The sequence below is a fragment of the Haliaeetus leucocephalus genome, unplaced genomic scaffold, assembly GCF_000737465.1.
Source record: "Haliaeetus leucocephalus isolate CR32 unplaced genomic scaffold, Haliaeetus_leucocephalus-4.0 Scaffold262, whole genome shotgun sequence".
Taxonomy (NCBI): domain Eukaryota; kingdom Metazoa; phylum Chordata; class Aves; order Accipitriformes; family Accipitridae; genus Haliaeetus; species Haliaeetus leucocephalus.
Genome location: NW_010972698.1, coordinates 197255 through 301098, shown reverse-complemented (window position 1 = coordinate 301098; position 103844 = coordinate 197255). Strand labels below are relative to the sequence as shown.

The window sequence follows — 103844 nt, the reverse complement described above, 5'->3', positions numbered from 1 at the left end:
AGTGCGGACCCCCCGGCCGGGGATGGGGCTCCCGGGTGCTGCGCCGCCCCCGCGGCTATTGTCCACGGGCCGGTGAACAGTAGGGGGAGCAGCGGCCCCGCGGGGGAAGGGGGGGGTCTGCCCTGCTCGCTTCCCCCGGGCAGGGGGGCTCGGGAGGGCGGCCGCGGCGTCGGGGCATCTCCGCTCCCGCAGCAACTCCGGAGCGTGTTGCTCCGGAGCAGAGCGGCCGCCTGAGCCGTGCCGGGGTCCCCCCCCGCTGGGGACCCCCGGGGCTGCAGCCCGCCCGCCTGGCAGTGCTGGCTGGAGAGCGGGGAGAGGTGTAAGCGGCCGCGATGGAAGATGTCTGGACGAGGACAATAGTGAGCCCCGTTCCTAGGGCCGGATGGTGAATGCAGCGGAAGGGCTGAGCAGGGAGAACGGTGTAGTAAAGCAAAGTCAAATTTCCCCCTGAATCCTGCAGCCAGGCCTAATGGGCACTGATGCTGTGTCGGGGTGGGGAGGAAAGGGGGGAGGGGAAAAGGAGTTTGGGGGGCTGCAGTCTCTGAGGCTGGTATGGGAGGAAAGGGAAAAGAGCTCCAGATCTTTCCTCTTCCCCCCCAGAGTTACTAGGACTGAGATACGGATCATTAAAAAGGAGTAGCGTAATGCAATTAAGCGTTAGACAGTCCCCACTGCAACACTTATCCATTGTTCCTCGCTCAGCCTTCCGCCAGAACAATTCTCATCTGGACAAGAGAAGTATAATTGAACAAATAGTTCATTTCCCTGGCCAATTGCATCCGTAGTCTCTCCCCTGAATCTGCTGCTGACTGGCTGCAAACGCAGCAGCGTCCTCAGACAGAAACGGAGAACCGGGATCCTCCGTGAGACTCCCGCTGTTGTGGGCTAGCCGGCCAGAGCAGCACTGAGTAGCTGCTCACCTGAGTTGTTCTGACGGCAGCAGCAGAGCAGGGTTGCTCCCTCACCTCTTGGTCCTCTTAGCTTCCTTGTGGGGAGTGTGAAGAAGAAAAATAACAGGTGGTGATGCAGGTCCAGCCTACAACTAGAAGACACTACATGTGGCTCAGGCAAGTCCTCTCCTTTCTGTAGTCTATCGCTTAACTTTCTCTTTACCCTGGAGGATAAAGGATTTCAGGTGGTTTTGAGGTGATGCTGGTTTGGTGGAGTTTGCCAGCCTGCCCTTCAGCCTGTGCCCGTGGTGGCCGGGTGCCCTGCAGCGCGTGCACACACATATGCACAGAGGCAGGAGTGCGCGAGCCCGACGTTCCTGCTCTTTTCTGAGAGACCTCTGAGCAGCTGGAGGGGTTGCGGCTGCATCTGGCCCCCTTGCCACATGCTTGGCTGGAGGCTTCGTCCTTTCCCCTGGAATCTCCTCCAGGTTCACAGCGTGCAGCAGAGCTCAGCGCATGGGTATGCACAGATGCATTGTCTGCACTGCTGCGAGACACGCTCAGCACTGGGAGGCTGCTGCTTTTCCTTGCTTCTGAAGCTTCTTAACACAAGTCTGCATCATGCAGCTTTCCTCCTGTTCTTTCGCCTTTCCTCTTTCTTCGTTGTCTGTAGACTGCTGCCTGTCCCACTTCATTCTCAGCTTCTCCTTCATCTTTTCCTTCTTAATCCATTCTTTCACTTCAATTTCTTTTTCTCGAAGTAAACCTTGCCCTCTTCAGCCTCCTCCTCTCAACACTGGAGAAGCAGCCCAGCCCGTCATCTCAGTAGGAGTATTCCTGCCAACTGTTTACAAAAAGTAGCACAATACCCAGGCTGAACGCTGACATAATTACATACCCAGCCAGAGAGTGTAGTAAATAATCCTGCCTTTCAAGCTTTTGCCCAGTGGTGAGTCTTTTGCCATCTCCTTTGCCCGTGGGCTAAATGTATTATACTTGGCTTGCATTTACTTATATTGTGGAAACACTAAGTCAGCACAGTCAGTGCACAGATATATGGTATCAAAGCGGATGTACGTTGATGTCTTGCACCATATACGCTTACTGTGCCTGTATGCATCGTGTGTCTGAATATGCATCATATGGCTCTGCTCCTGGGTTCAGGCTTTGACAGTTGTGCTTGGCAAGTGCGAGGGCTGTCAGGGAGGGAACAACTGCTGAGACGTGGATATTGTTCCATCGGTGAAGGAAAGATGGCTGTGGGGTGAAGGTCAAGAGCACCAGCAAAAAGCGCAGGGCTTGGCTAACCGTATTTGCATTGGTTAGGGTGCTAGCTAGTTTTCCAAGGATTTGTGTGTACATATGATTGCAGACTGTGGGTATTGTCAGCACGGTTGTGTTTCCAGTTGTGCTTGTGAGCCTGAGTCTGTCTGCAGTTGCTTTGATTGTGAGTCAGTCTGTCTGCAGTTGCAGTAGCTGTGAATCAGTGTCTGCCTGTAATTATGTGGGTGAATCAGTGTTGGCTTGTTACACTTTGAGTGCAAACGGTCTCCCATAGTGGTTGTGTGTGTGAATCACTCTACAGTCCCTCTGGATGTGTTTTTGAGTAGAGAGATGCAATACTGGGATTAATTTTGTTTTGATGAGGAAAAACTGTCAAGCGGCTTCTCATTTTGAAAAATTAAAGCTGGGTTGGGAGTTGGGCACAGAGCTTGTTTCTCTGTTACCAGCTTTCTCCAGAAGAGATCCACTTTAAGGCTTGCTCCCAAGATTTCCATCTTGGTCTGAACCTTTGATTTCTTTGCCTTGTTCCTCTGGTTCCGAGTGTTCTTTTCTGCTGGCATCTCTTGCAGAGCTGCAGACAACACATTCGGTAACCATCGCGTGTGCCTCATACCTTACGTGTGAGGCAGATTCATGGGAAGGTTGTTCATGGCTTGTGCAGTGTGTGTGTTTGTGGGGACGAGCCAATGTGTGCCTCTCGGGTAGGTAAGCACAAACGTTTTCATGCTTGTGAGTTGAAGACTGTGTGGTTCCTCTGCCATGTGCCTCTTGCCGTGAGCCAGTGCTCTAAGTCGATGGTAAACACTAAGTTTGATTCAGGTGGGCGGAGGTACTGCTGCCTGTTTCTTGTTCTCTGATGCCTATAAAACGCTGTAGTACCTTCTGGCCTTCACCAGCATCTGTACGACACAAAGCATCGCTAAACTGAGAGGCAAGTCGGAGAAATCTGGAAGCAGAGCACTCCCCTTGGTCCAGGCTGACAAACCCAGCCTTCCCCTGTGCTGGCTGGTGCAGGTAGAGCGTGATGCTGGCAGGGCTGGATGGCTTCCAGTATGCGCTGGCTTGGGTGTCTCTGCCTGCGTTGTGCAGTGTATGCGTGTATCCCAGTTAGCTCATTTCAGAACAAAGGGAAGCAAACAACCAGTAGGACAAGGGTCTTGTGAAACACCACGGTGTCTTATTCCGTCATTTTCAGGCTTCTAGATAAACCATGTCTGCTCATCGCTGCCCCTGCCCTCAAAGAAAAAGATAGTTTTATTCCAGGGGACCCTCCTTTTTAGCTGAAGTGATTGAGAACTGAAGCAAAACCTCCCCACAGAGAGCAGCATGTGCATCGCCTGCATTTATTGCTCCTGCTGCTGCTGCACTGAGTGCTTGCTGGCTGCCCGTCTCTGCAGAGAGAGCTTGGAGCTTTACCTGAAGAAGCGCTAGAAGAGGCATAGCAGTGACCACCACAAGGCTGGTGTGCTCACAGAGAATCGGGGACGGTTGGGCAGAGCACAGCCCATGCAGTCTGGATGATTTTGGAATTCTTGAGAGGTGGCAGAGGACCTCTCCTGATGCCAGGGACCTGTTTTGCAGAGGCTCCAGTGCAATGAGGAAGGGCTTTAAGGAGCTGCTTGTGCTGTGCCAGTGCACCTGACTTTGGGGGTAAATATGCAGGTGTGGTGAGGTCACCTATAGTGCTGTGCTTGGCTGTGCTACTGTGCAGGTGAGTGGATGTGCTTGGCACCCACCGGGTCTAGATCACCCTCTGCTCCTTGCATGGAAGTGCTTGTATCTGGGCTTTTGTACTGGGGCTGCCTCTACTTTCCAGTCTGTTTTCCAGCTGGCTTCCCAGCATCAGCTCCTCATTGCACAGCTCTCCCTGAGATACCTGACTTGGCAAAGATGTGGAGCAGCTGCAGGTCCTGGGGGCTGTGGGCTGAGCGGGAGCTGTAAGTGCTCAGCACTCCTTCAGCTCACGCCACTGGTGTAGGTGCATGGCGTGTGGGTGTGCTGACCTAATGACACTGCAGTTACACAGCATCTCTGGGTGCAGTGATGGGACAAATAAGTCCTTTGGGCTGCTTCATGAATGCTGCCTGCATCGTGAAACTATTGCTAAGTGAATCAGATTGTTCCCTTGGCTGTGCAGGTTCCAAGGAGGCAGTAATTTGGGAGAGATACTGATGTGACTCTTAAAAATGTACCCAGGTGGGTTTATGGGTCTCTTCTGTCTTTACTCCCCCCTTTCTGATGCTTGCAGTCTCCCCCTCTCTGGGCTGCTCTCCCAGATTTTTTTGCAAGCTTTACCTTTCAGTTTCCACCTCCGGAGCTCTATCTGTCTTTCCCTTGTCAGCAGTAAGCCTGTGCTAATCACTCTTGCCTAGGAAGGCATTTCAGAATATTTAATGGTTTCTAGAATAAGGATTTCTGAAAAGATCAGGCTCAGTATGCCAAGTCAGGAGATGCCCAATAACATAGTTACTAGGGTACCTTGCTGATCTGGAAGGGTCCTAAACCCACCTCGGTAGGAGCAGGGACTGGAGCATGTTGCTGTCTTGGGGAGAAAGAAGCTTTTCCAATTCCTTGTTCTAAAACTGCACATCCAACAGGAATGTTGTATTTCTCAGGAGTGTTGTTATGATGTGATGCTCTGGAGATTGGAGGAGTCTGTATGTTTATGATGCCTTTAGGTCTGTGGTTATAAAGAGACCTGCCAAAATCCAGAGTCCCCAGAATTGTAAACTTCAAGTATTGCTGGATTCCAGCTGCAAAGTGTTAGCAGGGCTTCTTAGAAAATCTGCATTTGATTCAGCTGTGGAGGTTACCAGCAACTGCAGAATTAGTGATGAATGCATTTGCTAACTGTGCCATTAAGAAATAAGCAATGGACAGATGGAGGAAGGAAGTGCAAAGCTGCTTTGAACACACACCATCCTTATAGGCTCCATCTTACATAGGCATGGATGGGAACCAGAAGCTATAGGGTGATGTTCTTTAACTTATGTGAAAGAGGGTTCAGTCTGAGGAGTTGTACCACGCTTTTCTGAGCTTAGAAATCTTTGCATTCTGCTTTTTTCTTCACAGGTACTGTGCAGTTTCCTTTGAGCGAGACCTAGTAAGAGATTTTTTTTTTTTTTTCTTCTTTGAGACTATTACCATTCAATTAACATTCCTAAACCCTCACTCGGTTACATGCATGTTGCCTGCATCTTCCCTCCCCTTCCCAGAGGATCAGGGATCCCTGCAAGTATTCAGATCAAGACTGTTTCAGAGCCTTGCTGAGTGGGAAGTGACAGCTGAATAGCATTTTGTTTAAGCGCCTTCTACAAGGACAGCACCAGTTCGGGCTGGAGAAGCCCCAGTGTTACTTTTCCTGAGGCACACTCGTGGGTGTTTCCATTGCTTTCCTTTGCTTAAGATGATGCTGTGCACTGAGGGACTCCTTCCTGCCTGCCCTGCCGTGAGCAGTAGCTGCTATGGGACAGGCAGTCCTCTCCATGAGCGACTCTTTTGTGCTAAAATCTGAGGAGCTGTTACTGTGCTGTTGAAACCAGGACTGGTTTTACAAACCTGCCAGGCCAGAAACCTTGTTATTAGAGAGACTTTGTGGCCAGTAGCTATTGGGCTTATAAAAGCACTTGCACTGGCTGAGATTTTGTGCATCCCTGTGGTTGGTGCTGAGCCTGGACTAGGAAGAGCCCCAGGAAAGGGGAGAGGTGATGCTGAGTGCTGTTGTGCCATGAGGACCATACTAGGCTCTGGCTACGGGGAGCTTTGGAAGATCCTTTAAACTGTATGAAGGGTGAAACCTCCTCCTCTGCAAAAGTGACCTTGCATCCTCCAGAGACATGTTTCCTGCCTGGCAATAGGGTGATGAGCACCAGTGCTGGAAGCGGTTGTTCCTTCTGCTGCTTCCCTAGCACTGCCTGGCCAGCCCTGGCTCAATGTCACAAGGCTACCAGGGTTCATCACCAACAGTTAAAGCCCCTGTGTTAATCAGGAATGTCAGCCACAATCCTCAGGACCAGGTCTGCTTCTCAATCCATCTGTAAGTGTAAAGGAGCCAAAGAACAAGGAAAATGCCACACAGCCTCTTCTATCCAGCTCCCCAGGAAAAATACGATACAAGAACCAAAGGAAAGTGGTAGAAAACAGTGCCAAGCTATTTTCCATGCTGTGTTGTCCTTCACGAATCTGCAAGTGCAGCCACAGCAAACCAGCTATCCAGGTTCTCTCACACCCCATTTTGAGGGCATTCTCTGTGCCAGCAAACTGAGCCATGGCTGACAAAGTAATCACCTGGGCAAGTAGTGAAAACAGATTTTTTTCCCAGTGCAGGTATACAGAACTGGTTCTGATGCTTGAGATGAGACTTCAGCACAAATTTAACTTTATTCAAGCAGCCCCGTTATCCTTGGCTAGCACCTTCCTTGACAGAACTACCCAAAGTAGAAAATTAGACCTTCATCTCCATATAATATTGAAGGAAAACTGTATGAACAAGGTTTGGTGGAAATGCGGTTGTTAAGAGCTTCTTGGCACAGACAGGCATGTCTTACATACACCTACATGGAAGGTCTATGTGCTTCTGGCTTTTGTCACTGTTCTTGACCCTAACTCTTTCTGAATTACCTTGCTGCCCCATTTTCTGGTCCTCTTTTCTTTAGCTGCTCTGTCCTACCTTTGGTGTGTAATCTCCCCAGCCCATGGTCTCACCAAATCTAACAGAGATGGTCCAAAATGATCTAGAGGAGTCAACAGTTCCTGCAGAGCCAGGAGGCACCTGCTGCAAAACCAAAGGGTCCTCATTTGTGTGGATATCCCTGGTCAAAAACTGCTGGCAGTGCAAATTCTGCCAAAACAAACCATTTATTGAAATCAGCAGCTGAATGGGAAAATGTTGATTTCAATGAAATTTTTCAATGGTGGTGTGGGGAGGGTAGGGGGAAGCCAGCAATGTTTTTTTTGCTTTTGGCCAGTGTTTGAAATTGCCTTAGGAAAAAAAAAAATCAGTTAAATCCTACTGTATAATATGCAAGTTTAAGTGAAATGAAAGGGAAAAGTTGAAAAGAAATCTGTTGAGGAGCTGCTAATTGAAGGAGTTTGGGATTTGTCTTGTAAGAAACAAACATTTTAGCTGTCCGTGTTGTGATTTGGAATGAGTCTCCCTTAACTGTTGGAATTTCCCACAGAACAGATGTTCAGCCTCTTAATTTGTGCTTCATCAGCAAATACTTGAATTTCCAAGACTGCGTGTCCCTTCTCAGCTGGAGGGTAGCAGGCACCAGAGGAGCCATCCCAAATCAGGGTTTGTCTCACCAGAGGTGTAGGTGTGCCTATGCCAGAAGGCTCCTGCAGCCTCCTTGTACGCATGTGCTCCTTTGGTGTGATGGCTGTGCTTCCCTAGGTAACATCCTGATTAAATAAGGCCCGAGCACACTGGCAAATGCTCACATGCACAAAATTAATCCATGCATTGGTATTTGCAAGGATTTTAAGTGAGTGATGGGAAAGAAGATAAAGGTAAGATGTCCGAAGTATGCTATATGCAAGGCAATGCTAGGGCCCAACGCTGGGTTTTTTCCCCTGTGCCTGCCATTAGTGAGTATCTTGCCAGAACAAAAGCTGAGGTGAGTGGATAAGGACTTGTAGTGTCTGACTCTTACCTTCTGCCTGCATGGCAGCTCATGTCCTCCTAGAGCTGTACTGAGCTAAAAAGCAAGGATTAGGCACAGCATCCAGGAAGACTGTAGGGCCGAAGTATTGTGGGGCGACCAGGGGTAGCTAAATGCAGAATTGTGGCATAACACACGACCCAGCCTGGCCTTGTGCCCCTTCTCCTCTTCCAGTCATCTGTGGCAGGGGTAGCCAGATACACATCACTGCACATACATGATATACGTGATCTCCATGTGTTTCCATCCTGCTTGGCTGAGCTCCCTGCTCTCTCTGCATGGGATTTCTGTTGGCAGTTCCCGTCTCCCATGTCCGCATGCAGAAACCCCTGCTCCTTGGTAGCACTTGCATAGCTCACCTTTCCCCTTCATCCTGGGGCACTCTCCGCTCGCTGAGAAATGCCATTCAGGTGTTGGGGTTTGGCTTTCAACCCAGCATCTCCTTCTGTGCTGGAAGAAGCTGCCTGAGGCTCTGCAATATTGGTGCTTGAGCGGGGAAATCCAGAGGTCAGATGTGGCTGGCAACAACATCTTGCCCTGGTTTCTGCAGGCTGTGATTGAAGCGAGCCTTCATTTACGGCTTTGGGGGCTCACACTGGCCGGTTGTGCCTGGCTGCTGTGGTGCTGAGCCTCTGCTAGGCTGATTCCCATGTGTGCCAGACATGAGGTGTCGTGTTGGGGAGACGTCACGACGAGCTGTATTTATACAGGCTGTTGCTTGGCAGTGCTGTTCCAAGGTGCATCAACATAATGAGATACATAAAAGGGGAAGGCAGTTAAATGTGCAGTAACATCACAATAAAGGTAAAACTGAGCATTAATGAAAAATCCGAGCACACTAAGTGCAGTACAGTTGAACACTCCCACTACCTTGGGCCTCAGTGCCCAAACTTAATAATAATTTCTGGCAGTGTCATTACCAGAATTAAATGAAGGCCTAACTGTCCAGAAAAAGATGTTTGGAAAAAATGGGTCTTGAGACTTTGCAAGTGGTTCTGCTGTGCGGGTGTCCCCAAGGCAGCACGGGTAGCAGGGGAACTGGAAACCACTGCAAGGGGAGGGCGGTGGCTGAGAGTACAGGGTGAGGAGGAAGCGATGAGTGGAAGAAGAACCAGTGTGGTCATTTTGGGAGTGGAGCTATGCACTTGCTGCCAGGTGATGAAGCACCTGGGGAGCTGCTGGATGTGCTGTGAAGATGGGGTGAGGGTTTGTATGTGTATGTACATGCTTGGCTCTGACCCCGTGCTGCCACTTCCCCAGGGCCAGCAGTGCTGCAGGGGATGCTGCTGCCTTTGGTACCTGGGGGGTCTCTGGACTTCAAATACAGGACCCCAGAAATACTGACTGCTGGGAAAAACTGAACTAAGTGGATTGCTTTCCTCCTAGTAAATAAAATCTCTTTTCTCTTCTCTCCTTCCCCTCTGTGCCCACCCTGGCAGGTTTTGGAGGCTTGCTTGCCGGTCGCCACGTGCTGACGCCATGGCGCCGAGGCTCCCAGGAACGGGGTCACTCTCTCTCATTAGCCTTGGAGTCCTAGTCCTGGTTTTGGCTCTCCCTGCTGATGCTGGGTAAGGTGGTGAGCGCTGAGGCTGTTGGCCAAGGCTGCAGTCCTCTTGCTGTGCTTAAATATCCCGGGGCCAGTACCTGTGTGAAGTAGTCCAGGGCAAAGCACTAAAAAGCGTCTCTGCTGTGTTTGACCCTCCCCTTGTCCCCGTCCCCATGCCCTTCACCCGGGGACTGTTCAGTCCCTCGTGGCTGAACTGACTTATTACATTAGCATTATTTGAGGTGCTCTCACTAAGGACAGTTGTCAGCATTTTTGCAACAAAACCAATTTTCAGATTTGGCTTCTGCACAATTCATTCTGGGCAAGGACTTGGCTTGGATGAGTTTTAACCTGGAAGAGAGACTTCCCCCCCCTTTAATTTTTTAATACTCTTTTAAAGAAAAGAAAATGAAACTGCTTCGGCTGTTTGGCTGTTTATGGTGTAACAACCCATGAGCAGCACACCTGATCTGCTGCAGCGTGGGGAGGGGGGGGCTCTGGCCAGCCCTGGCTGGGCACGCTGCTTGCCCTCCGCCTGGGTTGGTGTCCCTGGGCGTGCAGGCTCTGGCTGTCCTGGCACAGAGAGCGCTGCCACCAGCCTCGCCTTCCCAGCCTCTGGGAGCTGTCGGGAGAAGACGAAAGCCTGTTAGTCCGTGACAGGCTCTGCATCGCTCCTCTGCATCCCACCGGAGCCTCTGCTGAGGCTTGGTGTGCTCGGAGAGCCCTTCGAGGAAAGGAGGCAGAGACTCCCCCAGCACAGCCTGCCAGCTGTGGGGAGGGAGGAGCTCTGTGCAGGGGGAGAGAAATGCAAATAATACATGACTGCTATAAAAAATTTAGAAAAGCCTTTAGAGTGCCAGGTACGGACGCTGAAATGCCGTCTGCTGAGTTACAAGTCCAGCAGCGATCAAGGATTTTCATGCATGAAGAAACGTCAATGCTGCCACTCCTACTTCACCCACGCACCCCTCTATGTGCAGCCGTTCGCCCAGCTGCACGCTCCTACCCTGTCCTGCCCACGCCGCTTCACCTGCTTGGATCTAACTTTGCATAGGCAAAAGCATCCTGAGCATGCCTTGACATGTAGGTGTTGACCCTCGTATCGATGTACGGCTGCCTGCCTGCCTAGGCACAGGCAGCCCCGGGGCACTGGCCTCTCGCCTTCCCCTCCAGCCCGCTGGGGCTGGGTCCCTGTCCCCAGGCCGGCTGCGGGGGGGTATCAGCAGCCCCTGTGCCCGCAGCCCTGCCTCTGCCTTCCCCACCGCTGCCCTTTTGCTTCCCGTCACGTATTCACTGATGCTGCTGCCACTGCTCCCTCACCGCCTGCCATGCGGATATTGCTCTGGTCCGCGGGAGGATTTGTTTCCTAAACTGCGTACAAGGGGACCCTTGTTCGCAGCTAAGTGAGCCGATGTGGCAGCCAGCTCTCCAGAGAGCATGTGCACGGGGGGGGTGGCGAGGTAATGACTTTTCCTCCAGCCTATCCTAATTAAATTTGCTGTAAACCTCTGTCTTCCCTGCCTAAAGCTTTTAATTATTTTAAAACCATGATCCCCATACCTCTTTGCAGTTCGTTAGAGTTGTTCACTGGGGCTTTGAGAGAGATAAATGAGACCTGTTTTTACACCTTGCTAAAGGGGAGCTTTAGCTTTATGTTAAGGTTAGGTGAGCCAGCCCAGACCTCGGCTGGGCTGGGGAATTAGCCCAAATCAGGTGCCAGGCAGAGGTGCTACTGGCTGTCCCTTGCCCGCACCTTTCCCTCTCCCTGCCTGTGCCGCTCTTTGCCCGGCGCCTCCTGAGTGAATCTCACGCTGCTCACATTGAAGTCGAAACCTCAAATGTCAGGCTAAGTAAAATGGCTTTGAAATTTGTAAACTCATTTTCCCCATCACTGCTGAGCCTCCGCCAGGACTTCTTCACAAAAACCTGTCCTCTCGCTCTTTATATTATGGGTAATTTTTAAAGATAGCTTATAAAACATTAATGAATGAGCTTTCATGAGCATGCTAGCTATTCATAAGTTATAGATGGTTATATACCCATCAGCAGACACTGGTACAGATTGCTTTTAACCATGACATCTATTGAAAGCTGGTACAATTGAAACCTCACTAATTACAGTAGGCATTTGTTAAATTCCTCAAAATTCTACTTACCTGCAGGGAGTTCAGCTATTCCAAATATTTCAAGTCCAGCTGAAAAGCCAAACCCACAGTTTTGATTCGAATGGGAAGTCTTGAAGGCTGCGTGATGCAGTTTGTAATAATCAGCGGTGTTTTGATGTTTCACATCTGACAGGTTGCATTACAGCTGGAACGGGTGTTTTCCTGACCATGCCTCACCCCCCCATACCCTATGGGAACTGCAGTTTAAGCACTTTATTACCTTTGTTGGGCTCTTATCTGCTGAGCTTCCTGGCTTGACCACTTCTCCCATGATAGCAGGTATTGGTTTGCTAAAAACCAGAGGCCAGGTGGCCTTGTGAGAGGTGGGTACGATCCCTGGAGAGGCGAACCTCAAGCACTTGAAATGCAATTTCCCAGAGTGTTTGGTCATTGATGCCGACGCAAATTAATGTCAAACTTGCCCAAAATGGAATATTTCAATTAGCTGCAGCATGCTGAATAGTATTGATTCAGCCTGACTCTAAAAATACCCATACTGTGCTCTCAATTTTTCCTCTTTTGCTAGAAAATACTTTTTGCTCTTCTTTTATCTTACAGAAGCTGGGTTTTCTGTTGGGAGAACATTTTGATAGAAAACTCCAAGCCAGTTCTGCTACTTGCCACCCTACTGACCCTTCACAGAATATTTACAAATGGACCAGTAGTGTCAGGGGTAACTAGTCTAACCAAATGGGATGCAGCAGGATTAAGCTTTGAACTCCTTAAATTATATTCCTCTTTCTGGTTTTTTTTTTCCCCCAGTTAATTCCTGATGCATGCTTAAACCATTGGCTGCACACATCAACTGCAGCAAGAGAAAATGAGGCTGGGGAGGCAAAGGGAAGGGGAGGAGATGTTAGAAAACAACAATTTAGGGGCTTCTCTTCCCCCAGCTGCAGGGAGTGGGACCCTGCTTCAGAGTGTCATAGGTGCCCTTCCTGGTAATTGAACCCATGTCTTGCAGCACCAGTGTCTCTCTAGTTTGCTGCATTTGAGGTCTTCATCTGGGCAGTGCTCCCCAGGCACTTATCTCTCTGGTTAGGGGCTGATTTGCCTGGGGGGGCTGCCCTACTCCCAAGGGGCTCCTGGATGAGGATCCCTCTGCTCCAGCAGCCTTTTCTCCCCCTGCCTGGCTGGGCTTCCTCAGCCATCCCACTGCCTGTCTGTGCCTCTTAATCTTTTTTTGGCCTCATTGGTGTCTCTTTTATTTCCTCTTCCATCTTCCTTGCAATCTCTGCATCTCTATAGATTTTTCTTTTGGTTTTCTGTTACTTAATCTTCTGTCTTTCCATTTGTTTTGGTCCTAACAGCTATTTCTGCTGGGGGAAAGCTGTGCTTGGAGCCACAGCACCAGAGTACTCTGTGTTGTCTGAAATGTCTTTTAGAGACAGCCAGTTTAAGAAGGATTCACAGGCTCCTTTTCTGTTGATTGAAAGGGAGACTGTCATGGTTGCAAAATGCAAATGTATTATTTGAGCCCCTTGGGCTTGCAAAGCTGCATTGAAGATTTTGTTTGGTGAAATGAGCTTTGTTTGAGAAATTTACTACTTATTTTATTCCACCTGGGGCAGAAAATGCCCTGAGGAAATCGTCTTATTTGGGGGCTTCCAGGCTTCTTGCGTTGAGCAGAGATAGGAACGTGAAAACTCATTTGGTTTTATAAACAGGGAAAGTTCAACAAACCGTAGAAATGGTTCATGAAGAGTTTTAATGATGGACTCAGGCTTCAAGCCTGCTTTACTGAATTCCTACTTTTCTTCCTTCCCTCTTCCCAGGAGCAGATAACTTGGAAATGGCTCAATATGGTAAATAACTGGCATCACTTCTTCAATGCTGCCTAAAAGGAGATACTGGCACTTGAGTAACTGAGGTTCCCACAGCCTCTGTTCATAAAATGCCCTTTCTTAGGGGCAGGCAAGGGATGCTGGGGCAAGCGAAGGCTTCCTGAAAAAACAAGGCTCCTAAACCGCTACCCATGGTGCCACTGGCCCTGAGCATGGAAAGGTGGGGAGGGGACAGCGGGGATGCCTCAGCTTCCATGGTGAGGGCTGCGGTGGCAGAGGCCAGAGGAGAGTTGATCGAGATGCCCTGTGGGGAGTCGGGCAAGCACATCACCTTATCAACAGGTGTGCCCCATCCTGCAATTCAGGGCCCACTGCAGCACAGGCTGGAGCATAAACCGACATCCCTTCATTTCCAGTAACTGTTCAGGGCATGTAAAGAGTAGGTTTCTCTTCTGATGATGTTTTTTCCTCTTTCTTCCCCTGTGTGCCAGGCTTTCTCAGAAGCATGTTTCAGATGTCGTCGATGACAGCAAAGATAACATCACCATTTTCACCCGCATCCTGGACCGGCTGTTGGATGGATACGACAACCGCTTGAGACCCGGACTTGGAGGTTAGTTGGGTGGAGAGATGATGTTTTCCACAGCTGTGTAGCTTTAGAAATGAGAGGCTGCACAGATGACTTTTTAATAATTGTGGTGCTGTGGGAAGGAGAAGCTGGTTCAGTGCCAGAGACAGTGTGCTGCTGGTTTCCCCATTCTGAGTCTGTGCTATCTTGTTGTTTGATATTTTGTGAGATGAGAGGTGCAAGTCTCTGACTGCTGTTGTCTTCTATGACATTACATTGATAGGCCTGTAGATGGAGCAAATATAATTAAACTTATTTCTGCTACTTTTATAGGCATTACCATTTCAGAAATGACAATACTACCAGTTTGCAGGACCTTCAACTTGTGTTGGTGTTGCTTTTTAGTCCGTGGGCTTTGCTATAGAGCCTCTCTCTTGACATCTTCTCAGTTATTTCCTATGTAGCTGTCACCTGGCAAGCTCTTCTCTGTGTGCCGGTCTGGGCACCGGGCAGTCAGCCAGGCTCTGCTGTCTCCTGAGCTGCTTTTAACACTGCTGCCATTACAGCTACTGCTGCTGAGTTTCTCTCCAAGCACCTACAGATGTTTAAGGTGCTTTAGAAAGCAAAACCATGGTAGTCACCTTCCCTCCCAATGCTTATGGCATACATTTAGTATGATGTAAGGAGGCAGAAGCAACGGGGACATGTGTGGGGAAGACAGACGTGAGCTTTCTTAGTGAGACGAGGGAGACATGAGCCTGCGTGGTTTCTTGGTGCGTTGTTGCCAAGGGGCATTGCTGTGGCAGAGAAAATGACCCCTCTCAGGTGCTGGCGACTGTGTGCCACAGGGGCCACTGAGGGTCACTCCTGCTCGGCTGCAAAGCTGTGCTGCTTGACCATGATTCCCACCCAAAGCTGGAGTCACCGTATGTTCCCCCATTCCCTGAAGGTCCTGCTGCCAAAGGAGGTTGGGAACAAGCTTTCTGAGCTCTTGCATGCTGATGGGGGCTCCACTGATACAGTGCTAGCCTGGAATTGCATCCTCTGTTCCTCAGAGCAGCCTCATCGTCTCTTCCCAGCTCCATGTCCACCTCTGTGCCATGGCCCTCTGCCCTGCACCTGTCCAGGAGTACTTTGATCCCAAGCAGAGACCATGCAAAATCTGGGGAAGAAGGGTTTCTCCAGTGAGCATCCTCACCTCCAGTGGGCTGCCATGCTGCAGGACCCAGACAGGAAAGGGTTACTGTGTCTGCATAAGCCATCCATCAGTTTTATCGCTTTTGTTGCTTGTTTCTTTCCCCCAGAATTAACTGCAGTCCCACTAATAGCTTTGCTTCCTCAAGTCTCCCCGATGGCTGTATTGATTTAACTGAAACGAGCTCTGAAAGGGGACTGAGGGGGCATTTATGTTCACTGTAGTCTCGGTTGCAGACAACCCCGTGCAAAGTATTAACAAGAGGACTCCCAGGAGCCCCTTGCTGGGGAAGTTAAAACCTTTCTTGGAACATCTCTGCTCTGTTGCTTTAGATCCTTTAATAACGTGCTTAACATAATAAATTGCCTTTGCCTGAACCAGACATTGCATGTTTAAAGACTGCTTTCACCTCTGATTTCCCCTCATGGAGCACTCTTGCAGACCCAGATGGGAGGTTTTGAAAAGAGCTACAGGTTTTGGGGGCTCCTCGCTGCCCATGAGTTGTCCTCAGTGTGTGTGTGTATAGTGCAGCCTGGTGAGCCAGGTTCTCTCCACTTTTAGAGGGACTTGTTTTCCCCAAGTCTAGGTTTTTATTCCTTGGAGGTCTGTCAGGGCTGCTATCAGGAAGAGCATGAGAAGGAAAGACCTTTCCCACTGCTGCTGGTGGCCAGAGAAGTAGAAATGGCAGACTCCAGACTTAGGGGTTAATCAAATGGGCTGGGGTGATAATCAGCAAGAGATGGGCTCCTGCTGTCCAAGGTTATGTGAGATCTGTGAAAGGGATTGCTTTGCTTCACATTAGCAGCTGTGCTGCTGGGTGATTCAGTGACTTACAAGGTACATTGATTTTCCTGTGAGACAGCTCTGAACAGTCCCTGTAGACCCAGCATTGTCTCTCTCCGTTTCCCTCGGGAATATCTTGCACTTGCTTTTCTGAAGACGTCAGGCAAAAGCATCTATTCGCACCATCCAGTCCTGCTTTAGTGTCCATGGAAAGGGAAGACGTGGTGGTATTGTGCCCACGCACAGGCTAATGGAACAATGGACTAGCCTAAATTGTGGGTAACCAGGAAGCAGGACACACAGGTTCCCTTCCTGGCCTTGGTTTCCCTGCTCTGTATGAGGCAAATCCCCCTGAAAACACTGGGTTGGGATACGAAGGGCTGAGCGGGGTGCAGGGCTGCAGCACCTCCCGGGGCTGCACAGTGCTGCATGTGCCCGAGTGTCTGTCCCCCGTGTTTGGCAGAGCCGTTTCCTTGTGCGCCGGGAACCGAGCAATGTTTGTTTAGGCTTTGGGAAAAGACACTGTGTAATCAACAGAGTGTTGATGTGGCGACTTCTCCCCTCAAGATAGCCTCTTTGTATTTATTTTCTTATCCCCTCTGTTTTCACCATCTGCTGCCACCCACTCTAATAGCTCCCATGCCAGAGCTCCTCTTCCTACCAGGATGCTGCAGACACAAACTGAAGCAAACCAGTGCTGAGGCTGCTCGGCAGTGCCCAGTACTGCAGAGCCAGGCTCCAGGCGAGGGTGGTCCTGTGCCTTGCTGCTGCTCCAGTGCCCAGGAGGCAGCTCAGGACATTCTCTCCGGCGAGGGGTCCTTGCAGTCTTGATGGCAAGTAGAGGTTTGTGAGCATGCTCTAGGCTAGCTTAGAAGAGGAAAGCTGCGGGAGGAAGGTGGCTGTCAGACCCCTCCTTCTGCAGCAATGCCCCGTAGCACTGGGAACACGGCCGTCGGTGTCACAGAGAAGTCTTCTGTGGCTGGTAGGAGGTTACTCCCTCTTTCTGCCAGGTGAGCTGAGGCTGGCTTGCTCTTAGGGACAGAGCTGAGTCTTTTGTTTGGCCCCATGACCACTGAAATACAGTCTGGGCTTGAGGAAGGGGTAGCTGTGTAAACAGATCATGTTTTAGGACTCAGAGTGGTTGAGGAGAGGAAGGAACTGTCAGCAGATAACCTGTGTTTCCCCTGACAAAACACAGGGCAGATTGATTATTAAGTCAGAAGAGGAACAGAAATGGACCCCGAAGGGATGGAGACATCTGTTGTCATGGCCAACCTTGTAGGCTAAGAAAATCTCCCACCGAGAGAGTTCCTATGGACAGTACTGACCTCCACTCCTGGTCTGGAACTGTGCAATCATGCAGATCCTCTGCCCAGCCCTGCAAGGGCTGCGATGAGGGGCATCTATTTATAGTTCTCAAATTCTCTTTGCTGCAGCTCCCTGCAGACCTGGCATGCGGAGAGGCCTGTTTTGAACCCGGAGCTTGCCTTGCTTGCAAGAGTCAGAGAGAGGAGATGTGGCCAGGAGAAAGAGGTAGAACTGGCTGACAAAGGGAGAGACACCATGTACCCAAAAAGAAGGGATGCTCAAGGAGTGGGATGTGAGCGATGGGACCACCAGTGATCCTCCAAGAGTGACTGATGCATGAAATACCCTGTATATCCTTGTGCTGCTTACTGTGAAGAGTGACTGAAGTTCTGTAATCCTTACATGGACAGTGTGATGCCCAGCAGTTACCATGTTGTTTGAGGTTCAGTGATGGTCCCTGTGCATCTGTACCTCCTGCAGCCTTATTTCCTAACTGATGAAGTTTAGGTCCATTGTGCTGCAACCAAAACACAACCATCTTGTGAATCCCTGGGGAGGCGCAGGAGGGGGGGTTTCCAGACTTGCCCCAGCCTTTTACTGCCTTACAGCCTCGAGAATCCTTTTAACATGCTTTGGCAATACAATGCTATCGGGGAGCACTTGCTGCTCAGGGAGGAGGTGCATGGGGCAAAACATGGTAAGGATTTCTTCCAGCTCAGCCAGAGACTGCTTCATGGGGGCCAGGGGTGCGTCTGAGGTGCTACTTGGTGTGAGGATGAGGAACCCAGAGGGCATCTGGAGCAGTGGTGGACAAAGTCTCTGTATTGGGTGGTCAGGGGAAGCCTGTGCTCCAGGAAAATGTTGGCCTTTTCCACGGGATGCCAAGGAGGAAAAGATTCTGCCTCAAGGAAGAGGAGAGAGTAGCCTGTTCAATTTTCTAAAAGATGGGCTGTAAACGTTCTAGATAAGCCAGTTTCTCCAACTGCAATTAAAAAGTAATTTGTACCATGTTAAGCAGCTAAGCTAGGATCAATCGGTGTTATCCCTCCTGGATGCATCATTGCTTACAAGGTAACTCACGACCTTTCCTTGAAGCTTCTACCACGTATCTCTGGAGTCCCTAAATGGCTGACTCGGCCCCACTGAGGGAGCAGTGGCTGGCAAGCATCCTGCCGGTCTGTGTCTGCATGACGTGTTTCTGGACAGTTGAGGGTTAGGAGCCTACTGAAGTTTTCAGAGCAGGGGGTTTACTGGGACCAGCAAATGCAGGAAACTCAATTGCAAGTAATGCAATTCCCTAGGCAGAACAAGTGACTTGGCCCCTTTGGTTTCTTCTTCCTTGGGGACAGGCCATGGCTGCCCAATACTTGTCCTCAGGGTTTGCAGCAAGTGGGTCCCATCCAGGCAGAGGGGAAGCACCAGTTTGTACCTTCACAACTGAGTATGTCTGCAGAGTGAAAGCAACCCAGGGTTGTGGCTGCCTTCTCTTCCTCACCTCCACTGGGTAGCTCTTTGTGCCTTGGTGTTAGCATCTCCCTGCCTGTGTTGGGCTCAGTGCAGACGCCCTTGGGCTCAAGCACCTTTTGGTGAGGTCAGGCTCTGCTGCTCACAATAGGACTCAAATCAGGGATGCCCAACGTGGGCCTACGGTGCCTTTTATCTGGCCTTACTATGTCAGCTCTGCCCTGCTAAAGGTTTTGATCTATAGTCACCTGTTAATATTTATCCTGCTGATGTATTCCCTTTATTCTTTTGTAAGTGAAGCGTACTTCTGCTGGAGTTTTTCTTGTCTCTTCTTTCTGTGGTGCAGTGTTTCTTCCTGCTTTTTTAATGATGGTGTAGTTCGCAGGAAGGCTTCTGAGCAAGCGAGAAACATCTGTATCCCTGTCTCGCCACCTGTATTTCACTGATTCAAATGCTGATGGCCAAGAGGATTTGCGCTTAGCTTCAGAGCGGCTCCTTCTAGGTTGAGACATTCCTGTGAGATGCTTGGTGTATTACACCTCAGTGCATCTGTCATTTTGTCCTGACCTCCTGCAGGTAAGGGCTTGTCTGTCATTATGTGAGCATTAAGGCAGAGGGACTGAAATAGTCAGAATAATTAAATTATAGAACTACCTTCTCTCAAAAGTACAGTGCTCTTCAAGCTGAAACAGTGAGGGCTTATCTTCCTGGCAAGATCCAAGAAGAAATCTGTTTGCAATGAGAGTAACTTATAATAGTAGTAGAAATTGTTAAATTGTCCAGGTTGAAGTTTAGAGAACCTTTATTTCCTAAAATCTGGATGAAATGTTGAAATTGTCCTTTTCTTCTGCGGATAGGTTGCAAAACCCTGGGGAAGGGACCCTCGCAAGCTCTTGGGGTGCCTGTAAAGTCGCAGCATGCAGCAGCCCAACTTTCATGTGCTCAGTGGTGGACAGAGGGGTGGAGGCAAATCTGTTCTTGGTCCCTTGGCAGGAGCATTGGATACTGCCTGTTGCTGTGGGGACACCTGTGTGCTGGTGGACGAGTCCCACTGCAGTATGTCCCGCCCCCCATTGCAGCAGAGCTGGTCCTCAGGTGTCCAGGGGGGACAGACTCGATCTGGTCTTGAGCTCTTCTGCAGGATTTTTCACCTGTGCGTGCTGAAGCTGCCTGCAGCTTGTCATAAACATTATCTAGATCTACTGTTTGTGCAAGAGAAACGTTAGATGACAAACCCAGTGGTCCTTTGTGGTTTGTTATGATTTCCAGGGTTTCAGGACTGTGTTTAATCTGTTTTTCCGTCTTAATGTTCCACCTCTCCCAACTTTTCATCTCTTCTCTCTGATCTGACTTCATGCCTTGTATTGATTACTCCAGGGAGGAATTTGATCCTTTCTTAGAAAAAATCCATGTCTTATCTCAGATTTTTGTCTTTGTCTGAGATTCCTTGATGAGTTTTAATTTGAAGCTGAGGCATTGCCTGAACAGCATTTTCTCCTATTTACCTTTCTGGGCAACAGGGACCCTGCTCTGTCTCATCAAACTTCTGAAGTTAAGATCTATGAACAAATGAAAAAAAGGTTGTCTTCCCTTTGGGTGCAGCTCTCCAAAGGCAGCTTTGCCATGGATTTGCACAGCCCCGATGCTCTCCTCTCTCATGCAGAAATCCCAGTTGTGCTGCTGTTTAAACCCATGGCGTACAGGGAGAGGGAGCTCTGTGTGAAAAGGCATGCACACATCAGAAGGCAAGTGAGGAATGCGGGCTTGACAGCTATGCCTAAGGGTGAAAGTCTTCTCTTAAATAACTTATGAATTTGCTTAGGGCAACAAGTCTGTATCAAAGTTTCAGGGATATCACAAACACTCCGTAGGGGTCAGAAACCCATGGTGAAAAGAGATTCATAGCTTTTTGTGTGAAACGGCACTTGGGCTTCAGGTCAGCACTGGGTCCTTTGGGGGCATCTTGCAGCTGCCTGTGCCTCTGCAGCGGTGTGGGAGGGAGTGGACCACCACGGTGGGTCCCTGCCCAGCCACCCTCTCCACGGGGCAGTCGTGTGGCCAAAGTCGATGACCCATGATGAGGCTGTCCTTGGGCAGCACGTTCCTGGGCTCTCCAGAGGGGCCACAACCAAGTCCCCAGGCTGCCAAGGTTGTAGAGGGGAAGGTGTTTCTCATGCTACTTTGGATGCCTTTTTTTAGATGGTGCCTTCATTTGCTGCTTGTGGTTCCAGTGAGGAGTCTGCCCCAAGCTGCTAACCCCTCCATATATCCGCACATGTAGGCAAGAAGTAAGATTTTTCCCAAAGGTTGAGAAATTTTTCTAGGAAAGTGAATCCATTTGGAGGAATTTTTACCCCAGTGATTTGTACTGGAGTAACAGCTCAGAGCGTCAATGCTACATCAGACACCTGCAGTAAACCAGTGTGAACGTTAGGCAGCTGATCCCTGCCTGAGGGGAAGCTGGTGGGTGCGTGTTGGAGACGGTATGACACAATTTGTTTATAATGACTTTGGAAGGGGGGAGCTGATGTTTAAGTGTGTTGAACATGTGTTAGATGGTTTTAAGAACATTAGTAGATGATGTTAGAGGTGGCTATAAACTGCTTGCAAGGATGTCTTTATTGATCTGTTGGACTATGGCAGCTACTCATTTATTAGAATTTCCACTCGTTTAGTCCCATGTAAAGGATTTATAATGTGTCTTTGATATGGATTGTGAAATAAGATTTTTTTTTATTAGGTATTATAAAGTTTAAAAACAACTTTAATTGGTTTATTCGGGGAAGCTGGTGGTGAAACAACTGGTCAAATATTGAGGAAAGAGCAGTTATTTTATTTGTTGAGCTAGAGGTTAAAATGTTTGCAGCAGTTCGTGTGCGTATACAGAGGCACTGATTATGTCTGATGAGGCAAAGTCATTGATCGTGTTGGTGGTGAATTTCAGCCCAGTTCCATCTGGAAGAAGCAATCAAATCACATGTACCTGGGCCCCCTGAGGTGGGGGGATTAATGCTGCTGATTCAGACCTGTTAGCTTGTTAATGCCGTTTCATTTATTTAAAGGTTATTGTTTGAGTAAATAAGAATATTGGAGTGTTCACAAGGCTCTGGAAGATGCATGGGGCTTTGGGGAGTGAGTTGCTGCAAGACTATGAGGCTAAACTGTGCAGGGTCCCTTAACCAAATACTGTTAAAAGTCAGAGTGAAATTCTCACCCTGTTGCAGTAAATGGCAGAGCTCTCACTGAGTCTGGTGGGGCAGGAATTTTGTGTAATGATTTCTTTGTCTATGTGTACTGCCCTGTAGCTTACTTTAAATATCTGCCTCTGAAGGACATACAGCTAATGTTTATTAAAAAAAAAGTCTTTGTGGAGTACTGGCAATTGTAAGCATAGAGTATAGCCTAGAGAGAGTTTTTAATCTGCATTTTGCATTGTGAGAAAAGGACACCCCGTTCACTTTACCTTCTGGAAGAACATAATTCAAACCAAAGTGATGAGAACAACAGGCATGGAAAAAGCTTTTTGTTTTGGTTTGGGTTTTTTTTCCCCAAACCCACTGGAAAATCCTATTAATGACAAGTTCAGACTGAATCAGTGGATGAAATGATTCATGACTGGAGTGAAATAAATTGTGTCTGAAAATTCAAGACGCTATTTCAACCTTGCAAAAGTCATTTTAGATGCCTCTTTTTTGGAAGGATCAGTTCTGATACAAGAAGCTTTGTCAATCAAAGGATCTGATGACCATAAAAAAAAACCAAACCACACATGAAAAACCACAGCAATTTGCAAAGGGGAAGGTTACAGAGGCTCTGCACAAGGCTTACTGCACCCATCTGAATTCTTGGTGAGGAAGTTGTTTGTATCCATACAGGCCAGATTAGATTTTTTGCAGTCCTGCATTCCTACTTACTTACCTGAAGACATGTCTTCTGGAGAGCTGTGAATGTCATTTTAGCCAGTTAAGGCCATTGTCCTGCAAAAAATGAAGGTGCAAACTCTTCTTTCCACAAGTTGTGTTTTCTGTAAAGGGTCTATGCACATGTGGGAATTGAATTACAGGCTTTTGTGCTTGAAAGATTCCCTTTGGAGAGATGCACCTGGTCTCGCCTGAGAATTTGAAAAAGCCTTTTCCTAAAAAAGGGCCCTGTCTGCTTGCATGAGGAAGGGTTAAAGAACAAAAGCATGAAATCTCCTTTCTTGTTTCCTGATCAATCTAGCCATCATTATGAGAGAAGCTTTCTGATAGCTTCTCTTTGTCATGTAATGTTAATACCATTAAGTCCACTTTGGCAAGGAAAGCAACGTATAATTAATTTGCAAATCAGGAAAGTGGATGTGATTTTTATACAAAAGAGAAGGTCTTTAACTGCAGAAGGCGTTGTGTGGGCATGGCTGTGCTGCAGATGGGACCTCTCCTTTCCCGCAGGGCAGGTGTCCCTCCTCGAGCATTCCCCTCAGAGTGGTGATGTTGGGACCCTGAGGTCCCAGGCTGGGTTGGTTTCCCCATGTGCCCCACTCGGTGCACACACCTTCAGTGGGTCCCAGTTTGCTGGCAGCCAGAAAAGGGCCTGAATCTAACAAATAACAGGGGAACCAGGTGGAGCAAGGGTTTGCTTAGGAGTATGCAAGTGCCTCTGAATACCTGTGGAGCACGTTGGTTGAGCCAGGTGCAAATATCTTTAAGCCTCTGCCTCCGTCCACTTTCTTTTTTTTTTCAAGCCTTAGCTCTATTAGAATTATTGTTATTTTGATGCAGAATGCATTAAAAAGGGAAAAAGAAAAAAATCCAAACCCTATCCGGACTGATTTGTTCCCAGAAAGATGTTTAATTTTGTATGTATAATTGAAAGGGGCTAAATATAGCTGTATTAATATTTATGGGCCTTATGTTGGAGTCAATACAAGAGTTGCTGTTCAAGGCAATTAAGCTTTACCTTTTCACATCTAGGATTTCAGCGTTTGGAGATGACAGTAGTTGTGTGACCTGCATCCAAGAGAGAAAAAACTAAAAGCATGCCATTATCTGTCAAATATGATACCCTGTATTTAATGCTGTTTGCTGACAAGCAGTTTGTCTCCAGCAAGGGTGATCTCTCAGAAGCAGGAATGCTATCTTAATAGGGTGGACATCGGAGAAATCGGTAGGCTCAGAGGCTTGCAGGAGAACTCTCCCTGCAGCCAGTGCTGTGTTTTGGGAGGAACTGTGACTAATCTCATGGGATCAGAAAGCGGGCATTGCCCACCTCTGCTGCATTGGTACCTGCTGGGGACGAGGGGGAAATGATTATGGTGGCAGTTCATGGACTCCATTTATCTTCCTACTGTCTCCACCCTGGAGCTGGGGCATAGGAAACGCGACCGTCAGTAGCTCATGTGTGGAAGTGCCCAGGGCAGGGAGGGCTGCTTGCACCCTATTCCTGGGCTCGGGCTATCTGTGTGTGTCTGCGGGGCTAGTCACAACCTTCATGTCATTAAAGCACAGGGAAAGCAAATCCTGTCCAGAGATCTGAGCCGCTCTAGGGAGAGTGTGCACGGGGAATTAGGTCGAGGCTGTAATGATGAAAACAAGTCAGTTTGCGTTAATAACAAAGGCAAAATGATGATGCGCTTGATTTCTAAAGCGCTGCCTTTCAAGAGAAAGGGTATCACTAGGATAACATGACAAGAGTCCTGGCAGTGGTTGAATTGCCTTGCATTGCCGCTTTTTGGAAGCTGCAGCTCTTCACTGCTCCAGTTAACAAAGAAGCTGTTAGACACTGTAAAATCTCTCACTGATAAGGACTGTCTGAATCCTGCCTTTCTACTAAATTTGATCAATGTGTCAGATTTTTCTTTTCTTCTGTCTGGACTCTAATAACTGCCTTTGAGAAGGAGGACTGCAGTACGGAGCCTTGGTCACGGCTGCTCTGCAGCCTCCTTGGGGAATGAGGGGTTGACCTGCCCTCCCCGGGGCTGATGCTCACAGCCAGGGCTGCAGATGGATGTTGTCTCAGTGAGGGTGAGCTTGGCACTCATCCCTTCTCCTAAGACTCATGCACCCCACAAATTTTGAAGCTTTGTGTGGGTGTGTTTCGGTTCTTTCACTGGTGCGTTGTATATTTTGGTAGCTGGAAGCCTTTTAACCCCCTTCAGTAAGCATCAGGGGAATGCGTTTTCTGATGGCTTTCATTAGCTTTTGCTGTTGGAGCACAATAGCTGCTTAAACAGGGAGGGAAAAGCAGAAATCAAATGGCACACCCGCAGAGGTAGAAATGGTGGCCACGCTCTTAGTGGTTGGAAATGAGTTTTCAGCTCCAAATGGCCCTTCTGAACTCAGCCTTGGCTTGGGGGATTTGCACCAGGTGACGCTGACCCCAGCAGACTGGTATTTCCTATTATGGATGACAATAACCTTGCCAAAAGGTGTTGGCTTGATAGCAAAGGATTGTTCCTTGGTGTGCCTGAGAGCGAGCCAGCGCAGGGCTGAGTCCCACCTCATCTCTATTCCTGAACAAGGGCAAGGAAAGCTATGTATTAAGGAACAAGGAAATTGCACCAGTTAAATTTAAAAAACTCATTTAGCTAAAGCAGCACAAGCCCCCATGAATATTTATCTGATGTTACGGAAGCATGTGGACTCCCACCTACTTTATTAAATTGATTTTCAATAAAAATGCCAGTGGAGGACGTTTGATTAATGGCTGGTGGGACGGTACAATTAATGTGAAGTCTGGAGTCAGCAAGAAGTGTCCCCTGAGCCCATGTGTCCCTGCTGGAGGCTGGGCTAAGAAAATGTTTCTAAACTTCTCTGAGGTACAACAGCAATGTTTATCCGTGTGGTTTCTACGATGGGGTGAACAGGAGTTGCTGTTTTGCTGCTGTTTGGCTGGTGCATGGTTTTGCTGAGGGCTGACGTCCTGACCTTGAAGCCGATGTGTGGCTTTTGCTCCCAGTGCTCTGCCTTTTCTTCTGCTTTTCACACCCCTCTGAGCAGGCTGCGCCTGAGAATTAAGCACAGCAACGAGCTTCAGCGATCATGTCAGGTTTGAGTGAGGCTCCCTGGGCCTTTGCATTTAAACATGCCTGGGATTAGCTCCATCAGCCTCCGGATCCGCTCAGCTCCTACCAATTTACCTGCTTGGATTTGTCTCCTGAAGGAAGGCAATTCAAAGCTGCAATGTTACAGCTCTATTAGAGAGCTGTAGTGTGGTTTCCCGCTGGGACCCCCGCCAGGGCTGGTGCCGCCTCTTTCTGATGAGCTGTCGGGAGCTCGGGTGGGAGATGCTGAGCGTGATGCAAGCGAGGGTTGCGGGCGCTGCGGTACCCAGGGAGCCTGGAGATCCCTGCGGGGTGAGGGGGCCTCCCAGCCCCTGGAGGGCAGCGGGGCCGGGGGCTGCCTGTGCAGACTGAAATAGGAACTTTCCCCGGGGGTCTTGTGAAAAATCTTTGGAAGCTGCTGTGGGTGGGATGTTGCATCTCACTTTCCCTGCAGGGGGTTTCTGAGCCAGAGGCGTGGGTTTTTCGGGTGTGATGGTTAGGCGAGGACTGCACGGGAGCAGAGGCGGGTGGCGTGCCTCGGTGCGGCAGGGAAGGCAGTGTGTTAGGCGGGGAGGTGGGTCCGTCCTGGCATCCCTTGGCTCCACACCCGTGGAGCCCAGAGAGGTACTGCAAACCCTGTGAACTGCTGCAACGGGGGTGCCCGAGAGGCATCTGATAACCAAGACCTGGGGCACGAATCCTTCCCCCAGCCAGTGTGGGAGCCCTGTGCACAGGCTCCTGCACTGGGGAGCAGGATCAGTGCTCTGATGTGCTCACAGCTTCCCGGAGGGCAGGTGGTGTCCAGCAGGCTACGGCCAGATGGCATAGGGAGAGCAGCCGGGGGCAGAGATGGTGCAGATGCTCCTCATGCTGCCCTCCAAGGCTGAGAGGCTCTTGTAGTGGTCTCTATTTTGCAGTACTTTGGGTTTTCCTCTGCATGCAAATGTATAATGAGGCCCGTGATGGCTCTGGGCAGTGCCCGTGCCAGCAGGCAGTGGACGGGTGCAGATACTTTCAGCGTGTGCTGAATTGTTTGGGCACTCCCCTGCTGCGCTTGCATTATCGGGGAGCTGGGCCAAGACTGGGCATGGGGGAGAGTGATGGGAACAGAAAGGAGTAAAAAAAAAAACAACAAAACAAAACAAAAAAACGGGAGCAGGTGCTGGCTATTATGTATGAAGCAGAAAAAGAGGAGAGTTCTGGTTGAAAACAGAAGCTGAGAAAAGGCAGATTGGCAGCCAGCATATTTCTGGAGACAGCTTTCTCCTCTGTAGGCTGTGAGTCGCCTAAGAAATGTGTCAATAAAGCACACTCGCAGGCACTGTCTCTAATAAATATATATTTAAGAGAGACATTTCTTCAAAACTTCTGCTAGGAGATGTCTAATTCTGAAGGGATGGCATGAAAAATGACATCTCCAGTGGAAGCAGAGAGTTGCCATGGGAACTGGAACGCTCTGAATGCACATCGCTAAAACAAGAAAACATTCTCCCCAGCAAAGGAAATTAAAAATTACATCTGGAGGCATCTGCCCTCTGCTTGTCTCTGATGGGAGTATCAGAGTATTATGCAGCATATTGTGATTTGTGTAGTGGGTAGAACTGAAAATGCAATATTTGTTGCCGAATTTTTGTGAGTAACTGTGATAAAAAGCCTTCCTGTGTGCTGGACAGACAACGCTGGTGTCTGAACAGTGCTGGGGAAGGGAAGATTTAGAGCCATAAGGGAATTTCCTTTAAAAGGATTTTTCTTACTTGGGAATAAAACAACATCCTGAGTGCACAAATAAGCCCATCTCACTGTGTGTGGATCACCCTGCTACTCCTGGGGTTTGCTGGCCCCATTTGCTGGCCAGGGACTTCCCTGGGAGGCACGGTGATGGAGGGGCACGGTGCGTGTCTGGGGTTTTATCTCATGCTTTGGAGACTCTCTATTTCTGCTTCCAAGTCTTGGACAGCAAACACAGGAGGAGTCATTTCCGCGTGGCAGAGGTGGACTCGCAGTCCGTGCTGTCTAATGCATTTCTTGGTGCGTTGGCAGCAGTGTGTGCAGAGGTAACACAGGGAGCTGGGTGAGCCCAGGCAGCAAGGAGAGCTTGCCGTACTGTACGACAGGACTCCAGCATCAGAGGAAATGCTAAATTGACCAGCGCAAGGCAATGTGAATTAAATAAGTTTATTTGTACGATGTATCGGCATTGCTGCAAACTAAATGAGCAGCGGCCATGCAGCCCAGAGACCCGTGCATGACGGGGGAGAGACAGCTCAGTGGAGACCTTGGCTCTGCGCACAGCTCAGCGGTCACACTGGCAAAGACCATGTTGGGGTGCATAAGGAAAGGAAAGCATTTGTCTGCATTGCCCTGGGGGTGGTGGTGAAGGATGCCAGAAGCGTCACTGGAGGCACACTGTCGCGGGAGATGATTAAGTTCTTCTGCTGAAGGAAATGCTAGCCAGGAGCTAATGGATAAGGGAACCAGAGTGCAAATGACTGTGTTGCTCCCTGCCATGGTTTTCTTGTATCTTCGTCTCACTACCTGGCGTTGGCCTCAGGGGACAGGCTTGAGAATTAAATGGACTCTTCCTCTCAGCTATACAGCAAGCCCCAGGAGCCACTTTCTTTTTCTTTTTTTTCTTTTCTGCACACTACAGTCCGTCATGCGGTCTGGCAATCCTCAGCCTGCAGAGCAACCTGGAACAAAATATAGCCAGAGGCATGGGAAGGCAGGGCTGGGGCTAAAAGGCAGATGGGGAAACTCAGGCACAGCAGAACTGCATTGCATGCTCAGTGCCATAGTGCAGATTAGCACCAATGGTGGGGTTGGAGCTCAGAGCTCTGCCTGCAAACCTCACGCACTTGATCGAGACATCTTGTTTATTCTTTCCCCCTCTGCAATGACATAAAATTAATGCAATGCAGTGTGTTTCTCATTTGATTTTTCTTGCATTTCTCTGCTTGCTTTCTGGCTTTCCAATCTTTCCAGTTGTTTTCTATGTATCAATGATTACCAGGTTAGCAATAGCAGTTTTGTATTGCACCCTTGTGCTTATCTTTTTCCTGGGGATCTGCCTTGAGCTCTGATGAACTACAGAGCTCAGTAGTTCCTTTCCAAATGCTAAGGATTTTACTGGCACTGATCTGACGTTTTTGCAGCTCCTCTTCAAGCATGTGAGTGGCCTGTTGGGAGGTGATGATTTCTGTTAAAGAAAGACTTGCTGCGAATGAGTTAACAAAAGGTTCAGTGTTTTTAGGAAAGGGAGTAAGTGATAACCTGCTGGGGCCAGTCTGCAAGCTCCCTGATGGAGAAGCTTCAGAGGTGCACCGCATCCACGCGGGTTCTGGATAAGCCTGGTCTAATGACTGACTCTCGCAGCCAAGTTATACACGTGTGAGGGCACACAGCAAAGGCAGCGGCTCAGTGGCTGCTTTGTTCTGGTGCCTTATCCCTCCCGTGTATGTGCAACTTCAGCCACAGTACTGGGGCACAGGACCTGCTGCAGTCTTTCCTTGAGGGTGCTGTTCACCAAAATTCCTTGATGTGGTCAACAAGAACATCATCACTGACCCCTAAAGAAGGAAATTAACTGAAGGTGAAGTCAGGAAGGCAGGCCCAGTACGAAATGCAGGTGTTTTGCCGGTAACATGGAGAGGTTTGCCTAATGCTGGAGTACCAGTCTGGCATCTTTGCCCTCATCTCATTGCTCCCTCCAGTGTGTACAGCTATGTAGGCACCCTGCAGGACTGTGGTCAGCAAAGTTTTCCTGGCTTTGGTTTTGTTAGGGCCACAGCTACGTGTACCAGCTGGCAACACGGTGTTGTCTGAATGCTCTTCCCCTGTCCACTGGGACTGGCAGGGATTCCCTTCCCCGAGCACCTCTGGCTTAGCCATCAAGGACAGGCTTTTATACTGAATATGTTAAATTATGCATGCTAATTTATATTCACACATTTTCTCATTGTATTTATAATATATAACAAACATGTTTATGTAGCATCTCTCTTCCATTACCACAGGGTCTCAAAGCACTGTAGAACCTCTAAAAGCAAGCTCATACATACATATTCCTCCTCTGTCTTCATAGCATCTGAGGGTGTCCTAAGTCCTTAAAATAGTAACTACAGTAGCTTTGTTCATTCTGTCTTTTCTGTCTGTAGCAAAAATAGCGCCACTAATTTGTAGTCTCTGTTTGTAGTCTGTATGTGTGAGAATGAGGGGTGTGTGTAAAGCCTCCATGACTGTACATCCTCTAGCAGTTGCTGCTTCTGACTTTCTCTTCTATCTGACTCTCTATTCTATTCCGACTGCACTTTGTGTTTATCAATAGCTTGCACCACACCCTGATTCTAACCTCTGTATGTGTATTTTATGTCACTTAATGCAGTAATAAGAATATGTGTGTGTGCATGCCTGCATGGGGCAATGAGGGGAAGCTAAGTTAAACTACATGAGCCAAATGTATGGTTCTGTTGAGTCTTGCGTTAGTTTTTTGCCTGGGCTCCTAATGGAGTAAGGCTTATCACATCTTTCTTTCTGCCTTTTGTCTTCTAAAAACTTTTGAGCCTGTTGGCTGATCTGAACAAAACCTGACAGGAAGGTAGATATCTCAGAGATTTTAAGTTCCTGCAAGATTTGTGGAATTATGCAGCTAAGTGGAAAAAGACCTGAAGTAGAGAGAGGTAACTAGATGGGATCAACTGCTGTTAGGCATCTGAAAAATAGGCAGGAAAAGCTGATCTGCGGGAAAGCAGCGTTTGTTGGCTCCACTAATGGTACAGCAGCATCTCTCCTAGGCTGTTCTGCTGGATAGAGCTCTAACCTGCATCCCCCACTCTTGGTAAATGTGAGAAAATGCCTTTCTCCAGCATGGGAGGGTGTGAAATCCCTATAGCATCTTCTACAGCAACACATGGACTTACTCACTGCGCCAGGAATGCCTAGAGCCCCCTTATCCATTGTGTGTTGAGATAAAGAGGCAGTGTAGCATGCTCTGTTCAGGGAGTTCAGACCAGAAAACTGGGCTACCCTGTGCCATTACTGACATGGAAGTGCTAGGGAGGCAGTGCAGTTTCTCACCCAGAAGGGACAAGCAGATGCCCTGTGTGGCACTCAGCGCTGTGCTGGGACACTGGCTCCCTGCTCACTTGGAAGCAAGGAGGAATAAGATGTGCCTGACTCCTCTGCTTTCAGCAGTAGTTATGCCTTGATCCAAACTCCATAGCCAACGTGTTATGTAGGCATGGAGAGAGCTGAGACCTGGGTCAGAGCCACGAGCATGTGTATAGCACATTTGGAGACTGCTTAGGGATTTCTCTTCCAAGAACTGAGCTGATCTTCCCTACATAACCCAAGGAGTTTTTGCCCTGGGTGGCTTGTGCCCCAGGGATCACCTAGGAATTAGACATCCATCTAGGCATTACAGTGTGCCATAAATCCTAGACAAGCCATGCTCAAGTGGTAACTGGGTCACTTCATGGTCCTGCATCTGGTTCCTGCAGAGGACACTGGATGCAGCCATGTTACAAAGCTGCATATTGCGGCATGCTGTGTGAGACAGGCAATAAATCTCTTCATTGCATCAGCTCTCCCCTGGCCCTGCTAAGAAAGAGAGCCAGGGCAGCAGGCCATCTCTTTGAGGGATTTGACAGGCATCATCTCACTTCAACTGGGCTGAAAAATTAAGTACATGTAATTGTAGACCATGCTGATGTCTCTCATCATGTGTGAGTGGTTTCGTTGTCAGCTGTCTCTTGAGAAAGCCCCTGAAATTCTTTTCAACTTCTTGCTACCCCTATGCTGAAATATCCAAGTTGGGGGGAGAAAGGAGAAAAAGCACAGCTGGAAGTGATACCGCACGCATATCTGTGTTTACAGATTTGATGACTTCTCTCTAGTCTGGCTGGAGGACATGGAATTGTAGACACTGATGTGCCATCACACCGGAGAGAAAGTAGTGATTAATCACCGTGGCTCACGGAGCAGCAACTTGGGAACTGTCTGTACAGCAAACACTGGCAGTCCCAGGGGATTCGAGCAGCAGCGGTGGGTGCTAAGCCAACCCCTGTGAAAAGATGTCTTGGCACCCCAGGATGGGAGGGACAGGCTTGATGCTTTCATGGAGAGCAGCAGATAGCCTTGTTTCCTGTGTAAATGTGATGCCTTTTTGATCATAACTCTGCAGAATTCACCGGGAGTGTAACTGAGGGGGTCAGATCTGTTACACAGACTGAGTTATTTCAGCTTTACGAGTGAGACAGGGTGACCACTTCTGGAAGCAAGCAAATAGCCGAGCAAAACTGCATTAGACAAATAGTTCATGACACATAGGCACAGCTAGATACAGATCTGATCCAAAGGTCTCATTGGCAATCCCCTGCAGGCTTTTACTCACCCCTGCTTTTGTTGAGATAAGACATTTGTTTCAGACATTTATATTGTTTCTTTCCTTACTGTGTGGTTTATTTTGCAGAGTACAAATTTCCCAGTGCTCAGTCCTTGGCTGACCCCACTTTGCAGTGGATGAGCATCCCATCATCTTTAACCATGTTGTCCCAGGTGGGAGCATGAGGCTAAGGCCAGCCTTCATCCACGGGACCCTGGTCATCATCTTCATCTCTACGCTCACTAGAGAGAGGCAGGTGCCATCAGAGGCAGTCAGGTCTGGGTGGGCTGACCGATGTCTGGGATTACCCTCCCACCATAGACAAAATGGGGTCAAGGAGGTCTCTGTTATGTCTTGATGCTTCTGCCCAAGTGAGTTTTTCTGGAGATGTGTTGGTGGTTTAGGTAGTTCAAGGAATTAAACCTGATGCCGCTCTTAGTTCTGTCTGGCCTGCGCAGGACTGGGCCAGCTGCCAGGCCTCCTGGTGACACTCTTGGCCATTTGGCATTGACTTCTGTAGGCTGTGTGGTGTCCTACCAAAAGCCTTTGCTTCTTACTGATTTCAACTGTTTCAATTCTATGTAATTCTATATACAGAGGTGGCTACAATTTATTCCTATGTAAGGAAGGCTGCTGGCAGGACCAAGACACCCTATGTATGTTCTGGGTTATTCTTCTTTGAAGAACATGTGCATGCTGCCATCCACTTTTGGGAAAGATGCTCAGGCTGAACTCATCAAACCTGGGTAAATGTCTGCAATATGAGACTTGGCTTTTGCTTGTGAACAAGTAACTTTGTATTCAAGGATGCTGAAGCACTAAGACAGCCAAGCAACATCTGAAAATATGTATTTTTACTTTGGGACTGGGAGTTTGAAGAGGTTGACTGTGACCTCTCTATGTGTTTTCTGAGATCCCCAAGTCAAAATGAATTGAGGAGAGAGAAGGAGCAGTGCTGAGAGCTGCCCAGATCTCTCTGCGCTCCAGCTCTGCTCTCCCTTTTGGAGATGCTGGAGGAAATGCCAGTACCTTCTCCATTTTTTGCCATCTCTGTTCCCCAGCCTTCCCCTCCTGACCCATGCATAGCCTCTGCTCCCAGCATACTTGGTGTGAAAGCATCCCAGGTGCAGTAGGGATGTTTGTGGTCCTGACATTAGCAATAGCTCTTGCTGCTTTGTGGCCTTTGGGTGGCAGGAGCTCCGTCAGTCTATGTCCTTGGAGTCAGCTTTATCCCCTGGCTGGGCTGGACAAGCCTAGGAGGCATTAGCAGCGCTGCAGTGATGTTCACTGAAATGTTTCCTTCTGTGCTGCTATTCCTGAGCTCCCTAGCAAAAAAATGCAAGAAAACCATCTCTAATGTCTGTGGGAGAGTCTTGCTGGCCCTGCAGCAGGAGAGCAGCACTGAAGGCTACATCAGGGGTTTCTTGTGTGTGGTTGGTGATGTAGAAGATGTCATGTCTCCATTCCTGCAGCTCTTGCAAGGGAGGTTGTGGTAAGAGGCAAGACTGCCCTCTCCCCTGTGCTCTCCCAGTACTGGCACAGCAGTCCCAAGGGCAAAGACACAGAGAGAGTACCCTGTGCCACACCACCCAGCGATGTGCCCTTCCTTCTTCAGTGCCTCTCTTCTTACTGAAAGGAGACACAACTCGGCTCCCACTTCCCAAAACAAGGCAGCACCACAGGTTAAAAGGCCATCTGAAAAACCAAGGTAGGAACTGGCAAAGGCAGCAGCCCTGTTGTGGTGGGACTGATGCTGTCAGTGAGAGGAGGCACCCAAGGATGGAGTTCTGGCTGGGGGCTGCAGCGTGCTGGCTCCGAAGGCAAGGGCTGCCCTGGGTTGTGGTGTGGCTTGGCTCCAGCGGGCTCATGGGGCTTGTAGCAAAGGTCATGGAAGCCTCTTTTTTTCCAGAGGCTAAAATTGGAAGGAAAATTAAATCCCCCCACTGAGAGGCTGAGAAAACAAAGAATGCAACAGCCAAAAAGCTTCTGTGTGCAGCTGCAAAAATTACCTTCTGCTGCTTATTAATTAGCATGGCAAGGATTTGGGAGAAGGCATGAGGTGGAAGTCAGTAGTACAAACCAACTTCTTGTGTTTCCCTTCCTGGGGGTGCTGGGTTAGCTGTAAAGCACCGTCCTGTCCAGTGTGCTTACTTTGGGTTACATAACATGGGAAAGAGCTACGCAGCATCCCCTCTCTCTTTGTGGTGACACTGTCCTCACCGCAGGCTGGTGGAAGTCCTTCCCAAAGGATTTTGTGTATTTGAGTGGACACTGGACAGGTCCTTGGAAGAGGATCACTGAATAAGGGGACCTCATCAAGCTGAGAAACTCTTGAGCTGAGGCTAAATGCAGTCTAGGAGGGTGTTAAGGGGCATTATCAGCTTGTTATGGCACTTTTTAGGTTGTGACCATGGTTGGAGAAGGGATATTGGGCTGGCTGGATTCCAGAGCAGTTCATACGGAGCCCAGTGCAGATGCATCTACCTCCAGGAGCTGGGCTGGAGCAGTCTGAGGGTTGGTACCCCTGGGTGCAGAAGAGCTTGAATAGCACTGTCCTGCTTTCTAGTCTCAGCCATGTCATTCACAGAAACACCAGTACAGACAGGCTTGTCACCTCCGAGCTCCCTTAGGTCCCAGCACTGCCTCGAGGAGGTCCCAATTCCCTCGCTCATCCAGCTTATCTCTGAGATAAGGCTGTGCAGCCTCCCTGACGTCAGCACAGCAGCCAGGAATCCCCTGCACGAAGCCGCAGTGGCTTCGCCCCTGTTTTAATAGTGCACATCATTTGGGAGCCTCCAGTGCTTGGATGCAGGCACATCATTTCTGCTAGCTTGCGGCATAGCCTCTGGGAACCCCCGCCTGGGAAACGTGACTGTGTTCAGCACATCCGCAAACCTCAAGAGCTGAAACACAACCGTCCGAGTCAATTATATTACAGCTGAGATTCTTAAATAAACAGCACTTGATGAGTGCAGCGGGATGTTTAATAAGAGCCTCCTCAGCCCCCTGTGCCCCCCGCCTCCTATAATCACTTGTAGAGGCAGCCCTACAATCTACAGCCAGCGAGGGGAGAGGCAGCGAGGCAGCATAATTTGTATTCCAGCTCTGCTACTGCTCCTAGTGCTTCCAAGAAGCAAGTAAAAATAGCACTCCGTCATTTTGTAAATAATAGCTATCTCCTCACAGGCCCGGGGAGTCACGAGCACTTAAAAGGGAGATTGCGGGAAGGGAGGGAAGTCTACCTTGAGCCAGGGCCAGGAAGATGGGACATGGGGACCCGGAGGAGGGGACAGGGGAGGACAGGTGAAATGGAAACCCTGAAGCACGCTAGCAGCAGCTGCTGCTGCTGCTTTACACCTTCTGCATGCACAAGGGAAGCAACCGACCCTGCTGGTGTGGGGCTCAGAGCGGCAGGATCCGACCTTCCACGCAGAGCTAGTAGGGATGTTTATTGCCTGCACAAGCAGCTAGATCTGGCGCAGCAAATTCTTGGAGAAGGAGCGGGGTAGCTTTTAAAGAGCAGGCAGGTGTAGGGAGTGCCATGGTAACACTGTGGGAAGGGATGTTATAGCTTTTGTTTTACATTTGCATTGCAGATCTGCCCAGCTGTGGGGGATTTCTGCAGGCGGGAGCAAGGCAGCGTTGGCTGGCAGGCAGGGATGGGGCTTTGTACCATGTGGGAGAAGGGGCAGCTCTGATCGGCCTGCAGCACCTTGTTCCTGCTCACACACTTGCTCCAGATGGTTTTAGAAACACAGTTGTGCTGAAGCTTAGGAATAAGCTGAGCCTATAAATGGGAAAAGCCCCCAGACAAGGGAATCGGCCTCAAATAAATAGCTTGGCAACATGGCATGCCACTTGGGTCTCTAAATTCTGCCCATGTTCAAACATTGAACCTGAAAATCTCTTGCTCTTCTAATTTTGTGACTGCTTCAGGGTCTTTTTTTGCTTTCCCAGGTGGCAGCAGCTTGGGGCATGGTGAGGCTCAGCAACATGGCCAGAGGGTGCTTGTGCAGCCTGCCAAGAGCAATACCGTGCCCCCTGCTGGGCAGTGGTGCACCAGCCCACGCCATTCCCTAGGGCTCTGGTCCTTGCTCCACTCTGGCTTCCTACCTGAACCAAGTCTCTCTTCCCCCCCCCCCCCCCCAATTATAAAACAGGACTGGAAGCATCCACCTGCTACCCCAGCAGGCTTGAAGGCTCAACTCACTTGTACATGTAAAAAAAACTTTGAGTCACAGGGAAAGATGATGCTAGAAAAGGAAAAATGCCATGTAATATTCTGCAACGGGTCTAGGGAGAGTGCCTAACCCTCTGCAGTACAGTCCTTAATTATTAAATCTTTGGTGAGAACTGGGCAAGACAGCCAAGCTGCAGCATGAGCATGTCTGTGGATTGAGAAGGAGATGAGGATTTCCCTGCCATGTCTCTGAGCGGAGGCAGGAGATGCTCCTCTCTCAGCTTTCTCTTGCTGCAAAAGTAGATGCAGTTTCTTCTTGTTCAGGCTCAGGGTGGGTAGGTGTGAGGGTAAGGAGAGGGGAGGCTGGCTGAGTAGCTCCTGATTTCTCTGGAGGAGAAGATGTCACCATCACAGAGCTGATGAGCTCCGGCAGAGCTGCAAGCAGTGTGGATGCTCTTGGGCTGTAGGATCATGAAGGAAGCGAATCTCTGAGGCTGGAGCTCACTCTGTGCCGCTGGTGTATTACTTATCTCTGGATTGCCCAGCTCCACTGAAATCCCTGCTTGCGTAGCAATGATTTAAGCTCAGAAATCCCTCTGGATCCCAGCCAAATCCTGCCCTTGGGAGCACACATTAACAGGGAAAGTTCAGTCTGGCATTTGCCAGGAAAGGTGCAGGGAGCCCATTTTTCTAAGTGCTGGCGGACACCAATAAGCCAGTGACCGAGCCAGGCCCCCCCAGTTTGTCCCTGCACTGGGCACTGACTTGCAGGCACAAAGGGGTCCCACCCAGTTCCAGCGGGTTTGCATGGCCTGGCCCGGGGGGGTACATCTGCGGTCTGGAAATGGGGGATCCTCTTCAGACCCAAGCTGTAATTAATTATTAATATTAATACATTAACGGTGTTTGTTAATGCCATTATCTTTGATTGGATTTGTCAGTAGATTGAAGGGGTGGGAAGCTCTGGAGCTCTGTGACAGCCAGGTTACAGCACGTTAAGGACATAAAGGCTCACATAAAGATAGCAGGATCATATCAAAAGGTGTCCAAAACTAGTTCTGCCTTTTTACCTCCTCATCACTTCCTGAATCCCTTCCCTTGTACTTGGACCCCAAGGATCACATTGTAAAGCATGGGTGCTTTCATGGACCCCTGTCCCTCTGCCCCCTCAGGTGCAGGGGACAATTTATTCTGCACCTCACAAGGACTGGCTTCACTGGCCATGGGCAGCCATGGATCCTGATTTGATGACCACGGCTGTAAATTATTATCTTGGGCACACTGAATGCCAAGAAGGGAGGAGGGGAGGGAAGAGAGAGTTTGTGTTTTCTCTAAAACATAATTAGCTTTCTCTCGCTGCATGTGTTAGCAGAAAGAGCCTCGCTTCACTAAATGTTCTTCTCTGCTGTGTATCTCATTTGAGGACTTGATTGGAGGAAGACAGAGAGAATACCCTGAGTGTTTAAGTCTTACAGAAGTAACTCATTTTGTTCAGGATGATGTCTTGTTGGCTTCTGCGTGTTTCAGAAAGTGTACCGCATACATATTTCTCTTTAACCTTCTTTTTATCGCATCAAGACAAGATCAAGGGTTACTTATATAGCACAATAATATCAGCCACAGGCTGTGTCAGAAGCTTTCCAGCCATAATAACGAAAGACATGTATACGTATATTTTAGCCATTAAGGAGAAAACCCTGCCAGAATGCATTATCTTATTTTTGGATACAAAACTTTGAATCACAAAACTAGCTTCATAGTACTGCAAAACAACTGTCAGGGGACAGAAGGATTTCCATAACTGAATTGAGCAATGGGCCATCCAGGCTACTTGCAAAGCTGCTGCAGTGGCCAAAATGAGGTACTATGCATAAAATATGAACTCTTCTTTGGGGCTCTAAATTGGTTCTTGCATTGGGAAAGCAGCTCTGAGCCAGCTAATGCCATACAAAAAGAGCACAATTGGCATGTTCTATCCCTGAAGTGGTGAGGATTTATGGTAACGTAGTGCTAAACTCAAGGCACCTCACCCATCATTTTTTCAGTACAACCCAGTGGGCAGAGCGTAGGACCATGAATCTGGCAAATCACTATGCCTTGATTTCCCTGCAAAATGGGACAGCAGCAGAGATTTCAATTAGGAAACATGCTGAAATCGTAATGAAGTCAAGAATGAGAGCTGTATGTGCTGTTTGGCACATGTGCTTGTGGCTGTGTTCTGCAAAGCACTTTAGTTTATTTTTACCTGAAGGCATGTGATTAAGATTGCCCCTGGGTTTTAGCACTCGGGACAGGAACTGGGGCTCTGTGGTTCTGCTGGGGCAGTGAGGCTGCTGTTCAGCATCCACAAGGGTGTCGCAGCCTGGGATGCAGGGGAGCGTGTGATGCAGGCGAGCAGCAGCTTTGCAAGAGCAGCCTCTCACCAGGAGCGAGGCACTTAGGAGAACAGCAAACACAATGGCAGTAAAAGGCAATCAGAATATTGATTCTTTTTACATACAGATAAGCCTGAAGCTGTAACAAACCCAGGGTTTCCTAAAACTGGTGGAACATTGCTAGGCTGTTTATCAGGCTGGGAGACACAAAGGGATTTCAGATTAAAAGGAGTTTCAAAGCATCAGGGCTTACCTCTGTACTGAAAACGTGTGGATCTGTACCACATTATGTATCGTGTAGCTGCATACATTTTGTAAACACACATTGTCTGGCTGTGTGGGACATACTCATCCTTGGTGTAAGTGTGGAAAGTAGCAGAACTACATCAGAGATTAATTTGACCAATTACGAGTGATAAAATCGGCCATTGTTCAGGGCACAGCAGAGAGCACGATGCCGGCTTGCTGAGGGCTCGCCAGGGAGGCGCCTGGCAGGAAAAGCCACCACATAACAAACCCCAAACCCTTCCCTATACAAGCAAATTCAGTTCTCTAATTGCTTTTTTTCCCCTTTTTTTTGTCCCAGACAGCGTAACTGAAGTCAAGACCGACATTTACGTGACAAGTTTTGGCCCTGTCGCGGACACAGATATGGTAGGTGCCACTGGCTCATCGCCTCCTGGGGAGGGATGGCTTCTCCTGCAGCCACAGCGGACATGTCCCACCCTCGTCCCTCTACAGTCTGGGCAAAAGCAGGATTTTCCTAAATGGCAAGAACATGACAAGCATCCCAGCTGCCTGCCTGGGCATGAGTGGGCCTCATCATCTTCTTGCAAGCCAGGGGGAGCTTGGTGTGGGTGGTAGACAGGGATTGTTCCTCACGTGTGTTCAGGCTTTTAGAAACCAATTGATAATGCAGCCTTGAAGGGTCGATACCTTTGCACCACTCAAGCACACTGCAGGCTTTAGGGTCTTTTTCCTTCTTGCAAGTGCAACCTAATGAAAAGGGGAGGTCTGCCCATGGGACCAAGACCTGTACATGCTCCACCCATTACATGCTTTGACAAACACCTTCACTGTAGCCAGCTTTCCTTGACCTGACTGTGCGTGGAGGAAGGAAGGTGCTTCCTGGGAAGAGGGGAGGATGCCAGAATCTGGCCTGTTTTGGTGGCAGTGCCAGAAGAGGATGGTTCACCATCAAACTGTCCTTAGTGCTTGAACCAGAAGGGAGGCAAAAGAGAAAAAAGAAAAAGAGCTGATTGCAATATTTTGTCATGTTCAGGGAAAATTATTAACGAAAAGGCCTGAGGTCTGAGTTTAGGCTTGTATTCCCACAACAGTTTGTCTTCTAATTAAAACAGGACTGTGGAGCATAATTAATAGTGAGCTTTCTCAACAGCATTTCTTGCAGCTCATATTCCACATGCATCCAGGCGCACAGAGAAGAGTTGGCTGTTCATGGTTGCTCAAAATTTTGAGGATGCCACATGAGGACAGTCACGCATTCAGGACTGAGACTCTCCTGCACGTCCAGTCCCAGAGGTGACCTGGTGCTGGCACAGCCCAGGCCAGCAGTGGGCAGTCCTGGCCTTGGAGGGAGCCCACTTCGGGAGAGGGAGCAGGCATTGCTCTCATCAGCTAGGTTAGGCAGGAGTAATGTCCTGCGGCTCTCGTGGCCCCTCTGGAGCTGGGAGGGTTTCATTTTCTGTGTTGACATGGCCATGAAGATCTCTTCAGCTGCCCCACTGACAGCCCCATGCTAGCAAGCGGAGGAGTTGGGGGAGAATAAAATCTGTGTTTCATTGAGGTGCTAGCCCCATCACGCAACCCCATCCTTCTTTGGAAAGATCATTCCCTTCCAGGGTTAGAAGTTAACCTGATGTCAGCGTGGCCAAGAGTATTAGTTTCATCTGAGTTCTCTCTCTATCTCACTTGCTTTCCTACAGCAGCAGAGACCCATAATATATTCAGCAATCTTAGCCCTTGGGGAGTATCTGATAATTACTTCCAAGGTGGAGCATATTTGATTAAGGGAGTGTGTATAATGAACTGTGAAGAAGAAATATGAGGTATTGAAAAGAGGAAGGTATTCTCTGCAATATGATTTAACAAAATGAATTTAAAATTAGGAAGACAGTTAAAGAATAATAAATTATTTCCCCTTTGCGTGCTTTAGTTCCATGTGTTTTACAAATGCATAGCAAATGTGTTTTAGTGTGCCGTTCTGGTACTAAATGCACTCAGAAACACGAGACAGAGAAACCCCATCTCCTTGAGAAGCGTGGGGAGAGCCTGCTCTTCTGTGGTGGTTCCTTTCATCTCGGGAGTGGGGAAGTCCCTCCTTCCCTGCTTGCATCTGCCTGGTGATCTCGCTCCCGTCCCTCCTACAGCCATTACTCATTGCAATGGAAAGCCGCTCCTGTGCATCTTGATGCAGACAGAGACTGTAATTATGATGATGGAGGAGAGGCAGGTAAAACTGCTGTGGAGAGCGGAGGAGAGCAGCTGCTTACAAAGCGTGGAGGAGGACATGTAGACCTTTTCTCTGAGATGCTCCAAGGGACTTCTGATCTCTCTTTCAGTGTGGTTTGGAAAGTAGAGCCTGATAGGACCTGACATATGCCTGAATCTTCAGTAGTGAGCTCTTGCAGCTTTGCCTCAGTCCCCAGGAAATTGAAGGGGGAAAAAAAAAAGTTTAAGGGAATTTTATTCTTTGGTGGATAGACTATGGAGACAGACTCAGTCTTGATGTTTTCGGCCACTTCTATAAGGTGAAGAGCATAATGTAGAACTAAGTGTCCTGATTAAAAGGGGCGACTTGGGAATGATGCTCTCAGGGAAAGAAGTATAGAAAAGAGGGGAAGACTCTGAACATGATTTCTCTTTTCTTTGGGAATGATTCCTTAGCATAAAAGAAGAGAAACAGGGCCTGGGAAGTTGTTATAAAAGTTTTACTTCTTTGTTTTTTAGTAGAAACAGGGAGTTCTGAATAAGATAGCTCTTCTCCTGATACGGACTTTTCCCAAACCTACCTCCTGGGACTGCACACAAGCTCATTCCTTTTTTTTTTTTCCCTTTACTGAGCTTAAAACCACAAAGTGAAGGTAGCTTCCATGAAGGGGCAGAATATCTTGTACAGGGCAGAGCCTGTGGGAATGTAGGATCTTCTCTTTCCTTCCCCCAGCCAGGCTCCAGAAACTTCACATTTGAGCTGGAGTGGCTCTGTGGCCAGGGAGCAAGGATGAATTTCTTTACCAAGATGCTTTCATTCAGCTGCCATCTGCTGCAAAACCTGTAGGAATTTCTACGACCTATAGGAAACTGATGCGCAGCAGCTTTTAAATGCTTCTGAGAAGAGCTGCAGGAAAGAAATCACTCACAATGATAAGTTTAGTTGGTCCTGCAGCCTCCAGGAACCCGTAAATAAAGACTATGAGTCTGCAATGGCAGGGGAAGAACAGCTGGGACAGACAGATTTTCCAAAGCCCCTGCCTCTCTCTGAAAGCCTTGTGAGCTAATGAGATCCTTCCTTAGCAAGAGGAGGTGTGTGTCGTAGAGGTGAGCAGTGGTGCAGCTCATGCTGAGGGGCTGAAGAATTTCCCACAAGTGACATGGACCCTCAGAGGACATGGGGTGGCTCAGGTCACAGGGAACAGCAGTCCCTTATGCCAGGCACTGGGCAAGTTGATTTAATTTTGCCTTGGGGTGGCCATGGAGCTGTAGCGCCTTTGCTGCTTGGTCAAGTGGTTTCCAAGGCTGCACGCACCGAGCAAGGAGCTGGCCCTGGCTGCAGGGTTTCAGAGATGTGACTTCTAATTGCCTCAACTGGAATTTGGCCTAGGAAATGGGTTTCTACACTAGTGGAAAGAAAAAAAAAAAGGGGGAGGAAAAAAAAGAAAAAAGGGAAAAAATAGGAAAAAGAAGAAAAAAGAAAAGAAAGTCACAGGATCTTGTAATGCAAGTTTGTGAGGTTCTTGATTCAATGCTTTTCCAGAGGTGGCCTAGGGAACAAAATGACATTAAGACAATGTCATGAAACTTTATTTCTTTTTTTTTTTTATGAGCGGGGGTATAATTACCAGTATCCTGGCCAAATTCCATCTCCAGGAACTTTTATTTTTGCCTTTTTAAATTCCTGTGTAGCTGCGCATAATGGTTCCCTGCCCTGAAACATCTGGATAAAGGTGGTGGTGTAGCAGGACTACCCCAGAACTGGCCACTGGCCACTGTAGGCTGTATTGCAGCTTGTGTGCAGTGGTCAGACAGATTGAAATGCAAATTTTGGCATCATATGTAAGTCATTATAAAAAATGTGGTAAATGCCCTCTATCCTCCACAGATTTCTCCACTGCTGCTAATCCACACTTCTTGTTGCATCACACTTCATGTCAACCAAGGTGTGCCAAAACACAGTATGCTCAATGACAGAAGATATTTACCATTCCTTGAAGCGGCTTGTTTGCAATGAAGAGCTGAGTAAAACAAGACTTATTTTTCTCTTCTTTCTCCACAAAGGAATACACTATTGATGTCTTTTTCCGGCAATCCTGGAGAGATGAAAGGCTGAAATTTGACGGTCCCATGAAAATACTTCCCCTGAACAACCTGCTGGCCAGTAAGATCTGGACTCCTGATACCTTCTTCCACAACGGGAAGAAATCTGTTGCCCATAACATGACAACACCCAACAAGCTGCTGCGCCTGGTGGACAATGGTACCCTCCTGTACACCATGAGGTAAGTTTCGGTCTCCTGGGCCAGGGTCTTCCAGGTCCCTATACACAGGCAGGCAAGGATGGGACCTCAAGGTATGTTACAGCAGGGTTTGTGTAGACTTCCACTGATTGTTAGCACATTTGAGTCTTATCCTGCTGCTTTCCCTGCTATCCTTGTTTCCTACCTACGTAGCATCACTGATCCTCAACTTAAGCACATTTTTACAGGTAGCTTTTTTCTCATCATTCATGTTGATTTTTTTTCTTTTATGTGATGAGGTAGAAGTGTTGGGATCTATAGTTTGTGGAGTTAGTGTGCCACCCAACTTATTTTTGTTCCTGGTCTCTGATGGGATATCAAGTCAGGTTTCCAGTATTGGTAGGGGAATACTGGGATAGGAGACTGTGTTATTCTCCAGCAGCTTGAGAACAGATCTAAATTTGTTCAGCATGTTACACCGGAGCTGTTTGAAACTTCTAATGAGCCCAAGCTTGCTTGTGAGAGCAATGGGGTTTCTTTTCCTACTTCATGGAATCAAAAATCCAAATCTGTGTAATCATTAGGAAAAAAAATCACCAGCTTATTAAAAACTGTGCTTTGGAGGTGCTGGGTTTGGAGAGGCCATTGGAAGTTCTCAGTTTAACCCAGCCCAGGTTGTCCCCAGCTGAGCAATCAATGCGAGCCCTGAACATGAGGCAGCCCTGCAGCATGAGACCCCAGGCAGTGATACCGCCTGTGCAACCCCACTGTGAGGTCCAGCAACTGGGCCCTTCCTTCTAAAACATGAGTTGCTGTTGGGGAACCATGCTTCGGCAGTCATCTTCTCTGGATTTCTCAAGAACAGCCCTGGTACATACATTTATCACTAAGCTGCAACAGGTGGAGAGTATGAAGAGAAATGCCTTTGGGTTAATTGTATGTTTGTTCCGAACTATTCAGATATTCCTGTATGCTTGTAAGCTATTCACCCACATAAATAATGTTTGCCACCTGGGGTTGATCTACTAATTTGCCTTCTGAGGTAAATGGGCTTATAAATGAAACAACAAGCTACTCATAGATGCACAAGAAAGGTGTTAAGTTGGTTTGTGAAAGGTGTAAATCTTTGCTTTCAAAAATTATTTTCTCTGCCTCCATCTTCAAGCTGATCCTAACAAATAACAGGCTTCATAGTGGATTCTGTGTGCTGAGATGCTGCACTTTCACCTCTGTTTTTTGAGGACCAGGCAGAATTTAATCTCTTCCTAGTTAAGCTGGCTGTGAATCTACATAGTGTCAGCAAGTTTTACAGCCTACATTGATAAACAATGCTCTGCTTTTGTGCAGCAGTTCTCGAATATGAGCTAATCCTGCTGGTGCCCTGGGGGTTTAGGTCTCCACACATCAGTGATCTCACGTTACTGAGGCAGATGGGGTAAATGAAGGGAGAAGCCCAACTTGGCTTAAGGGCTGCGTTCTGCTCCCAGCTCTCTGACCTGCATGTGGATGACTAACACCCCCCCCCCCCCCGGTTTGTATCATTGTCTGACTGTAAAGTATTATAGGAGCTACTGGCATAAGACAGCAAAAAAAGGACTCAATTTCAGGGCTTTTATATCATTTCACTTCTTCTTTATTCAGCAAACAGCCATTAGCTTCAGCAAGTTTTGTGTGACTGAGAAAGTATTGGATTTACTTTTCTGTTTAGGGCTGGGCAGGTGCCAGGATGGCAGCATCACGAGGCTCTTGGGAATGAGCTTCTTGAAGAAAATGGAGTCATGGGACTTTTAAAATAAATTCAACACATCTTTCAGTTTAGCTGCCTCCCAAAGAAGCGGGGAATGAATGACAGTCTGGACCTCCCTTTGCGTGTGCTCCTGCTCCCCTTAAATGTACCTCTAAGGCTTTCTAAGAGGTGAAGAGCCCACTCAGAGATAACCCAAAGGTCGAGGGTTGGATGTGAGGCCCTTTGTCACGTGATGCATTGCACAGTGCCAGGAGCTGTAGTGCATGGAGATCTTTTCCTTACCCAGCACAGACTGCTGCTCTGCAGATGTGTGTGAAGCTATCCTGATGAGGCTCTAGGCAGTATTGGACCAGCCTGATGCTGGAGATGTGGTTAGAGCTGGCCAGATGGCCACCTGGAAAGCAGTGCCCACTGCCCGGGACAGTGTGTCAGGGGTGAAGCAGAGCTCCTCTGGCTTTGCAGTTCAACACATCAAGGATGGGATGTCTGTCCTGGTGCATCTGATCATTGCCCTTCTCACTGCTGCTGAAGGAAATGTCTGCTCAGGGCCACAGAGGGTCTTTTGAGTGAGGCTCAGACAGGAAAATGCAAGGGCACAGACTGCATGGTCCAGGACTGTGCTTCAGGCTGAGGCTCAGACCCCAAGTCCTACCTGGCTCTGCCACTCATAGGCACACACACCTCAGTTCTCCTGTAAAATTATGATGATGGTATTACCCTCCCTTGTTAAGTGCTTTGAAACCTCCTCCCAGGAAAGGGCTGGAAGAAGACTCATGTTTTATGTCCAAGTGACACATTCACTGTTGTCCCCCCCGCACAGGGGCATGCACATGTGTCCTTCTCAAAGGAAGGAGCAGGACCATGAAGCCAATCTCAGCCCCACAGAGCTGACATCCAGCAAAGTGCACATCCCGAAGAGGCACGTTCTGTCCTACTGACTAGGGAGTGGGTTTGGACCTCCACCAGATTTCCCCTGGTCTGGCAGGACTGCCCAGGTGATCCCTTGCAGGCTCTGTCTAGACTGGTAGATTGCCATGCAGTTTGACTCCTGAGACATATCCTACTCCTTTACCTTCAACCAGCCAATATCCTTGAGGGATCAGTTCTGCTGATGTGCAATTAGGGGCATGTCTCTTGCTATTTATCCTGCTGTGAAAGCCAACTTCTCTTAGTCAAGGCTTACATTTATAGATGAAGTTGCTCTGGTGGAACAGCAACTCTGACACATGCATCCAGCAAAATTACACCTGTGTGACAATATTTATAGCTCCCGGAGAGAACCTCTTTATCACTGACCTGAGCTTCAACAAGTCACACAACAGCTGTAGCTGAGCGTCCGGAGATTTCCTTTAGTCGCAGCACAGCCTCCTCATGGGTCAGTGCAACATCACAGTGCAAACATCTGATCACTGACTCAGGCCTTAGCACCTGCGTGACAAGATGGCCTTTGTGACCGCAGCACAAAATTGCATTTCTCTATTCACCTCCTTCTGGCTACTGGGGAAGGGACAGGATTACTGATCCCTCTGCCTCTTCCCTGCTACTCTGGATACCTTAGAGGGCATGGGGAACACAGTTTTATTATGTAGCCCTGCCTCTGCAGGCTTGTTTGTGGAGCCCCTACAAGATCCAAGTAGTTCACAAAAGCCCAGCTAGGGCCTCAAAGCTCTGGTGTCAGACCTGAGTACAACAAACGGGGAATTGTGCATGGATTTACATAAGGTACAGACGAAAACTCAACTGCTGCAGCAATCTCTGGATGTACTCTCTGGCTCGAATTGTGGGGGGCACATAGATAATGTTCTGGTTCTTCCTAGCCTTGAAGCAAATGAAAACAGTGAAAGCTTAATGCTGTGCCGATGGGATTCAACTTTGTGAATCCAGGCTTTAAAGAGCTCTCCTCCTCTTCACAGGGACTGTCAGAGTGGCATGTTGAGGCTTTGTGGTTATTGTCAGAGTGGTTCCCAGTCAATATGTGCTCAAGTTATGCACTTAAAGGACGTTTTCTTTAATGCCAGGCTGACGCATTCAGCTGCATGCCCAAAGACTTTGCCTCAAGGACCTATATTGCTAAAGACAATGGAAAGTCCTTAGCGGCAGTGCACAAGCATGTGGGAAGGAGGGTCAGTGAACCCCTGGGTGGGGCAGAGGCAGAACAGGAGGGAAAGCTGAGTACAAAGGCACCCAGGACACGTGCAGTCCTACCAGGGCAGTTGAACCCCAGGTAACAAGTCTTGTACCTAATGGGGCATGCTCAGGGGTTTGAGCTTCCCAGGCTGCTTTTTGAAATCACAGAGCTTCACAATGTCTCTTCCAGCAAAGGCTTTGTGTTGTCTTTACTGCCTGGTTTTTTTAACCCCTGGGCAACTTCTGGGAGCTGTAGGCTGGAGCTTGCAGAACCCTTCCACACGATGGAAGTGCAACCATCATTCTCCTTTCTGCAAGAGCAGCAGCTGGGACATGCCAGCACCAGCTCCTCTGGGTAGTATGGACTGGAAACTATTTGACTGCATCCCATGTCAGGTATGATCCTAAACAACAGCATAAATGGACCCAAGCAGATCAAAGCTAGACTGCTAAACATGCAAGCAGATGAATAGATGAGGTGAGGTTTGCACAGCCTGCTTTTCCCTGCCTTACAGATTCCAGAATGGATCCAAAGGTAGAAATCATGTTTTCCGGGCTTGGTTTTGTGAAGGCAGACTTTTGTAAGGAAGCTGTCCCAGGAGGGAGAAATCTTCAGAGATCACCTTATCTCGCTGCATTTCTGCCATCATGGGCTGAAATCTCCAGGGGCTGGGAGAAGATGCAAAGTGAATTCAGTGCTTTCAGATCCAGCACAAGGATCCTAGAAGCAATTTGGCTTTCAAGCTCAAACCCCAGCAATTAAACCTAACCTAGATTCTCACACAGCCTAAACCGTAAACACTATTCGGCCTGACTGTGGTTATTAATGAATCTCCTAGAGGAGAAATCAGGACAAAACTCAAGCAATATCCCTGGCATAAACAAAGTTGGTTCTGCTGTGCAGGGTGCTGTCATGTTTTTGTACCACACATACACCAAGGGATTATTACATTTGCGTCCCAGAAATTGGACTGAGACTCTCGCTCATCCTGCAGCACGACGCAGGTAACGACAGGGGCTCTAATGACACATCAAAGGCTTCGCTAAGCTCCTGGTAACCATGAGAACGAAGCTGAAGTGGTTTGTTGTACCGTCAGCCCTGGGAGAGGTATGTTTAGCCTGATTCACGCTTCTTGCCATTGTGTTGAGCAGTTCAAAGGACTTCCCATGACTTTAAAGAGAAAAACATGGTTTCTCTCCTGGATGTTCCACTTTTGGTGCCATTGTGCCAGCAAAGTGAAAAGAAAACACGAGGAGTTTGGGGTTTGATTTCAAGACAGTTCTGCGTAAGTTATTGCTAGCGCCTGGGACAGATGAGCCAAAGGATACAACAGCTGCATTATGTGATTGCTGGCAGCTTGGCTATTTTTCACATGCTGTTTAGGCTTTATAATGACATTTCAGGGCTCAGATGTCTGGACCTGAACAGGGCATTGGAGCAATGAAGCAAACCTCTGTGGCTAGCTGGCCACAAGCTCCCTTGCACATGGTAAGGGGCAAAGATGAGAATGAGATGAAGATGAGATGAACAGGCTCTTTTACCCAAATGCTGCAGAGGCAGTGGTAATTGTCTGGGAAGCGAGATACATTCCTCTTAGTTTGACATTTTGACGTTTCATTAGGCAAAGCATATGGTGCTGAGGAGTCCTTTGCCGGCAACAGGAGGTGGCAGGGAAGGCCAGTGGCGGGAGGGTTGGAGCGGAAGGGGAATGTGGGCACTCTCCTGAGCGGTGATTGATTCCACAGCTTACCTAAATACCTCTGCTAATTAGCACTCTGAAAGATGAGCATGTGCAAGAGAGGCTGCAGGAGGGGGGTGAAAGATGGCCGAGGGATGCGGGGGGGCAGCGGGGTGAGCAGCAGTGCATGCACTCTGGTTGTGGGGAGAGCCTCTTGGGGACCCAGCACACCCCAGCACGTGTGGGGGCAAAGCAAAGAGGTTTCAGGCAAGGGAGAACACCTGGAAGTGGGAATGCCTGTATTGCTTCCCCCTTCGGCAGGGAAACTGACTGCCTTCGTGTGTTATCTGTGAACGTGCTGACTTCTGGCTGGCTGAAGTTGCTGAACCAGACTCATCTCGCTGGAATGATATGGCATTTTCTTTTTTATTTAATTTCAGGAGACATAAAAGCTCCTTCATTTGTATGTGGAGAAGTGGCAGGTTAGGTTGCTTTTTCAGTGGTTTGTTGATGGATTTACTGTGGTGGTGTTTACTGGCTCAGCTAATAAAACACTTCAGATTTAAAGTGTGACTGCTGCATTCCCACACACCTATGGAGTCATCCAGCATCTGTATAAAGTTGTCTCCTTTCCTTGACAACACTTGCTCTTGTTGACCATGGCCTGGAGAGGGCAGGAGGGTATGGCCAAGGCCAGCTTGTGCCCAGCTGGTCTCTGCTGCCATCCTGGCCCCCTCTGAGGCTCTTTCTGGCTGCTCTAAATGGCACTCAACCACCGGAACCAAAATCTGCAGTCTTTTGGGTTGTTCAGCCTTATTCATAGTAGCTGTTGATCACAGCCAAGACTTGCAAACAGTACAGTGGATGAAAAAGGCCTTTCTGTTTTTTTGGAGGAGTTCGGGATACATCAGAAGGAAAGCACTGATCAGAGGAGAGGTCCTTTGGAAAAGCCGACTTTGGGAACGCCCAGCTAAGAGCCTTTTGAAATAATAAAGTAATTAGTGAAGCCAACGAAGGAATAGGAAGGTAAAAAGGAAAAGTCTTGTGTGGCATGCTGAGGGAGACAGGGGAAATGCATCAACATTTCCTTTACACAAGTGACAGTGACAAATATTAGAAGCAAAAAGTCCATTGCAGTTGGAAAGGACACAGAAAGAATTGAATGGTAAGATCCGTGAGGACATGCTTGTAAAGCTTGTCAACCATGAAGCACCCCAAGTGAATTTTAAGCTGACAGAAGAAAGCATCACAAAAGAAACAGAACAGGAGGAGCAAGGCTGTTGAGTCCACACCTTGCTGCCAGGTTTTCACACCTGCTTCTTGAAATCCTAATCTTCATCAAGATTACAAAAGAGAGGCATCAGAGCAAATGAGGAATTTGTTCATGGTGGCCTTTGAGCGTCCAGAAGAAAATCATTCCGACGATGTGCTTGTAGGCTTGTCAAAATCACTGTTGGTCTTTCCATTGACTTCAGTGAACCTTGGTTAAAGTCCTAAAGATCAGGCCTTCTTCTCTCTTGTGTAGAACATTCAGTTCAGGTGTGAAGAAGAGATCAGCAAGTCAGAAAGAGTGATTTGTTTCCAAGGAAGTTACATTGGCCACACAGTGGTTCTCAGATTGGCTGAGAAAGCCAAGCTGGGGCCAGACATAATGCAAGCAGGACAGTCATCACCACCTCTTTGTCAGTAGAATGATTACTACAGGACATACACATGGATTCAGAAAGGATTGGCAGACGCATTGTAGAAAAGTCTTGGTCACTGGTGCACTCAATTGCCTGGATACAGCCTCTGAGTCATGGAAGCTGTAAGCCACGGGCTGCTGGGAGACAACAGCAAGGTGTGGTTTGCTCTGAATTCACCCAGGTTTTGTACTTCTCTGTAAGTATTCACTGGCCTGCTCTACTGGAGGTGGAGTCAGCCTACATAGACCCAATAAACCTGCTGTGATTAACCTGGCCAGAGTACAGAGCATTGCATCAGCCACAGGGCTGGGCTGTGAGTCCTTGGGACCCAACAGTGAATGGTGACTCAGCAGCCAGCCCCTCAGGGCTTCAGTGCAAGTAGTCCCCATGCTGATGCTGAATAGCTAAGAGCTGTTTATCAGGACCAGACCTGTCCTGATTGTGGGAATTGCTTTTACAGGGTATTTTTCCCTCTGTGGGGTAGCTCCTAGGGCACAGTGGGGCGGATGTGCCCAGTGGAGATGGGACAGTGGTACCCGGCGCTGAAAAATAGCAGAAATGCATATGTGCTGCTGTTGCATTAAGGAGAAGGGAGGTTCCACTGAAGCACTGTGGGGCAGTGTTCAGAAGGTCTGCAGGAAACTCACGGCTTTCCTTTCCTAGCCCATCCAAGAGTAAGCCGTAGACTTCCCCATGGTGCAATCTGCTCTGCAGCACTGTGACCCCAGTGACTGTTGCAAAGGCATCGCGTGCCTCATCTCCCAGACATGCCCAAAGGCTGGGTTAACTGCAATTTAAACCCCTGCTGTGGGTGCTGCAGGGGCTCCAGGTCACACAGGAGGGTTTTGGCCACCCAGTCCTGCCCCATCGAAGTTACAGCAGCTTCCACCTCTGCTCCTCTGCTTCTTCATTTAACGCCTCAGCCTGTCTCTCACGGGCATGACACCTTTTCTAGATCCTCTAAAAGAAGCAGATGAGGCTGGATGTGGGTCTGAAATCGTGAGGTTCATTTCCTCACCTAGCAGAGCAAAATTCACAGCCAGCGGAGGGCTTCCAGTGCAGCCGGGCCCACCCTTGCAGCCAAAACGGAGCAGCTGTGCAGGACTTCACTGCTGCTGCATCCCTCGTTTGCGCTGGTGTCCTCCTGTCATAGCACCATCTGCCGCCTGCAGCCACCGTCGCTGCAGCCCTGGCGACAGCCTGCCACCTCCAAGCCATGGTGATTCTGCTTTGTTTCCCCCACAGGGGGGTTTAAAGTGATTTGTGAAGTGCTTGGTTTTGTCCACCAAATTTTTTTATGCCAAGTTTAAAAAACAGTCGTTGTCCACCCCCTTTTTTTTTTTTGTAGAATCATTTAAGGTTTGTCCACCTGAAAGAAAAAACCTTTATTTTTCTTTCTTTCTTTTTTTTTTCTTCTTTGCTTTTAGCAAACAAAATCTGAACCCTTTATTTTTTTCAGGGTTTGTTTTGCATTTGACTAAGGCTCAATATTTTCTATGAAGAATAACTTAACGTTTTTCCAGCTGAAAGAAAATATCTCAACAGAAGCTTTCCACTGTGCTTATTGACCTGAGTTTTCCACAAGCCACCTTCTGCCTTAGGTCTGTGCACTTGCCCTTTGCATCCACCTGTTGCTCCTGTCATGGTTTATTTGTTATTTTGCCGAGCCATCAGAAGTGGGTCCTTTTTTTCTCTGGAAATGGTTCCTTCAGAAAAGATTGTATTAGACATCTCCTGGGAAGCTGTCTGTCCTGGCTCCCCCTCCTAGGCTGCAGGCTTTGCAGTACTTCAGGAAGGAACACGGGCTTAGAGCTACCTTTTTTAGAGCCTTTTATAACAGATCCTTTTATGCCTGGCCCCATGTTCTGCAGCACACTGCTTTTATGGTTGTGCCTCCCTCACAAAACTGCTTCCCGATGAGGTATCCTACTGGGATTTGGTGGATGCGTAAAACGCACTAGTTGTCCTGCACCCCCCCAAACAGCCTCAGGACATGCAGTTCTGCGTCAGCCCGCAGCATCCTCTGCAGTGCCACCAGTGAGGGAAGAGCTGAGGGAGGTGGGGTGAGGTGCCCCCCATGCACAGGGGTTTGTTGTACCCTGGTGCAGCACCTGCGACTTCAGGGCTCTGACTGACTTTGTTTAGCAAGCCCAGTAGCGCTGCGGCTTCCTGACTGAACAATCTGCCAGCCCTTGACTCCTTCCAGACCACCGCGAAGATCAAGCCATGTTCCCTGGAAGCCCTTTCCCTCTGCTTTCCAGCATGGTCCATGAGATGTCCCCTGGCCCCAGGCATTAATAAGCCCTTTATGCACAGTGCATAAGCAAACAGAAGTCCTGGGCTTTAGCAGATTTTCTGATTGCACTGGGTGGATAAAGATGAACTCAGTCAATAAGGTTGAGTTTATACAATGGGAAAGGTTGCCAGATCTGTGTGCCTGCTGTTCTATCCACAGCTGATGGCCTTCTGCCCGGAGACCCAGAGGTTAGTGACCACATTGAGGCCTTTGTCGCCTTTGATGGGTGCAGGGCAAAGATGCCGTGGCAGAAGGGCCAGGTGGGAGCCTCTGCAGCCGTGTGTTTCTGATCACGCTCTGTGTTTTGTCTTGTAGGCTAACGATTCATGCAGAGTGCCCCATGCACCTGGAGGACTTCCCAATGGATGTGCATGCTTGCCCACTGAAATTTGGGAGCTGTAAGTACCTTGATCATCCTCTGCGAGGAGGTGGATACAGAGCTAAAGAACAGTCCTTTGTGTGGCTAGTGTTTTCCAGTATTTTAGTAACAGTGTTATTAATTATTGCTAATGATAATGTGACCAAAAATTTGTTTCTGGTATCTTATACATGCAATTCCTACCATCATCAGAAATGGACAGCATGCAAATGTGTGGTCAATTCAGGCTCACAGGATGGGTTAGACTCCTATGGTTTTGCTGTAAGTTATTGGGGAAGTGGGAAGAGCAGCTTCCCATTGCTCTCCCTGCCTTCGGTGGGCAGTGCTGCCTTTTCAGCACTGCCCCAGCAGGACCGGTGTTGGTGGAAGACTCAGAAATACTTTTCCTTCATCACAAGGTGATCCTGGGGTGACATATTTGGGAAGATAGCAGTGGTGTCTGCTGCCAGGTGTCCTGTCCAGCTTCCCTACATCACTCCTACCAGTCTGGGGAGAGCCTGAAATCTCTGGTTGCTCTGGCTCCATGCTCCAGTGGAGCTTACAAACCCCTTGCTCCTCTTCAGTCTGTCAGGCAGGCTGCTCTCAAGTAAAAGGCTTGGAAACTCTGGGAATCTCAGTCCCAAAACCCAAGGGTCCTGGTTTAGGGAAGATTTGCAGGCTGCTGGTGAGTTGAAAGCTGCTCCCAGCCTCCCAGGCTTGCAGCTGGTCGTCTGCCTGGGCTTCCCATATCCTGCCTAGGAACAAGTTCCCTCTTCTCTCCCATATGCAAGTTAAGTTTCTTTTGGTTTTGTTCCTAAAGTGAGTGGGAACCAAATTCCAAGTCACTGGTACACCATAATGTGGAAATAAATGTCCTAGTCCTGCACTGCCTGGAGTCTCCTCCAGGTTCAACGAACTGAGCACCACTCGCAGTCTATGTTTGTGTTAGATGGAAGAGTTACCCACCTCAAACTAAAGAATGAGCCCCCACCAGTAATCTCCCTTTTGGACTCTAAGAAAACACACCTTTCTAAACTGATACTTCCTTCCTGGAGCCATTTGGGAGTTAACTAAGGAGAAAGTTGAAAAGTTTGCTTGACACCAGAAGAAATCATGTTTATCATGTGCATCTACTCTTCTGCCTCATGACAAAATGTTACTTCATAGGCAGCACTTAATTAAGTGTAGAACTATTTGCCACAAGACATCACTAAGGCCAGTAAAATACTAAGCCTTAGAGAAGGATGTTAATTGACCTTGTGAGGAGGGATATAAAATCTCATACCTCAGGCCTAATCTCTGGGATTATTACAAGATTTGCAGGAAGGCAGATTACTCCACATCCAATTGCTTATGATGTTTTTTTTGTGAGGAAAAGAGATTAATGTTCATATTTCTGCTGGAATATCCTTTGGGATTCTTCTGGGTATTTTTACTGATGTGGCCTCTGAATGATGAGAGTTTTGACATACGCAGCTCAGAGAGCTCCCCCTGATTAACATTAGTATGGCTTTTACTAAAGCACCCATCCACATAGCATCTGAGCTCACCTCTCCTGCGTTGGAGTAGGATTAAACTAGCGTTTGCACCAAAAAGCCATTGACAGCTGGAAGCTGCTCATTTTCAAGAAGCTTAAAGGGGGTCAGATTTACAAGTAGAATGACAATGCCAGGGTGAGACACATGCTGTTCAAAGGGTAGCCAAATCTGCCTCAGTGACCACCTTCCAGTGATCCCCACACAGTGGCTCATCAGTGGCCTCCTGTCCCTCTGCTACCATGGCAGCCACCCGAAGAGGGAAGGCAGAGAGCCTGCAGGAGAAGTAAGGGCATCAGGCATTTCAAATAGCTTCAGCTGCCCACCTGCATCATTCCTTGGACCAAGTGCAGTGAAGGTGATAGCTTTACCTATCGCCATACTCCCTAGAAGATGGATGTACACAGCAGAGAACAACCATTTCTAAGCCAGTCATAGGACATTTGTACAGCAGCTGTCTGAGACTAGGCTAGCAGAAGATGTTGCTGAAGTTACCAGCTCTGTTAAATGTCAAAGAGCTGTCCCTGTTTGGATTGGACTAGACTGCATTGAAAGCGAGGCACTGAGCAGAACCGAAACAGCTTCATGGCATTAAATATGTTCCAAGCATCCATACCATGCCTATGTGACACCAGATACGCTTCTGTCCCACACAACCAGATATGTAGACAACTGCATTTTCAGGGATGATGGCAATGAAACTGTGGGCAAGTTTCCTTTGTAGACTGAGAGTGGTGGTGGGTGAACCATGACTGCTGGAGCAGAAGGTGCTGCCCATCAAGGTGGAAGAGCATTGGCAGAGCTGTACAAAGCTAAACCTGAAGGAGGATTGAGGTGTCCAGAAGCATGTTAAGAGCTGGAAGTAGGGGTTGGAAAAGCAGAGTGTTGCATATCGGGTGAGAGGTGCCAGCCTGCATCAGAAGTGCTTAGGCAGCACGCTGGCATGCTGAGAAACATTGGCTGATCATCAAAACCACTCCCCCCACTTTGCACAGTGCCTACTTAGTATTTAATAGGTTTGCCAAAACCTACAGTGCAGGGATAACAATGGTTGTTTCAAAAAGCTCAGAGAAATCTGATTGTTTCAGGACACAATCTTCCACAAAGCAGGAGCTGAGACATTTCTGTAGCAGACCTGAGCCACTGCTTGACCTGACCCCAGCCGATTTATGTCTTAATAGGAGAAGCTGGTGGTAAAAATGAATTAAAAACTTGTTTTAGTGAACTTCGTTCTTGCCTAAAAAAACAGTGCAGAATGGGTATGGACAGGAAACTTGGGCATTATTGGGGAGAAGTATCTCCTAGTAGAGCCTGGAGAGACTCAATTTCTGGATACGATAGGACTGGCAAAAGCAAGAGCATGCAGGCACTGTTGGGAAAGGGAGTGGCTATGAGGATAAGCAGGATTTTGGTCACAAAGGCTTGTGAAGGTGATGGTGGCTGTGTGTCAGAGAGAGGAGTTTGCATATGGGGAGTTGGGCAGGTGGGATAGAGAGGGGAACTTGCAAGCTCCTGGAAGGATGCCCTGGCCCTGAGCCCAGTGCTACCCCATGCAGCAGTCCAGCAACACTTGCCTGCTGTTTCTCGTGCAATGTGCAGGCAGGCTTTTCTCAGCACTGACCTCCATCGCTGCCTGGTGGATTGGCCTGGAGGCTGGCAAACACAGGGTCATGCAGAGGAAAAAGCATCTTGGTGGGAGGGCACACTACCTTCAAAGTTGAGAGGCTTGGAGAGGGTTGCTTCTGAGTGAGAGTAAAGATTTTTAACTTTTTCTCCTTAGCCTAAAATTCAACCTCATTTGCATTTAGCCTTTCTCGCCAGCTGCTACCAGCATGACTCTCCTGGTCCCTGGCATGGCAGGACTGTGGCTGTCCTGCTGCCCCAGCAGCCTGCTGGCCTGGACACCTTCCTATATTGTCTCTGCTTGGAGCCAGCCCTTGCAGAGTCAGCACGTCAAGGGGACAGCATGTCTCTCAATGACAGTGCCCTGCCCCCTCTTCCAGCTCCCTTCTGAAAACCCCAGCTCCCTTTTGTTCATTTGATTTAACAGTTGCTGAACTACCTCGGTCTCTGGCCATGCTTCGCTGTGCTCAGCCATGTGGTTCTGAGGAATGCACAGCAGGGATTAATTTGGCTACAGGCTAATTTTGGTATATTTTAGGTCAGGCAGAAGCACAAACCTCGTTCTTCTTTCTCCTCCGCAGATGCCTACACAAAGACGGAGGTGATCTACACCTGGACACTGGGGAAGGATAAATCAGTGGAAGTAGCAAAGGGTGGATCTCGCCTGAACCAGTATGACCTGCTGGGCCATGTTGTTGGGACAGAGATGGTTCGATCCAGCACAGGTACTTTTGGGACCGTGATGCGATGCGTGGGCTGAGCACACTGTCAGATGAGAGGGACCCATGGGCTTTGAATGCCATGATTTGGCATAATTAGAGGTAGCACCTGTGGGCGGTGAGCACCACAGTACTTCCCAAGCCACGTGCAGTTGGAGAATATGGCTGGGGACATCTGGAGCAGTCACCAAGAGGCAGTAAACGGTTTAGCTTTTTAGTGGTTTCCACTTAAAGAGCCTTATCGCCCATAACCTAGAAAACTGATTTCAAGCATCTAAAAATGATCTGTTGTGTGGAAAATTTGCCCCACCTTGCCCAGCTGGTTCTTGGTAGTGTGAGTTCATTTGTCTTGGATCCCTTTCCAGTCCCTCAGGAGAGCATTGTGGGCAGGGGAGGTAAATGCAACATAATGTTCGGCGTGATTTTCACTGCATCTGCTTACACAAATATTATCATAGCTAGTAGAAGATTATCCCAAACAAATGTTTCCTCTGATTAATGACCAATATTAATCATCTTTCTCTCCCATCTGCTGCTCCTCCCTTCCCCTCTGAATCCAGGTACTGATAGCTTCTGTTATCTCATGTGTGTCTCTCATCTTTCTTTTTCTCTTTTCTATTTTTTTTCTTCTGTATGCACCAGTAGTTCTCTCATTTGAGGATATTTCCTCTCTGGTGCACTTGATTTTAATAGTGTCTGTCTGTAACAACTCATATCACCTCCCTTGGGGAAATGTGGGGAGTCCAGGGAACTAAATGTCATAATATCTGACCCATCTCTCTACTTAAGTTGTAGTAAAATGTACAGATGAATAACCTGAAGTGGCACGAAAGCTGCTAAAGGCTCCTGTGTGTAATGATTTAGCAGAGCCACGCTCACAACAAAAAGGCACAATAATCCAACAAAATATCCAAAGCTTTGAGTGGAGGAATAGGGCATTGAGGAAAAATAGGGACAGCTGCTTCTTTGGTTTACAGCCCAGACCTTTAACAACAGAACTTGCCCTGATTTTTGAGATGGTTACCATGAGGAAAGGTGGAATATTTTCAGGATTGTCAGAGAAAATAAAATCCTCTGTCCTGAATCCTACTGAAGCATTGTTAGGGTCTCTCTAAGCTTAAGGGATCTTACCCATGACATGGCTCCCTGGGCTGGAGCAGAAAAGGGATGGGAGCTGGGTTGGAAGAGATCCCCAGAGGCATCTTGTGCCTGGGGTGAAACAGGGAAAGCCTATTGCCCAGTTATCTGTTGGCATTGATTTGCCTTTGTCCCACAACCTTTTTGTGGTGAATTAAAGAAGTCTCCAGAGAAGTGTTTTGAAAGGACAAATGCTATGTGGAAGTCACCCAGGCTACACTGGGGCACATGCCTGGCATGGCACAGCAGTTGTGTGTGCATGTGCAGGATGTGCAAAGTCAGTGCTGACAGTGTGCTGCAGCATGCATCCCTCCTTCCCACGGCTGTTAGGGTGGTCTACAGTACTGTAAGATACCAGGGTATGCCAGCCAATAACAATATGACACACATGCTGCAATTTCATCTAAAAACTTGAAAGTTTGTTCAGGACAGATCTTTAGTGGTTTAGAGGTGGATTGGTGGTCAGCTGGCCCCATCCTCGAAAGCACAGGCGGCTCAGCATCTCTAACTGGCTGTCTCTGCAGGGGAGTACGTCGTCATGACCACACACTTCCACCTCAAGCGGAAGATTGGGTACTTTGTGATCCAGACCTACCTACCTTGCATTATGACAGTCATCCTGTCCCAGGTCTCCTTCTGGCTTAACAGGGAGTCCGTTCCTGCCCGAACAGTTTTTGGTGAGTCTGGGAGCCTGGGGGCGTCCTCTCAGGTTGGGGGAGAAAGGCACCACAAAGGACGGGAAATAGACTGAGCATCAGAGCTGGTCTTCTCCAGGTCTTGACCAGCATCAGTGAAGCTGCTGGCCATTTCCCAGAATAGCGTCTTCCCAGTGCCCCTGCTTCCACTGAATCACTGCAAAAATACTCCTGTCCATGTTTCTGCTACAAGCCAAGCCATAAATATTAACAGTAATCAAGGTATTGATCATCTAATTATATGCATTTGGCTGTGTCTGCTTATCTATATTGGCTTTTGAGTTGAGGAGAGCACAGACACATGGGGAGGCATTTAAAGCTCTACCTTTGAAATTGCTAATGTGCCCCTGGTCAGAGCTCCACATAACAAGTTCCTGGGCTGAGACAGTATAACTGCATGGTAAATATATTGTTATTATTTTCTTCAGCTCATTTCAGGTCCTCTCTCCGAGGCAAAGTGTCAGGCTGGCATTGCACATATATTAATAGCTTTTACAAACTTTTAATAACAGAATTGCTTTGTGCTTTCCTGCCAAGACCTTTAGTTCAGGATCTACACACACAAGCTCACAGACCAGGTGTGATGCTGCAGGATTGTATTTCCTGGAAATAACAGTGCCCAGCAGATACCGCTTAATAGAGAGTATATTGGACAAAAGTCACGAAGCAGAATGGGGATATATGGTACCACCTGCTCATGTTTTTGAATAAGACAGAAGGTGGTCTGGTTTCAAAGATCATGAAGCATTTTCTCTGTAGCAAGAGTCATTATAGAAATACTCCCACAAACCCAACAAGGCTGATGTCCTCCTTTCTGGACCCTCTCCACAGGTCTGGACCTTGTTCCCATGCTGTGGACTGGAACAGGATGTGGGGAGGGTCACAGGTGGCTCTGCACCCTCCTAAATGAACTAGAAGGGAATCATTATGGGTTTTGTGTTTACTGGGGCTTGTGAAATGTAGGTCATGAACAAGCTTTAAAATTTACAGTTGACCTCAGCTTCTTCCCGTTAGCACAAGGTTGCCTTCCTTTCCCTGGTGAGGCAAATCCTACAGTGATCCCCAGGATGGAGTGCAGCTGCAGGGAGCTGGGCGGTTAGTATGACCAAACTGGTTTGCACCATCCAGACTGCAAGACCTGCATTGAACTGTGATAACAGTGAAGAAGAGAGGCTACGGCCCCTTGGCACCCACTTTTTGGTGTTTTCACCCAACAGAATGGAAAAGGGGAGGCTCAGGCAGAAACCACATGGAAAATAGGACCAGCTCAGGCATATAGAGAGTCATTAATGAACTTTCCTCACTCATCTATCTGTGAATCATTTGCAACTAAACCCCACAGAGTGCACAGGCGGACCCCATGTCTCTCCATGACCCAGGTGGGCTATTACATCTGCAGCGGTTCTGGAGTATCTCTGCACTCCTGACACTGGGGGCGAGCCCTTCTCTGAGGATATTTGATTCCCTCCTATGTTATCCTGAGATTTGCAATTAGACAGGTTTCCTCGAGTAGCAGCTCAGACTGAGCAAGAAAGAGCTGACTGAAAAATTAAAACCTACCTTTGTGAAAAATGTCTTTGCTCCCAAATTGCCTTGCTTTCCTATTAAGAAAATAATGAGAACTCAAATTTTTTATTCTTTTTTGCCCCTCAGAGCATATTGTCAACAATATTATTGAAACTCTTCAATTACCAGGAGAATGGCTTAGGGGAAGTGAAAATTAGTCAATATTTTTATAATGCATTTTTAATTGAAGAGCACATTATTGGGGAAAATGGATAGCAATGGTTGCTTGTTTTAAGGAAAAAAAGCTTTAAAAGGCATTTTGCAACAGATCATTTTTTTAAGATATATCATTGTGACACTCATTCTGGCAGCTTGGGCCACTGACGGGTGCCTGATTGTGCCGACAGGACCCAGGATCCCAGATGTCCATCCATGGAGGTCACAAGACACTATTTCCAAAACGTTGAGAGAACCACATTGGATAAGTGGCCAGTTTCTGGTCCTCTGTGAAGTTCCCAACCATCTGGCTGTCCTTTTTACTGTTATTTTATTATTTGTCTTTCATTGCAAAAGCAACCAGAGGCTTCTCCATGGCATATTCTACATGAGGGAGCTGGGTCTAGCATCATGCAACTTACCCTACTAGCAGACAAGGAATTGAATGCAGGTGCCTACCTATGAGCTAGGACTCTTTTATAGTGAGCAGAGATCTAGTTGATGGAGTTTGGGCAAGATTAATTTCATCCTAATGCAGATGTTTGCCATTGATTATACAAATTGGAGATATTCAAAACTGAACCAGAGAAGGCCCTTGAGCAACCTGAAGTTGGCCCTGATTCGAGCAGGGGTTGGACAAACTGACTTCCCTTCCAACCTGGACTGTTTCATTACTCTATGAGTTGCACCACAGACTTGTGCTAGGTAAGGCTCCCCTAATTACAGCAGGAATGTGGGCCACATGGCTTAGAGCATGGCTTCTAAATTTACATGATGGAAATGCCAACTGTGCGGTTTGAGGAGAAACTGGGTGGGTACAAGTGTATGGTCTCACACCATCCTTGTCTCCTGCTGTGTTTCCATAGGTGTCACCACCGTCCTCACCATGACCACACTAAGCATCAGCGCAAGAAACTCATTACCTAAAGTGGCGTACGCGACGGCCATGGACTGGTTCATAGCCGTCTGTTACGCCTTTGTGTTTTCTGCGCTGATCGAATTTGCCACCGTCAACTACTTCACCAAGCGCAGCTGGGCTTGGGATGGCAAGAAGGTGCTGGAAGCCCAAGAGATGAAGGTCAGCCCTGTGGCCAAGGCTGGGGGGGGAGCGGGTGGTGAAGAAACACTGCACGAGAGAGCTGCGCTGGGGCCAGGAGTGGGTAACATGCAGCCCCGCAGCACTCCGGGAGGCTGGATGCTACTTACTGGGGTCCTCAGCTCAGGTCTCAACTGGAGTGGTTCTTGAGGGTCGAGGGCGGAAGGGCTTGGAGGGCTGGCCACTGTGCTTAGCTGGAGAAAAACACCCAGGCCTGACTGCTCACTTTTCCCTCCGTCCTTCTGCACGACCATTTGCCGGTGGAAACATGAATGCGTGCATGTTTTGGTCTTGCTCCGCTGGTGGTCTCCTCTCCTTTCTTCTCCCTCCAACCCATAAATGTCACGTTCCATGTTGCTAGCATGCCACACAAACCGAAGTAGGCCATGGGATGCTAGCCTCACCAATGGAGATGGTCCTACTCCGCTGTGTCCCCTGTGGCTGGTATCCCTGACTGTAGGTCTCCCCTGGCACGGGCAAGCATGGTGCAGTGATGGGAAGGTCTAATGCTTGTGCTGTTGCCCGCAGCTGCCGGCAGCTGCTGCTTTGTAAGCTCGGGCAAAGAGGGTGGGTGGGAAGCAAGCAATCAGAAACGGCAACTGGCAGTAAATTAGTGCCTAGCATCACCCACGTTTTCCCTTCTCACTCGGGATCAGCCTCTCTGGCAGCTTCCTTCCTGACAGCCACCGCTACCCCTGCTCGTGCCCCCTCCCTCCTAACTGATTTAATCTCAGCTGCGCGGAGAAATCGCTTACTGTAGCATGCTGCTCCTTGTTTATATTTATTGAATCAATTTGAAAATCAGCTTTGTCCTTGTTCTTGGTTCTGGAGCCTTTATATTTTTCTCCTTTGCATTTTAATGTGTTGTTTAAATTTGTTGTGGGGCTGTATGCAAATACCTGGCAGAATTGCAGTAACTTTTGGGAAGACAACAGCCAGTCATCTCTCTGGTATGGAGGTCAAAGCAGGAGAACAGAGGCCTTATGGAGAATCACAGCCATCACTGGGTGTTGAATGCCTCTCTCTTGTGTTTCTTGGAATCTCTCTTATCTGTTTGCTTTTGCAGCTGTGGTCTAAGCAACAGACTCACGGCAGAAAGGCTCCAGAGGAGGCCAGTTGATGGTCTTCCACTTCCATCGTGAACAATAACGCTAATCTGGCCTCTAGAGATGAGAGAAGCCTTTCCCGGGTCATTGGCATGAGCGAAGGATCAGAACAGGTCCTCAAAGCAACCACATCCCTTTCAGGGACAGGAAAATCAGCACAAAATCAGGATTCACTGACTTTGCTCAGCCTTGAGCAATTATGTGAACTGGGCACAGCCAAAAAAGCAGCAAAGGCTCAAAAGCTTGTATTTGTCACAGAAGAAGCACACTCCTTAATTTATTCATTGACCCAGCACTGCAAGACTAACAGTGCTGAAACAATAGGGTAAGAGCAGGCAGAATGTTTGTGCACATGGTAATCAAACAAGAAAACAAAGGAGGACCAGGAATGTTTCAGAGGGAGTGCTCTTTGCGAGTTTGCTGCTATTGGTATTATGCTGGAGAATCAGGAAGGACTCCAAATTTGGAGATGTTTTTTCAAGCTAACCCTAATCTTTATCTTAGAAGGCTAACCCGCTCCCATTCTCTGCAGCTCAGAGAGCTCCCTGAAGAGTAGTGGGCTTCCAGGGAGCTTGGGAATACGATGTGTCACCATATTTGCTTTTCATCTTTATTCCATTGAATATTTCCAAGCAGTGAATTTGCTACGCAATGAAGGTGCCTCATTGGCTCAGTTTCAGCCTTTAATTAGCTCTTCTTGAAACAATTGACAAGCCAGGTGGTGGAAACCACAAAAGAAAGAGGAGGCAAAAGAATAACTATTGGCATTTTAAAGTGTTTGTATCAGGAGTAAAACTACCAGTGACAAGCCCAGGCTGAGCCCTGGTCTCTGGAGAGCCTTCCCCCCAGCCAAAAAGAATGCTTTTTATTGATGTGATGGCAAGGATCCTCACTCCAGGTTTGATTGTTTCATTGCATGAACATGAAAAAAAAATCAATAAGCATCAGCCCTTCCCTCACCTCAAATGTAGGCAGCACTAATGCTTCCCATCCCATTTGAAAGAAATCACTACCTTGCAAAAGCTGCTGGTTGGTGACAGGCACTCCCAGCATGTTCACTGTTTCAGGGCTGGTTCCATTCTGTCCTTCTCCCCTCCAGCCAACCCATCGGTTTAGATGGGAACAGAGCATTTTTTCCGGTAGAATCTATCATGATGGGCTGATCTTGGTGAACTGCTGATCTCTGCATCATAAATGATTATGATGATGTTCTGTCTGTAGCCACAGCTGAGTTGTGGTTCTAGCTGGGAGCTACTCTGCACATTCTCTGCAGTTCTCCTCTAATGAAAGGCAGGCAGATATCACCATAGATGTTACCAAAAGTCCCTTTAACATGCACTCTGGTAAGATTTGACTAATGCTTCTTGGACCCAAATATTTTTCAAACCTTTCCTGCCTGCCACCAGTAATCACTAATTGTGGATGAAGGATTTCCTCTCCCTTTGTATGGCAGAGTGGCTGCAACCAACCTAGAGGTGCAGATCAAATTGGAGAGAGGTATCTGAATCCAGTGTGGAAAACTCGTTAGTAAAGATGATTTTAAAAAAAACATCATCAGGAGGAAGGTGGGAGATGGCGGTAGTTGGGGACGAGTGAGAGGCCAAAGAGATTGAAAGATGAGTGGTTTCAGTAGCCAGGAAAGCTCTTTATCTCCAGCATCCTCAAAATATCTTGTTAAAAGGATCCACTTCAGGACAGAAGGGCTGTGTTTGAACAGAATGAGATCCATTCATCCATCCATCCCATCCCATCCATCCGTCCCAACCATAAGGATGGCCATCTCTGGAGCCAACAAGGTCACTTTCTGAGCAGCTGTTACAGTGAGGATCCAGAGAGACAACTATTAATGGTGACTTTGCCACTGGGAAACTCATGAAGTCTGCAAGGATGACATTTACCAGGGAGTTCCCTGCAAAGAAGTGTTGTCTGTTCCTCAGGATGGAAGGTGCTTTGGATCTTTGGAAGATGCTTACTTAAACCCACTTCTGCCTGCAATGCCATGTCTATGCATAAAATCTGGTTTAGCTCTGTATCTGTGCTTGTGTGACATTGCTCTGAAATCCTGGGTGGCAAGAATCAACAAAAACAATACAAGTAGCTGCAGTCAGACACATGAAAACAAAGAAAGACACAGTTTGGATGGAGGAATAGTCCTGGATCTTTATCCTTCTCATCCTTAAGACAATAATCCTGTAGTGCATGGTGAGAAGGTTAGGTCCAGGCTTTTTATATACTTTTCACATGTCTTTTCACTAAGAGAAAGTCACCAAAAAGCATCCTCCAGACTTCTCTTGATATGATCATCATGGTTTTCTTTCTTGTATTTTGGAAGTGATGGGGATGCTCACCATATGCACTAGGTGTCTTTTCCACTGACTGAAGCCTAGCTCTTTGTCCAACTCACTCTTCAGCAATTCTAAAGTTTGCCCCTTGATCCAGGTCACTTGGGAATCATTCTTCTTTCTCCTTTGTTTCTTTCCATTTGTGGCATCTTTGTTTCAATCCCCTCCTTGCCAACAGAGAGGAACTAGAACCAACCTTGACAGGCCACCCTTTTCCACCAGTTTGAAGTCTTACAGACTCATGGGCTGTTTCAGACCCATCTTTTTTTCTGCCTCACTATGGTAAATATGTTTTTGCTGGGACTTTCCCTTGCTGACCATGCTCTGCAGCCCATGTGTCCTTTGTCCTACTGCGCTTGCAATCACCTGTAGCTCTTCATAGCACTGCAAGTGATTTATGTTCTCAGCATCTTCACTAGAGTCCATGTATCATTCAACAACATTTCACTGTCTTGCTCTCAACACTATCTGCGTGGTGTATTGGGCTGATTATTGACTCCATCCAACCTCTGAGTCTGTCTGGTGATCCAGGGAGCATAAGATCATTAGGCTCAGTCCCACGTAATCTGAATGAAGAGATGGGAGGGATGAGTGATGCCAAAGGCTACACCAGTGGCTGACAGTAACCTGGCATTGACGTAGCCTGCTTGTTAATGCCAGATTGCATTGTTTGGAGTCTTTGCCTCTGCTCAGGGTACAGGCATCTCAGTGTAAAACACTTTGCAGCTATTATCTGATAGGATCAAGTCTCTGGCATGCTGCTGAGGCGAACTTTGGCTGGCATGAGGAAGGAGTAACATGTTTGCTGGAACAGCAACTGCAGTTGTTGGGCTTTGAATTGTAGGATACAAGTATGTCAGAGACTAGAGCTGCTTGGAGATCAATAAAGTGACTTTTCTGTAGAATGGCAAGTGGCAGATACCTTGCATTTCTCAAGTACTGAAGATATTAGTGATGGTGACCTTCAGAGTGGCCTGTCAGAGGGATAGTGCTTCCAACCCAAATTTCTAGCCGAGGAGCAGGTGCAGAGAACTGTATCTCCAGCAGATCATAGGCAGAACCAGTAGTTCCCATAATTTAGATGTTCAGCCATTAGCTCCTCAACAGAAAGGCTTGAAGACAAGAATATTTAACAAAAATGCTGTTATTTTCCAGTATGTGTGTTGTGGAAGAACTTGTCAGACTGCAATATCCAGGGAACATATTTATCTCTAGACCAGCTTTCACAGCTTTTCCCTCAGGATAGCAGCGCAGGGGCAGCTTTATGCAGAGGTTCAGTCTCCCTGTGCCCAAACAGGGCCGTAAATGCAGGAATTGCTTTGCAACATAGATGTTTTAAATGGGACAAGTTTTCAAAGCAAATGTGGGGTTGCCTGCTGTTTTTCTACTCTTTCCTTCTGTTTCAGTATGTCGTGGAACTCCTCACAGATAAAGGTGCAGGGGGAAGGCTGGGGGCTACTTTGCAGCTGACAGCAATAAGCACATTTTTCTTTGTTTGATTGTCAAAATCTTGCCCAAAACACTTACTTGTAAAGCACAAGCCAGTAAAGTTCAGACTGAACCATTTCTTCTGACATCTCAGGAGCAGAGCACATACAGAGCACACACATGTGCCTTGGTGTAGGCAGTGTGTGCTCTGGGTGCTTCCCAAAGGCTACCCAGGCTCCCAGCTCTGACCAGGGCAGAAGACTCCATAGGCAGCTGGAAAAAGGCCCTGGCTGTAGGCTCCCAAGCCTCTGCAGTACCTGAACAGCTTCATCTGAGGTCCAGAGAAGCCCAAGTTGATGCTGGGGGGCTCTGGATCACACTAATAGGAGCAGTAGCTTGCTATCACCATCCACAGCATTCATATTTGCCTGACTTTGCTCTGTTTCAGCCTGCTGTTTTCAGATGCCTTTGGCCAGGCAAGACGAATCCACTTTCCAAGCTCTGGGGCAGAAAAGCTAGCCAGGTTGAAAATGTCATGTCACTTGTAGTCATCTTATTCCTGTAACAAATAACACAGCTGATTAATACTAAAATAATCACAGTGCACTTCAAATTACATTCTGTGAACAACAATCTGGTTTTCATTTCATTACTGATTATTAATTATTTTATTACCTCCTGTAGCTCTGTTAATAAGTAATCATACTTAAGCTTATTTAAATATTTTAGAAGGTGAAACATCTTTAGTCCTTTATTTGCTTCTTGTCAGCTCTTTAGCAGGAAAAGTTCACCTGCTGTGCAGGGGGTACAAGTTAACATGGCTCTAATGATTGCAGAAATCAGTTGCTCAGTTAATCGTTAAAGATCATAACACCCACTCCCATAAAAGACTATGAATATGGTCTGATCAGTGGTTTAATCTGATCTGGAGTCTGAAGGCATTTAGACCTCCTTCTAACAGCAAGGTAATTTCTGTAATTGCTGGCATTATTACAAGGCTGCAGGCCTGGCTATGATGTTATTGGAGGGGGGTTTAAAGATTGCACAGAGGTCTGCTTTTAGTGTCCCTCTGAAAATCACTGTGGAAAATTATTTCCTAAGGTACCCAGAAATATCCATGGTGATTGTGGACACATTTAAACTGGAAGTACAGTATGAAAGCTAAAGCCCTTGGAGTATCTCTGCAGAGCAGACTGGGCAAATGTGGCCTTTGCAGCTCCCAGTGCTACCCAGCAATGCTGTCTGCTACCAGTTCCCAGGCTAGGGTAGGGAGATGTACAGGTCCTGCTGGCTGCACACTCTCCCCTTCTCCTGACGATCACTTTGTACATAGTTCCCTCACATGTACATGCAAGACCATGCCAAGCACCCCTGGGAAATGCCCGGATGAGCCTTACCTTGTGTTTCAATTGCTTTTGAATAGAAAATGAGATCCAAAGTCACACCTCCTTCTCAGTTTAGGTATTAGATCCCCACCATGAGTCATTGCTGTATCTAATGCTGGCTCTTCTGTAATTACAGCGGACACCACATGGAGTACATGAGTGCTGGGATGTGTAGGATGCCTGATGTTTGCATATGAATAGATTTCATTCGGTGGGCTTCTCCTGGTAGACCTGGATTGCTTTATATGATATGGTCTACGGTGCAGCTGGTCTCAGGCCCCTGACAGCAACAGGAAGATCCCCAGAGTGGGGGTAACACCTATCATGACTTCCTAGCTCCGTCTTCCTGTCCACTCATCTTCATTAACATCTGAACTGTCTGTCTTCAGCATCTTCCATCATCCTTCAGTACATTGTGTCTGTCACGTAAGTGCCTCTTTTGCCATTTGCTATGCAAGCCCTCCTTCCTTCCCCACGGACAGCGTGGCTAGTCCTGAAATCCAGGGCTAGTGCAAATGCCTTCTATCTGTTCTGTATCTTACCTGGGTAGGTCATGAGGTGCTCTAAAGGGTCCCAGAGAAATTTTGGACATTGTGATGTTAAGTTGTGAGGTATTCCTGTGAGGTATTTGGGGCACTGAGGCAGTGTATGATATGGCCTTGTAATATGGTGCAAAAGTATTGCAATGCTGTCACCCACATTCTTAAAGCCCCACTGGCTTTCTGCTACTGCTACAAAAAAAAAAAAAAAGAACTATAATCCTCTGTCATGTCTCCTCCTCTCACCTGACCCAGGAAGCAGGCCAGCAAAGCAGAAGATCAAACTCTTCCTCCAGGATGACCACACGGGGTGTCATTCTTTTCTAGAGACTACATTCCTGCATCATCTCTCCATGGCTGAACCTTACATGCAACAGAAAACACTGCCCAGTTGAGAGAGAAAACAAGGAGTCTGTGTAGTTTGAGCCTGCATTCACTTATACTAAGCTGGTGATATGCAACATAGACCTGGCAGCTCTCAGCCATTCAAGGAGTCACCTGTCTGGGGCAGCTACTACTCAAGCACAGCTGCACACACCTTTTTATACAGCTACTCTGATCTAAGGGGCTGCAAGGAGGCTACAAACCCAGCTAGTGGCTTCAGTTACTTGACTTGCAGCAGGACCTAGCTGCCAGGCCAGGACCTCTTTGTGCTACGTGCTGCATGCCAGGCTTACACGGAGTAGCTGGTCCACCCTAGTCCAGCACGTCCTTATGCTCCAGCAGCCCTCAAGTGGCAGATGTCATGGGTTCTGGCCATCTTCTCACCACATCTTCCTTCCCTTCCACAATGCCTTCTTGGTCTCTTGCTCCTCACACCCTTTTCCATCTTCTCATCTGGGCAAGCAGGTAAACTCAGAGGACAAAATGTTCTCCATGCAATTCTACAGTCACTTCACCTCAATTATGTTTTTTTTCTTCCACCTTCCCTAGAAAAAAGAGCCAGTGGCACTAGCGAAGAAAACCAACAACACCTACAACATTGTTGGCACCACATATGCCCTCAACATTGCCAAGGACCCTGGCCTGCCCACCATCTCCAAGAGTGCTGCTGCCACTGCTACTGCCACCAACATACCCCCCAAGATGCCCCGCATAGAGGAGAAGCTCCCAGAGAGTAAGAAGACATACAACAGCGTCAGCAAGGTAGACAAGATGTCCCGCATCGTCTTTCCAGTCCTCTTTGCTATTTTCAACTTAGTCTACTGGGCCACATACGTAAACCGGGAGTCAGCTATCAAGGGAATGATCCCCAAACAATAAAACCAGTCACACAAACCTTCCATCAGTGAGCACCATCCAGGCAGGAATTCTCCAGGGCTTTCTTCTTTCCTGTTTTGTTTAATTATTATTGTTCATTTGATATTATTATTATTAGATCGTTCTTTTATAATGTAAACAAAACGGTGATTTTAATTTAATCCCGTATACTTTAGTTTCATTTTACTTTGTCTCTGATGATGAAAGGAAAAAAAACAAAAGGATCATAACAAGTTGTGCCTCTAACATCGTGAGTCTGATGTCCCCCATCTGTCCAAGTCACCCTGTGCTTCCGTTTCTCCTCCTCTACCTCCTGCTGTTCCCATGGTCTGCATGCCACTGCCATTTCACGCTCCACTCTGCTGAGGGCTGCTGCTGCAGTCCACCCCCTTCCTCCTCTTCTGCGATGGACTGCCCTAGCATGGTGGATGCTCCTGGTGGCCTGGGCTCAAGGATCTGGAGGCCTCCAGAGTCAGTCTGTCAGCTGGGCTGCTGGCACTTTGTGCTAGGTGGTACTCCCCAGGCTGTGGATGCAGGTGAGCTGGTCCACTGAGGGAGCAGTGCAGTGTGGGCCAGCTTGTAGCCCAGTGCCTGCTGGGGGCAAACCCACCATTGCTGTGGTCCATGGAGCCATTGCAGTGGTGGAACAGGGTGGCAGCATCTTGTAGGTATGTACAGGGCTTCTTCCTCTCTGTCTTCACCAAACCCAGCTGCTGGTTTCCTCCGTGCCTCTCCCCAGACAAGAACTGGTGAGAAAGGTCTTGTCTGTCTGCCATCCTGCACTCCTGGGGCAATTCATGTTAGAGGGTGGGTTGGTTCCTACCAGAGAAATAATTTTTTCCAGGGTCAGTCAGGAAGTGAAGACAGGAGCTTTATAATGCCTTGGAGGAGACAGTAGCTGTGAGGCTGCATGCATTCAGCATCAGGACTGGAAGCCATAGAGTTTGTGTTCAGATGGGTGGTTTATCACTTTCTCTTGGCCCAATCCACTTATCCTTCTTGGCATCTCCTCTCTGTCCCCGCCCCTTCTTCCAGCTCCCCATTCATCTTCCTTTGGCTACTCAGCAGCCCTCTGTAGTATCTCACTGCTCACAGGTGGATTTAGGCAAAGAAGCCCCTACCTCTCAGGTGATCCACACTGACAGGGAGGAGCACAACCCAGGGGAGTCCAGCTCGTGGTGCATCCCTGCTCCAGTGCACCAGAGCAGCAGTGATGTTGGTTCAGGCCAGCCCGGGTGCAGGCTGTTTCCTGTGGGACACACTGGGGCCACCTGTGGAGGTGAGTCAGGGGACAGTCGGTCCCTGAGTACCTCCCTGCCCCTGCTGAACAGATGCAGCTGAGCATCCTTAGCACCATGGGAGAACAGCAGAAGGCATTCTTTGAAACAGCAGGGTGATACTGCTGTCCTGGAGAGCCATGTGAGCCAGGTGCCATCCCACAAAGCCATTGAGATAAGACCCAACTCTAACACCTGCATGCTCTTCCAAGGAGAGTCCTCCAGTGCCTTGGAGAGAGGCTTTTTCTCCCTTCCTGGCCACTACAGTCAAGGACCCAAACCAGTGGTCATCCCCTTCCCAGCAGCAGCACAAGATGGTGGCATCCAATCATCTGTCCCCACTCCCTGGTGCCCAGACCCATGGACACACTGTCCTGCTACAAGGAAGGACATCCTGTGCCTGGTGAGTTCTCATCCCTAGGACGTGGGCAGCACTGATCCTGCCAGCAGCCCTGCTCCCAGGGTGGGATGCACCCCCTCTTTCCTGGCCCCCCTGAGCTGCCCTCAGCACATTTCGGGTGCATGCAGACAGGCCGAAGCCCCAGCACCCCGATGGTGATGTCTTCAGTACTGCTTTGAGCTGCTGTGCCGAGTTCAGTTTACCCCTGCCCATGCAGGAGCAGGGCTGAGCACAAGGCACAGGATTTGCCCCACCTGGAATATCCATGGGGATGGCAGGACGGAGCATGGAAGACCAGGGCACTTTGTCCTGCAGCATGGGTGACACTGGTGTGTGTCCTGCCCATCCCTAACCAATCTTGCTGGCTCACCAGCAGTGCTGTCGCTCCCCCTGCCTTCAGCTGCGGTGAGGAGGGGAGCCCTGAGACATTTAGCTCAGCCCCTGGTGTGTTCAGTCCACAAGTGCATCCACACCAACAGGCAGCATCAGGCAAGAGGTGGCAACCTCCCCGCCCAAGCCGATGCTAAGGAAACCAGCTCTCTCCCCATACTCCCCCACAGCATCCGCCCCCCAAACTGGCCATGACATTTCTACAGTGCCTTTCATCATCGAGGGCTCCCTGCTGGGTGGTGAGGAGGGGAAAGCCCAGGAGCTCTCCCTCTTCGCGCCCAGCATCGGGTTGTAGGAGCAGAGGGAGACTGCACCATCCCCAGCCGTTCTGCTGGGCAGGGGGGACATCCCGGCTGCTTTTGCACCTGGGGCACCCGGTTCCTCCTGGCACTGGCCTCCTGCTGCTGCAGCCACCCCGCTCTGACAGCCCGGCCGCCCCAGCGCTGCCCTGCCGCGGCCCCGTACCCTTCGCCACCGAGGCTCCTGTGCTCCTTCCATGGGAGCACCGTCCCCTCCAGCAGCGAGTGCCATTGCTGCCACCCTTCTGCTCCCCGGGCTGTCCGGTGGGAAGTGCTATGCTAACCAGTCGTGAGGCTGTTTGTTTTGGAAACTACTTGGATGTCATTTTCTTAAATAAGCGAGATGAAGTGCATCTCATAAAACATTCATGTCACTATAATACTCAGGCCTAAGTGAATGGAATAGAAACCCTATAAAAAGCAAAACAAACACAATAAAATGGTAACAAAGAGTATATTGTGTTTACTAATGGAATTACATCAAAGGCAAGTTTAAATACAGGATCCAGTGACTTAGCTGACTTGAGCTGGCCTCGCCGTAGAGGTGGTCTCCTCTGCAAGCCTGGGCATTCCCCAAAATCCCTTCTATCCCGAGGGCCACATCCTACTGCACATTGCCTTGCTACATGTTCCTGTGTCTGTTGATGCCTGCTTCACAGAGCTCTCTGTAAACTGTCAGGTCTTACCATTAGCTTCTTGGCAGCCCAAGCACCTGTAGGCACTGCCTTTGTTGCCCACCCAGGGCACAGTGCAGCAGGGTGATGCTCAAGGTGCCGGGGCTGGACCTCTCTGCGGTGCCAGGGACAGCACTGGGGCAGCATCTGAGCCTCTTCACTTACTGCAGGTGATCCGACCTGTCTCGCCAAACTGTTGGGGTGAATCTCCTGCCAGTCTCTTCCCCAGTCCTTTCCTCCCTGCAACGCCAACATTCTTGTCCGTCCCCAGGACACAACCCACCGATCTGGCTTGCCGGTGACACCCGTCTGCTGGCTCATCTTTGCTCTTCCTGACTCCAGAAACTTTGCTCTCTGCCTGATAAAAGGCTCCCTTCCTGGATCTGTGTTAGCACGCCTTGAAAGCCAAGTCTATTCCCACCGAAGCCTGGCACTGGCTTCAAGTCTTTTTGCCAGCTGGAAGCAGAAATACCGGCATCCTTTGGTTAAAGACAACAAACCAAACAGGATTTGTAGTTTGGCTTCCAAGCAGGGAAGCATTTCGGGAAGATAGTTATAAATAAGTGGTTTAACATCTCCTGCCAGCAGACATCACAGAGAAGATAATGTTCTTTTTTTTTTTAAATCTGTCAGCAGCTCAAATTGGGACGTTTCCTTCCCAGCTAACACCAGGCTGCTGATGGGGGCTTCATCTAAGAGCACACCAGGCCAGAGCTAACCTAGCATCAGTTACTGGGGTTTACTGCTTGCTGTGATGGTATCTAAGGGCTCCATTTTTATAATTGTTCCTGTATAGGAACAGATCTGTACTTGGCCATTGATAATCTAATCCACAGTTGTGCACGGAGTGGGCACTTCATTTCGCTGTGAACCTCAGTACTCCAATATTTCTTTTCTTCTGGCAAGGCCCAAAGCCTCCCTGACTTGATGAGCATCTCCCAGGCAGGAATTAGAAGTCTCTGAGGGTGATAAAAATGATCTGTTCAGTCTGTGCTCCTGTTCTGTAGCTTGCACCACCTGGGACACAAAGAGTGCAGTCCAAGCCTGCAGTTGCATTTCGCCTGAAAATGTCAGAGGGACATTTTGGCGCTGGCAGCTTACCTCTTCCCTCCTCTGTAAACTGCATATGGGCAAAAGCAGTGTGGCTTTCAGGAGCTCTGTGCCCCAGGGAGGCAGGGGACGGTTCGGCTGAGGTCCTCTGAGCAGGCAGGGGAGGCAGCACGTGGTAGCTGTAAGCGCCGTGTTAGTGCTGTGACATTTCTGCAGGGTGACATGAGAAGGATGGGGGAGAAGTGGTCCCTTGGTGCCACCTGTTCTTCCAAAGGGCTGATGGAGTTATCCCCATACAATACCTCAAAAGCTTCTTGAACATCACCAAGCAGGACGGTGACACCCGAGACAGAACTTCCCAGTTCTCCTCCATGCACCAGGCTCAACATAAGCAAAGCTGGCTTCGCTACTCCCTAGGTTTCACAGATAAGTGCTGTGGCCAACACAGCTCACCCCTGTCTTGATCCTCGCCAGCTCAGTAGCACTGGCAGTGTCCTAGTTTGTTTGCTGTAAGACATCTCCTATGCAAGCAGACCCCAATGCTTGCTGTTGCCAGACACAAGCCATGCATGCAAACAAGGTCATGACCAGCCTGTTTCTGCAAGCCTGTCCTATGGACACAAGGTCTATTCATTTCTCATCTGCTGCCTTGATTTCTTCTGTCCATATCTTGGATTCCTTTCAGCCATCCCTTGGGGGGATTAAGGGCTGCATCATGTAGCAGGAAGGGGTTTCTCTTGCTCCAGATCACCTCACATTGGAAGACCCTCTGTTCTGCTACAAACCTCTCTGAGACCTTCAGAAACCTAGAGCTGTTGCCTGTCCTGGAGGTTGCTGTAGAAACAGCCTCTTTGCAGTTCTCTTTGCAGCTGCTGGAGGAACAGAGCAGTTAAACACAGGCTGCTGTTAAAGGAAGGATCACGGTCAAAGGTGAGTGGCTATTGAGGACAGGTACCGCACTCCTCCAGCGTGCCAGGGCATGCCATGAGCAGGAGAGGACCAGGCAGCTCCCGATAGGTTCACCTGGGAAACGGTTTGACAGGGATGTGCTAGTGTCCCCCCTTCCACATGCTTGGTCCTGGGGGTGGTGGAGAGCCGGTGTGGGGCTGAACTGTCACAGCATCAGGCCAGCCCTTGCTCCAGGCCCTCTTCCCCAAATTGTATGCCTCTCAGGGGCCACACTTTAACCCACCTGATCAAATATCTGTGTGGATTTTGCAGACTGGAGAGAAACAACATTTCCCTGACTCCTTGGTGGCTGTTGGGGGTGGGGAGGACTCAGCCAGGATGACGGGCACATTCATGAAAACATAAATGCTCTGTTAATGTCAAAGTAGGGAGAAAAAAAACCCCAAACAATTCACTAATCCTCTCTCCATATCAAGCTAAACTACTCCTGAAGGCATTTTTGGCAAGATGCCACAACACGGATGAGACTGATGGCTTCCAGGTATAAATACTTACTGTTTGACCTTGTTATTGTTCAGTCAGCCAAAGGATTTTACATATATATATATGCATATATGCATGTGTATACTTATGCTCACAAACTCTTTATACCTAAAAGTCAAACCTCCTTCTCTTTGAAAGAGAAAATGGCCACTTTCAATTACTTTACTTCCCTCTCATTCTCTTTGCTAAATCTTCTGGAAAGAGGTGCATCCCTCTCCGCTGGTCCTTATATGGCTTTGGGAGTCACAGGGAACAAAGGGAGCAAGGGACCCCACGCTGGGCTATTGGTGGAGGCTTGCTGCCTGGACCAAGGTCACTGCTGGCAGTGCTGCCCAGCACCTTTCAGGAAAACTTAGTCCCAGATGTCATAACTTCTCCAACACAGCCCTTGTCCTGTCCGGGACACTAGGATGTTCCCAGGAAGGCAAGCGTGACTTTTCAACAGCTGAATACCATAAGCAATTAGTCCTCACTCCATAGCACAACCAGGGATTGTGTAGCTGAGCATTGCGAAGTGTTGTGAGGTCTCCACCCTGAGCCTGCTTCAGGAGGGAGCACAAAACCTGGTGGGATCCATTCCAGCTGTCCCTGGTCAGAGAAACACCACAGGTAGGGGCTGCACCTCAGCTTGGGCTGTTCTGCAAAGCAAAGGGAAGTGCTGGCCCTTGGCCACTGCTTGCTGCTCATCCAGGTGGGATGTGCTGATACGTGACTATGCGCAAATTGTGGGAGGGGTCAGCAAAAGCATAGGCCTTTGCTGCCACTGTGTCCTGGACCCTCACCTGATGTGCAGCCCCTAGCATGGTGCCCAGCATCAGCTCCCTTAGTGTCACCCCTTCATCTGCCCCTGTCTTAGGAGAAACGTTTAGGCAGTGATCCTGCAACTGCAGTCATAGCTCCTATATTCCCTCCTCTGCTGCTGGAGAAAGGTTCTTGCGGTCAGCGGCAATTGCCGCCTGTGCCTTGTGGTGTCCCAGCCATGAGAATGAAGGATGTCACCACACATAAGCAAACAAAGCCACTTCTCTTTCTGGGTGTATGCCTGCCTCCCACCATGGGAATCTGTGCTGCTTTAAACAGCAGAGAGCCTTAGGCTTGGATTAGTCCTAATGTTTGACCTGTCATCCTTCACCACAAGTGGGGTTATGCTGGTTTTTGCTCATGAAGCTCTGGGACAAAATATGTTCTAGCTACTCTTTCCTATTCCCCACTGTCCTGGTCCCCACCAGTGCAGATCTCTTCTGCACACAGCTTTAACAATCCCATCTGCCTAGAGGGGGAAGCCTGGTCCCAGGTTTGCTACGTGAGCCAGGATGTTCCCACAGTCTTTGAAGGCTCTTGGCTCTTCTCTGCATTGCTGCTTGAAGGTCCTGTCAACTTGATAAGTCCATTGGCTCATGTTACACTGCTAGCAGCTCTGTTTCCCCTGAAAAGTCTGTCAATTCCTCCTATTTTTTTGCAGGGCACCCAGCAAATGTAACGGCAATCATACATTGTAATGATTTGATTTTGGAACCACAAAAAGTAGGGGCAGAGTTGGGAAACCTGAGTCATTGCCACATTGCCTTTGCCAGGTTGTATTTAGAGTTGAAGGGCTCTTCTCGGTTGTCAGAAGGGAGTTTCTCAGCCCACCAAATCAAGTCAAGTGGCCACAAGTATCCCTTCATCAACTAGATTTTCACTGTTGACTGACTTGGGGATAGCCACAGGCAAATGTCCTATCTGAAGGTGAGGGCACCTGCTGCTTCTTTAGCTGCAGCCCTGGTGCCCAGGCTAGGGAAAGTTGCATTAGCATCACTCTAGGGCAGCCCATCATGGGAAAGAGCACACTGCAAAAAATTGCCAGAGAATATGCTCATTTTCACTCCCTCAGGTTCAATCTGTGCCCCAGTATGTCTTCTGCTTTGTTTTCCATCTTGTGAGACTCTTCACTATGAGAAAAAATCTAGCCGGCAGCAGTTTAATGCATGACAATCCTGTTATTACAGCTGTAAATAATTAACAACTAGAAAAAAATGCATTTTTTAATTTTTTTGTTGACTTTATTTTCTCTATTGACTAGCTGGTATCCACTCTCTTAAGGGATTTCTCATGGAAACTGTGACCTTTCTTCTCTCTCTCTCTCTGATTTGTGTTTCAAATGCTTTTTGGTGCAATGTTCAATGCCTGTTTGTAACTTCGAATTGTATTTTTCAACCTTTGCCGGAAAAAAAATTTTGCCCATTCTAATTGGCAGGATTTTGAGTCCTGCAATTTTTTTCAGCTTTTAGCTTTTTCAATAAGTTAAAGCAACAGAAAAATGTCTCAAAAAATTACAATGAAGTTCTGAAGAGAGATTAGAAAACATCAGAAACAAGAACTACATGAATAAGATCAGCACGCTGAGTGGAGGAGGAGGACTCTCTGACCACCTACTAACCTCCTGATCTAACACACAAGGCGGGACTAGACCTCTTCACTGAATTAAATCACTCCGCTTTTCCACTCTACCCACTCTCTTGAACTCCAATCAAAACAAATAAAAATTCATATTTTAAAAAAATCTGTGTCATTGGTTTTTCCATGGTCTGTTTCTCAAAGCCAAATGATGTTGACATACAAAGGGATGGGGAGCCTGGGGAGACAGTCCTCTGGGCTTCAGGCTACCTGCACATCTGGGAAGTTTGTCCCAGTGATGAGCAGACAAGCTACCCATGAAAAAAATAGATATTTGGGGGGAAAATAAAAGAGCTTGAAAATATTCCATAGTTCCCATCATGTCGTGTGTAAAATGTTTTCCCTTCCAATGGCAGGGGAGTGGAGGGCAGAAGGTATGTTCAAGGCAAATTGTCTGGGGAGTTTGGGAACCCACTCAAAGATGGGAAGATGGTAGTGTGATGGGTGGGCAAGAAGGAGACCCTGAGGTGTGCTCTTTCCCTGCAGTGTGTGGCCCATGGTTAGACTTTGATTTTCCAGTAGAGCTCTTCAGCATTTTTCTAGGTACAACATGAATCAAGCTTTCTGCTGCTCTAGGGGCAAGAAGAAGAGGCCTTGGCCAAGATGCTGGTTTATCCAACCCACCAGATACACTTCTCCAGCTGAACCATGCCTTAAAGAGACCCTGGTGGGGAGAAGGACATGGAGTCCCTTAGCCCAAATGTCTTTGGCCATGTGGTAAATCGAATGTGTGCCAAGGAAATGTTGTGGGCAGTTCAACCCACCCTGCTGTACTGTTCAGCTGTTACGATGACCTCCACTGTCACTTCAGTCCACTCAAACAGTTTCCAGGCATAACTTGGGATTTACCATGGTGCAGAGACCTTTGCTGCAGGGAGTTTTGATTGTGGCTACCCTGGTTTGGGAGATTTAATAGCGCACAGCTGGCCATGCTGCATCACTTGGACAGTATGACATGTCTCCAGGTGGCTGTGTGGTCTGCTGGCAAGAAAGTTCAACGTGTAGGGGATTCATTTGGACACTTCATTGCATCTCCTTGGATGCACGAGAATTTATATTTAGCAACTAATAGAAAAAATTTCTCACTGGGTAGGAAGATCTGAAATGAAGTAAATCTCTTCAAATGCAAAAGCAGAAGAAAAATCACCTGCGAGAAATGCTGAAGTTCTTCCTACTGCACTAAGTTTGAAACATCCTGTGTTCCCCTGTATTTTTTTTCTGCATTTTTGGCTACTTTTTAGTTAAAAATATTGATGATTTACCCAAATCACACATATTCAGTGAGGACTTTCCCCCCCTTCAATTACCACTGGGAAATAGCAGAAGCAGCAAATAAGCAGTGACATCGTCAGTTGTTTTCCATGCCTGAAGAAGGAACAAAATGCCCTCCTCCCTTCCCCGGATTCCCTGAGCACCATCTGGATGCTGCACCAGGGACTTGCTGGTGGGACAGTATCTCCAAACATTGCAACCTTGAACAAAAAAGTTACGCATTTGAATTTGCTGCATTCAGCTGAATCCTCCTTCTTGCTCAGAGATTCGGATGACAGAAGAGGCTTGGGAGTGCCGGGGCTCGCAGCTGCTATGGCAGATGGATAGTTACCATGGGTCTTAGCAGTACAGGCTGCATACTTATGTCTTCCTGAGGAAGGAGCGTAGCTTGTGACCTCAGCAATAGCAGGCAAGGAAGGAGCCCACCACTGTTTTAAACCATAAAAGCTGGAAGATGAAGTTTTCACCCCTTTCCCCGCTCACACCCCCCCACACTGCGTGAGTCCTTCTTCAATCAAAACTGCACAGGGTTGGTCCCAGCCTGAAAAGATCTTCCTGACTCAGAAGACAAAAATAAACAGCGATGTGAAAAGCTTCCCTGCATTATCACTTCTCTATTTGAACCTGGAACAAGGGCCCTGAAGAGGAACAGAGTGTAATTGCAGTGTCCACAGAAAAGAAATACTAATGAAAACAGGCAGAGCCAGGAGAATTGGCGGAGAAGAGGCATAGCTGAGCAAGTATTTATTACCCTGGCACTTAGTGCTCAGGCTGACAGGTGTCTTAGGAATGCAATAGCCGTGTTTTATTATTAGGTGCTTATACTACAGCAGTGCTTGGGGAGAGGAACGTGTAGCTACTGAGGTGCCAGATGTTGGGGAGCAGATAAATGTGTCCCCTATGCCAGGCAGTAACGTGGCCGGCAGGGATGGCTCAGCCCCACAGCCCCATGAAAGAAAGGGTCCCTTGGGGCGCAGTGGTTATCTTCTGCCTTCAAAGGGTGGCTGTTCCAGAAACCTCTTCTGCAAACCACCTCCTCATGAAGTGGGGTGAGTGCCCCAAAGCCAGCCCTAAGCTAGCCTTCATGCATTTGGGTGGTATGATCAGAAACCCCAGCATCAAGGTAGGGTTCCTTCACCCTATAAGATGAGCAGGTCCAACGCTGCACAGTTGCTGTTCATGGGGCTCTTCTCAGGACCATTGCCATGCTGTCTGCCTTGTAAGCAAATAGTGCTTTCTTCTGCAAAGCGCAATTCCTCCTGACCAAACTCATCCATCAGCAGCTTGTCAGCAGGAACATGGTTTGAGGCTTTGCGGTCGCCCCACTCCACGAACACCCTCGCTTGGCAGATTTGTGGCTTGCTGGGATTCATTCTCCCTTACACTTTCACACATCGGCAGGCTTTGGGCAGCAGGGACCTCACGGGGGATCCCAGGCTTTGCTGCCACAAGACACACTCACTGCAATCAGAGGTGGGAAAAAGTGGCTGTGACGCTCTTTCTGCCCCCACTACCTTCCCTTTTCATGCTCAGCAGATGGGTGATGTGTTAACAGCAGCCAGAGCAGCAAAGAGGGTGCTTTCCAGTATGGACACGCTCAGCTCCTTCTGCGGATCCTCAGTGTCCTTCATGGGGATGAAGATGTCCTCTTCTCCTCCACCCCTAAGCAGGCAGCAAGCAATGGACTGTGGAGGGAACTGGGCGATGTGCCTGGAGCGGTGGGTGTGGGTGCCAACCACAGCAAAGCTCCTTCACCCCACAGCAGCAGGGAATGCCTCCCCGTGCCCCGTGGCCAGTGGAAGCAGGAGAAGGAGCCTGCTCCAGCCCTGCTCTGACCCCAGGGCAGGGAAGACATCTCTGGTGTGGGAACTGCAGGGTTCCTTGTGTCTCATTCCTGGACAACCCTGCAGTGTTGCCAACAAAGCAGGTGTCTACCCCGTGTACTGCCGTGGCCCCTGCTCCAGGGGAGGAGTACTGCAGGTGGGATTCAGGTCTCCCTTTACACCCCACCCTGGGGCTGCAATGGGTGTTTTGCAGTGGGGGGTGTGGAAGACACAGCCATAGGGCACTTGGGTGGGACAGAGGAGTCAGCCAGCCCGGGGATGGCAGGGACCCTGGGCTGAACAGGGCTGCGCCACCCCCATCCCTGTGGCCTCCCTTTTGGCTAGCAGAGAGAAAATGTGTCCAAAAAACCAGCACCGGCTGATTTACTTCAGAAGGGGAGAGGAGTAGGAGCTAGCTGAGCATTGGGCATTTTATAAAAGCACTTTGGGATCCCTGATAAATAGCAATCAAGGAATTGACAGCAGTGGTTTCAGCAGAGGTGGCATTGCGGCCATGATAGGCAAAAGACATAAGTGAAGCAAGGCTGGTAGGAAAAAGCAATATTCTTTTATTACACAGATAGGACAGCTGGGGAAAAGAAGCCAAGCTTTCAGGCCTACAAACTCTCCTTCAGATGTGGTGCCATAAACTTCCGGCTTAGGCCTGGGAGGGACTGGTCTGAGCTAGCTTCCTTAATGAGGCAATCAGAAAGCAAAGGCTCCTAGCTCCTATGCAGAGTAGCAAGTTGATTATAAGGGGGAAGGTTCTTCTTGGACTTTTGTGAAGACTGGGAGAGAATAGGAGACAAAATAGTATTGCTGAGTTTATTCAGAGAAAGAAAGAAAAGCATGCAGTGATCTTCATTTAAAAAAAAAAAAGAGAGACAAAAATGCATATAATACAGACAGAAACCTTCTCTAATGTCAATGCACATTTTTTTTTATTACATGCAGGTTTTACCCTTGCTCAAGAAGCCTAGGAACAGTAAGTCTCTGGTCTGACCCCAGCTCAGCTACACATCAGCCGAGACCTGTGCTGGAAATGACCATAACTCATCAGCCCATCTCCTGGCATTTGAGGGATGCTGTTTAGGCTCCTTTAACAATTTCTCTTTGCTGTTGTGAGTCTTTAAATATGTGTGCCAGACTGTAATCCCCAGTTTGACTGTAAAGCTAGCCTTTGCTTTCACACTGCCTTATGACACCCAGCTTAAATTATGAGGAGTAGCGAGACAGGGTTGATAAGGAGGATTTATTATGCTTGAATGACCATCTATAGCAACTTATTGCTGAGTGACTCCCTCTCCCTCCTCTGGAGAACAGCTGCTTCCAGAATACACTCATTTTCAAGTGTGAACCCTCAATCAACTAGGATTGGAGGACCTCATGCACATCCTCAGTGGGAGGAGGGGGGGTGCATTCACCTGACCATGGTTATAAAGGGAAGCATCTCTAAGCAACTGGCTTGTGAGGGCCCTGGCCCGGAGGATATCTGGAGGTTGATTTGCAGGTGGTCCTGAGCAGGGGAAGCCCTGAGGTGGGGGTCTGTCATCACATGGCAGTGTTGTGATGTCCTGGGTAAGGACCAGAGATGTGCAGAATTCCTCACCTTGGGGTAAGGATGCTCCTGGTGCTGGGAGAAGGAGCCCTGGGTGCATCATGCAAAGGCCATGGGGAGCTCAAGGTGGTGAGAAGCTGCATTTCACCCAAGGCAGAACCTCTTCTCCCTCTTCTGGTTTCCATGTAGACAGTATAATGCAAACCAGCTTCCTGGGAGTGTGCTGGGAGTCAGCATCCTCCCTGGGAACGCTAGTGGCTATGTGCTAGGATTTGCAGGCAACTGTGCCACTTCCCAGGGTAGAAATCAAGTCCAACTTGTAACAGGGCAGAGCTGGACTACTTCTGTAGCCCTGCAGGGGCATTGGGAGGAGGTCAGCCTTTTTGGTTTGGTTTTTAAAGAATTATTGCTGGGGAGTTGGGTGACATTTTCCTTTCTTTGCTAAGTTTAGAATATAATTGTTATGCTGCGTGTTTGGGCTTTTTGTAGTCCTGCTGTCTGGGGATCTCATTTGCGTAATTTTGTTGGGTCCTGGCTAATAATGATGTCATGTAAAAACAATTCATTCTGCTGGACTGAGAGTGGGCTTTGTTGTCATGGTAACCTTTGATTCAGAGACTTGCAGGAAGGAGACAGGTAAGTGCTTGAAATTGCCATATTTCAGCATGGTTTCAAATGCCTCGGAAGTCTGAGGCCCATTTTCCATAAATGAAATTTCAAGTCTTGTTGAAGTACTTTGTAAACAAAATTCATTTATTGCCTGAAGAAAATGGAGTGGAATTTAGTTGAAGAAAATACTTGTAGAAAAACTAAGGTTTCGTGAAGCACTGTACAAAATAATGGGATGTGCTATCAGGATGTGCTAGTGCTGCTTTGCTCCCCACAACTCAGCCCTACAGAGAAGAGATCCTTTCCCAGCAAGGGGACATAGTCCAATGACCCTCAGGGCTAGCCCAGTAAGGAGACCTATGTGCTGGGAGGGTATGAAGAGGGACAGAAGCAGGTCTGATGGAAGCAATCTTTAATTAGTTTAAAACGTGTCCCCCACCAGTGTGCTGTGTTTTACCCAGTCTGAGTCAATGAGCCTCTCTGTTCCCCAAATTTGGGTCAATGTGTACCACATTAGTCAAAATACTCTGGAAGCAAAGATATTCACTCAGAGCTAGATATCTACACGCTTATTCGGAGATCTGATTATGAATGCTTGTGGCTTCTCTGAAAATCAAACCGGGATGATGTTAGCCCCTCTGGATATGAGTTAGTCTGAACTGGGGTTGTAGGGAGATATTTCCTGCTGGAAAGCCCTGGGCTTCTGAAGAGAGATTGCCATTTTGGAGATGTTGTGTAAAATCAGCAAAAGACTGTATAGTGCTGACTTCCTTTCAAAGTGAAAATCAGCCTGAATCCAAAGGCGTGCCACCACAGAGGGCAAAAGTCAACATTTGGCATCTGAATCCAGCCAACACTCTGGTCAGGGGTCTTTTTAATTCTTCAGCCCTCTAAATATTCTCCAGGGGGACAGCCAGGATCTGCGAGTGAAGTTGTTTGGCCAGACCATAGTGTGAAAGGAGAAGCTGGTGCATCACTGTTACCAGGATCTGGGTTGCAGTGTTTAGCCAAACCCTGTTTGGCATAATTTATACCGCCCTGAAATGTTGTGTCTCTTTCTTTGCCTGGAATAGGATGGCCATCTGGGGGAACTTTCCTCCAAAGCTAAAAGGATCCCTTGGCACTTTAACTGTTGCATAGAAAATATAATTTTCTTCAAGCACGTGGGAAAGGAAGTTGTTTCAGCTCAGCTGCAACTGGTGGTTTGGGGAGGAGGGGGATAATGAGATGAAACCCTGGGGGTCCTGTAGAAATCAACTGCCCAGGTGTCAGCTTGTTGAGCCCCGCAAGTGCTGCAGGAAGCAGAAGCACCATGTGGAGACTATTTAGGACATGGCTCAAGCAATGGCGTCTCTGGGGTCTGGAGCACAGGCTGGAGAGGACTGTAGCTGGTACAGGGACTGTGGCAGAGCTGGAACTGTCTTGTGCCTGTTTGGGGTCCCGCTCCAGCCCAACAGATGTTCAAAGCAGCTCCTGTGAATTGCACCAGCCGTGGCAGGGTGAGAGCAGGTTCCCATGGCAGGACGGAGCATGCTGGCGAGGAGGGAGCTCTGGAGGCATGTAACCCCAGGGAAGAGCAGCAAACTGGGTCTGTGCTTCTTGGGCTCACAAGGAGCTTATCCCTGGTGTATATGGGAAGTGCCGGAAAGAGAAGCATTTTGGAAATAGCAAAAAAGGAGTGTTTCCAAAGGACTCCAACCCTTCTCCCTGTGATTTGCTCAACCCTTCAGAGTGTTGTTGATTTTTTTTTGGTGGCGGAGGCTATTCAGGGAATTTGACCTGAATTCTTGCATCACTTTGGATGCCTAGAAATTGCATTTATTTAAAGCAAATAAGTCACTTGCTGAAAAAATATTGCCCAGCTATGTGAGGGAGAAGAGGTGGGTATTCCTAAAATTAACCCAACATTAGTGCAAGTGTTTGGGCTCACAGTCTGCAGGTACAGAAGAGCTGCTATACTTGGAGAGCCCAAAGCCTTGTCTAAACAGTGTCTGATTTCTGATAGCAGTCAAATAGCAGATGCTTTCTATAATCTTAGGCTCTCTTGGACTCTCATGCATCTTGTAGAGCTTCACCAGGGTATTCTCCCAGCCTCCAGCAATCTGTGGCTCAGGGGCATGCCTGTAAAAGCCACATCCTTATGTTTAATTAAGTTATCCCTATGTTAAGGAGGCTGAGGGGCAACCTTATTGCTCTCTACAGCTTCCCGAGGAGGGGAAGTAGAGAGGAAGGTGCTGATCTCTTCTCCCTGGTGCCCAGTGATAGGATGTGTGGAAATGGTTTTTGGAAATGGCATTTCTTTCCTGAGAGGGTGGTCAAACACTGTAACAGGCTTCCTAGAGAGTTAGCCGATGCCCCAAGCCTGTCAGTGTTTAAGAGGCATTTGGACAACACCCTTAATTTGCTTTAATTTTTGGTCACCCCTGAGTTGGTCAAGCAGTTGGACTAGATGATTGTTTTAGGTCCCTTCCAACTGAAAATATTCTAAAAACTTTTGATGGATTGTTGTTGTTCTGTGAGTTGGTCCAGCTGCTCCTTGAACTCATATCAACTGTGTCCACAACATCCTGCAGAAAGGAGTTTCCTGATTTAATTGTGGTATAAAGAACGCCTTCATTTAGGTTTGGGGGCTATGATTTCCCCCTTTCACTTGATGTCTCCTTGTGTGCTTGCGTTAGAAGAGAAGGTGAACCCTTGATCCCTGTCCATCCTCTGCCTGCCTCACACAATTATACACTTGAACTTTATGCACTATATCCCATCTTAAGTATCTCAGTTGTGACGCTGGGGGCTGAGGGAGCCAAGGGGTCTGCATAGCCAGTGATCTGGCTGGGATAAGCTGTGCTGACTGGCAGATGAAGGTGCAGTGTGTTTCCTTCTGCCTATGTCTCTGCGTACAGCAGTTCCTGAGCAAAAGCTGAGTGCTGGGGAGCTGCAGCATGATGTACGTGTGGTCAGTGCCCAAAGAGGCAGGGTTAATATAATACCGGTCCAGTGCTATTTGGCTGCATGCCTGCTGCTTGTTGCCTGACTCGGGGCTTTTTGGAATGCCTTTGATGATGTTTCCTCTAAGCAGAGCCTCCAAGTTCCTGTGCTCATGTGCCAGGATCTCCCCGTGGCCACTGGGATGTGCAGTGCTCCTGCAGCAGCACACCAGAGGATGGTTTCTAGGACAGCATTTCAAAAAATGGGTTCACATTAGCCTGGGAAACCCCAGAACATGCTAGGACTTCTCATGTGGCATACAGGCGTGGTTCCATTGTTTCCCCGCTGCCTGAAAGGGCTGCAGCTCTCAAATAGCCTTGCCCAGGTTGTGGTATTCACACTGGTTGTGCACTTGGCTCACCAGCCAAAATTTCAGTAGCAGGAGTCAACTGTAGCCTTCCCCTCTGGGGAGTGGTCACCTCTCCCCTTGGTCTTACAGGCTGCAGAGTCACAACCAGTTGCACTTGAGGGCTCCCCACCTCCTGGAAGGAGGTATGGAAGAGCAGAGCCTGTTTTGCAAAGTGCTACGTTTTGCAGGAGCCGATTGAATGAGTATTGTCGTGCTGCAGCTCTTTCCTCTGTTTGCAGCTTTTGAGGTAAATGAGGCTTATGTAAATGGGGGACAGATGAGAGCAATGTGGGGGCAGTGGTGGTGCGTGGAGGTGCTGTCTCCGAGCCACCCTCCGCAGCACTGGCAGTGGCCCTCTGCCCTGACCCCAGCTTCCCTGCTGTTCTGGCTCGAGCTGCTAATGATGCTGTCACAGTTCTGACGAGGCACCTCCATCCCCATCAGCACCCTTTAGTAATTCTGACCTGCTCTTCACCCTTGCTTTGCTCAGCAGGGGCATTTCAGGCTCAGGCTGAAGGCCTTCTATGGTTTTGCTCCCAGCTGCTGATTGCCAGTCATGCCCAACAATAGCAGGGAGTTTTAATGATGTAGATAAATATTTCTTGAGAGCACAGAGTTCACTTTATTAGTGATCAGGACAGATGTTCAGGGACAAAACATGGATTTAGAGCTTAATCCCTGGCTCCTGCTGCGTTGCAAGCACTCTAAAAACTTTGTGGACACCAAGGCCATTTTGGAGTTTCAAAGTTAAACAATTCCTCTCTCCCTCTCCTTGTAAACACCGGGAGGATTGGAGAATCAAAGCCTTGGCTGTGAATATATTCTGGTTCTTAGGTGCCTCCCTGCCTTGAACCTGCTTGTGTGGTGTGACTCCAAACCTTCCTAGCTTATTTCCTGTGCTCAGGGCTAGAGATGGTCAGAGAAGTCCCAAACAATCACAATCCCCCTGATGCACGGATATGTTGCAAACAAAAGGGACAGTGAATTTTAGCATAAATAAATATTAATTTGGTTTTTTGAAACTTTTCGGTATTTGCCATCTGTGATTCTTCTGATTAAAAAAAAATCATCCCATCATCCAATCAAAGATAGGAAAGGACTAGCTGGGGCTTCACTGGCTGACCCTGCGGCACAGAGATCACCTTGCAGACAGATGAACCCAATGGTTAACCTGTGCCTGACAGGCTGAAAATAGCTCATCAAAAGTACTGGGCAAAGAGTTAAAAATTTGCTAGGGTGAATTCAGCTGATACAGACAGACTGCAGTGCAGAGTTAATGTCCCTTTTAGAAGTGGGGGTTCAGATCAGTGAAGCCCTTGCTTTGAATTACTTTCCTGGCCACCCCTAAACTTCTGGAAATACCCTCCAAATGGAATAATATGATGCTTGGGAAGAGAGAGGGGAAACACAAAAGGTAACCAATAAAGTAATCTGCAAGGAAAAAAAAAAATCAGTGGACAAAAGGCTTTGCTTTGCCAGCAGTTGAACCATTCAGCCAGCCACAATAGCATGCTCCCTTCCCATTCTTTGCACCCCAGCCCTGTGCATTTGTGGTGGTTATCTTGCCTGGACCAGATTGGTGTTGAAAAACAACAACCCAGGTAGCTTCGATTTTCCTTGTGTGCACAGTCAAAGGGAAGGGGTCATCTGCCCCTCAGTGTCTGGTTTGTCATTGTCCTCGCTCTGCTTTATTCCCTCCGCACTGTGGCATGGAACAAAGACTTGAATTATGGCAGAAGATGAACAATTAGGCACTGAGGCATGTCATGGGGGAGAGCAAAGGGGTCACCACTTCGAGGGCTTGAGTGCTCAGAGTTTTGGGAAGGTTTGGGCTTGCTGCGGAGCTGGTCCTCTGGAGGGGAAGCAGGAGAGAAATGCAGAGAAAAGCCAGGAGTGGTGGCAGCTGCTGCCATCAGCTGTCCTGTGACTGGGTACCTAGATAAGGTAGCCTGACAGCGGTCAAAGTGTTTTTTGGCTCCGCTTCTCCACCCTGAGCTGGTGTGGGAAGCAATTCCCAGCCCTGCCAAGGGAGAGGGGGGAGCAAGAGCCTGGGAAAGCAAAGAGACAATAGGACAATGGCAACTCATGAGACATGAGTTGCTGAAACATGCAGGGTCCTCCTGGAAAGGGAGGAATCGTCCGTATACCTGCCCCTTCCCTTAGTATCTCCTCTGGGCAGCCACTGGGAGATGGGACAAGAGGCACAGTGAGGACTTGGCTTTACTTACTGTGGCTTCTAAAATGTGCTATTACTGTGCAGATCTCCTTCCATATGTGCTTGGAAAGAAAATTTCTAACAAGGACAGTGGTTGATGATAGCAGCACAGTGTTCCTCAGTGCTAAGGGCACATGCTAAAGATAAGGATTATTTCTTCCATTACACAGCTGGGGAGCTGAGCACTGAGAAATCCCCTGCAGGCTCCAACCAAGACAGCTTCAGAACTGCAAACAGCCCTAGACCATGATATTTTTCAATGGATGATGCTTCTTCACATGATGGGAGGAGTGTCTGGCAATCTCTAGGGCACTGAGATGGTGGGCCATAGCAGTGTGGATGGGGGAGGAGAAACAAAGACCCACGGAGTCAAATTGCTGCTGGAAAAAAATGCACTGAGGGTGAAAAGCTAGAAAAGGGAATAACCCTAGCATAGCACTACCATTAATTCAATGTTCATCAGATGTAATGGAGGTTGGGTGGTGTATAGGTTTCCCTTCTGTGCTACTGTCCCCAGAGCACTCCCTTTATCCTTTAGTCCAGGCTTGGGGGAAAGCTTTTACTCCCCCAAAATCAGACTTTGTGGCAATGGAAAATGAGATCATGACTCTCTTGCTGGCAGAGTGGTATGAAACAATGTCGATATAAAAAAATAGTAATCTCTTTAGAAAAGAAAGGCCTGGTCTTGCTTGGCAGATGTAACGCATTTTTCCTAGCAGAGGGAGCAAGAAACTGCAGCTGGAATCTCCAGGTGGTTCCCAAGGTACTACTGTGACACTTTAATGATCTAATTCCCCTCAAAGGTGGCATTTTCACTTGTTCCCCTGACCTATTGCTGTACATTTGCTGTGAAACAAACTATCTGCTATCAGCCCTGACATCTCAGGCTCAGAGGGAAAAAAAAAAAGTCTGTGATACTAATGCAATGAATGGACTCTTCACCCTGGTAATCCTTATGAGGATGTAGCTGGCCATCTTCCCCATGTGCTGTAGGGCCACAGGCTTTTCGGGAGCACATCAGCGTAATGCCATTCACCTTTGCAGCTCCCACTGGCAGAGGCTGTAACTCAGGGTACACCTGTGTGATGTTTCCTGGCCCATTTACACTCTCTTCTTGCACAGATAAAGGCAATGTTCACGCTGGCAAGACCCTTTTTTGGCTCTGTAGTGTGGCTCTGCCCTGTTCAGGGTAGTTGCACCAGGCTAGTGTGGTTTGTGATGGGCATGGCTTGGATGAGATGACCTGCAGAGGATGTGGCTTGCAGGATACCCTGCCCCACAGCTAGGCTCTGGTTTCCATTCTCTGGAGATAAACTAGTTCACGCTGGTGTAAAATGTGTGCAATGAATAACACAACTACAGCAAAATAGTTTATGTAAAGCACTGATGTGGGAGAAGTTTCATAAGAGGTTTCATACCTCAAAAAGGCCTTTTGTCAAAAATAGAAGCATTTTCTCTAAGAAAAAAATATCAAGTTTCTTGCACAGTCTTACTGTCATGCTAGTGCTGTTCCTAGCTGCCATGGAGACCCTCTTTTCTCCCAGAGCAAGAGAGGCTGTTACGGTCCTTTCCTGAGCAGGACGGAAAGCAGAAGCAGCCCCTTCAGGAGTGACTGGGCTGAGGACATGGGCTGCCGCCCACTGGGGCAACTGGCCCTACAGCAAAGCCCACTGGGAGCTGAGCTCTTTGTCTGAGAGGTTTTGCAGGGGCAGGCTGGCTAGGGGGCATGAACAGGGGCTGCTGAGCGAGCCTGTCTGGTAGGAAACAGAAAACCCGGGGATAGGTGAGCTGCTGATGTGAGCTGCAAGGGAGCAGAGATGGGAAAGCTGGCTGGGAAACAGTGTGCAGGGAAACATCCACCTCCACCTTGAGACTGGGTCAAACAAATGCAGCTCAGCGCGTGTGCTGCTAAACCTTCAGGTAAACACTGGCGTCCAGCACCAATATTTTTTCATCCTCTAGGAAGGAAACAGGGATACAGCAAAAGCCCAAACAGGCAAGATACCAGTGCTCCTGCTCCAAAGGGGCAGGGCAGCGACAGGGAGAATCAAGGCAGAGAAACCAGGCCATGGAAATCAATGCAAATGACTTTGATCGCGGAGTTTCAAGCCCATTTGCTCTGTAGGAAGCACGGCTGTCAGCAGGGATAGGCAGTGAGAGGGGTGGGATCTCTCAGCTTGCAAGATGAAATGGAGAATGTGGCAGATGCTATTTTTTCTCTAGTTTCAGGGGGCCCTTAGCAAGAAGCCCTTAGCATCACTTCAATGGCCCAAAGGGGGACGATTTCAAGCGCCAGCCCCATACCCCTATATTTCTGTTAGTGTAAGTGGCAGCATGATGGGCAGCGTCGGTACCATGCCTGCACAGATATGGGGCCCAGCGAGTGGTGGACACCAGATGGGACTGATGATGGGGAGGCAGCGGGGCCCTGACGAAGCACCTCTCCCTGGGGCACAGGGAGGTTTGGTGCACCAGAGACCCGCGGGGATGCCCTCAGAGCCACCTGCCGAAGCAGCAGAGCCCCTCCATGAGCAACAGCCAGCAGCGTGGGAAGGGAGACTGCTACCTACAAGCGGGCTCTGTGCCCTGCAAACGGCCCCTGGGGAGTGCTCACGTGGGGAAAAGCTCCAGTTGTGTCAGTCATCTTTTCTAGGCATTTTTAAAAAGAAATCCCTTTGGGGCAGGGACTCTGTTTTCATTCAGAGCTGCACATGATGGGACGTGTGCCTCTGTTCTAGTTTCTGAGTGCCACTGTTGTTGCAGGTTAATTATCATTAGTAATTAATCATCAACACTCACAGAAAGGCTTTTCCTTCCTGGTCAGGAGCTGCACTGACCATTAACAGGTTTTTTCCCCTGCAAACGCAGCTCCGATTTGGCCCAGGGGCTCCTTGGCCCCAGCAGCTGCCTCAGAGCCTGGCAGACCCTTGGAAGGTGGTTGGGGGGAGTCTTGGTTGTCCTGCCTGGTGGCCTTTCTTTTTAAAAAATATAATTTAAATACAGCTACCTAAAATCTCTCCATGCTCATGTGAAGCTTTGCACAGGGTCTCCTAGACTAAGTCTTGTCGACTTTTTCCTTCTTTTAATCAGTTTCTGATGCAGTGAGGCAGCTGGAACAAATCCGGTGATACGTCCAGTGGTAACACATCACTTTTCAAAGATGTAGTTGAAAAAAACTAGCAACTGTAGTCATTGCTTTTGCTCTACTTAAAAAATAAAAAAATAAGAGAGGGGAGGTGGTGTCAGGATGTTTCTGCTAGGGCCACCCTGGGGAAGGAGAGACCCCGGGAGACCTGCTAGCGTCAGGGTCACGCAGAATTTGGCATGGCCATGAGCCTTCTCTCCTGGCAGGAACCACTTCCAGCACTGGCTTCCCCAGAGCGCTTTGGGGTTGGTTTTTTTTCTCGCAGATCCAGCCGCCAGATCCTAAAACGGGTCAGGCATATGGGATCATGGCATGAGCAAATTCAGCTGGCTCAAGTTCAAGTTTATAAGGAACTCAGTTGCCTTTTTATCTTTTTTTTTTTTCAACTCAAACCAAATCCTAAACATAAATTATGGGAACCAGGCGCTTCCTGGCGCCTGCAGCTGCTCAGCAAAATTGACTTTTCCATCAGTGCTGCCGCTCGTAGCGCAAACCTGGCAGCTGAGCGCCGGACCCAGTTGGAGCCCTGCTTTTCGATTCAACAAAAGTTCAGCCAACTTGGAGCATTTCAGACTCAGCGAATTATTTTCTGACAAAAATGTTGGTTTATTGGGAAATTTCCGGCTGGCTCTAATTGGGACAGCTGTTAAGGCGGCAGTTTTCACAAGAACTAAAAGTCGCTTTCAGATGAGTACAGCTCTTAAAACGGCTGCTGCTTTGATAGCTGCTCATTGCCTTTCTTGTCTGATTGAGCTTAGCATCTCCCTGCAAGCTTAAAAAAAATCCACTTTGCCTGTCTCATCTTTCCCTTCTCTTTACCAAATATCTTATGCCCCTCCTCCTCCTTGAAGGAGACTCTGTCAGTTCAAATTTGACCCGAAATTTGAGCTTTGCAAAAATTAACGTGTATAGCATTTCAGATTAAGAGAATTTATCTTCACACACACCCCCCCCAAGCTTCCCAGGGGTCACAAACACTGTCGAAAAGTCAAAGCAAACATTTGCCTTGTTGCTTTAACATGGGAGATCCTGCCAAGAAAATTAACGGGGCCTATCTCCACAAACGGAACAAACTCATCTAATTCTGATGATGATACTGAGAGATGTGCAGCTTGCTAGCTTTCTGTAATGACTTGTTTTTTAATTTAATTGTTTTGGCTTTCTAATCCCACATACATTTTTGCCACCAAAGCAAGGCAGTTGAATAAAGCACAAGAAGGTTCCTAAATAGCTCATACAGTCCCAGAGTCTATGAGCTGGAAATTTTATATCCTTGGGGAGCTGGGATCTGTAAGGGCTTGATGAAAGCCCTTGATAGAACAATATTATGAGTCTTACTCTTATCTGCTGGGAATTCTCACCAAACCCACCTTGCTCCCCATGTGGCAATGGGAAGACCTGGAGCTCCAGAAGCCGCTGGCATGTCCTGGCTTTGTAGTTTTTGCAGAAAGGATGAGATCAGAGATGTGATGTCCCTGGCTGCAGCCCAATAGTCTGGGGTGGTGGCAGCTGCTCTTGCTTGGGAACAGCACAGTGTCCCCATCTCAGCCAGGGATGCGCTGCTGCTGGGCTTCCTACAGGAGCAGGGCCAGGCTGTCCGTTCCCCCTGCTCTGCCCTTGGCCATCTTGCTGCTTAGGGGTCTTAATTTCTGCTGGAGTTTTACCACCGGTGGTCACTGTTTCTCTCACAAAGCTGGCCCCATGCCGGATACCTGATCGCTGCCGAGTTGCTTGAACAAAACTGGCCGAGTGTTGCTTGAACATCCCCTTGTGCCGGCTCCAGCTGTGCACGCTGAGAGTGCGCACGGGGCTGGGGCTGCAGCGAGAGCAGCTCTCCAGGGAATACACATTGCAGATACGGAAATTGCTCTGGAGCAGAGTGAGGAATGGATTAAATTTGGTTCAGATTGAATCAAAACTTTTTTTTTAATATGGCTTTCCAGTGAAACAGGAAAAATGAAAAAAATTAATTTTGACATCTCAGTGTGTTGTTCAAACCAAAACAGTGGTTCTTTTTCTACCCTTTTTATTTAAAGAAAGTTGAGTTTTAAATGAACAATGGTGTGCTGAAGTGGAAAAACTTGAAGCATTTAATTTAGAAAATGGATCGATGAAACATTTTGGCATTGTTAAGCAAAACATTTTATTTCAAAACAGGTGAAAAAAGCTGGTTTTTTTCTTGGATTGTGGTTTTGTTTTTCTTCTTACTTAAACTAATTGCCAAATTCTGCCTAAAGTTGCCTATTGTTTAGATGCCTCAGGACTCTGTTGTGCATCAGATTTGCGGTTCATTTAAAATGAAAAATCTTTGACTGCAAATCACACATATACAAGGAGCTAATGGGAGACCCCTGACTTTTGGGTCCTGATGTGTTGTTTTCTGCAGCTTGTGCTGGGAATGGCTACCTGACAGCGAGCATCCCATAATTCCTCTATAGGCAATGCCCTGTGGAGTGCAGTTTTGCTCCTGTTCATAAATAGGCTGCTAGAAAACCATGCAATGCCAGCGCTGTCCCTCTGGGCTCTGTGCTAGTGCCTCTGCTGCTGTGTGGCCCACCCTCATGGGAAAATTGCCCAGCAGCCTCCCTAGGGTACCCAGCCCTCCCCAGGCAGGGGCAGAGGGGGCTTCTGCAGGACTCTGGGACCTACGGAATACATACAATGCCTCACACCCAGCTGTCAACCACAGTCCTACCCCTGGGTGGCAGAGGGAAGGAATTTAAATAAAGAAGAGTGAAGTTTATATTTAGAGCCGGAGGATGCTCCTTCATCAGATTACACCAGTTTTAAGTAGGTCAGGCGGGAGACCCAAGATATCAGAGTCCCCTTCAAAGGCATCCGTCCGTCACTTATTATTCCAGGCATTTCCCTTTCGCTCTGCCTTCCTTTCACAGCCCCAGCCTTTTGTTGCTGCTCCTGGGCTGCGCTGGCTCTCGCCGTGCTTCCCAACACTTGCTCCTTTCATTGCCTTTCCTGGCCCTCATCCCCCCCTGGGTCTGGTACAGCGGTGGGGACAGCAGTGGCCTCAGCTGTGTCATTAAGCTGGGGGTGCTCAAGGCCACTGTTTGGAGGCCAGAGGGGAGGCTGCATGCGTGGGGCGCTCCTCGTGGCACCATGGCCCCTCATGTCTGGGTTTTTAACATGAACACAAATGGGTTTAGATGAAAGCAAGCAATGATAGCAATGAACACATCCAAAATGCAAAAGAATTCCTCAAACCTCCCCATTTAACCCTTTTATTCTGTGGAAATAATTGTCTGCCCTGATCAGCCTGAGGCCACCTGCCAGCTCTCCCCAGCAGCATTGCCATCCAGGCATCCTTTCCAGCCATCTTCCCCTGTAATCAGTCCTAATAATAAAGGCTCTGGACACTTACAGGACCCTTCCTGCATGTTCCCAGGCTGCCTCAGAAACAAATGCACAGTGAGGAGAACAGTTTATGGGTTCTTGTTGCACAGCTCTGAAATGCAACCCTGTTGCCTTCATTACCCAGAAAGACTTAAATCCCCTCTCCTTCAGCACGGACAGGTCTGACACGGGTGAGGGGATCGGTGTGGAGCAGATCCCAAGGCTGATCCTCCAGCAAAGCATTTCAGTGTGCATTAAGTCATTTTTTCCCAGCTGACTGGGGTTATTTGAGTGCTTGTGATTAGGGGCTTTGTAGGGACGTGGCAGGAATCTTGCACCTGGGAGGAGCGGGGCTTTGCCGCTGATGGGAAGGAGCCTGCAGGCAGGCTGGGCAGGTCAACAGTGCTTCGTGCCGGCCTCTGAGCGTGTCCGGCGCAGGCTGTGCTGGGGCCAGGGATGGTCCAGACCTGTTGGCTTTGCTGACACGTTCCCACGCCAAAATCACCAGCAAGTAATACCCACTTGTTTTTATTGAGCCATTTTCTTCGCTTGCTCTCAACCTATTACATTTTCCAACTCGTGGTGGAATTTTTATTTTTTTTTTAAACTCAAGGCCTCCTTCGAGCTGATCACAAGGGAACGCTGAGTGCTTGTTTTTTAATATTCTGACAGGTGCTATTTTGCTATTTGCTTGTGATGATTCAGGACATTTGCATCTCTTTGTCCTTAATTAAAAAGCACTTCACCCTTGCTGCAGGGGTATGGCAGATTTCTCTTGATCTATTCATTTTGGGGGACTTTTAATCAACATATCCACTCTATCGGTGCGGGTGCATTTCTGACAGGGGGGTGAAGCTTAGCGCAGTGTGGAGAGCTGTGTGGGTGTAATTATGGCTTGCTCTTTTTTTTTTTTTTTTTTTTTGGTGAATTTGACTGCTGTTGAAAGGCATTTTTTAACAGCCTCCTAGAAGACAGGAGTCCCCTGTCCACCAAAGACATGGGCAATGACAAAGGCAAAATTTGCTGCAAAACCTGAAGCTGGCAGAGCTGCCTGGGGAGTCGGTGATTTGCCTCCCCACCGCAGGCTCTAGCCGAGAGCCTGCAGACTGGCTGCTCCCACTTTGCGGGAGCCCCATTAGATCCCACCCTGCTTGCACAGACGTGGTCTGGTTCAGCTTATCTACATCTCTGCACCGTGACCCCTTCTGTGAACACCCTGGGGCTGGGCACATCCCTCTGCAGTGTGCGGGACAAAGGTGTGCAATGCAGCTTGGTGTGCTGCATTGGGGTGCCTTTGGAATATGCCAGGGATGATCCCTGGTCTCTTCCACACACATGCACTTTTTGCAAGGTGAAAGGGCAGCACCTTTCATAGCAGGGCCTTATTTAATGGCAACGTGTGTTGCCTTGGGCTGCTAGGGAGGCTAAAAGTATCTGCGAGCTGAGGAAGGGATTCAGCAGCAGCTCGGCGGGCAGTGATAAGTACATAGTCTGGAAGCAGTTTTCACTGCAGGAACCCCCAGGCCTCAGGGGAGGATACAAGGAGAGGGGAGACCCCTCCACACGTGTCCCTCGTGCAAGGGTGAGAGGGTGCTAGCACAAGGCTCTCTGCAGGGATGCTGCAAGGCAATGGGATGCGGGAGGGGTGAGGCAGCCCCAGGCAAGGTGGTGGGAGCAAGGTGCTGCACTGCCCTGGCTCCTTGCCCTGACAGTCTGGGATGATGGGCAGCAAATGCCCTGCCTGGATGTAGGCAGAGGCCGTCTACCGGACGCAACTCCTTCCATTCGTCCCAGACCAGGCTGTTTCTTTGCAGCTCTTTCCACCTGACTGGAACCTGCTTGCAGGTGGGGCAGTGGGAAGGGACCACAGTCCCGCCTGGGGGTCTCACCCAGGGAAAAGCATCCAGCCCCTCATGTGCCACTGCTCTGGCTGGTCCCCAGCCGGGTGGGGAAATGGGAATTGGGCTTTGCCTCAGGGACCTGACCCTACCAGCCAGCAGGGGAAGGTGTCAAGCCCTAGGTACTGAGATCCCATAACTGCTTTCTGATATTCCAACTTTAACTCTTCTGTCCCCTCCCACAAAATACCAGACTAAAAAACAACTCCAGCAAGGCTCCCGCTGCTGTTCTCAGTCTTTATCTGTTCCGCTTTTCCAGGCCAGGGTGTGCAGGCTCATGGGAACCTTTGAAGATTATTTCTCTTCAGTTTTCTAAAGAAACTTCAGCCTCCTCTTGAATCTTTTTATTTTACCTCCTTTCAATGCATCAGCCCTATTTCTCTGAGACTTAACAGCAACGAACAAGATTAAGATTGGAGCTTAGTGAGTATTAGGAGAAGATCTCTCATTCCTGATGTGCTGGCACTTAGCAGATCCTAGTGCCAGCATCTTCCTTTTGGAGAGGTGCTGCGTGTGCAGGCATTTCTGCTCCGATGACTTTGGGAGCGCAGACGCTGGAGGGCACCGAGCGTGAAAGCCGCAGCTCACAGTGTCGGCTTCTTTGCACTTGTGCTGCCACTGATTGCTTTCAGCAACCAGAGGGGCTGGGATGGAGGGGGAGAAAACCAAGGGTGAGGGGCATGGTGGATGCTGGGCGCTGTGGCATTGGCTGCATTGGCCAGTTGGGGTCTGGATTTCCACCTGATGAGGTGCGAGGACTATTCGGTCGGAAAGTAAAATCCCAAAGAGTACTCCTCGTACCTGAGTGGGGCTCGCCATGCCCGGCAGCCACAGCAGTGCAGCCCGAGCTCATGCGCAGCGCAGGGTTGATCTAGGTCAGTGTTTCACAGGAGATCCTGGAGCTGAGGAAGAGAGCAATGCTGGCGTTTCTCCATGTACCCTTTGCAGGCATTGGCTGAGGAGCATCGCGGGTGCTCACAAGGGTGTGGAGGTGGAAAGGGTCTAAATGGCAGTGCCTGCAGTGGAGAGCAGCTGGCTGCTGGATGGAGTCTGGACTGGGAGAGCAGCCCTGCTCTGCCATGGTCTCGGGGGAACCCTGGTGGCATGACCATGGGCGGCTCTCAGGGCTGCTGTGGGGGCCAACTGTCCTGCTGTGTCCCATCTGGCCAAGAGGAGATGGAAGGAGATGCTGTCCCATTGCTTCCCCCCATCTGGGAGTGGGTAATAGCAGCACAGAGGGTGCTCTCTTCCTCCTGAATGAATGATGCTTTGGGCCAGGGGTGGAAGAGGGGCTGCTGAGGGGCTCCAGGTGAGGAGCAGGCACTGCCCCTGCCCTGAGCAGGCGTGTACTGGGGACCCCACATGCCAGATGGGCAAAGTGCATCGGGGTGTGCCAAGCCTGCTCTCAGCTGGTCATCTCCCCAGTGAGCTCTTGCTAATGCAGCCCTGTTGGGGTGACACCGTGCATGACGATCCCAAGCACGGCCTCCCTAAAACACAACAAAAAGCAGCCCCTCCAAAATGTGTCCTTTGAGTTCAGGCACTTGAGTGAGAAGGGCATTTCCCTCTTGCTGGGGGAGACACCAGAGCTCCACAAAGAAGGAAAATGAAGAGGCCCTGAAAATGCCTAGTAGGTCCCAAGAAGGAAAGAGGTGTCTGAATATGAGCTCGCTGCAGGGATCTGTCCCGGGGCTTCAGAGTCAGTCCCATAACAGAGAGCAAAGCAACACAGCTTGTGTGAGCCCAGATCACCTGGTACGTGCCACAGGAGGGACTGCGTTCTGCCTCAGCTCTGGGAGGAAAGCATCTTTCACTGGTTTCTTGACTTGCCAACTGCCCTGCATTATCCTCAGGCTGACAAAATGTCAAACTGCCAGGCAAACCACAGAGCCAGGGCAAGAGGGAAAGCAGAGTGCAGGACCCAGACCAGATGCTGGAAACAGCTGTAATTGCAACAGCTAAACTCAGCCACAGATGAGCAGTTAATATTATTTACTGGTGTATAAACATTCCTGAGCCAGTGTAGAGAGAAGTCATTGAAATCCCCGCATCTCTGAACAGAAATGCCTAAGGGTATTAACAATAAAAGGCAACTGTGCCTCCTCTCTCTCTCTCAAATCTGGCCAGGGAGGCCAGTGGGTGATGATGTACCCTCAGCTGTGCCTTCAGAGCTGTGGTATGGAAAGGGTCAGGCCGGGCAGGGTTACTGCTGGCCAGGTCCACCCATGGGTTTTTGGTCATAAGCACCATCTTCTGCATGTGTAGGCTCTGCTCTGAATCCTGGCATGTCCTCTGGAGAGTCCCAAGCCCAGGTTTTTCCCAGCTATTGAGCAACCCTAGGTGGAATCACTGTGTGAAATACAGTTTGCATCCCAATGACAGTTTTTGTTGCCTCCATGACCTTCCTGGCTCCTTTTCCCCTACCCTGAACTATTGTGGCATGGGTTGACAAGGAGCTAGTCTGTCTTCATCCAGAGGCAGACGTATTTCTACGGTGAAGGGAAGCAGCTGCTCCTGTTCCTGCAGCTGCATGTCCCCAAAGTTTGTGTCAGCAGTTGCACAGTATTTAAAATATGGATGTACTGCCTGTGAGTTATTCTGGGGGTGACACACCAAACTACCAGCTCATGGTACTGTACTGGACATACGATGTCAGATGGATGGATGGATGGCATAGCTGTGAAGTCCATTTGAAAGAGTATTGAAATATCTAGTGCTCAATTTGCTGAGATTTTTCACTTTTTTGTCAAATGCTGCCAATTCTCTTCCCCTCCCCACCCTTTCCCATGTACGTTTTCTCTTTTCACATATTCATCCCTAGCAGGAACGTAACACGTTAAGCCCCAACTTGGGGAGAGCGTCCGAAGAGCAGAACCATAAAAGTGCAGGAAATATAGCATCTTTCCCATCCCCAGGATGACAGCGAGAACCATTCTGACACCCAGGATCAGATCACCTATCAGTTCGGTGATCTCTTCCCACTAAGCAACTAATTTTGAAGAGGGATTGTCCACAGCGGAAGGGATGTGGAGACTCTTTCATGCCTGGCCTGACGTAGCAGCAGAGGATGAAAGTAAAGCTCTCACTCCTGTCAACGCTCTTGTCACCCTCTGGGACAGCTTGCACCAGCTCTTGCTACGGCCTGGGCTGTCCTCCCACACCCTTCATCCTCCTTGGAAAACATTCATATCACATTTGTTCAGGCTCCAAACACATTTTTTTAATCTGTCAGCACTGCAAGTTCACTCCAGCACCTAAAAACCAAACTGTGTCCTGTCTGCTTCATATATCATCGCTGTCCATAATGGTGGGAAGCCAGAGCCCAGCTGGAGCGGTTATTGATGTCGTGTGAGCCCAGATGCAGCATCTGCTGCTGTGCCCGGTCTGCCTGGTGAGCCTGAAAAAGACAAAACCTTGGCCATGTTGAACAAATGCCCTGGTAGAGTAAACAAATGTTTCTACCATGCAGGATGTGCCCCAACTTGGAGAAAAAGGTTGAGGCTTATACAGGGTTTTTCATCGTCCGAGTTTTCCAAAGGGATGCTGTAACCAGCTTCTCCTCAGATGTCCTTCGCTGCTCTTGTCCCAGGCATATCAGCATACTCAGCCTCATGGATACTGCTGTAGGAGACTCGCAGCCTGACCAGCCTCTGCCTTCTGCCAGAGCCCACAGCTCTGGGCACGAGGAGGAGATTCATGGGCAGACAGCGTGGGAACCTGCATTGCTCCTGGAGGATGCACTGGCTAAGTAACAACACGAGCCCCGGTTCGTTACCAGGAGGAGAGTGAGTATCAAGGACAGTGCTCTAACTGTGCTCTATCCTCAGACGGATGACGTGGAGCAGTGACGGGAGGAGGGGAAGGCAAATTCACCTCTATGCAGCCCTTCAGAGCTGCCTGCTGCACGGCCCTGGCAGTAGCTGCCTGCAAATACCCTGGCAGCTCCTTGTCCTGGCGTCCCCAGCTCTGTCAGCAGTGCTCTCAAGCCTGACCTGTTCCTGCAGAGCCCTGTGCGATCTGTCTCTGCCCGGGGTCCTCCAGTCCAGCTGTGAGTTCCCTTGCTCCTTCACCCTTGCAAGGTATCTGAGGAGGATTTTGCAAATGCCAAGAGCCTGAGTTTTCCCAGAAACAAGCTCCTAAATACCTTGGGTTAATACTTTTCTCCACTTGTATCTATTTTCCCTCAGTACAGCACTCCTGACATAGCCCAGAAGAAAAGCAGTCTCCTTGGAGAGAGACATTCCTTGTCTTTGGCATTGCCTGAGGCAAGGAGTGACCAGCCCCTTGCACAGGGAAGAGGAGGGCAGAGCATTGCCTCCTGCCTTCACCTGCTGTTCCAGCCTGCAGTCATAAACACCACCCACCAACGCGGGAGCAGGCAGCACAGATTCCATGACTGACACTGCAAAGGAGCTTTTGAGAGAGCACAGCAGGATTCAGAAAGGGTTGCAGATGTGCCCAGACTCATACAGGACTTTCTGGCTATGGGGCGTCTCCCTCTGCCAACCAAAGCACTGCCAACCTTGCAAGGTTTGGGGTCCTGGGCCAGGGCTGGATTGTCTCCTTGTTTCCCAGGGCTAAATCCTGCAGTGAGGACTGCATGATCAAACCCTCATTTACTGTGGCAGCATGCCCCCCCCGGGCTCTGTGCTTATGAGAACTCTGTAAATAATAGGTTTTATTAGTTTGCCAGTTAAACCGAAATACCAGAAGGGACAAAAAGCATCTTGAATAAAACATTTCATCTCCTGTTTAAGTTTGGAGAATCCCATGACAGTAGACCTCAAAACAAATGTCTCTTCAAAGTGGAAAATGGGGGCTGTTTCCTCCCAAAACACTGGTGCAGGACATTTTGTCCTTCCCAGCATTTAGACTGAGGGTGGTTTTTCCTGGTCAAAATCATACACCATGAATTTGAAATGGGTTTCTCCCAGGCTGAGCCTCTGCTGTTGACAAATAAAGTGCTTGCTTGAAAAGCAGTGCTCTCCCCTTGCTCTCTTACACCATCGACACACTTCGTTCTTATCTTTGGTCCAAATAAGAGACTCAGTACCAGTTACAACAAGAAACCACTGTAGATGAAGAAGACCGGGGAGGACAGCTGCTCGGATGCTCCCGGTGCATAGAACTGCTTGGAAGGTGTCCCCAAAACAGCATCGTAAATGGATGTTGTGATTCCTTAATACTGCTCTGACCATCTCCAGCTCTCCAAGCACCAGTCCTCCCCAGATCTCTCTGTTCTTAGGTAGCAGAAGGGGTGGTCAAAAGAAATCAGTCCCATGAATTTCCCCATATACCACTTCACATCCTGTGTCTTGAGGGGGAGCTGAGAGCACATATATGAACCCCTGGATTTTCTGTGATCTGCTCATGACCAGAAGTCTCGACAGCTATGTCCTTCCTGCGGCTGTTCTTGCACCTTTCCCAACTTTGGCTTCATCTGGATCCCTGAAGAACTTCTGGGGCAATCCAGTGGCTTGCTTTGAAGCTTAAAGGGTTCTTTTCACCTTCGCTGCTGCTTTGATATTCATTATTTACTCTTTTGACATGTGCTTCCTGTAAACTCTGCCATCCCAGAGCTGGCTTCTTTGCATGCAGTAAAGGAAACATAATCTGCAGCTGCTTTGTTACAGGGAAATGCCATCTTGGAGTTGTGATGCCTGCAGCTGGCTCCCGTGGCTTTGGGGCTGCTCAGATCTCATGCTTGAGGGCTTAAGGTGATCATTGCAAGAATCAGCAAGGGAGAGCCTGCGTAGGAAGAGCCTTGAAAAATCACCCAGGTGTGCTGCTGTTATTTACTGCTTGTGCTCTTGTAGCACTCCTTGTCCCCACCGAGGCTGGTCCTGGCTATTAGGCACTGATCATGCCTAGGGAACACGTATCTCCCTATACTGCCAAGCTGAGCAAATGAGGACAGCGGTTACCAGCACGACGCAGATGGAAATCAGTGAAGTGATTTGCCCAGGCTCGTGTAGGGAAGGCTGTGACAGGGCCAGGAGTGAGAGACTCAATTGTCCGCAGTCCCACTCCAGTACCAGGGATGGTCCCACTCCAGTCCAGAGAGGTGGCACCAAATCCCCATTTATCATCAGTGTTACTAGACCTTCTGGGAGATGCAGGACCAGGCCCCTCTGGGGACAGGCTCCTGCAACTCACGGCTGTAACCAGATGACGAAGGATAATTATTGGTACCTCACGTAGCTGTAACAAAGTTGGTTCCGAGCAAGTCTCACCCAAAATTGACCAAGAAGGAATCTGTTATCCCTGTTTACAAGTCGGATGCCAGCAGTGAAAAGAAATGCCTGAGTGCAGCTTGGCAAACTGTGAGAGCAGAGAGCGACAGGCTGAAAACCCACCGCCCACCCGCGACCCGCGGCTGGCCCACAGCTCCTACCCACGCACCCTCCCACCTTATTTTTGGGACAGCAGCCCCAACAGGTGGGAAAGGACCCCCTCCCGGCTGCCTCTCCCTTGCAGCTCAGCCCAGCGGGGACTGACGCTTCGCGTATTTTAAACAACGATTACCCACTCTTTTTTTTCCTTTTTTTTTTTAGAAAAAAACCCAACTGTCGTGCATTGAAAAAAGCTACTATTAAGAGAAATCAAGCGCCTCGTTACGCAAAGGGGGAGCGAGAGATCCTTACACCAGCTGACGGTGCTCGCTCCCCGGCAGCGCGGCGGCAGGCAGATGCGCGGGTTTGCCTCTGCCGTGCGCGCCCCCCCGCTGGCGCTCAGCCCTCGGGGGGGTGCGGGGGGAGCCAGCCCCTGCGCGGGGAGGTAGGACCCTGCGCCGAGCCCCTCCCCGCCGCGGAGTCGGAGAAGAGATGCCCAACTTTCCCCTTCCTCCCCGGCGGCGCGGAGCGGGGCGCGGAGCGCGGAGCCGGGC

At 48.7% G+C, this 103844-nt stretch overlaps 1 protein-coding gene across 1 annotated transcript; it reads left to right on the top strand.

Moving 5' to 3' along the window:
* Positions 1 to 9316: 9316 nt before the first annotated feature.
* Positions 9317 to 70008, top strand: GABRA3 (gamma-aminobutyric acid (GABA) A receptor, alpha 3). Its single transcript, XM_010568901.1, has 9 exons — positions 9317 to 9405; positions 13824 to 13945; positions 39192 to 39259; positions 43121 to 43341; positions 53149 to 53231; positions 56931 to 57074; positions 58730 to 58882; positions 61489 to 61700; positions 69452 to 70008. The coding sequence occupies exons 1-9, from the start codon at positions 9317 to 9319 to the stop codon at positions 69779 to 69781; spliced, it is 1422 nt and encodes a 473-aa protein (XP_010567203.1). The 3' UTR covers positions 69782 to 70008.
* Positions 70009 to 103844: the final 33836 nt, after the last annotated feature.

Excerpts from the sequence above, each read along its gene's own strand:
- GABRA3 (XM_010568901.1), top strand. The coding sequence starts at position 9,317 with ATGGCGCCGAGGCTCCCAGGAACGGGGTCACTCTCTCTCATTAGCCTT. Across the intron at positions 39,260-43,120 it reads CTGTCGCGGACACAGATATG|GAATACACTATTGATGTCTT; the intron begins GTAGGTGCCACT and ends TTCTCCACAAAG. Across the intron at positions 53,232-56,930 it reads CCCACTGAAATTTGGGAGCT|ATGCCTACACAAAGACGGAG; the intron begins GTAAGTACCTTG and ends TCTCCTCCGCAG.